This window comes from Oncorhynchus clarkii, chromosome 5 (genome assembly GCF_045791955.1).
Source record: "Oncorhynchus clarkii lewisi isolate Uvic-CL-2024 chromosome 5, UVic_Ocla_1.0, whole genome shotgun sequence".
Lineage (NCBI taxonomy): Eukaryota > Metazoa > Chordata > Actinopteri > Salmoniformes > Salmonidae > Oncorhynchus > Oncorhynchus clarkii.
Genome location: NC_092151.1, coordinates 64,574,468 through 64,718,646, shown reverse-complemented (window position 1 = coordinate 64,718,646; position 144,179 = coordinate 64,574,468). Strand labels below are relative to the sequence as shown.

The 144,179-nt window shown below is 42.9% G+C and overlaps 7 protein-coding genes across 8 annotated transcripts in view; 1 reads left to right on the top strand and 6 right to left on the bottom strand.

The window, feature by feature from the left end:
• Nucleotides 1-14,306: 14,306 nt before the first annotated feature.
• On the bottom strand, nt 14,307-16,075 carry LOC139410168 (forkhead box protein D2-like). The gene has a single exon (XM_071155619.1). It carries the CDS (start codon nt 15,691-15,693, stop codon nt 14,581-14,583), a length of 1,113 nt encoding a protein of 370 aa, XP_071011720.1. The 5' UTR covers nt 15,694-16,075; the 3' UTR covers nt 14,307-14,580.
• Nucleotides 16,076-23,847: 7,772 nt separating this feature from the next.
• Nucleotides 23,848-25,218, bottom strand: LOC139410167 (forkhead box protein E4-like). Its single transcript, XM_071155618.1, has one exon. The coding sequence runs from the start codon at nt 25,216-25,218 to the stop codon at nt 23,968-23,970; it is 1,251 nt and encodes a 416-aa protein (XP_071011719.1). The 3' UTR covers nt 23,848-23,967.
• Nucleotides 25,219-47,822: 22,604 nt separating this feature from the next.
• On the top strand, nt 47,823-49,914 carry LOC139410166 (family with sequence similarity 78 member Bb). The gene is made up of 2 exons (XM_071155617.1): nt 47,823-48,355; nt 49,300-49,914. The coding sequence occupies exons 1-2, from the start codon at nt 48,093-48,095 to the stop codon at nt 49,820-49,822; spliced, it is 786 nt and encodes a 261-aa protein (XP_071011718.1). The 5' UTR covers nt 47,823-48,092; the 3' UTR covers nt 49,823-49,914.
• A 1,345-nt stretch (nt 49,915-51,259) lies between these two features.
• LOC139409222 (solute carrier family 35 member A3a) lies at nt 51,260-65,650 on the bottom strand. 2 transcript variants are annotated; one of them, XR_011634383.1, is made up of 8 exons: nt 65,293-65,631; nt 64,495-64,707; nt 64,157-64,311; nt 57,909-58,031; nt 57,647-57,821; nt 57,021-57,139; nt 52,592-53,272; nt 51,260-52,478 (listed from the first exon to the last, which is right to left on the bottom strand). XR_011634383.1 is itself a non-coding variant. In XM_071154072.1 (8 exons), exons 2-8 carry the CDS (start codon nt 64,682-64,684, stop codon nt 52,388-52,390), a joined length of 987 nt encoding a protein of 328 aa, XP_071010173.1. In that variant the 5' UTR covers nt 64,685-64,707; nt 65,293-65,650; the 3' UTR covers nt 51,260-52,387. The 2 variants fall into 2 exon arrangements, 1 of the variants encoding a protein (XP_071010173.1); XM_071154072.1 differs by having other exon boundaries at nt 52,592-52,725; nt 65,293-65,650.
• A 525-nt stretch (nt 65,651-66,175) lies between these two features.
• LOC139409221 (notch receptor 2) lies at nt 66,176-125,228 on the bottom strand. Its single transcript, XM_071154071.1, has 34 exons — nt 124,899-125,228; nt 102,495-102,576; nt 89,677-89,942; nt 89,041-89,382; nt 88,552-88,674; nt 88,151-88,384; nt 87,841-87,996; nt 87,506-87,691; nt 87,301-87,414; nt 87,089-87,202; nt 83,831-84,064; nt 82,964-83,074; nt 82,656-82,848; nt 82,231-82,376; nt 81,977-82,090; nt 81,748-81,867; nt 81,507-81,659; nt 81,091-81,319; nt 80,652-80,853; nt 80,358-80,511; nt 79,190-79,374; nt 78,973-79,105; nt 77,989-78,240; nt 77,771-77,883; nt 76,761-77,305; nt 75,782-76,135; nt 75,524-75,666; nt 75,096-75,300; nt 72,303-72,384; nt 72,047-72,200; nt 71,609-71,928; nt 71,336-71,483; nt 69,886-69,983; nt 66,176-69,721 (listed from the first exon to the last, which is right to left on the bottom strand). The coding sequence occupies exons 1-34, from the start codon at nt 124,969-124,971 to the stop codon at nt 68,333-68,335; spliced, it is 7,467 nt and encodes a 2,488-aa protein (XP_071010172.1). The 5' UTR covers nt 124,972-125,228; the 3' UTR covers nt 66,176-68,332.
• Nucleotides 125,229-138,573: 13,345 nt separating this feature from the next.
• LOC139409220 (SEC22 homolog B, vesicle trafficking protein b) lies at nt 138,574-142,221 on the bottom strand. The gene is made up of 5 exons (XM_071154069.1): nt 141,982-142,221; nt 140,512-140,621; nt 140,193-140,353; nt 139,889-140,035; nt 138,574-139,512 (listed from the first exon to the last, which is right to left on the bottom strand). Exons 1-5 carry the CDS (start codon nt 142,054-142,056, stop codon nt 139,358-139,360), a joined length of 648 nt encoding a protein of 215 aa, XP_071010170.1. The 5' UTR covers nt 142,057-142,221; the 3' UTR covers nt 138,574-139,357.
• Nucleotides 142,222-142,336: 115 nt separating this feature from the next.
• The window catches only part of LOC139409219 (cysteine-rich motor neuron 1 protein-like), a 5,251-nt gene continuing 3,408 nt past the window's right edge, over nt 142,337-144,179 (bottom strand). Inside the window, exons 3-5 of the mRNA XM_071154068.1 lie at nt 143,453-143,611; nt 143,135-143,287; nt 142,337-142,988 (exon numbers count right to left, since the gene is read on the bottom strand). Coding sequence (XP_071010169.1) covers nt 142,741-142,988; nt 143,135-143,287; nt 143,453-143,611 — 560 coding nt within the window. The 3' untranslated portion in view covers nt 142,337-142,740. The remainder of the gene's footprint in view (nt 142,989-143,134; nt 143,288-143,452; nt 143,612-144,179) is intronic.

The following is a 144,179-nucleotide window of genomic DNA, read 5'->3' as shown; positions in this document are numbered from 1 at the left end:
GGTGTGTTCAGCTGTGTTGCTTTTACGCCAAACATAACGTTTTGCATTGTTGCCAAAAAGTTCAATTTTGGTTTCATCTGACCAGAGCACCTTCTTCCACATGTTTGGTGTGTCTCCCAGGTGGCTTGTGGCAAACTTTAAACAACACTTTTTATGGATATCTTTAAGAAATGGCTTTCTTCTTGCCACTCTTCCATAAAGGCCAGATTTGTGCAATATACGACTGATTGTTGTCCTATGGACAGAGTCTCCCACCTCAGCTGTAGATCTCTGCAGTTCATCCAGAGTGATCATGGGACTCTTGGCTGCATCTCTGATCAGTCTTCTCCTTGTATGAGCTGAAAGTTTAGAGGGACGGCCAGGTCTTGGTAGATTTGCAGTGGTCTGATACTCCTTCCATTTCAATATTAGCGCTTGCACAGTGCTCCTTGGGATGTTTAAAGCTTGGGAAATCTTTTTGTATCCAAATCCGGCTTTAAACTTCTTCACAACAGTATCTCGGACCTGCCTGGTGTGTTACTTGTTCTTCATGATGCTCTCTGCGCTTTTAACGGACCTCTGAGACTATCACAGTGCAGGTGCATTTATACGGAGACTTGATTACACACAGGTGGATTGTATTTATCATCATTAGTCATTTAGGTCAACATTGGATCATTCAGAGATCCTCACTGAACTTCTGGAGAGAGTTTGCTGCACTGAAAGTAAAGGGGCTGAATAATTTTGCACGCCCAATTTTTCAGTTTTTGAAATATATATATATAGATATATCTATATATATACAGTACCAGTCAAAAAAATGTGGACACACCTAATCATTCCAGGGTTTTTCTTTAGTTTAACTATTTTCTATTTCTACTATTTTTTTTAACTCTTAATTTTTTAAGTCATTTCTTTGAGGGACAGGTATCCAATGCAGATCCACAAGGATGGGGGTGATCTGGGCATACTTTTGGGTTTTGACTAAATCCTTGCGGCACTGTTTAGATGAGCTGTAATTTGTGAATTGAATTTGCAGGCAGATACCCCAAGTACTGTGTTCCCCTAATCAATTCTGGAGAAAATGAATGAGCTTTTCTGTATCAGACGTGGTGAGAGAGGGTCTTCGGCGGGAGATGTTCTTCAGGTGAAGGAATTAAGTTTTACAGACGTGAGTAATAGGGGCATTGAAGGAGAGAGTAGGGTCGAGTTATTAATGACTGAGGAGAGGGGAATGGTATGGCCATCTATGGCAGGGAGGATGTTAGTGATCTGATGTGGGGTGCCTATCAGCATTGCCTCTGTCTTATTGCTGTTGAGTTGGAGGAAGATGTATTCATCAATGAGCTCTGCACTCAGAGTGGCCTAAGATATCCTTACCATCCCAAAGGCTCAATGCTAAAATAAGGATATTTGTACTCAATTATCCTATTTGTGGTCCTACTCACACACTGAGAACACACAGCCCTGTGATGTCTACTCTCCTATTCTTTCTCTCCCTCCTCTCTGCATCTGCAGCATCTAAACACCTCCACTTAACCTCAATTTTTCTGCTCCTTACCATCCCCCCAACACTTCAACCTCCTCTCTCAATCCATCTATTCATTCATCCATTCCCATCAGAAAAAACTCCTCACTGAAATGACTCTGAGCATTAATAATGAGGAGCATTATGACCCCCCACCACACATATACACACACACACACACACGACCAGATGCCCCTCCACACTGCTGTTGAGGCTGCAATCTCAGGCCACTTCACCTCTGTATCAGCCATTCACCACAGACGCCATTGTTCCCCTACAGCTCTTATTTCTTTATCTACATTTTTTTCTCTCTAAATAAGAAGCATTAGAGTGGCCTTGTCATCTTTCCCCCTTTTACTCTCTTTAGCTTTGAACTTGGGAGCTTACCACCGCAACCCTCTTCAAAACCAGGCATGTCACACGCACACAATACCATTTATGATACCTCACCGCCATCTTGTTTAATGCGCTTAGAAATACGTTGAATTGGTGCTAATAGGGCAGACACAGATGTGAAACACACACACACAAACACACGTGCACACGTACAGCGGGCAGCAGTCATTATTTTGTGTTATTATGTGGATCCAGCAGGATGAATAACAGCAACGGAAAGAGGAGGTGAACAGAGAAGAGATCTCACTCTGGGAATGACAGACATTGCGCCCCCCTCTCTCCCTTTCCAACTGCATAACAAGTGTTAGCCCAGGAGTCTAGTTCGATCAGCCACACAAAAGAAGGATATTGATCTGTGTGTGTATAATGTGTCTGTGTACGTCTGCATGTGTGGCCTACGTATCTTTGCAGCTTCCACTGTCATATGACCTATCCTGCCAACATCCACTCCTGCATAAATACATATGGCCTACACAAACCCTGTGACTCAAAGATGCTTTACTTTTGGCTCCAGGTGGGACATTTTAGACTTTCCTTGCAGATTATAGCTAACATGCACTAATTATAGCCTGTTGTCTCTCTGTGGTAAGCCAGGCTTGCATTCATAAATCATCCAATCTCTTCAAGGCTTTTCGTTGGATCTGGCTTCGTGGAATTGATACAAACAGTAGTGGTGTAGATCAAAACAGCTTTTCCTAACTTCCTATCATTGAAAACTCCTACAAGAATGTAATTCAAATTGACTTCAAACATGTTTTGTCTGACTGCACACATTTTTCGCAAGGTGCTGAACCACATAAAAAGTGCTCTTGAGTCTTGTCAAACCTCTGCTTCTTGAAAACAACTGGATATATTTAGGCCAGCTGACACACTTCACATGTCTAAACCAGGACATGCTAGCTGCAGAAGAGGGGGTTGCTGCCACTTCACACAATGCCAAAGCAGACCCTGTCAGTGAAGGTCCTGCCCAAGCAGATTATGCGTTATTGAGTTATTAATGAGAGGCTCTCTGTACTCTCTAACCCTTCCCCCTCTTCTCCCCTTTTCTCTTTTCTCATTACTTCACCCAACTGCCTCCCATTGAGGCTGTCTCGGAGGGGGACGAGTGGGAAGGGGAAAGGTTCTGGAGCGCGGTGGAACATTAAGAGTCTTGAGTCCCCCGGAGAACTTGAGTTCCCTTTGTGCACTTACTCAGGGTTCAGTCAGAGCCTGTGCACCTCGACCTGACGGTTTTGAGAAAATGGGGCAGGAGGGAGGTGTGTGGTGGGGAGGAGGTGGGGATGTAGAGAGAGCTGGGATGCTGCATTCTCCACCACTGCCTCTTCACATAAGTGTGTTCTTGGGGTGTGACGTGACACTCTATAGCTGCTGTTGTGGTTGCTCTGCGCTGTTATCTGATGCGGCATCATATGGAACGACATTTTGTCAAATTGCAGTGGCACTTTTGAGGAAAACAACAAATCACTTTGAACAGCATGGAATAGGAAATCTGTCTTTCAAGAGCAAAATTCCTAGAATACACAGTTATGTATTCTGACAGTACACAATAATATCTAAAACAAACTCCTACTTTTGCAGTATGAATCTGCCTGTGTACAAAAATGTTGTGTAAAAGCATACAAAGTACTTGGATTGTAACCATAACAAAATAGATTTATTCAATAGTGTTACCAAACAAAATGTCTCAGAGTGATGCTGTAAATAGCCTGTTACACAGCTTCAAGTGTTGTGCATCACAGCATGTTAGATTGTGAAAGAATAAACAGTTACTTTGACAATTGCCTTTTAAACATAATGAGTTCTTAAATAATAAGACCCTTCTAATAATATCAAACACACGTAGCAGCAGAATAAGGTAGTACTAGTAAACGTTTTATTATGGCGCTACCTTAAAGAATAATACATTGCTTTATTTTTGTTGAAAAGTTTAACAATAATAAATAAATACAAATGAAATAAATGTATGTGCTGTGTAAGGTACCATTATTGCTCTCTTTGTGTGTGTGTTTTCTTCCACATCTGCCCTCCCTCAGATCCATGTTGGTGGCGAGGCCCGGCTGCGAGCGTGTGGGGGGAGTTCGTTGGGACCTATGGCGAGAGTGCAGTAGAGTAGGAGAGGAGAGAAGAGGGGAGGGCATAGGAGAGATAGACATGGACGACTCGGACACAGTGTCTGGTGGAGATTCCAGCTGAGCAAACAAAAACACCCAGAAACACCACAAACTTGAGGGTGTGGAAAAATGTGTGGGTATGGTAAAAGGTCAGATCCCCACCGTTACTAATTCAATTTCACAAACTGTAAGAAAACACCGGGTACAACATAGTAGCGGCTACAGACGCGTTCTTCCTCAAATGGAATGAGAGTGTAATCAGCATCTGGCGCATTCTTGTTTCGTTACGCATTCGCACATCTTTGGACACTGAAAGGAACTAACTAACTCGAATGAATGTAACTTCATGGAAGTTATACAGTCGACAATCGATTCTGCATGTAGGCTACAGCTCGTTGTTTTGACACTGCAGTCCCCTCGTGCGGCTCTGTACAGCGCGGCAGCCAGCAGAGCCTTGTAACCGTGGTGGGCTTTTCAAGCCGTGGTCTGCACTACTCTGCTAAAGACATTAGTGCTACAATTCTAGGAGAACCGGGAGTCGCATAGACAGCGCTCACTTCTCTAAATAAACATTAGTCTTAAAAAGTTTGGCCCCTCGACCCCATCATGATCGCATTTCACTCTGGATAGTAAACTATATTTTTATCGCGAGGTTTTCCCCTTCTTTCCGAAAACAAGTTCACATTCGAAAATATATTACGTGTCAACTTAAACAAAGTTGATTTTTCACCTTTCTTGGGGAGATACTGTACTTGAGGTATTTTCTCTGCAAAAAATACAATGCAGCACAGACTTGTGTTTTGTTATACTGATTGGAATATATATTGGAAGAATAGACCTAAAAATAAAATAAAAAATAAAAAACGTTTTATTTAGTGTACCAAAATATACCACATGTTCCTTAGTCGAGTAAACCTAATTTGAGAGGTTATTCATATTTTCCTTAATATTCTTTAAATTGAAACAGAACACATACACAAATAAATAAATGTTAATACAAATAATATATAACACCCATATAAGTCTAGACTGTGTAAACTGCAGGGAATAAATCAAGTAGTGCTATGCAACAACTGGAAGAACATTGAGGAGTGCACATGCGCGTGATTTAAAGGGGTAGACATTTTGGGGAAAAGTTGATCAACACATTATTAAGTGCACATTTTCGTGTTCAAATGTTTTGGTGTAGTGTCAGAATTAATTTAGAAATGTTCCATTGTGAGAAAAAAAAGAATTATGTTTGGAGAGCTCGAAGATCAAGTCTTAAGAATTACCAGCTAGAAAGTAAATTTGCATAATATTTTTATTTTTATTTTGATTTAATATTCTCTATGGGCAATTATTGGACATGAAATTACAACTAGCCTATATGTATGATTAGGCTTATACTCCGTGCGTAACAGGCCTGCCTATCTTTTGTGCGTAATAGGTTAACAAACAGGCCACAGCAGTTATGGGAAAACTAGGCCTGCAACAGTTAACCTCAAGGCTAATAAACGAAGAAGGAAGGCCTCATTGCCCCTCATAATATAGAGGTTAACTAATTTGCAGTTCTAAGAGTTTGGTATGTTTTGCTCTTGCCTAGGCCCTATACATTCAGATTTCGGTAGCCTTTTCATTCCAACTCATAAGACGCGCCTTTTTCCAGCTTCCATTGATTCTAGTTTGTTCCATTCACACCCTCATTGAAGTGCGAAGGGACGTGTAGCCTATCAACATCCCCGCATAAAATGGACCTACTAGGTTACTCTACTAACGTATGTTGTTGTCTACTTCCGATAGTAATATCAGTGTGTTCGAGAACGGCCAACAGCTGTGCCTCTCTATCAAAGCAATACCTGGAAGGTCACAACACTCGCCCTCTCAAGTCCCGGGCGCTGCTCCAATAAACCAACAACTACTCGAAGAAACGTCCCATTCCAAAAGAAAGACAGGGGTGGCTAGGTTGTCATGGAGATAATAATCATATTAAAGAAGTATACATCACACCCCTCACCCTGGAAACCCTGAGCTATCCCATGTCTTACCCCTCACCCCGCGCGTGCTCTCTGAGAGGGACGGGACAAGGAGCTGTGCATCGAGACATGCACGTGAACGGCGGGCTGGATCACCTGTTATCATAGTCTGGTAATCGGTGCAGTTTAATATCCACTATAATTAATCCCCCTGTGTTCTCTGTGTGTGGGATGCCAAACCAGCAGCAGGTGTCCGTCAGTGTTTCACACTGTGTCAAAAGTCGATGAGGCAAGCGCTTCCAAAGTTAATATTTTGCTTCCAGAGATGAGGGGAGTTCACTGTCTTTGCTTTATTTACACATTCTAAATTAATTAAGCAGAGGATTCCTCTGTCCGCTGTAAAAACACGGAGGGGGCGATGTGGAGCAGAGAAGGGAGGCCCTGATTTATTGTAGCAGTAGGCCCTCGGCTCCTCTCCTCCAGGCTTCGAGGTGCCTGGGGACCCCGGCCAACGCATTCCTGCACTATGTGGGCGCAGAGGACCTCTCATCTGCCTGCCTCTTTCACAGCCTAACAGCTCACAGTCTACAAAGGCCAAAGTTAAATAGTTTTGCAGGCTAGGTAGGCCTATATCAGCAGCAAAGGAAACACCTCAATAGAATCTTTACAACTATCATTGACTGTAGCTCAGCATTCAACACCATAGTACCCTCCAAGAACATCATTAAGCTCTGGGCCCTGAGTCTGAACCCTGCCCTGTGCATCTGGGTCCTGGACTTCCTGACAGGCCACCCCCAGGTGGTGAAGGTGAAAACAACACTTCCACTTCGCTGATCCACAACAAAGGGGCCCCACAAGGGTGCGTGCTCAGCCCTGTTCACCCATGACTGTGTGGCCACATATGCCTGCAACTCAATCATCAAGTTTGCAGATGACACAACAGTAGTAAGCCTGATTACCAACAACGACGAGACAGCCGACAAGGAGGAGGTGAGGACCCTGGCGGAAAGATGCCAGGAAAATAACCTCTCCCTCAACTTCAACAAAAAATGAAGGAGCTGATCATGGACTTCAGGAAACAGCAGAGGGAGCAGCCCCCTATCTACATCGATGGGCCACAGTAGAGAACTGGAAAAAGTTTCAAGTTCCTCGACTTTCACATCACTGAAGATCTGAAATGGTCCACCCACACAGACAGTGTGGTGAAGAAGGCAAAACAGCCCATCTTAAACCTCAGGAGGCTGAAGAAATTTGGCTTGGCCCCTAAGACCCTCAGAAACTTTTACAAATGCACAATTGAGAGCATTCTGTTGAGATGTATCACCGTCTGGTACGGCAACAGCACTGCCAGCAACCACAGGGCTCTCAAGAGGGAGCTGCGGTCTGCCCAACGCGTCACAAGGGGCACCCTGCCTGCCCTCCAGGACACCTACAGCACCCGATGTCACAGGAAGGCCAAAAATATAATCAATGACATCAACCACCTGAGCCATGGCCTGTTCACCCTGCTATCATCCAGAAGGCGAGGTCAGTACAGGTGCATCAAAGCTGGGACCAAGACACTGAAAAACTGATCTCAAGGCCATCAGACTGTTAAATAGCCATCACTAGCCGGCTACCACCAGGCTACTTAGAGGCTGCTGCCCTATATACATAGACATGGAATCACTGCTCATTTTAATCCTGTTTAAATACAGCTTTACTCATCTCATATATATATACTGTCGTATATTGTAATGTATTTTAGACAATGCCACCCCGACATTGCTCATACTAATATTTCTATATTTCTTTATTAAATTATTTTACTTTTAGATTTGTCTATTGTTGTGATTTGTTAGATACTATTGCACTGTTGGAGCTAGGAAAACAAACATTTCGCTACACCCGCAATAACATCTGCTAAATATGTGTATGTGACCAATAAAACATTTGATGTGATCAAAACAATGGTTCTCATTCATTTTCTATATTTTATTCTCCTATATTTTACGTTGTTGGTTTATTCCATTCTGGGATTTCATTTTTTTCCACTGCGTCAATAGCCTACTGCAATGCGGATTTTAATGGAACAAGCCTTGGATGACATCTACATCGACCATATTGCAATAATAAACTTGCATTGAAAATTGTATACATGGCTAAACTCACTTTGTAACCCCAATTTGGAATAGAGTCCATGAAAAAGTAAAGCAGGGCTGTCTGGCCTCGCGCTGCAGAGAGTTCATATACAGACGCTAATGTTAAGACAAAGCTGAACAGGAACTTTGACAATTTTTTATAAAGACTTTAACCAAAGCCATGATAATATGATAAGTGTTTTTGATAAAGCAATACCAATACACTGCCTCTCTCTGTTACTAGGAATCCCCCCCCCCCCACAAAAAACCATAGCCCAGGTGACCACAGAAAAATGTTATAGTAAAAATGCTTGCCTATGATAAATTTCAAGACATTAAAATAAATGTAGACCTTGTTCAAGCAAAGGATATTATCGATGTAGGCTTACATGACAAAATAATAAGATTACATTTGGACATTATAACTATTAGGACTATATGCAACTGCCTGCATATCGATTTATTTTACACGTGCTCAGTGTATTATTAAACCAACAACAATTCTAACGTTATGAATATAATAATAAGAATGATGATACTTTTGTTTATGTTTGGCCGTTTTATTATATGTTTTATCCATAGCTTATGGAAATTCGTCTACAGCCTATAATATTGCTGTTTTTGTAACATAATATAGAGGTTAACATTTGGAACAAGTGTATGGCAATCCATCCCCTATACCCGTTCTGAATATTCACCATTCTGTCCCTATTATGGTGCATCATTTCCGTGTAGGTAGTCCTACAGAGAGACAGACGTGTTCTCTGGAATATTGTATTACAATATAAGGTTAAAAAAAAAACACTAACATTAGCCTACATTTTATTTTCCAAACTGGGCGTTGTGTCAAATATTAGCTGCCTTGATATCCATTTTCTCTCTCTCCAGGCATTACTTGAGAGAGACACATCTTGATGCCCCTAATTAAAAAATCATTAGTGTCTTTTACAGCACAACTAGCAGTGGCAAATTGATTGGTGGTGTAATTAGAATATGAGCGAGAGTGGGATATGGATGGTTTAAGCACAACGATTTCGTGTAATCCCCTGCACGCCAAGGAAAAGCAAGGCTGCAATATTTTGTAGCAAGGTGACACGGGCAAAAAGTATATGTGGTGTTGGGTAAAGTCATAGCCCATTGGTCTCCCCAAACAAAATATGTTTAAGACATTCAATGACACAAATACAAATCGATAATCTATAATTCCATAATTTGCCATAATCAACACCCATATCAAAAATTGGAGGACACTGGTTGGCCTATTTATCCTGTTCCTATCTGAATAGGAGCACGAACTATCGTCTGCACACTTCGACGAAAGACACTGGTGAGGTGCAATAGTGAGAAAAACATTCCAATCAAAAGCAAATCCTTGTCAAAGATTAGGCTACATTTATTTTATTCAGAAAGGCGAGGAGTGGGCCTAGTCATCATGTTTTAAATATACTCAAAGCATGTAACTCATTTTAGTGAGCCAAGACGCTAGACTGTAATTGTAGGACAGACGACTGTCGCAGAGACATATAAAGAAACACATTCTGTCCGGAGACTGTGGGTGGTCCTCGTGTGACAACTACACCGCATGTAGAACAAATGAAAGCAGAAGGAACATTCTATTAAGACGATAACCAATTGTCTTGCATATAATTGGATTAAAGGACGTCTGTGTGATTTGTGACCTGTGCAAGACGTATTATTAGTAATCCAATGTTTATTGTGGGTCACCGTAAAGAAGGAGACGAGACACCATTTCGGTAGACCATCTTTTCCAATGATAAGTGCTCTCTGGATGATAGATAGCAGCCTTTGTTGCACGAGGCTATCGACGGTGGTGCATGCAATTGATCCCTGTGTTAGTTAGCCTATAGTGAATATTTTACTCAAAACTATATGAATATATTATTCAATACATTTACTAACATATTCAATATGCCATCGGGTGAATAGGAGGCGCAGCCCTGTAGTTATCTACGTTTGACAGAGGTAGCCTATATGTGCCGATATAAAATAACAATCTTACCCTGTCAGCAAATGATTCAACCTTCCTTTTACCATTTTAATCGTAATCAAATTATTCGACCTTCCTTTTACCATTTTAATCGTAATCAAATAAACTCCTTCCCACCATAATTAAGGTACAGGCGTGACGGTTTAGTGATATGTGTCTTTAGGTATTTGTCATAACGGTCATTTTGTCTCCTGCTACTCCAATGCACAAAATATATGCAGGGCATATAATTAACCTCTTATTCATGAATTTATGAATAATGCATTCAATATTGAACAAAAATATTGCAAGCATTACTTGCAAGACAGTTGTGCTGTAAGTCGCTCTTAGTCATGTGTTTTCATTTTCAATAAAACAAACAGTATCGTCATGTCGATTGTTTTTATCTGTTCTGATTTCACTGTTTCACTTCTTAGCATTATTAGGGGAATACTTATTCACTTCTTAGCATTATTAGGGGAATACTTATTCACTTCTTAGCGTTATTAGGGGAATACTTATTCACTTCTTAGCATTATTAGGGGAATACTTATTCACTTCTTAGCATTATTAGGGGAATACTTATTCACTTCTAAGCATTATTAGGGGAATACTTATTCACTTCTTAGCATTATTAGGGGAATACTTATTCACTTCTTAGCATTATTAGGGGAATACTTATTCACTTCTTAGCATTATTAGGGGAATACTTATTCACTTCTTAGCATTATTAGGGGGATAATTATTCACTTCTTAGCATTATTATGGGAATAATTATTCACTTCTTAGCATTATTAGGGGAATAATTATTGCACATAGCTTCTGCATGAAGGGCTAACATAGACCAAGTGCATTGGCAATGTATAGAGAATTAAGTGAATTAATTGACAGCCTAATTTCACAGGCAGGAAAGTTCCAATGAAGGGCCTTTCGATTTTTTTTCACAATGTGTAAAGGGAGCTTTCCCTGTATAGGCCTACTGCACGTCAAATCAAATCAGATTTGGTTTAGTTTATTTCTTAAAGTTGCACCATCACAGAAACCGAAATTAAGGAAGATAATATAAAATGTATAAGCTACTCTGAGGGCTTTTAACACCAACAAAATAAATGCATGAGACTTCATAAAAGTAAAACCATCATGTTTGCGTTCTCTTCAAAGGCTTTGGGTGAGCTGAAGGGGAAAGTGGAACAGAGGAGTCAGCCCTCCCACCCTTTATCCTTAATAATCAGCTGTCAAAAACACCACACCAAGTCATTTAACCATTTGCACACAGATCTGGTAAATAAAATAAGCTTTTACACCCCCCTCTGCCTCGGAACATGTGTTTAGTCAACGACAAAAATGAAATCATCGGTCTGTTTTCTACACCGGGATGAGTCCCGCTGGCTCCTTTGTATCTGTCCACAGACAACACAGATGAAATGAAAGCGGAGAGCCGCGCGCCTTTTGAGAAGATCGCTTTTCAGAGGCAAATGTGTGTGGCTTGTCTCGGAGGGGACCACTAGCTGCAGGGCGCATTTATGCCCAGGGGCCTCATTTATAGCCCTTGCGTACATTTCACACTACACATCTAAGTCATGTAGGCCTACAAAAATATTGAGATGTATAAACTTGGTGCACGCCATTACATACCATGTTTCCAGTTATAAATCCGACCTGTTGCAAAATTGTGCATGAAAACTCCACCTGGAAAATGTCCTCCATTAACCTTTTATGGTGACAATAACGCCCTTCATTTGGTATATAATTTGGAACTATTTGATAGGCCATGGCAGTTTTAAAAATAAATAGCAACGGTCATTTTGATCACAGTTCTGTAGTGACTGTCCAGCACATTCTGCAAGATTGATTGTATTTTATTGATTGTATTGTGTTATAGTATTGATATTGATTGGATATTGTAAACTACGTAAAAGTAGGCTAAACGCTACAGCCCACACTTCTATGCAACAGATTCATTGTTGTTCAATGTTTAGTTTATCAAAAGATTATTTGGTTTTCATATCCTGCCTTGGTATAAACTCTGAGATTAAATAGGCAATGATGTCACGCTCCTATGGCACAGCAATACTGGAGCCTACCTATACTGTCAAATATTCTACATAAGATACCAGACTATCTACTGTGTTGGCAGAAGGTTTTCATCTTTTCCAGTGATTTAAGTTGTATCTGGCAAAGGACTGTGTCAGTTTCTGAAAATAAAACAATGGACCATTGTTGTGGACCTGTCGGCAGAACCTGTGAATTCCACAATGTTTTGCATCGACTTTTCCCCCAACCTAAATATGATGGACTGCCTGCGAATTCTGAAACATTGTCTACGGCAGGCTAATCAAAACAAGTAATTACAGTACTTACAGGAGCATACATAGGCCTATTTCAATATAACATATCAACTGTTCACGTCTTAAATTCAACTGTATATTATAAACCGCGCTACCTATGGGATTGCAAAACTTCAAATAGGCTACTTGATCCAATTAAGTGAGAGATGCGCATTGTAATTTGTTGCCTGGCTGCTTCGAGAAGATGAACCCATCACAGACAGAAAATGTGAGGAATCTTTTCTGCGATGGTTATGAAAATGAAATATATCGGATTCTAAAAGTTAAACACCGATTATAGCTCTTCTCATTAATGGAAAACTGCTGCATTCTTGTTAATACGTTTTCCTGTCTTTAGTTTTTTATTGAATAAGGTTATCACCCTATCCCCCATCTGAACAAAGTAGACCTACTTACCTGCCCGCTTGCAATAGGCCTACAATATTTCAACCACTAGTAGAGATGTGCGTACTAAAGTTTGCGGGGAGGTGAGCACATTCTCACGTTAAGTTACATTTTTATAAATGCCAACTTTTGCGTGAAAACAGGCCCACGCACATTTTGGCGTAGGCTATATTTTGTATGTACGCACGGTTTATAAATGAGGCCCCTGGGCACTCGGTCTTCAGTGACAACATCAACAAGTGGGCAAAAATCCGCATTATCGTGGATTAGGATCCTGATGAACAATACTGCTACAAATTAGCAACCAAACCCCAAAAATCTGGGTATTCATGCAGAACGCTCACAATCAATTACAGGCCTCAAAATTCCTAATGTCCCCATTCATTTAACCCTTTGTTTCTTGCCAAAAAAATTGTCAATTATTAACGCCCTTAGAGACACACTAGAGGAATACATGCGCACCCTTCCAGAATATTTCTCACAGCAGAATGCGGGAGTTCAGACATCACAAATCTGTATCTATATGTCTGTCATCATAACACTTGTTGGCTGTAGTGGTATATCGGCAAATTTATGGGCTACTGGTGATATTGAAATTGATAATAGACTAGTAATAAATGCTCCTAATTCCTACAGATTGCACGCAAAATGTAACTGCAGATTTAAACCTATGGCACCAATGCGTAAACTACCATGTATGCTCATAATCGTTTCAGAAAGTGCGCTTGTAGGCCTCTCAAAGACTAAACGGTTCAAACTGGGCCTACACATAAAGATTGAACTTTGATCTCGGGTCAACAATGATGACTTAGATAAATGCAAAAATACAAGTTAAAAACGTAGGCGCACACATTCTATATTTCCTAAGGTGATTTTAGGCTTTGAGTAGACATATGTGTGCAGGCATATTGCCAATAAAACGTTCCAATAAACAAGTTAACGAAAGTCTTTTTAAATTCACAAACATTTATTATTCTTGTCATTACAACAAAAAATGACCTATGAACATTAAGTGTCTCTGTCTATACACATAACATACGTTTCACATATTAATTTCAATGAAATAGATAGGAACTAAAGCACAACAGTTTAACAGGATGTGAGGTAATGCGCTTTACACCAAAACCACATATCTGTCCACTGACAACATGAAATAATATCCATACAAAGTCACCACAACACCGCTTTTAAGGGAACGAGGGGCAGTGGGAAAGGTTCGATGTGTATTTAATAACCCTCCTTGTCTCAATGTGCTTTCTAACAATTAAAACCTGAGTTTGCGGTCTCGGTATTAACAGTGCTTTATCTCTTATCTCACAACGCACAATATATATATATATATATATGTATATACATATGTATATATATATATATACACATATATATATATATATAACAATACAAATCATAATAAAATCTCTATTATAGTTAAGAAACAATTAAATATTCCCCACAGAGTGAGATACGTGACATTTAACTTGTGTTAAAATAGCTGGATCTTTGCTCAGATAGTTGAGGGCCTGGGCCAACGTAGGACAACGAATACACTTAATGTTGTCTTAGAATTTGCTATCTGACCATCATGCTTATTCAATTTCTTGTATCCTATACATATTTACAATCCATAAATATACATTTAACTTTCCTCTCTCCGATCAGAAAGGGGGGTAGAGCAACACTCTTATTTCTCAAAGAACGTTTATCCTACCTTCACATAAGACGACAGAACCATAACGGGTAGGATTTCTGCGAGTTTTGTTTTTGCTGCCAGTTTAGAAATGACAAATGTTAAGATTTGCAGTTTTGCTGGAGAATGTCTGTGAACCAGGCTGAAGCATTGTTTCCTGCGAGAGGTTCAAGTGGTTCGAAGCTGAGGTGAGTGCAGGGTTCAACATGGCCAGGATCTGAGCCTGACTGTGACTGTGGCTGCCCGACTGTGCACTGTACGGGGAGGCCACGGAGTTAGCTGCACCGATTATATTGTCTATCGAGAAAGAAGGCCGAATTGGCGTGTTAGTGTCCGTCTTGAGAGGCGCCAGGCCGGGCAAGGTAGGGCTTAGTTGAGGGTAGAATGGCTTTCGTAAATCAGCCCCTAATAGAGAGGGCATGGGATGTGGCGTGGGGAATATTGAGGCTGGCGAGGGGAGTCCACAAGGTGTATTATGGAAAGGGAAAGCGCCTGCTGTGAGGTGAGGATGATAGGGGTTATGAGCATGGAAGTTCTGCAGTTGGAGTCCATAGTTGTACCCATAAGGGCCGTATCCGAACCCGGGCAGGAACCCCCCAGCGTCCCTGAGGATTTCGTTGGCTTGGTGCCTCTTGAAGCGCTTCCTCCTGCGTAAAAAACTCCCGTTGTCGAACATGTCGGCGGACTCTGGGTCGAGGGTCCAGTAGTTGCCTTTTCCGGGGTTGCCAGGCTCACGTGGGATTTTGACAAAGCAGTCATTGAGAGAAAGATTGTGACGAATGGAGTTTTGCCAAGCAGGGAATTTCTCCCGATAGTACGGGAACCTGTTGCTGATGAACTCGCAGATCTCGCTGAGAGTGAGGCGTTTCTTGGGACTCTGGAGGATAGACATGGTTATCAGGGCTATGTAGGAGTACGGGGGCTTGACTAGAGCGTTCTTACCAGGCTTATCTCCTATCATGGCCCCTGAATCTCCACCAACTCCAACCTGGTCAGCCGGACACTCTGAGCTGCTGAGGCCGGGAGAGGAACCCCTCTCCCCCGCGTTCTGAGACAAATTATCGTCCGAGTCATTGTCTAGGAAATCGCGATGAAGGTATTTCCCATCCTTGCCAACGGAAATGTCTCCCCCAACCACATCTATGTCCACATCATCAGACAAAGCAGAGTTGTCGGACATATCCGTCCCTAGAGTCATCCTTGGAGAGACTGGTTCTCTTCCTCCCTCTCGTTCCGTACTGAGTTTTTTCAGCTCCCACGCTGGGTGTACTCAGTCCGTGCGTATAGCACTCTCCAGCTCCTCGGAGGACCACAGTTAACTCCTGTTTAATTCGACGAGCTGCATAGAAACATTACTGGAATATAGAAGAGAGCAAGACGACGCTTGTAACCAGGTGTAACGCCACTCCAACCAGTTGGTATGGAGGCTATGGTTCGTTTCACCGAGGAAGAAACTCTTCTGACTTCAAGCGCAGGAAAACAAAACTTGAATGGAAAAGTCATAAATCAGTAAGGCTATTTACTTGAGGTTCACTACAAGCTGTCTTTATTCATTAATAGGTACATTAATCATTAATTAAGTATTTCTTTCTTGCATGCGTTTGTATTTTAGGTCGTTAATTTACTGTTGTATATCTGTATGAATATCTTTACGCACAGGCACAGAGTAAGTATCCTGCGTGAGCTTCATACTATTCCTTTTCATAGCGCTCAAAAGCTATTTATTCAGCCATCTATATCACGTGGTTAACGTGTCACCGTTACCAGGAAATGAAGGATAGGGCAAAGGGAAGAGAAGACGGACAAGGTGAGGAGTGGTGAGTGCGCTACCTTACACATTATCTTGGGTTATTAACGATACTCTACTGCACGTACATCTTCTAAATATGGAATATCATCAAAAGTATTGGTTTTATGTTGATGGAATGCATGTTATATAAAAACAGTATGGACGTTTACACAGTGTCAGTAGTGTTGAAACCTCATAGTGGTCAATTCTTAAGAATCTGAGTAAGTTGATTGGCTAAACAATACATAAGTCCAGAACCAGTACAATATAATTTGCATATTTATGGTCATGGCTTTCAAGTCGAAAACAAGTTAGTTTAATTGTTTGTTAGTCGGTGGATTATTTTAGTTCTCACTTGAATCTGATGTATTCATCAATTTCCGAATCTGATGTGTAACATATCCTAAATATTTTGTTTTGCAATTTGCAATTATGCACACTCTTGTACCCTTCTAAACAAACAAAAGACAATGCTATAGATGCAATTAAATATCCACAATCGCTTAAACCAAGGCTTACGATTTAAAAGTGCTTAAATAATTGTTTATTATCATTACAGTTAATTAAATAAGTGGTTATTCAGTTATTTAATGATATACGTTTGGGTCAAATATTGTCCCATGTTATTATAAGCCACATATACTATTAACCAGTATTAATGCACAGTCATTGCAATATAATTGTAAACGTTATTGACTGTAAATAATACACTATTGAAACCCCAACTCTAACCCAGTCAAATCAATACATATTTTTTGTGTTGTTTTTATTAATGATAGGATTAATATTAGGCCTATTGATAGTATTATTATTATTATTGAGTCCATTGGGTTTAAACAAACGTATGACTTCTTACTTCTGTAAACAAAATGTTATCGAAAGGGATATCTCCTCAGTTTCACTTATGGCTATATACAGTATGTATACATATACTGATTATTTAACTGAAACACTGATATACTAATTCACAAGCAAAATTGACCGGTAAATATTCTTTAAATCCACATGCAAGTGTGACTATTGAAAGCACTGTTTTTCAGAAATGAGACTATGGGATGCATTTTCCAATGAAAGAATCCTCTTTGAATTATAAAATAATATATGACTACTGTTTAATAATAATTACCATAATTATACGAATAATAGTATAATTATCATAATAATAACAATGTTTACTAATACCTTTTATGATGTATTTTCAGAGGAGAAAGGCAGCACAAGCTATGGAATCCATTTCCAGGGCTTTACCATTCATTCCTCGATCACTTCTCACGGGTTTTATGTGTTACTTGTCAAGAAGTCATAACAATAATATCCATCTACATTTTCTACATAATTCACATGTAGACAAACACAAACGTATGCGCCTGCAACCTGCTCCAATTGGTCTTTGCCAGAGGATGCTCTGGGCAGAACAGATGACATGGCATGTACGCCTAATGTGTAAGGGTCTATGTGTTCCATGACAGGAGGGGAGCAGCGCTTGCATTCCAGTTCATTGTGTTGCAGAAACATGGTGTTATTGTAATGCATACATCAGCACCTGATCCATCTATGTACAGGACTATCAGCTATCTGTATAACAGGCTTATCTTGCCCAAAACACCACATAAACTGTATTGGCAATGTTTGGGTGGGTTAAAATGGCTTTCTTTCATCTATATAATATTCAAATCGATATTTCAATGAGCCTTTCGTGATTTCCCCGATACAGACCCAAAAGTCATTCGTGGGGAACCGTGGGGAAGTTAAAGTTTTCAGAGTCGACCGTGAGATCCTCTCAATTGTAATTTATCTAAACACACTCACAGCTAGTCCGTCACAGAACCCCTACCCATCCCGAATCCTCCACCGCCCTGGGCAGGTCGACCCTCCAGCTGGCAGCGGCTGCCTTGCTCACATCGTTGAGCTCAGCCGAGGACCCAGACAGCTTCATGGGAGGAATGCCAAATCTTACTTCATAATTGTTCACTCATGAAGCTATCTCGCCATCTTAGGCTTGAGTTGATTTGGCGATAAATAACATGATGTATAGGCTGATTATACAGGTACCTGACCAAATAAAGGAAACACCAACATAAAGCGTCTTAATAGGACGCTTGGCCACCACGAGCCGCCAGAATAGCCTTAATGCGCCTTAGCTTATCTTCTACAATTGTCTGGAACTCTTCAGAAGGGATGCGAGACCATGCTTCCACGAGAAATTCTATAATATGCTGTTTTGTGGTTGAAAACGCTGTCTTAGGCGCCGCTCCAGAATCTCCCACAAGTGGGTAACACACACCCTTCTTCTAACCATGGTAGCCAAAAGAATAAGCAACAGGGCATTTAAAAAATAATATTTAACCTTTATTTAACTAGGCAAGTCAGCTAATAACAAATTATTATTTACAATGACGGCCTAGTAACAGTGGGTTAACTGCCTTGTTCGGGGGCAGTATGACATATTTTTGCCCTGTCAGCTCGGGGATTTGATCTAGCAACATTTTGGTTACTGGCCCAACCACTAGGCTTCCTGCCGCCCCAAACCCAGGAACCAGAACTGTGTGCAAGCACCTGCTTTCAATATGCTGTACTTTGTATCCCTCATTTACTCAAGTATTTTCTTTATTGTGGTTACCTGTAGACGCACATTTACAATTGATCATCACCCTAACCAAGACTTGGATTTCGCAGTCTCGCGGGTCTGCATTTCCAACACAGGCCTACACTGACACTGAAAAACGAACTACTTAGGAGCCAGTTCTTACTCTTGATATGTGTGCTCACCTGTTCGTTATTCTACATTCCACGACAAAAACCTGGATCAGACATGTATTGAGATAAAATACAAGGGATGGGCTACAGAGAAGTCTCTATTGTGGGCTAATCATGGAATAAACCTTAGTCTATTTCAAAATCACATGAGAAAAAAACTTGTTTGTAGAATGGCTTTTGCAGGATATAAACCAACAGTTCTGTCTTGATTGCTTGGTACCATGGACAGTCAATTAAAAATAGTGTTTTGTGCAGCTTTTATAGTGGTGGACATGGTAGCCTAAACGATTTTTGTTTTTGCCTCAAAATATGTTATTTTCTTCAAGGGAGGAGAACAGATTTCACTTCCATCCATATTGGACTGTAGCCTGGAAACTTAACAAACAAAACATCCGAATGTTGCATACCTCAACAATATCACATTGCTACAGACATTCCCTTTCATTTTTATGCTTTTCAGTTTGTGACTTCTTAGTATTACATGACCCCTAGTGGATAAACTGTAGAATAAGGTTCCAATTTCAATCCACAAATCACTACAAACGAACTTTTCATTAAAACCGCCAGGTGTCTCTCCACCTCCAGACTGAGGTAAACTCCATAATCTCTAGGCGCTACATGGTCAACTCCACATCTGAATTGGCCGTGCAGAATTGACGGTGATATAGCCTTTGCAGAAGTCAGGGCATTCATACTTCTTGCACTTCGCGGAGCAGAGCATAGCTGTTGAGCAGAACGGTTGTGAAGGAAGTTGTCAAATAAGTAAGTTTGTGTTTATACAGGACCTCCCGCCCCCTAGAAACATCTAGGAGCAACAACGGCTTAGCTGCTAAGTGGTAGGCCACACAAACTCACAGAACGGGACCGCCGAGTGCTGAAACTTGTAAAAATTGTATGTCCTCAAACAATCATGTCAATCTGGAGCCCTCCACATTGTTTGGGTGGAGCACGGCGATGCAGCAAGGAGCTCAATTTGGCGTCTGCTTACTTTCCGAGGCTCCGCGAACGCATATGGTGCCTCAGACCACATTTTCAGATATAGCATAAATTGTCTTTAAAAATAATAAATACCAATAATGCTTAGTATAGACTCGCCAGAAGTATGATTAGAACAGCACAGCACAGGTGTATGGATTCAATGTCATAGTCGTGCATAGGTAGGCCCTACATGTCTCCCCAACTCAAATATGCCTATTAGCTACACTATAATTACAGAAGTATGTGGACACCCCTTCAAATTAGTGGATTCAGCTATTTCAGCCACACCAGTTGCTGACAGGTGTATAAAATTGAGCACACAGCCATGCAATCTCCATAGACAAACACTGGCAGTAGATTGGCCTTACTGAAGAGCTCAGTGACTTTCAATGTGGCACTGACATAGGATGCCACATTTCCAACAAGTTCGTTTGTCAAATTTCTGCCCTGCTAGAGCTGCACCAGTCAACTGTAAGTGCTGTTATTGTGAAGTGGAAACATCTAGGAGCAACAACGGCTTAGCTGCTAAGTGGTAGGCCACACAAACTCACAGAACGGGACCGCCGAGTGCTGAAACTTGTAAAAATTGTATGTCCTCAATTAAAACACTCATTACGAGTTCCAAACTGCCTCTGGAAGCAACGTCAGCACAATAACTCTTCATCTGGAGGTTCATGAAATGGGTTTCCAAGGCCGTGCAGCCGCATACAAGCCTAAGATCACCATGCCAAGCATCGGATGGAGTGGTGTAAAGCTCACCGACATTGGACTCTGGAGCAGTGGAAACCCGTTCTCTGGAGTGATGAATCACGCTTCACCATCTGGCAGTCCAAATCTGGGTTTGGGCGAATGACAGGAGAACACTACCTGCCCCAATGCATAGTGCCAACTGTAAAGTTAGGTGGAGGAGGAATAATGGTCTGGGGCTGTCATGGTTCGGGCTAGGACCCTTAGTTCCAGTGAAGGGAAATCTTAACGCTACAGCATACAATTACATTCTAGACGGTTCTGTGCTTCCAACTTTGTGGCAACCGTTTGGGAAAGGCTCTTTCTTGTTTCAGCATGACAATGCCCCCGTGCACAAAGTGAGGTCCATACAGAAATGGTTTGTATAGATCGGTGTAGAAGATTTTGACTGGCCTGCACAGAGCCCTGACCTCAACCCCATGGAACATCTTTGGGATTAATTGGAACACCAACTGCGAGCCAGGCCTAATCGCCCAACATCAGTGCCTGACCTCACTAATGCTCTTGTGGCTGAATGGAAGCAAGCTAGAGGGCATTTGTAAAGTATTCAGACCCCTTAACTTTTTCAACATTGTTACATTACAGCTTTATTCTAAAATTGATTAAATATTTTTTTTCTCTCATCAATCTACACACAATACCCAATAATGACAAAGCAAAAACTGTTTTTATTAATGTTTGTAAATGTATTCTAAATTAAAAACAGAATTATCACATTTACATAAGTATTCAGACCCTTTACTCAGTACTTTGTTGAAGCTCTTTTGGCAGCGATTACAGCCTCAAGTCTTCTTGGGTGTGACGCTACAAGCTTGGAACAGTTTCTCCCATTCTTCTCTGCAGATCCTCTCAAGCTCTGTCAGGTTGGATGGGGAGCGTCGCTGCACAGCTATTTTCAGGTCTTTCCAGAGATGTCAAATCAAATCAAACTTTATTTGTCACATGCGCCGAATACAAAAGGTGTAGTAGACCTTACTGTGAAATGCTTACTTACAAGCTCTTAACCAACAATGCAGTTCAAGAAAGAGTTAAGAAAATATTTACCAAATAAACTAAAGTAAAAAATAATAAATAGTAACACAATAAAATAACAATAACGAGGCTATATACAGGGGGCACCGGTACCAAGGCAATGTGCGGGGATGCAGGTTAGTTTAGGTAATTTGTACATGTACGTAGGTAGCTGATCTGGGAACCCATGCCAAATCTTTTCAGTTTCCTGAGGGGGAAAGAGGGTTGTTCTCTTCACCACTTTCTTGGTGTGACATTCAGAGACTTATCCTGAAGCCACTCCTGCGTTGTCTTGGCTGTGTACTTAGGGTTGTTGTCCTGTTGGAAGGTGGTCCTTCATCCCAGTCTGAGGTCCTGAGCGCTCTGGAGGTTTTCATCAAGGATCTCTCTCTACTGTGCTCCGTTCATCTTTCCATCGATCCTGACTAGTCTCCCAGTCCCTGCCTCTGAAAAATATCCCCACAGCATGATGCTGCCACCACCGTGATTCACCTTAGGGATGGTGCCAGGTTGCCTCCAGACGTGACGCTTGGCATTCAGGCCAATCTTGGTTTCATCAAAACAGAGAATCTTGTTTCTCAGGGTGAGAGTCTTTAGGTGCCTTTTGGCAAACTCCAAGCAGGCTGTGCCTTTTACTGAGGAGTGGTTTTCGTCTGGCCACTCTACCATAAAGGCCTGATTGGTGGAGTGCTGCAGAGATGGTTGTCCTGGAAAGTTCTCCCATCTCCACAGAGGAACTGTAGAGCTCTGTCAGTGACCATCGGGTTCTTGGTCACCAGGCGGCCAGCTCTCGGAACAGTCTTGGTGGTTCCAAACTTCTTCTATTTAAGAATAATGGAGGCCACTGTGTTTTTGGGGACCTTCAATGCTGCAGATATTTTTTGGTACCCTTCCCCAGAACAGCTAAAGTTAACAAATAACTCTAAATTCCTAATGTACTGTATATGTAGTCAATAGACTTCGCTATTTTACGCATGCATGCAGACTCGAGGCGATAGTAAACAGTTCTGGCCCAATCCAATGTTCCAAATGTATATATATATATTTTAATCTACAAAAGCAGATAACAGCAACACACGTGTTCTAAATATGTTTTAGGCCTTAATAAGGCTAGACTAAGAAGTCCGTTTGCCCTACAATCTTCTTGATCAACTAGGTCAAGTCCAAAACCTGTGCATATATGGATATCCACGTGTGTACGTGGATTCATAATGATACAACCACAAATATGTATACTGTGACATTACTTCAAATAACTGTAGAGCATGTCGTTTCTGTGCTACTACCAACAATGCATATAAATTATCTTACAAATCAGGCAAATTAAATTAAATACTGCATATCCATCTGGAAGTTTGTAATAGAACACAAGGTTAAATTAGGAGACATTTGTTTAGGCCAATTCAACCCTATACATTTGACAATCTATTTCTGATTTGGTCATTTTTATTAGCAGGTGGGAAACGAATCATATCAACATAATTAGCGACTTTATAAATGAAGTTAATAACTTAGAGAGAGTCTGCGAAAATTCCCAAGCAGGCCAATCGTGAATAAATTAGTAAAGATTTTGTTCGCTTAATATAAATGTATAGGTATGCAATTAAAAACTCATTTATGAGTATACGGCTTATGGGAATTGGATTTAAAGTCTAATGAACGAGCAACTATTAATTTAAAGTAGTCATAATTCTTATCAGAGAGGCGAGTATCAACCATGTAGACCTATTCAGTTCAACAAATGCAAGCAACAAGACCGTGCATATAAAAACATTTATTTATTACACCAACCAAACACGGTAAATAACAATGTAGGCCTTTCAATATAATTCACAAAGAAATAAACTATTTACATTTCACAAAATAGAACAGTATACAGGTATATGGCTAATAATATTGTTTGAGAACTCTTATTTTTTTTACAGGTGACAATGACAAAAATGTAAGGTTCAGTAATTGGAATTGTTCTCGGACAAGGAAGTACAAGTAGATAGGCTACAGAACATCTAAAAACCCATCAATATTGATGTTATAAAACACATAAGATAAACGAACCAATAGCACTGAAATATGAACACAACTATAATGGAATGTCGATTTGCAATTCAAACAAAGATGAGGTTTCACACCTATTTCAAATGGAATGGAATTGAGGCTCTATCGTTGTTTGTCTCTATAAAAATCAGTTTTTCACATATACCGATCTAATCCTGATGCAAAATTGGCTTGTCTCATGTAAGAGTTGTTGTAAGAGTTCATTGTGCTGGAGAGACCCAGTAGTTGCTCAGTGTGCTCCGCGCAAGACCCGGAGCGCACGGCGGGTAGAGACAGACGGTTCCCCGTGCAGTACACCTGAGAGCTACCTGGAGAGAAACTGGACTGCATCATGGAAGGTAGGTGTGGGGGGGATGCCGAGGAAGAGTAAGGATACCCGGGTGCCAGGTTTGAGGACAGTCCCCCACCGCCTCTGCCCAGTGAATTCCCCGAGGAATTGACAGTCTGCATCTGGAAGCAGTTGGAGGGGTCAGTGCCAGTGAGGGAGCAGCTAGCAGACATGGTACCCAAGTCTCCACCGCCTAACCCCAGCGGGTTGAGCTCTCCTCCCGGCATCACCGACTGCTGGCTGATGATGTTGTCGATGCTGAACATCCTTGGCTGTCCTTGACTGACCCCGGCAGGGGTCTGATAATGATGCAGCATCACCGGGTGGGGGGTCCCTGCCAGCTGCGAGCCGTAACCCGATCCTATTCCTGGGTACATGGTGTTGGGGTATGCCGGTCTGCCCATGGGGTTCGGGGTGAACGCACTAGAGCTCTGCATGTACCCAGGATAGGTGCTTACGTCAGTGCGCTTGAATCTTTTCCTCCTCCGCAGAAAACTCCCGTTGTCGAACATGTCTTCAGCAGCGGGGTCCAAAGTCCAATAGTTGCCCTTACCAGGCCTTCCAGGTTCCCGGGGAATCTTGACAAAGCAGTCGTTGAGGGTGAGGTTGTGGCGGATGGAGTTTTGCCACTTCTTTGAGTTCTCTCGATAAAAGGGAAAACGTTCCATGATGAATTTATAAATACCCCCAAGTGTGAGTTTTCTCTCGGGGGAGTTGGCGATGGCCATGGCAATGAGAGCGATGTAACTGTAGGGTGGTTTCCCTCTCTGAACGGGCCTCTTCCTACGTCTACTCCCAGTGGGCAGGTGCTCCTCGGTTTGGCCCAGAGTAGCTCCCTCCTCTCGATCCGCGTTCGGACTTGTTGCCCGTGGTTCAGACTTGATCAGAACCCCATCTTTGATCCGGGCCTGCAGCATCAGAGGCGATGGCGGTAAAGGGGAGTCCAGACTCACGTTAGGCGACATGACCAGCGGGCTGGCCAGCTCGGCTGGTGAGTCCTGTGACTCAGCCGTCATGTTACACATGCCCGAAAAGTAAGAGAAATTTTCAAGATTCATAAAAAAATATGTTTTATGTATGCTTGAAATGAAATAGCTTTTTCAAATAGCAGCTGAAAAAAATGCAGGCACCATGAAGTTAAAAGGGATGTATTGTTTTGCTCAGAGACAGTGTCTGCCTTTCGAGTCCCTCCCTATGTTAACTTGAGAGCCTGAATTTGAGTCCCTGTCGCCCTCGCCGTCAATGAGCTTTCTCTCTTGCCAGGTGAGTGGCGTGGACAGTTTTATAAACACGGTTCGAGTGACAACACTGGCTACCCTATGACAATGTGTGTGTGCGTGGGGGTGGGGGGCTACAGGCCCCTGGCAGATCATGATTTCCAGTAGGCCTATCTACACTTCAAAATTATACGCGGTAAGTCGCACTGTAACTCTAGGAGTAATAACTTAATGATACTAGACCATTTTATTTCGAGAGTAGGATGAAATTAGCCTCTTTTACAGAAAGGACCACATCCTAATTTTAAAATGATTGTGACCTATGTCAGTTATATTAAAACAGCTAAAACACATTTGTTTGACATAATGCATAATGTGAAGTTGGAATGCATAGGCTCCGTGACATTCAGATATTCCGATCAAGAAGCCTATACTTACATGTTAGATACTACCAAACTGTTTCAATTACAGTATGAATGTAAAAAGTCAAAATGGTGTTAAATTGTTGGCACAAGCACAGTCAGTGTAAGTGCTCCAATCACAAGTTAGTATGTGAGTGAAGGACCAGGGAGCGCTCCCTCCCTCTCTGTTCTCTCCATGTGTCTGAGGCTCTGTGGGTTTGCTCTGGACTGCAGTGTATATCTAGGCCAGAAAAACACGGACAGAGCTACTCTATGGGATTCAAAACCCAACGCTCAATCCACCAATTGAAAAATAATAACAACCCATTAAAAACAAACAATTGAGCTGTGAAAGCTTTTTTGGGGGAAAAAGTAAATATCCCTCCATTTCATTAGGAATTTTTGAGATTGATAATCAAACAGTCCTCAGGGCAGGTGTTATGTTTCGGGACTTTGTAGTAACAACAGCATACTGCACAAAGTCACCCTATAGACAAGCTTGGATATCACGTGATTCCACTTGTAAAGGGTTAGGTCAAATTGGGGGTGTTACATTAACAACCCAATCAAAGACACAGAAGACAATGTTCCAAGACAATTATTTTCATATTCATTTTCAACATACAATTCATCCTAATTTGCTTCAATAGCTTTATGACAAAATTATGAAAATGCATTTTATCTTTTCAGATGGAGGTCATACATAGAAAAATATTCGGTAGATTTGTTTATCTGAGTGTGACTGAGTGTGAGTATGTGTGCATGATAGAGAGAGCCAAAAAGAGATGGGGGACAGTCAGAGCGTGTGTGATGGAGGGGCAGCGAGACACTGTGTTTAAGGCAAAGGTTATACCAACAGGGCTCATTCACTTGGCTCTCTCACAGGCTGATATTAAATAAATGGTGTAATGAATCAAACCAAAGTCATAAACCATAACCACCCCATTCTACACCCCTCCTTTCCCCACTAAGCCATCCCAACACAAAGTCCCCTGCCTCCCCCCCAGCACCCACCCCACCCATAGCTCAGACGCACTAAGCCCAGCTAGCCACTCACAGCTAGTGGCTAACAGCTTCAGACAGGCGTGGGAGCGGGGGTGTATCCAAGCAGGATCTGGCCCCAGAGCTGCCAGGTCAGGCAGGACAAACAGGGGCTATGGCCAGGAAACAGCCACTCTGCCCTGGGGCCTAGAGCCTCACAGTAATCCCTGTACCCTCCCACCTCCCTGTGCACACACATACACATGCACGCACGTGCACACACTCAGTCTGCCCCTTAACCCCTTAACCACCAACACATTGCACCAACACACTCCAGGCACTGAGGGAGCAACACATGTATGGTATGTGCAACATGCAAGTGTTATCTAAATTCAAATCTTCAATTGGTTATTAATTTAGAAAATTACAAATTAACATGAATATTGATAGTTCTGTTTAGAAACGTTTAAGATTCTGCATATAATTCATGTACAGCTAAAAATAATTCAAGGTGTCAGATATGTCCAACATGTCTGAATGCCATTTTCAACTCACACAGACTTCACGGCAACATTTAGAATGTTCACAGCTAGAAAGAGGATAAGAATCTCTCTTCTGTTTCTCTCTCTGGGTACGCGTTTAGCATCCCCACATCTGGCTCGCTTCCTCTCTTTTGGAGAAAATGAGGAAAAGAAGAGAAAGAAAGAGAGAGTTGCTGAGTTAATACTTGGAACCCATTCATTCGCGAAGCGGCTCCAGGGGTGGAGGGGGGAATGAAAGCGGGATAGGGAGAAAGAGAGAGAAACGCACTAGAGAGAACGCTACCCCTTTCCTTGCCCAAGCTCATCAAGTACGGGCCAGGGCTCCTGAAAACACAGGGATTACCAGAGTACTGGGGCTCTCCTGGGCCGGCTAGGCCCTGCTCGCTCCTGCACTGCACGCTACACTGCCCTGCTATAGCACCGCATATGGTTCTCACACACACACACACACACACACACTCTGCCTCTCTCACTCTCACATCAACACACACACACACACACACACACACACACACACACACACACACACACACACACACACACACACACACACACACACACACACACACACACACTCTGCCTCTCTCACTCTCACATCAACACACACACACACACACACACACGTTGTGGAGACCAGACACAGAAAGAACTGAATGTACAGAGTGAACACAGGGTCAGATAGTAAGTGAGATAAAGGACTTGTTCTGTTACTTAGCTTCACTGCTACTGCCTCAGAGCCAAGTCCAACAGGCAAACATCTGGGTGATTTGGGGGCATAGTTAATATAGAAATTAAATAAATACTAACAAAGATTGTCAATGCATCTCTATGAAACCTATAATGTATTAATATATACAGTGGGTATCATAAGAATTCACCCCCTTCTATTTCTTCACATTTTGTTCCATTACAAATTGTGATTGAAATTAATTTCATTGATCTACACCAAATACTCTGTAATGTCAAAGTGGAAGAACAATTCAAACAATTCAAAATAATAAGGGATGACATGATTTTTGAATGCCTAACCCTTCCTCTGTCCCACATACATACAACATTAAAGGTCCCTCAGTCAAGTTTTGAATTTCGGCATATAGCCTAGTGGTTAGAGTGTTGGGCTAGTAACCGAAAGGTTGCTGGATTGAATCCCCGAGCTGACAAGGTAAAAATATGTTGTTCTGCTCCGGAACAAGGCAGTTAACCCACTGTTCCCCGGGTGCCGTGGATGTTGATTATGGCATTTAATGTCTTCCACATAAAATGCAGAAGACACATTTTTTTAAGGCATTCAGTTGTACAACTGATTAGGTATCCTCCTTTATGTTTGGGGCAAATCCAACACCCCATCGCTGAGTAACTGCCTCCTTATTTTCAAGCATGGGGGTGGCTGCATCATGGTATGGGTATGCTTGACATCGGCAATGACTGAGGAGTTTTTCAGGATAAAAAAATGGGATGGGGCCTCCCGGGTGGCGCAGTGGTCTAGGGCACTGCATCGCAGTGCTAGCTGTGCCACCAGAGACTCTGGGTTCGCGCCCAGGCTCTGTCGCAGCCAGCCGCGAACCGGGGGTCCGTGGGGCGACGCACAATTGGCCTAGCGTTGTCCGGGTTAGGGCCGGTTTGGCCGGTAGGGATATCCTTGTCTCATCGCGCACTAGCGACTCCTGTGGCGGGCCGCAGTGCACGCTAACCAGGTCGCACGGTGTTTCCTCCGACACATTGGTGCGGCTGGCTTCCAGGTTGGATGCGCGCTGTGTTAAGAAGCAGTGCGGCTTGGTTGGGTTGTGTTTCGGGGGACGCATGGCTTTCCGGGTTGGATGCTCGCTGTGTTAAGAAGCAGTGCGGTTTGGTTGGGTTGTGTTTCGGGGGACGCATGGCTTTCGACCTTCGTCTCTCCCGAGCCCATACGGGAGTTGTAGCGATGAGACAAGATAGTATCTACTAACAATTGGATACCACGAAATTGGGGTAAAAATAAAATTAAATAAAGAAACAGGATGGTGCTAAGCACAAGTAAAATCCAATAGGAAAACCTGGTTCAGTCTGCATTCCACTAGACACTGGGAGATTAATTCAGCAAGGCAATAACCTAGAACACAAGGCCAAATCTACACTGGAGTTGCTTACCAAGAAGACAGTGAATGTTCCTGGGTGGCCAAATTACAGTTTTGACTTAAATCTGCTTGAAAAAATCTATGGTAAGACTTGAAAATTGTCTAGTCACAACCTTGACAGAGATTGAAGAATTTGAAAAAGAATAATGGCCAACTATTGCACAATCCAGGTGTGCAAAGCTCTTATAGATGTACCCAAGAAGACTCACAGCTGTAATAACTGCCAAAGGTGATTGTAACATGTAGGGGGGTGAATACTTATCAAATCAAGATTTATTAGTTGCATTTTTCATTAATGCATTTTGTCTAGCAACAAAATGTTAAAACAAAACAAGGGTGAAGAATAATCCACTGGTCACTGATGTGTTCAGTCCCCAAAGTCTTTATCAGGTCAGGAAACCCCCTATGACAGGTATGAGGCGAGCAACTCCCACCCTCCAACGCCTCATGCATGTCTGAGGAATGATCCACTGACACCAAAAATAAGGTGAAATCCTGCTTACAGGTAAACAGAGCAGTTGAGCAATCAGGTGACGAGGGGGGAGAGCAAAATGTGGAAGACCCCCAGGATTTGGCAACTGAAGGACTGGGGTTATCAGGCCCTGTTGGGCATGTTTTACTTTATAATGCTTTTGGGTCATTTTCAACCTCCCTTTCCTACATATAAAGTCTAGCTCTTGACAAGCAATTACAGATTATGGTTAAAGGGGCAGTGCAGTAAAAAAATAGCTAGGCTGATTTTCCTGTGTTTTATATACATTTCCCCACTATGAGATTGGAATAATACTGTGAAATGGTGAAAATTATGATATTACCCTTTTAGTGTAAGAGCTGTTTGAAAAGACCACATTCAATTTCAGCTCATTTTGCATGGGTGGAGTTTGTCTGCCAATAACAAAGAGAGTTTCTAGCCTCTTTGTTATTATAATAACAGATTGGTTCAGGTTATATAGCCCTCCTATTAGGCTCCTCCAATTAGGTCCCTCACTCCCAGACAGTCGCAGCAAAATTCTTGCTTGAGAAATAGTTTTTTTGCTAAGAAGCTATTTGTTTCTTTTTGACCATTTTAATGGAAAACAATCACAGTAAGGTTATTAATTGTTACCCAGAAGGGATTTGATATTGAGATAAAAACAGCTGCATTGGACCTTTAATGTCTTTGTTGTTGTGGAGCATATGTAGGCCTAGTCACCTGCTGTGGCTCCCAGAAACTCTTCAATACTAACCCATTTACCTCATAAACCTTCATCCTCGCCTTTTATTTGGTCTGAAATTAAATATAGGTCCAACTTGCATAACCATGGTTTTTGTGGACTATATCAAAGCTAAATACACACCTTGTCGAGTGAACAGTTATGTCACATTCAAATCAATCTCCTGGTAGGAACGATTGGATAGCCAGTGATAGGGTTACCATTTCATGGCAAAATGCTCCCACATATCGTTTAAGTAGTAAGCAGGTGGCAATAGCCTACTTTTCAAACAAGCAGTTAAGGCATGCATTTGTTTGTTCAATTTGTTAGTTAAATGTCACAACACTACACAAATTGTCTGCTGTTTACACGTTCGATTTATTCATTGTTGACAAAATACTTCTGGTATTTTCCACCTGTGACATGTGTCACTTAGTTGTAATATAAGCATATGGAAAGTTGGTCATGTGACATTGTTATTCTTATGATTCCTTCCACCTGTAACAGTATCAACTACAAAGTTCTGTCGTGAACATGATCAATAACCAAGTTTCCATCCACAGTTTCTATGCAAGTAAAGACATAATGTATAGAAAAAAAACACAGATAAAACAAGTTACGATAAACTCCACAGGGTGATGAAAGTGCACGGTGATGAGGTTGATGCTCTTTTACGATACACATGGAGGGTCTTCATTTGTATGCAAGTGACATGACGATGGGTGCTTAGCTGCCAAGTACCACATGAGGATGATCTTGCTCTTATCAAAGTCATCATAAAACCTAACCTGTCAACTTTATCAGCGAACAGTTTGCCATTTACAGTGGGGCAAAAAAGTATTTAGTCAGCCACCAATTGTGCAAGTTCTCCCACTTAAAAAGATGAGAGGCCTGTAATTTTCATCATTAGGTACACTCCAAACCATCTGGACAAGAGGAATAGCTATGTGAGAATGCTGTTCATCGACTACAGCTCAGCATTTAACACCATAGTACCCTCCAAACTCGTCATCAAGCTCGAGACCCTGGGTCTCGACCCCGCCCTGTGCAACTGGGTACTGGACTTCCTGACGGGCCGCCCCCCAGGTGGTGAGGGTAGGTAACAACATCTCCACCCCGCTGATCCTCAACACTGGGGCCCCACAAGGGTGCGTTCTGAGCCCTCTCCTGTACTCCCTGTTCACCCACGACTGCGTGGCCACGCACGCCTCCAACTCAATCATCAAGTTTACGGACGACACAACAGTGGTAGGCTTGATTACCAACAACGACGAGACGGCCTACAGGGAGGAGGTGAGGGCCCTCAGAGTGTGGTGTCAGGAAAATAACCTCACACTCAGCGTCAACAAAACTAAGGAGATGATTGTGGACTTCAGGAAACAGCAGAGGGAACACCCCCCTATCCACATCGATGGAACAGTAGTGGAGAGGGTAGTAAGTTTTAAGTTCCTCTGCGTACACATCACAGACAAACTGAATTGGTCCACCCACACAGACAGCATCGTGAAGAAGGCACACAGCAGCACCTCTTCAACCTCAGGAGGCTGAAGAAATTCGGCTTGTCACCAAAAGCACTCACAAACTTCTACAGATGCACAATCGAGAGCATCCTGGCGGGCTGTATCACCGCCTGGTACGGCAACTGCTCCGCCCACAACCGTAAGGCTCTCCAGAGGGTAGTGAGGTCTGCACAACGCATCACCGGGGGCAAACTACCTGCCCTCCAGGACACCTACACCACCCGATGTCACAGGAAGGCCATAAAGATCATCAAGGACATCAACCACCCGAGCCACTGCCTGTTCACCCCACTTATCATCCAGAAGGCGAGGTCAATACAGGTGCATCAAAGCTGGGACCGAGAGACTGAAAAACAGCTTCTATCTCAAGGCCATCAGACTGTTAAACAGCCACCACTAACATTGAGTGGCTGCTGCCAACACACTGACTCAACTCCAGCCACTTTAATAATGGGAATTGATGTAAAATATATCACTAGCCACTTTAAACAATGCTACTTAATATAATGTTTACATACCCTACATTATTCATCTCAGATGTTTACGTATACACTGTACTCGATACCATCTACTGCATCTTGCCTATGCCGTTCTGTACCATCACTCATTCATATATCTTTATGTACATACTCTTTATCCCTTTACACTTGTGTGTATAAGGTAGTAGTTGTGGAATTGTTAGTTAGATTACTCGTTGGTTATTACTGCATTGTCTGAACTAGAAGCACAAGCATTTCGCTACACTCGCATTAACATCTGCTAACCATGTGTATGTGACAAATACAATTTGATTTGATTTGAACTATGACAGACAAAATGAGAAAAAAAATCCAGAAAAATCACATTGTAGGATTTTTAATGAATTTATTTGCAAATTATGGTGGGAAATAAGTATTTGGTCAATAACAAAAGTTTATCTCAATACTTTGTTATATACCTTTGTTGGCAATGACAGAGGTCAAACGTTTTCTGTAAGTCTTCACAAGGTTTTCACACACTGTTGCTGGTATTTTGGCCCATTCCTCCATGCAGATCTCCTCTAGAGCAGTGATGTTTTGGGGCTGTTGCTGGGTAACACGGACTTTCAACTCCCTCCAAAGATTTTCTATGGGGTTGAGATCTGGAGACTGGCTAGGCCACTCCAGGACCTTGAAATGCTTCTTACGAAGCCACTCCTTCGTTGCCCGGGCGGTGTGTTTGGGATCATTGTCATGCGGAAAGACCCAGCCACGTTTCATCTTCAATGCCTTTGCTGCTGGAAGGAGGTTTTCACTCAAAATCTCACGATACATGGCCCCATTCATTCTTTCCTTTACACGGATCAGTCGTCCTGGTCCCTTTGCAGAAAAACAGCCCCAAAGCATGATGTTTACACCCCCATGCTTCACAGTAGGTATGGTGTTCTTTGGATGCAACTCAGCATTCTTTGTCCTCCAAACAAAACGAGTTAAGTTTTTACCAAAAAGTTATATTTTGGTTTCATCTGACCTGACCATATGACATTCTCCCAATCTTCTTCTGGATCATCCAAATACTCTCTAGCAAACCTCAGACGGGCCTGGACATGTACTGGCTTAAGCAGGGGGACACGTCTGGCACTGCAGGATGAGTCCCTGGCGGCGTAGTGTGTTACTGATGGTAGGCTTTGTTACTTTGGTCCCAGCTCTCTGCAGGTCATTCACTAGGTCCCCCCGTGTGGTTCTGGGATTTTTGCTCACCGTTCTTGTGATCATTTTGACCCCACGGGGTGAGATCTTGCGTGGAGCCCCAGATCGAGGGAGATTATCAGTGGTCTTGTATGTCTTCCATTTCCTAATAATTGCTCCCACAGTTGATTTCTTCAAACCAAGCTGCTTACCTGTTGCAGATTCAGTCTTCCCAGCCTGGTGCAGGTCTACAATTTTGTTTCTGGTGTCCTTTGACAGCTCTTTGGTCTTGGCCATAGTGGAGTCTGGAGTGTGAATGTTTGAGGTTGTGGACAGGTGTCTTTTATACTGATAACAAGTTCAAACAGGTGCCATTAATACAGGTAACAAGTGGAGGACAGAGGAGCCTCTTAAAGAAGAAGTTACAGGTCTGTGAGAGCCAGAAATCTTGCTTGTTTGTAGGTGACCAAATACTTATTTTCCACCATAATTTGCAAATAAATTCATTAAAATCCTACAATGTGATTTTCTGGATTTTTTTCTCTCATTTTGTCTGTCATAGTTGAAGTGTACCTATGATGAAAATTACAGGCCTCTCATCTTTTTAAGTGGGAGAACTTGCACAATTGGTGTCTGACTAAATACTTTTTTTGCCCCACTGTATCTCAACAGTTTGTGTGACCAAACCATCGATAGAGTGGAAAATGCAATCGAAACACGTTGAACTTATATATTTTTTTATTCGGTACGGGAGAACTTTAGAGCAAAAATGTTTTTATTTGCACTACGCAATCACGTACAGGCATTTATCCGCAACAAGTCAGTTTTGATGGACACAACATTTTGGTGGAAAAATGCGCATATGCTTTAAATGCAGATTTGATAATATTCACATGAAAATCTGTTGCAAATTGGATGAAACCTAGCTACTGTACATTTACTTATAGGTCTGTATGAAGATAGTCTTTGATTTTGTGAAAATTAGATTTTTCCTAATGTAGCCAACCCATTAATCTACATAGGCCTCACGTAGGCATGTCTTATGTTATGACTCAAAGGTAATGTATCATGTGAATAATATATGTTAAAATAACATTTATGAAAGTTTTGAAATAGACACACACCAACAAAAAGGGCCTAATAACGTAAAGCTCTGAGCTCCTGTCTGACAGGGTGGGTATTGTCGTCCTACCTGCTCTTCACAGGGTCACCGAGGAGAAGGACAAACAAGAGGATCATACTGTATCAAAGAGATCATAGGGGAGGAAGAACAGTTTTTTTTTAAATATCTTAAGATCTTACTATTTTCTCAAAAATAGGATTTTGGCCTTTTCTGTGAGATGAAAACTCCCAAAACCTTCCTCCAAGCTGTGATGTAGCTAAATATGGATGTGTCTGTGTGGAGCATTCCTGGGGGGCTATGTGGCCCAGACTGAAGGAGGATGAGTAAGAGCTTGTGGCAGGGGTGGATGGGATGAGGTTTGGGTCGGGTGTCTGGGAAGTCTTTTTGGGTGTGTGCATGTGTAAAGAGGGGGAGGGGTTGTCGACAGAATATCTATGAAAGTAGCCTAACCTACCGTTCAAATGTCAGAACACAAGCTTCTGAGTTTTATTACACCCCCCCCCCCCCCCCCCATTTCTTTAACCAATAATATTCCACGGGGCTAAATTAGGTATCAGTGAGGTGACGCAGGTAGACTCAGCATTGGACAGAGTTTCAGAGGGCAGATAGATGAGAGAGAGCCACACTGAGAGGGGACAAGGAGTTTATTTCAAACCCCTCTCCTCACTGTCTCTTCATAGCTATCAACAGGCACTTCTCCCTTGCTCCCTCTATTCTCCACTGAAAAGAAGGTAACAACTAAGTGTTGTTCTATCATAACATGCAATATTTCCTACCTACAATGTATGAGTATTAATGTCTTTTTACCGAATATCTACAGCATCTCATCACAAATGAAATGATTCTACTGCATGCATCATACAAGAAAGTAGACAAAAAGTTATCTTGCCATTGCTATATACTATATATACAGTGCATTCAGAAGGTATTCAGACCCCTCAGACCCCTTTGCACATTTTGTTACGTTACAGCCTTATTCTAAAATTGATTACATATCTAAAAAAATGTGCAATCTACACACAATAGCCCATAATGACAAAGCGAACACAGATGTATTAAAAATAAAAACAGAAATACCTTATTTACAGAACTCTTCAGACCCTTTTCTATGAGACTTGAAATTGAGCTCTGAAATTAAGCCCCTGTTTCCATTGATCATTCCTTGAGATGTTTTTACAACTTGGAGTCCACCTGTGGTAAATTCAATTGATTGGACATGATTGGAAAGGCACACACTTGTCTATATAAGGTCCCACAGTTGACAGTGCAAGTCAGAGTAAAAACCAAGCCAAGAGGTCGAAGCAATTGTCTGCAGAGCACCGAGACAGGATTGTGTCGACGCATAGCTCTGGAGAAGGGCACCTAATGGACTCTCCGACCATGAGGAACAAGATTCTCTGGTCTGATGAAACCAAGATTGAACTCTTTGGCATGAATGCGAAGCGTCACGTCTGGAGCAAACCTGGCACCATCTCTACGGTGAAGCATGGTGGTGGCAGCATCATGCTGTGGGGATGTTTTTCAGCAACAGGGACTAGGAGACTAGTCAGGATCGAGGCAAAGATGAACTGAGCAAAATACAGAGAGACCCTTGACCATAACCTGCTCCAGACCGCTCAGGACCTCAAAAAGGTTCACCCTCCAATAGGACAACAACCCTAAGCACACAGCCAAGAAAACGCAGCAGTTGCTAAGGGACAAATCTCTGAATGTCCTTGAGTGGCCCAGCCAGAGCCCAGACTTGAACCCGATCAAACATCTCTGGAGAGACCTGAAAATAGCTGTGCAGCAACGCTCCCCATCCAACCTGACAGAGCTTGAGAGGATCTGCAGAGAGGAATGGGAGAAACTCTCCAAATACAGGTGTGCTAAGCTTGTAGCGTCATGCCCAAGAAGACGAGGCTGTAATCACTGCCAAAAAAGTACTGAGTAAAGGGTCTGAATACTAATGTAAATGTGATAGTTCAGTTATTTTATTTTATAAATTAGTAAAAAATTCTAAAAACATGTTTTTGCTTTGTCATTATGGGGTTTTGTGTGAAGGTTGATGAGGGGAAAAACTATTGAATTAATTTTAGAATAAGAATGTAAAGTAACAAAATGTCGAAAAAGTCATTGGGTCTGAATACTTTCCGAAGGCACTGTGTATCTATCTATAATTCATTAAACCCAAGGCCTAATTGATTGCCAATCTAGCCTATTGTTGTCACCCTAGACATCAGCAGCAGCATTAGTTGTTCGCCTCAAAGCATCCCTTAGCCCTGGCATTGCCTGGTGATGACAGACAGTCCATCGGCAGACAAACAGCAGAGGGAGGAGCAGTGATAAGACACAGCCTTTATACACACAGACAAGATAGGGAGAGCTACACACACTTCCACAAGAAATCACAATGTCCCATCCCAGCCTACATATTCATGCTTGCACAGATGCACACATGCTCACCCCACATGAGCAGGGGGAGGCATGTGTGTGCACGCAAAAACACACACACTGAGGGCCAAGCTCCAGTCCCAGTGTTCAACCTTTGTCTTTGTGAAACTTCATTAAAAGCAGAAAGGTCAGCAGCAAACACGTTTCACAGGCAGGCAGGCTAGGTGATTACGCCTTGTACACCCCACCTCCCTAGTTCACAAGTATTATCTGGAGACCTATTAAAAACCGTAAAAATATATATTTTATGCTAAATATTTCCCATTTTGATATAAATTATATCTGTCCCCTCACAGGTTTATGGTAATTTTAACCCCTCATTAATTAACAGTCAGCCAGCAGACTACTCTCGATCGCTCTCTCATTCACCTGTGGTTAAAACCATTCCGCTTGTGGTCAGTGTGCCCCTCCCCCCATCACATGTCTTTATCTTCCCTACATCCCTTGTCCCTTCCTTCCATTGTCCTGTAGAGCCCAAGCCCAGCTCAGACAGGTGGGATCAGCCCCCATTAGGTTCCACAAAACTTAGGCACACAAATGGCCATTCACCTGGTAGACTCCCAGCTAGCTTCCAACACCCCCTCCCTCCTTAGTGCAGTGTCAGGGGTTTCGTTCCGCTGGAGCATGTCATCCCAGTCTGAGACATCCATTTGGTCATATGGAATGGGGAGACTTCACTTCCTGAAGTGCAAGGTTCCAAATTAGTGAAACATTCAATCATAAGACTCCGAGTAACTCCAGCATTTCAGGAATTGTAGACTGCACTCATAAAGCTCATTTCTTTACTATCACTTCGTTCAAACAAAAATGTGCATGACAATGTATTAGATGAATGAGTTCTAGGGTTAATTTAAATGTAGATTTATTACAACCAGATGCAGACACACTCCTTTTCTCAAATGTTGGTCAGTAGCAGCATCAAACATTGAGATGGGGAATTTAAAAAAGGTAAGCATATGGCTGAGTCAGTAACACTGTACTGCTACAGGTCAGGATTTGAAAACTAGGCCCAATAGTAAAGATGTCAGCACAGGCTGTCGGAACATAGACAACAGATAGCAAAACACACCATACTACCCTCTGCTGGACTGTTGTAGCCGGTGCAGCGTGATCCTTCAGAGGAGCGCTCCAGTGGCCACATAATTTAAAACCATTAACTTTGATTACAGAGTTGCCACTAGAGCAGAGATTCTGTATTAGCAGAATAAAAGCATACATAAAAACATATTGTTGCTATTTGCTATGGACCTCTTTATAGATAAAACAAGAACTAACTGTTACGCACGCCTCTATGAAGAGGGAACGCAACACCCTGCAACAACTCAACTCTCCGTGAAGTGAAAGAGGTATGGGCTGTAGGTGTGAGTAAGGATGACAAAGGCAGAGAGAGTGGTACCATTTACAAGGAATTTATTCCTTCACACGGTAATATGGGGAAAGGGGGATGGACGGAACCAAAGCAAAGAAAGTAAATATCAAAGCCCCCTCTCCTATCTAACCTGCCTACCCACTACTTACCTAACTTAGCACCACCTGGTGCCCTAACCAAAATACAGGGGGTGGTCCACCCAGGTCTTACCTAGTGTGCATAGACAGTGAATACTACGGGTTATGTATGCCCGCGGGCCTCTTGCCTAAGCACTCCCTAGGTGCCTTCCCCTTCCCCCCTGGGAACAAATGAAACAGAATAACACAAACAATTTCAATAATCAAAACACTGCGTCCTATTGACACACAACAGACATAACCAATCAGCTCCCTCACTCAACCAATACAGGACACACTAATAATCTCCCTCTGAGAACAACCAACACAGCAATGATCTTTCTGCAATCTATATCTCTGCAATGACCTCCCAGCAATGATCTCTCCTCTGAGCAGAAAACTGGCTTTTATATAGCTTCAGAAGGAGTCTAATCAAATACAGCTGTAACTTGACGAGGGGGCGGGGTCAGCGCCAATCATCAATGGAGCTGACCAATCAGCTGCTTGGGGAGAATTCAGGAAGCCATCTCCTGAAACACACTCAAATACAAACTCTATTTTGGTGCAGCAGGCAGGCAGCATTGCAAAACTTGGAGCCTTCATTCAAAACAAGTCACCATGGAGTCTGCCCCACACACCAATGGCCACAGTTTTACAACAATCCTCATATTTAAACCCCTTTGCATAACACACTTATTCAAAAAACGAATTATTGGCTTGGTGGTATGACTTCAATGGACCCAACTTGATGTTAACATTCTCTTGACTTGGAGGAGACAATACCTGGAGGAGACAGGATACAATTAATTAGGGGATATTAATGAATTTCCATTCAATTAACAACACCACAATCACACAACTCTGTACATGGATAGAATGAGAGGAGTGTTGCACATGTCTGCCACACGTGTTTGGACAGCTGGGTTGGCCTGCTGAGTTGCCCCAGTCTAATTTTTGGAAAGCTGCTAATATTGAAACAGCAATCCAGATGTGGTCATATGAAGACAGTGAAACAGATATGTGACACTCTCTGTGTGACTGAACAGCCTGGGAACTTACACTATATGACCAAAAGTACGAACAAATCTGGGTTTGGCGGGTTTGGCAGATGGGTTTGGCGGATGCCAGGAGAATGCTACCTGCCCCAATGCATAGTGCCAACTGTAAAGTCTGGTGGAGGAGGAATAATGGTCTGGGGCTGTTTTTCAGTGAAGAGAAATCTTAATGCTACTGCATACAATGAGATTCTAGATTCTGTGCTTCCAACTTTGTGGCAACTGTTTGTGAAAGGCCCTTTCCTGTTTCAGCATGACAATGCCCCCGTGCACAAAGCGAGGTCCATACAGAAATGGTTTGCATAGATCGGTGTGGAAGAACTTGACTGGCATGCACAGAAGCCTGACCTTAACCCCATGGAACACCTTTGGGATGAATAGGAACACCGACTGCGAGCCAGGCCTAATCGCCCAACATCCGTGCCTGACCTCACTAACGCTCTTGCGGCGAAATAGAAGCAAGTCCCCACCGCAATGTTCCAACATCTAGTGGAAAGCCTTCCCAGAAGAGTGGAGGATGTAATATTAGCAAGGGGGGACCAACTCCCTTGATTTTGGAATGAGATGTTCGACGAGCAGGTGTTCACATACTTTTGATCATGAAGTGTGTATGTGATTGTATAGAAATGTAACCCATGTTTGAAGTGTTTTAGTTATCTGTTTGGGCTTCTTGCGGTCAATTTGCAGTCTATAAATTATTTATAATTATGTTGCGGCCCCCTTACCATCCCCTCAAGAAAAAATCTGCCCGCAGCTGCACCTAGTTGATGTTCCCTGAGATAGGGCGCTGGGCCACCACAAGCCTGAACAGCTTCAATGCAACTTGTCATAGATTCTACAATTGTCTGTAAATCTATTGGATGGATGCGACAGCATTCTAGTTTTTTTGTTGATGGTGGTGGAAAACGCTGTTTCAATTGTAGCTCCAGCATCTCCCATAACTGTTCAATTGGGCTGAGATCTGGTGACTAAAATGGCCATAATTTACATAATTTTCATGCTCAACAAACCATTCAGTGACCACTTGTGCCTTGTGGATGGGCATATTCTCATCCTGTGGGGGGCATAGACATGGTATGCAAAATTATGGCCAGAATAATGGCTTGCTCAGCATTTTTATACATGAACCTAACCATGATGGGATGTTAATTGATTAATTAACTTAGGAACCACACCTGTGTGAAAGCACATGCTTTCAATATACTCTTTTATCCCTCATTTACTTTATTGTGGCAGTTACCTGTACATGACACACACAAACTGTCACATCCATGACACAGAACATCTCAGTACAACAAGAATACATGTCTGGTGGTTTGGGATAGATGGGGCCTTATTGCTTCTGTAGACTGTCTCTGTTGTCATCTGAGCATCTACTGCTTTTCCCTCTCTCCAGACACCTGTCAATACACACTTGCACATACAAAATGTAACTGACCACCTTCTCTTGGATCAGGTCATTTCCTCACATGGACAGTTTCATTTAGAAGAAAAGTATCCAAGAGCACACTGCTCTTTCCCTGCTATTCAAGGCGCTGTAGTTAGTTGCCTCCCATCTGATTACTGCAGTCAAAGAAGAGAACATATCGGACGTCAGCAGTCCCATACATGACATGGGTCCAGCCCTGGAGGTTGTCTTGGTTACGCGGAAAGCCATCAATTAGGCTGCTGAATTATGGCTGGTTCAACTACATCGTCTCCTCCATCGCCTGGGAGAGGACGGGGGCAGAGGAATTGGAAGGGTACAAACAGGATCTGATGACTGTATGTAGGGTTTTACTCAATTCCTTTCAAAATAATGCCTTGTCAAGCCTTTCTACTCGGGCCCAGTATAGATCTAGGATCTTAATTTGAGCCAGTTTGCTACAGCAGGAAAATAATCTTGCAGAAACTGGAAATGTGAATTATTATGTGGATTATAATTCATGGACATTTTGTAGGGGTTGATATATTTTTCGTAAGGGAAAATCATGTCGGACATTTCAAAGTGTAAATAACACACTTCAGTAGCCTTTTTAAACCTCAAATACACTACAAGTTTTAAATGTTCTGCAATGTTGGAAAGTTAACCTGCAACAGGGTGATAGAATTAAGATCCCACATTTGTAGCAATTAAAATTTTAAAAAAAATAATAATGTAGGGTTGCATTTTACATCATCATGATGATGTGGCCGTTGACACTTTGCTTCTTGACAGTCCAATATCTTAAAAGCATGACTGGTGACATGCAAAACATTTTGGGACTGTATCAACAGTGGATTAATTGGAAATAATACCAAAATGAAGTTCCTCTTTAAGTGCAAACAAATGAATAGCAAACATCACATGACGAGGTACACTGTTAAAATAAAGTGCTTTTGTAACACCAAAACTAATGGCAACTGAGCTGTCACCAATGCAAAGGAGACAAAACCTTCATTTTTCTGGAGTATTGAAACACATCATCCTGAGATGTTTTGAAACATGACACATGGTGTTGTAACATCACTTAATCAGGTGTTGTGCAACACATTGCCAGAGACTGGGAGCACTACCGGAAAAGGTTCAAAACACTATTTTAGTATTTCAAGTTCTGTTTAGTGCCGAATTAGATACCTTCTCTTTTGGTGTTGTTTCCTCTCTCTAAAGCTTCTAAATAGTATTATGGTGTTTAATACCCTGTCTAGTGCAGAATTAGATAACTTATTCTGGAGTATTTTCATTGATTTAGGTATCTGATCATTTGTCAGTTTAACTCATTTTGTCAGGCATCGTTGAGCACAGTGCTCCTTCCACCAGCAGTAACTGTAGGTTTTACAGCAGGATACTGTATTTGCCTCTACCATTAAAAGTTGGAAATTTGGGAATGGGTCGTCTCATCATTGAACGCCATTTTGCCTCACGGTTTTGATATCCGTTCATCATGATACATTATACCTCATGGCACAACAATCTGCTTAATACTAATATAGATGTATACTTTCCTATCTTCAAACATGCATACAACAAAGTGTGAAAAACTATTTTAAAAATGTATTACCCAGAATCTTAATAACAGAGCCACATGGTAAGTGCAAGGAAGTTAAGCCATTTTGCCACAATTTTGGAAGTAGGTTTGGGGTATTTGTCCATTTGGAAGACCCATTTGCGACCAAACTTTAACTTCCTGACTGATGTCTTGAGATGTTGCTTCAATATATCCACATCATTTTTCTGACTCATGATGCTATCTATTTTGTGATGTGCACCAGTCCCTCCTGCAGCAAGGCACCCCCACAACATGATGCTGCCCCCCCCGTGCTTCACTGTTGGGATGGTGTTCTTCGGCTTGCAAGCATCCCCCTTTTACCTCCAAACATAACGATGGTCATTATGGCCAAACAGTTCTATTTTTGTTTCATCAGACCAGAGAACATTTCTCCAAAAAGTATGATCTTTGTCCCCATGTGCAGTTGCAAACCATAGCCTGACTTTTTTTATGGCGGTTTTGGAGCAGTGGATTCTTCCTTGCTGAGTGGCCTTTCAGGTTATGTCGATATAGGACTCGTTTTACTGTGGATATAGATACTTTTGTACCTGTTTCCTCCAGCATCTTCACAAGGTCCTTTGCTCTGGGATTGATTTGCACTTTTCGCACCAATGTACGTTAATCTCTAGGAGACAGAATGCGTCTCCTTCAAGGGCGGTATGACGGCTGCGTGGTCCCATGGTGTTTATACTTGCGTACTATTGTTTGTACAGATGAACGTGGTACTTTCAGGCGTTTGGAAATTGCTCCCAAGGATGAACCAGACTTGTGGAGGTCTACATTTTTTTTCTGAGGACTTGGCTGATTTCTTTTGATTTTCCCATGACGTCAAGCAAGGAAGTACTGAGTTTGAAGGTAGGCCTTGAAATACATCCACAGGTACACTCCAATTGACTAAAATTATGTCAATTAGCTTTTCAGAAGCTTCTAAAGCCATGACATAATTTTATGGAATTTTCCAAGCTGTGTAAAGGCACAGTCAACTTAGTGTATGTAAACTTCTGACCCACTGCAATTGTGATACAGTGAATTCTAAGTGAAATAATCTGTCTGTAAATAATTGTTGGAAAAATGACTTGTTTCATGCACAAAGTAGATGTCCTAACCGACTTGCAAAAACTCTAGTTTATTAACAAGAAATTAGTGAAGTGGTTGAAAAAACGAGTTTTAATGACTCCAACCTAAGTGTATGTAAACTTCCGACTTCAACTGTATATGGTCAGCTGCAGCAAAGAAAGAGATATAAAAAAGCTCTAAATGGCTCAAAACAGGGCTGCCAGATTTGCTCTTCATTGCTCTAACCAGATGAATATTATCCAAATGTATCAGAATCTCTCATGGCTTCACGTTGAAAACAAATTACTATCAGTCTTCTGATTTTCTTTAGAAATGTTATATATATATTTTTAAACACAGTATTTTTCATGGCCAGTTAGTACATACTAGCAACACGCATAACCACCAAACCAGAAAGGCAAATTCAGGGCAGCTAAGACAACCCAACTAAGACAAATGGCCTTAAATCTACAGTTTGATATAGAGTCATAGCTGAATGGAACTCTTTACCAATCCATATTTCTCAGGCAAAAAGTTAATCCACCTTCAAGAAAAAAATAAAAGAACATTTAATGCAATAGACCATATGACTGGACAGGAAGTAGAAACATCAACTGAATGTTAAATGTGTTTCCTGTCAGGTATTTTAAATGTAATGTCTTGTTAATTGGTGTTGGACCCCAGGAAGATTTGCTAGCGTTACGGCGTTAGCTAATGGGGGTCCTAATAAAAGTAACCCTAACCCTTTTAGCTATCCCTAACTCCTAGCCTACCTAACATTAGACAGCTAACCGTCTAGCTATAATTTGTTACATATAAGTTATGCAAATTCGAAACATATAATACCATCACTGCCGATTTTAGCATGTAAATCTTGGTTGGCACAACACTAAACAATACATGAATTGCACTATAACGGTGACAAGCGGTGCCCACAAACTGTTAAGGCCTACATAAAGCTGTCCCAACAGCAGAGCCAACACCTTACCACTGCTACACCTGGCTTTCAGCTGAGCCTTGTCTGGCAGCGAAATAATTAATTCAGCTTCGTTCACTGCCTTTTAAAAAAAGATAGGTGATATGGCTGACTTGCTTAAACAAATGTGGTTTCTACTGACAATTGAAATGTACAAACTATGGCATAAGGGAACAATGAGCTGATAAGAGGCGTTCTGTAATTTCGATTAAGACATTAACGAGTGACGAAGGACGTAGTCAATTTAACTATGTGTTCAGCACTTTTGAAATGTACAGCGACAGAATGCTGCACATCGGCTGCTCTTACAGTATTTTCCCTGTACACCAAGTCAGAACCATAGGATAAATAAAGGGTGCATATAAACAGACAATGAAACCTCTTACAATATTAGATGATGACATTTCTCTAAAACAGGATATAGGCTACATGTGCAGCACCACCGAGTCAGAACAGTAACGTTAGGTGAAATTAAGAGGTAAAAATAGACCAAATTATTAGGGTGAGACACATGGGCTACTAACAGCTTACTATACAACATACACTTAGTATTACTTTCTTAGCTACAGTATACATATCTCCATGGCATATTACATCATTTATGCAGCAGCATACAAGACATTTTTGGACTCACCTTAGCTTGTGTTGTGCTCACTTAAACATGAAGGTGGCGCGGCGGTTTTGTATTCAAACTTTGTCATCAAATCAAATTCTGGTATTCTCTGGATTTATGGTGGGAACTCTGGAAAAAAACACACCGCCATTCCATTGAATAGCAGGCTACTGGTTGCTTTGCACTGCTTGCAGTTAGACACTGATTCCTTCCAAACGACTTATTGTTGAATATGCGATTTCCAACTTTGTTGCGCAATCTTTATGTCCAATGACTGATGAGCACCGATACATTTTATCTATAATTTATCTTCATTATTTCTCTTCATATGACAAGGATTAAAAGGATTTGCCAGTAAATTGTCAACTTGATTCATAATGATGACTGCTAGCTGAGACTTTGAAAGTAAGATGTTGACATGATCAGTCCAACCAAAGCTACTGTACAGATAACATGATGTGATGTCATTTTATCTGTGGCCAATGACCTTGAGCCTTCTTGGAAGGGCACTTGTAATTTAACTCTATGGCAGGACCCAAATATCTGAAATTTTGGATGTCTACCCCTACTAAGGACATACACTTTGCGATGATGTAGTGTCCCCATGAGTGACAGAACACTGAGCCAATCACAGCGCAATCCTCCTATTTTGTTTTTGCTGGCTCCCCCACCACCACAGAAAGCACTGAGCTAGGCTGAAACACCTGCATTTTGAAGCTGCCTTAATCAAGAAAACAAAAAAGAGACCATGTGTGTCTGCGGCATTATTAACTCAATGATATATATATATTTTTTACATTGTTTGCAAACTGATGTGACACGTATTAATGCCAAAATAACATGCAAAACAGGCAAGCCTTTTAGACTGATAGCCTCTAATTTCAAATGTTCACATACTTCCACAATTTTGGCACACTGGGTTAATTTCCCTGCGCCCAGTCCTTCAAGTAGAAACACAACCTGTAGTATCATCAGGAACACGCAAAAATGATTTTGTTAAAAGTAGGCCTACTCGGAGGCAGGAGTGATCTTTAACCAACTCCAAGGCAAATGGATCACTGAAAGATGACAGCAGAGTTCCAGTGTGTCATTAAGGGGAGGTGCTTTGCTACTTTTGTCTACTGTACACATCAGATTCACTCGCAGAGCCGATCGCATATGTGATACCAAGTGGCATAAATGAACTGTAGAACCTCCTATTTGTCCTTATTAGCTGAAAATGGGCAGTATTGTCTGCTCATAATGCCAGGCTTAGCTTTGTTGATTTATTAGCTAAGGAAAAAACTCGACAGTGGTTCATCATCATGTCAAACAAAGTCTAGTGACGAAGGCTATAAATTATTTTAGGAAAAGTACTATTTATTTATAACAATATCAAGCTTTCCTCGTATCTATTTTGATTTGCCCTAAAATCATGATACAATTATGTCCGGACCTTATCGATTGTGCTGCCATCAAAGAATGGGGCTAGATTTGACAATAACTTGCCATTGCATGATTGTGAATATGCAGCTCATAAAAAAATCAACCATCAATTGGTCTATTCTTATCACCAGGCAGACACTTGATGAATGTGCGTAGCCTAGCAGTCATAGGCTATAGCCATTCAAGACATGGAGGAAATGCACAGACTGTTACGGCCAAATAAAGGACTCCCGGCACTCCCACGCGCTCATTCTCCCTCTGCTGTTCATTGGTTCACTCCGCATCATCAGCACCAAGGAAGCTGAACAGCGCCAGACGATGCATCGCCTTGGGAGAGAAGAGGAGACAAGACAGCATCCTTAATGTGTCCATACGGGGATTTTATCAAGCCATGCAGCAACAATTCGATACACTGATTGTCGGATTGGATAGAACTGTTGTCTATGATTTCTAGGTTCTTGAACACTTGTTTTTCACCCGCTGATTTATCAAAGCGCGAGTCTGTTGTTCAGCCAATTCTGCAGAGGAAGCGTTGAATAAAAAATGGGGGATCTCCCTGCATTGACTGTGTTTTATCCTTCGTTTTACACTCATGGTGAGGAATGCCTGGTGGTCTAGATTGTCATCGCTCGGATCAAGCGCGCCTCGTAAGCCGACAGCGCCGCATCATCATGCATCACGACAACCACCCGACTGGGCCATTGACACGACGCCTCTGAGTGTGCCGCTCTCCCCCGGCTTGTGACATGACAGCCAGGGGACGAAAGAAGAGCATCAACCGGCACAGACCTGCAAGAGGACGTATGGATTTGAATCATTTTGAGGGGCTGGAGCCCACGGAAGCCCGGACTGGAAGAGAGGGCAGTGCCACGCAGACACGGATAGGCTACACTTGCTATCCGAGGCGTAGAGAGGATCCAATACCACCAACTGCTGTTATTTAATTAATCTGCTCCCCTATCCTAAGATCTGACCACCTATCTGTTTTATCTTTGTGCATTAATGTAAATGGTACTGATTGCCTTTTTGGATGCATACAATGCATTGACTAATGTGACATATTAAGCATATTGTTTGTAAGTCGATAGGACGTGACAGTGTTATCATCCTGTCTAGTCCAACTGACTAGAACCTTAATCTCATCATGGGCTGCATACAGAGCATCGCCTGTAAATCGCGCATCAAACGCGAAAACATAGTGGTCTATGACGTTTCCGCCACTATCGATCACTCCCCGACAATCATTGAGGAGAACTCTCCTATAGTGTTGCGCTACAAGACGGCCTATTTCAAGGCATCTGCACGGATAGTGATGCCCCCTATTCCCCGTAATGAGACTTGGGTGGTGGGTTGGATCCAGGCATGCACACAGATGGAATTCTACAACACCTACAATGACATTGGCATGTGAGTTGAGTTCTCCTCCAGGCTGCTGATTGAAGCTCCCCAGCTGCTCCCACCTCCCTCTGCTGCTCTGTCCCAAACTGTCACTTCTCTGGTGCTGTAGGAAGTGTGTGTGTTTTGTGTGCCATCAAAATTGACATGAATGCAATGCAACACTTGATATGTGGATATGTGTGAGTGTATGTGTAGCAGAGCATTTGTGCAAACAGAAGGTTAACTATGCACTCACCCTCCGTCATTCAAACCCACACCAATTGATTCTGTTCGAATTGATTCTGTTCCTGTGACTTCACCATCAAAATAGAGATGACAGAGGAGCTACACAACTGCTCCTAGACATTGTGTTCACAGAAACGAGGGAGAGAGAGAGATGCACTGACACACTCCCACGCTCCCTTCTCTCCAGGAGACAGAATCACACACCCACTGACGAGTAACACATACAGCCTCCTCCAGCACTGCCTGGGGGTGTTTTTCTCTGGAGGAGGCATATGTGAGGAGGTGTTTAATCCTGACTGGGGATGGGGGGGGGGGGGGGGGGGGGGGGGTCTAGGGGTGCAGCAGAAAAACATAACAAAAGGAGCTGATCTGAAGGGGAGAACGTGGCATCAGATCACACCAGCCGACACCCTCTCATTGGCCGGAAAACACAAGATATTATTCCACTGACTCACTGAACCATCTATCTATCATACATAGTCTACAGTATGGAGCCCTGAGGTGAAATACATTTATCAAACATCTTTTATGTATTTGTATGTCTTTTTGAGAATGTCTAACACAGAGGCTCCCAAATGTAATGTGCTGCGTGAGACAGCTAAAGCCCTTTGAATCTCCTTGTGAACCTACAGTTCAACACAGTGCTAATCCATGACCCACTAAGAACAGGTTCCAACCCATCATCTATTCAACTGTAGTTTGACCTCTGACTTGTTGTCCTCCTGCAGGTCTAGCTGGGAGCTACCAGAGCTGCGTGAAGGTCTTGTGAGGGCCATCAGTGACTCAGACGGGGTGAGCTACCCCTGGTACGGCAACACCACCGAGACGGTCACCCTGGCGGGGCCCACCTCCGAGCCCTTGCGCTTCACCGTCAGCATGAACGATAACTTCTACCCCAGTGTGACCTGGGCCGTGCCCATCAGCGACAGCAACCTGCCCCTGCTCACCCGCATCAAGAGGGACCAGAGCTTCACCACCTGGCTGGTGGCCCTCAACACGGCCACGCGGGAGAAGATCCTGCTGCAGACGGTCAAGTGGCGCATGAGGGTGGACATCCTGGTGGACCCCTCCATGCCCCTGGGCTCCAGAGCCACCCTGACGGGCCGGACGCACCAGGACCAGCCCCGCGTCCTAACCCACATGGAGCCCATCCCCCCCAACGCCCTGGGGAGGCCCAACGCCAACGACGCCCAGGTGCTGATGTGGAGGCCCAGGAAGGGCCCACCCCTAGTGGTCATCCCTCCTAAGTAGCAGAGAGAGGGAAGGGAGGTGTAACTTGGGCCCAGACATCCTGCCATTATGAGATCAATATGGACAGAGACTTGTGGGACAGCCGCCTTAAATCCCCACCACTGCCTTTGAGTAGAGAGAGAGGACTGCTGCCTGGACCAGAGCCTAAATACAGACCAGACCCACAGAGGGACCTCTGCCTTAATAACATCCTCTGTCCTGGAGAAGCAGAGAGGACTAGTCCTTTGTGAGTGTTCCAGGCCCAGCAGGGCTCAGAGTAGGCTACACTCTAGGGGAGCAGCCTGTAGCCTACTGCACACCATGCTGCCTCACCGAGATGAGAGCAGCCATCTTTAATTACAGACTGTTCTGGCTCTGACAGTGATGTAGAGGGTTGCGTCTCAAATGGAACCCCATTCCCCTTTGGCTCTGGTTAAAGGTAATGCACTATGTGGAGAATAGGTGGCCATTTGAGACTAACCCGAGGTGTGAGAGGCCCAGCAGTATATGTATGTGGCTTTATGGGTATAATACAGGTGAGATTGGGGAGTATAATGTATTTTATATGTAAGAACAAAGATTGTAGTACATTTAAATGCAGCCTTCATGCTCAGTACAGTTACAGACAAGGATGAATGTGTTACTGGTAGAAGGGGAAGACAGGCTCTCTATAGCCACCTACAGAATGGCCAATGAGAACAGCAGTGTGGGCCAGGTCAGGTATGATATACAGAGGAGACAGAGTCTGAAAATGTAACAAAATGAACTCCCCATGCTGCTCATTACTGAGGTGCAAACCATACTAGCCTTTACACTGATACACACATCCCCTCTGCGACTACACACACACACACACACACACACCCCCTCTGTGACTACACCCAAGCCATAATTCTATGAGGGACAAGTGGGTTGAATAGGATATTACAAATCAATTGTTTATATTGAAGGTCATATCACATACTGTGTATGGTGACAAACGTCCATTGAGAGCCAGTCATTCACAGTAACAGATGTGCCTGAGAACAGAATGACTCGGACTGGAGGATGTACAGAACTGTACATTCAATCATATGTACAGTGGGACAACGTAGGCAGGTATTCCAAAGGGTTTCATTATGGATGGGTGGGAGATTTAGCATGCAAGCATTGTTTTTAATTCAATAAAATGAAGGTAAAACATGTTTGCGTGTTATAAGAACGTCTTTGAATTAATCTGCAAGTGTAATAGTTGTTCCCCTCAGTCCCACATTGCCAGTGTACACACAGCTGCTGCGTATTCATGTTTCGGTGTTGACAGAGGGTCAGTGGAATCAGTTCATCCTCTGAGCTATAGGTCTCATGCACAATATGCACTCAGAAGATGTATTACTGTCAGATATAATAGGGAGCATGTGTGACTGTGTTTGCATCTCTTGGATCAGAGCACTTGTAGAATTTCTAAATGACACACTCGTCTTTGATGTAGGAAACATTTTCTTTATGGACGTGCGTTCCTCATGATTGGTAAACACAGTAACAAAGTCATCCTTACCCACTTCCCCAAATAACAAATCAAGTGACAAAGAGAGGAAAAGTACAAGGGTCGTTTCACCAATTGGGTGCCTTTTGAGTAGTGTAACTTGGGAAAAAAAGTGTTTGATTTCACGTAATTTAACACTGTCAAAGACCACATGTTCAACTTCATAAAAACAAATTTTCCCATCTCAAAAAAATACTATAGTAAAGGCCAATTAAAGTAACAGGGTTGACGATTTAATCTCAAAAGAAGCCATAAATCCCCTTGTGACATAAAATGGCCAAAAAGAGTAAAACCAGATTTTTTTACACTATGGTTTGACAATTAGATGTTCAGTGTTTCTTTACATTTAAAATGAGAATGAAGTTCAGGTAACAGGGTTGACCTTAAAATGAGGGAAAAATGTGAATTAATAACTAATCACATTAAATAAATAATCATCTTTAGAAATACAGTATATACACAAAAGGGCACTTCAATTAATATAACAGACTTTTAAAAATGTAATATTGGTGCACCATGTTTACTTAAAATATCAAAGGGGCACAAAAGGCACACATTTTGTGGAACGACCCACAAACAGTCTCTACAGCAGTGAGACAGCAACATAGTTCATCAGTATGTCATCAGTATGTCTGTGGAGTCCAATACATCTGGACTATTGTCACAAGTCATGTGTGAACATTATGGTGTCTTTGTTTACCTATCATCTTCATGATTTAGCTGATGACAGTAACATTAAGACAGGGGAACCACCCCAACTAGTTTTGGCCCAGTGCGGTAAGCTGGCTGACCAGTACACTGCTCAGCTTGGTCATGACTCATGGGTCTATTTCTCATGGGTGTATTTCTCTGTAGTGGTAACCATGATGAGGAACAGCCTTGTCTGGCTACTTCCTGGTCACATTTCATAGTTGATGCACTTCATGGTGTCAGAGGCCCATCTCAATGCCACTAGTCTAGTGTCCTTCACTCCACTTCTCTCTTCCTCTCCACTTTCTTCTTCTCATATCTTCTTTTACCTGATCTCTCTTTCGGACCTCCTTTTCCCCCCTCTGCGATGTCCCCTAGGCACGACTGGGGTTGGGGGAGGGCTTGCCCTCGTAGCCATACAGGAAGGTGGCCGTGATGACCAGCACTGCACCCATGAAGAACACACTGGAGAGGACACAAGACAAGACACAGCATTACACGTGTCAGAGACAAACGACATTCAATTAGGTAATTAAAATAACCCAGCTCAAGAGAGAATGTGTGTGTTGCGTGAGAACCTAGTTGGGTCGAAGTCCTGCAGCCAGAAGTAGGATATGAGTGTTGACAGAATGATGGAGAGTGATGTAGCGAAACCCTTCAGGATGTTGTCTGCATACTTGATGACAGCTGCTATAACCAGCCCTCCTAGTGCCTAGAGAAACACACCAGATATGGACTGGATGAGCAGTGGGCAAAGGGACACTATAATACTACAAAGCTCACACAATTGGAACGAGATCAAGCAATAGCACCTTAGTCAATAGGCATGGCAATATTCATTCAACATGATTAACAGTGCAAGATTTTTCCATTAAAACTGTACAGTCGTGGCCAAAAGTTTTGAGAATGACAAATATTAATTTTCAAAGTCTGCTGCCTCAGTTTGTATGATGGCAATTTGCATATACTCAGAATGTTATGAAGAGTGATCAGATGAATTGCAATTAATTGCAAAGTCCCTCTTTGCCATGCAAATGAACTGAATCCCCCAAAAATATTTCCACTGCATTTCAGCCCTGCCACAAAAGGACCAGCTGACATCATGTCAGTGATTCTCCCGTTAACACAGGTGTGAGTGTTGACGAGGACAAAGCTGGAGATCACTCTGTCACGCTGATTGAGGTCGAATAACAGACTGGAAGATTCAAAAGGAGTGTGGTTCTTGGAATCATTGTTCTTCCTCTGTCAGCCATGGTTATCTGCAAGGAAACACGTGCCGTCATCATTGCTATGCACAAAAAGGGCTTCACAGGCAAGGATATTGCTGCCAGTAAGATTGCACCCAAATAAACAATTTATCGGATCATAAAGAACTTCAAGGAGAGCTGTTCAATTGTTGTGAAGGCTTCAGGGCGCCCAAGAAAGTCCAGCAAGCGCCAGGACCGTCTCCTAAAGTTGATTCAGCTACGGGATCGAGGCACCACCAGTAGAGAGCTTGCTCAGGAATGGCAACAGGCAGGTGTGAGTGCATCTGCACGCACAGTGAGCAGAGGTCGACCAATTAATCGGAATGGCCGATTAATTAGGGACGATTTCAAGTTTTCATAACAATCTGAAATCTGTATTTTTGGACACCGATTGTGGATGATTTAAAAAAAATATATACCTTTATTTAACTGGGCAAGTAAGTTAAGAACACATTCTTATTTTCAATGACGGCTTAGGAACGGTGGGTTAACTGCCTTTTTCAGGGGCAGAATAGATTTTTACCTTGTCAGCTCGGGGATTCGATCTTGCAACCTTCCGGTTACTAGTCCAACGCTCTAACCACCTGCCTTACATTGCACTCCACAAGAAGCCTGCGTGGCAGGCTGACTACCTGTTACGTGAGTGCAGCAAGAAGCCAAGGTAAATTGCTAGCTGGCATTAAACTTATCTTATGAAAAAACAATCAACCTTAACATAATCACTAGTTAACTACACATGGTTGATGATATTACTATTTATCTAGTGTGTCCTGCGTTGCATATAATCGATGCGGTGCCTGTTCATTTCTTATCGAATCACAGCCTACTTCTCTAAACGGGTGATGATTTAACAAGCGCATTGGCGAAAAAAGCATGTGTATGTATGTAACAGTATAACTTTAGACCGTCCCCTCGCCCATACCCGGGCGCGAACCAGGGACCCTCTGCACACATCGACAACAGTCACCCCACGAAGCATCGTTACCCATCGCTCCACAAAAGCCGCAGCCCTTGAGGAGCAAGGGTAACAACTACTTCAAGGTCTGAGAGCAAGTGACGTCACCGATTGAAACGCTATTTAGCGCGCACCGCTAACTAAGCTAGCCGCTTCACATCCGTTACATGTACCTAACCATAAACATCAATGCCTTTCTTTAAAATCAATACACAAGTATATATTTTTAAACCTGCATATTTAGTTATATGGCCTGTTAACATGACTTTCTTTTAACTAGGGAAATTGTCACTTCTCTTGCGTTCCGTGCAAGCAGTCAGGGTATATGCAGCAGTTTGGGCCGCCTGGCTCATTGTGAACTGTGTGAAGACCATTTATTCCTAACAAAGCCTGTAATTAATTTGCCAGAATTGTACATAATTATGACATAACATTGAAGGTTGTACAATGTAACAGCAATAATTAGACTTAGGGATGCCACCCGTTAGATAAAATATGTAACGGTTCCATATTTCACCGAAATAATAAACGTTTGTTTTCGAAATGATAGTTTCCGGATTTGACCATATTAATGACCTAAGGCTCGTATTTCTGTGTGTTATGTTATAATTAAGTCTACGATTTGATATTTGATCGAGCAGTCTGACTGAGCGGTGGTAGGCAGAAGCAGGCTCGTAAGCATTCATTCAAACAGCACTTGCGTGCGTTTGCCAGCAGCTCTTCGTTATGCTTCAAGCATTGAGCTGTTTATGACTTCAAGCCTATCAACTCCCGAGATTAGGCTGGTGTAATAGCGTTTCAATCGGTGACAGCACTCGCTCAGACCTTGAAGTAGTTGTTCCCCTTGCTCTGCAAGGGGTTAGGGTTTCGATGTGTTCCTGGTTCGAGCCCAGGTAGGGGCGAGGAGAGGGACGGAAGCTATACTGTTACACTGGCAATACTAAAGTGCCTATAAGAACATCCAATAGTCAAAGGTATATGAAATACAAATGGTATAGAGGGAAATAGTCCTATAATTCCTATAATAACTACAACCTAAAACTTCTTACCTGGGAATATTGAAGACTCATGTTAAAAGGAACCACCAGCTTTCATATGTTCTCATGTTCTGAGCAAGGAACTTAAACGTTAGCTTTTCTACATGGCACATATTTCACTTTCACTTTCTTCTCCAACACTTTGTTTTTGCATTATTTAAACCAAATTGAACATGTTTTATTATTTATTTGAGGCTAAATTGATTTTATTGATGTATTATATTAAGTTAAAATAAAAGTGTTCATTCAGTATTGTTGTATTTGTCATTATTACAAATAAATAAATAGTATTTTTTTAAATCGGTATTGGTGTTGAAAAATCATACTCGGTCGACCTCTAACAGTGAGGCGAAGACTTTTGGAGGATGGCCTGGTGTCAAGAAGGGCAGCAAAGAAGCCACTTCTCTCCAGGCTAAACATCAGGGACATACTGATATTCTGCAATAGGTACAGGGATTGGACTGCTGAGGACTGGGGTAAAGTCCCTTTCTCTGATGAATCCCCTTTCTGATTGTTAGGGACATCCGGTAAAAAGCTTGTCCGGAGAAGACAAGGTGAGCGCTACCATCAGTCCTGTGTCCTGCCAACAGTAAAGCATCCTGAGACCATTCATGTGTGGGGTTGCTTCTCAGCCAAGGGAGTGGGCTCACTCACAATTTTGCCTAAGAACACGAATGAATAAAGAATGGTACCAACACATCCTCCGAGAGCAACTTCTCCCAACCATCCAGGAACAGTTTGGTGACGAACAATGCCTTTTCCAGCGTGATGGAGCACCTTACCATAAGGCAAAAGTGATAACTAAGTGGCTCGGGGAACAAACCATCGATATTTTGGGTCCATGGCCAGGAAACTCCCCAGTCCTTAATCCCATTGAGAACTTGTGGTCAATCCTCAAGAGGTGGGGGGACAAACAAAAACCCACAAATTCTGACACAAACTCCAAGCATTGATTATGCAAGAATGGGCTGCCATAAGTCAGGATGTGGCCCAGAAGTTAATTGACAGCCTGCCAGGGCGGATTGTAGAGGTCTTGAAAAAGAAGGGTCAACACTGCAAATATTCACTCTTTGCATCAACTTCATGTAATCGTCAATAAAAGCTTTTGACACTTATGAAATGTTTGTAATTATACTTCAGTATTCCATAGTAACATCTGACACAAATATCTGAAGACACTGAAGCAGCAAACTTTGGAAATTAATATTTGTGTCATTCTCAAAACTTTTGGCCACGACTGGTTCTGACTTTTAAACTTGAAATATCCTTATTCCATGTTACTGAGGGAGAAAGGGGAACGCAGAATGTTTACATTCTGTCAGAACATGTTATTGTTCAGGTATCCTATGGAGAGAAGGGCCACAGTCTGGTACAAGTCAACAGGACAGCCGTGAGTTGGGGAGGAGTGAGGAATTTGGGCCGAGGTCAGGTCAAGCCAGATTAAGTGAGAAAGAACAGGCATCACTAAAGTCCTGTCTAGCAACAGAGATGTATTGGCTGTCCAGATGTGTGAGATGCCTCAGCATAGGAGGACGGTTTAAATACCAGTGCTTGTGTAAATATGTCTTTGTCTTATGCAGCGGTGTGACCCAGTGGGTGAATAAACTTGGTTTGATCTTTACTAGTGGTCTGTGAGTTTTACTCTGTTTATTTAGAATCTAACAACACCATTTCTTCACATTTGTAGCTTGTGAACTAACAGTACATACTGACTACATTTGACCTGCAGCTCACAGGTGAAGTAAAAACAAATAATAGTGAGATGTACCTGCAGAGCCACCACTATCCAGGTGACTGTGTTGTATCCCTGGAACATCCCAGACTCTTGGACCCTCTCCCCATCGTACGCAAACATCCCCATCAGACCAAACACCAGGCCAAACATTCCTACACACAGACAAACAGGTCAGATGATGTGAGTTTGACCTGAATATGAATGATAGGAAAATGGATTTAACGTAACCCTGCCAGCTTTCCCCCAAAACAATAACCTGCAGTGATTGACTGAAAAAAACTGTCTACATCCATAGACATTAATGTTAAAACACTAGTCTCATCCAATGTGTATGAGGATGAATGCAGCATTTTCTCAATGCAGAAACTCTATACAGAAAACTAGCACAAGTTCACACCAGGAAATTAATCACAGGAGAATTAACACACGCTTCACATGTTCGGCTGTAAAAAAATGTAAAAAAAAAACTCAGCAGGAAGACTAATTTGGCACTGAGAGAAAAACGCAGGGTTTCAGTGAGGAGGAAGGAACACTAAGAACTCACTTCAAAGACACAGTACTAGAGCTCTGTCATAAATAATATTTATTTGATAATAACAGAGTAATTCTGGGACAAGTGCCCTTACAACCCTAGTATAGTAGAACCGTTTCATACTGACCCAGTTGGATGTTGCGGACCCAGACACTCTGTTTTGTCTCTTTGAGGATCTTCTCAAAGTAAACGCCAGCAAAGCCACTGGAGAAGCAGGCCACCAGCACCGCCGCCACGCCAACAAACTGGGACCCCGCAGACAGCTGCTCCTTCTCAGGGGTCCCAGGGGACTCAGAGGGCCACTAGACATTGGACACACACAAACATACAAACATACTGGAGTGTGTAAAATGCAGGTGGATTGTAAAGGAGTTAAGAGTAGAGTTTACCTGCACAAGTGCAACCCCAGCCATGAGGATGAGCAGGGAGAGCCACTGGTACACACCCAGTCTCCGGCCCAGCATAGACACTGAGAAGAGAGCTGTGGTAAGGATCTTCAGCTGGTAGGTCACCTGGTGGAGACAGACAAGGGGAAAACAGGGGACACCATTTTGAAACCATAAAAAAATATACTACTCCAGACACTAATACAGTGCCTTCAGAAAGTATTCAAACCCCTCAACGTTTTCCACATTGTGTTGTGTTACAGCCTGAACTTACTATTTGTCACTGGCCTACACACAATACCCCATAATGTCAAACAGGAATGTTTTCTTGAAATTGTAACAAATTAATTAAAAATTAAAGGCTGAAAGGAGTCAATAAGTATTCAAAAACACTTGTTATGAGGAAGCCTAAATTAGTTCAGGAGTAAAGATTTGCTTAACAAGTCACATAAGAAGTTGGATGGAGTCACTGTGTGCAATAGTGTTTAACATGATGTTGAATGACTCTGTTTCCCCACACATAGACAATTATCTGTAAGGTTTCAAACACAGATTCAACCAAAAAGACCAGGTAGGTTTTCCAATACCTCGCAATGAAGGGCACCTATTGGTAGACTGGTAAAAAATAAAATAAAAAGCAGACATTGAATATCCCTTTGAGCATGGTGAAGTTATTAATTACACATTGGATGGTGTATCAATACACCCAGTCATTACAAGCATACAGGCATCCTTCCTAACTCAGTTTCCAGAGAGGAAGGAAACTCAGGGATTTCACCAGGAGGCCAATGATGACTTTACAACTGTTACAGTTTAATGGCTGTGATAGGAGAAAACTGAGGATGGATCAACAACCTTGCAGTTATTCCACAATTCTAATCTAAATGACAGTGAAAATAAGAAACTCTATACAGAATAAAAATATTCCAAAACATGCATCCTGTTTTCAATAAGGCATTAAAGTAAAACTGCAAAAAATGTGGCAAAAAAATTAACTTTATGTACTGAATACAAAGTGGTATATTTGGGGCAAACCCAACTCTTTATTTTTTCAAGTATGGTGATGGCTTCATCAAGTTACAACCTGGTCTCAGAAGATTTCGTATTATTCTGTCCACGTAAATCCGAGACACTCCATTTAGTATGATATATGTATGGTATGTATTCATTTTTGGATGTCCAGCATCCATTTTGTATGATATGTTACAAATTCCAATTTGTAGTGGCTAATGTTTGCTAGTATTATGTATTGTATTATGTTAAAGGATTAAGGTTAGGGGGAAGGGTTAGCTAAAACGGTTATGGTTAGGGGAAGGGTTAGCTAACAGGGTTATGGTTAGGGGAAGGGTTAGCTAAAAGGGTTATGGTTAGGGGAAGGGTTAGCTAACAGGGTTATGGTTAGGGGAAGGGTTAGCTAAAAGGGTTATGGTTAGGGGAAGGGTTAGCTAACAGGGTTATGGTTAGGGGAAGGGTTAGCTAAAATGGTTCATGTTAGGGGGAAGGGTTAGCTAACATGCTAAGTAGTTGCAAACAATGTTCCCTCTAAAGCAGCACGCAGTAGCCCAGAGACTGCGACGCAGAAGAAATTTCAGCCCACAGAGAGAAGCACGAGACTGAACTTCACTCAACTTTCTAGAGCAGTGGTCACCAACTGGTCGATCACGATCCAGTGGTCGATCTCCAAAGCATTCCTAGTCGATCACCAAACATTTCTGTAAAAAAACAATGATAAAAAGCCTTGTGTTCCTACACCTTTTTATTTAGTCTGGGGATGTTGGCGGTAGGTGCACCCGATTCAGCTGCCCTGCGCGCCAGATAGGCAAATTGTTGCCCTTTTGAACCATTACATGTGTCTGAAGGTACAAACTCTGCCTTCCTGACGTGCCCGGAGAGCAAATCACGTGCACCATAGGCCTTCCGCTGGCCAGTCGGATGGCTCAGATGACAGTGTCTGCAGTAACTAGCAGGCATAAAAGAAAGCTACAGCAAAGTTGATACTGTGAGATTTTCAAACCATTACTAGAGAGACTGTCAACGAATACATCAAAAAGCTACTGTTTTTAAGAGTGAGTTCATGTTTAAGTTCTTACTCAGCACTGTCAACACTTTTATAAAAGTGTTAAATACATCCATAAAATGCACATTCTTCCTATTTCCACTGCGCTACAACAAGCACTGCAGCAGTAATACAGTGCATTCGGAAAGTATTCAGACCCCTTCCCTTTTTCTAAATTTTGTTACGTTACAGCCTTATTCTACAATGGATTAAATAAAAATAAAAAATGTAATCTACACACAATACAGAAAAAAACAGAAATACCTTTCTGAAGTATTCAGAAACTTTGCTAGGAGACTGTAAATTGAGCTCAGGTGCATCCTGTTTCCAATGATCATCCTTGAGATGTTTCTACAACTTGATTGTGATTTGACCTGTGGCAAATGCAACTTATTGGACATGATTTGGAAAGGCCTGTCTCTACAAAGTCCCACAGTTGACAGTGCATGTCAGATCAAAAACCAAGCCATGAGGTCGAAGGAATTGTCCGTAGAGCTCCGAGACAGGATGGTGTCTAGGCACAGGTCTGGGGAAGGGTACCAAAACATTTCTGCAGCATTGAAGGTCCCAAAGAACACAGTGGCCTCCATCATTCTTAAATGGAAGAAGTTTGGAACCACCAAGACTGTTCCTTGTGCTGGCCGCCCGGCCAAATTGAGGAAATCTGGGGAGAAGGGCCTTGGTCAGAGAGATGACCGAGAACCCGATGGTCACTCTGACAGAGCTCCAGAGTTCATTTGTGGAGATGGGAGAACCTTCCTTCCAGGAGAACCTTCCAGGAGAACCTTCCAGGAGGACAAAAATCTCTGCAGCAGTCCACCATTTAGGCCTTTATGGTAGAGTGGCCAGACGGAAGCCACTCCTCAGGAAAAGGCACATGACAGCCCACTTGGAGTTTGCCAAAAGGCACCTAAAGGACTCTCAGACCATGAGAAACAAGATTCTCTGGTCTGATGAAACCAAGATTGAACTCTTTGGCCTGAATGCCAAGCGTCACATCTGAAGGAAACTTTGCACCACCCTACAGTGAAGCATTGTGGTGGCAGCATCATGCTGTGGGATGTTTTTCAGCAGCAGGGACTGGGAGACTAGTCAGGATCGAGGGAATAGGATAGATGAACAGAGCAAAGTACAGGGAGATCCTTGATGAAAACCTGCTCAGGACCTCAAACTGGGGCAAAGGTTCACCTTCCAACAAGACAACGACCCTAAGCACACAGCCAAGACAATGCAAGAGTGCCTTCGGGACAAGTCTGGCTGAGTGGCCCAGCCAGAGCCCAGACTTGAACCCGATCTAACATCTCTGGAGAGACCTGAAAAAAGCTGTGCAGTAACGCTCCCCATCCAACCTGACAGAGGTTGAGAGAATCTGCAGAGAAGAATGGGAGACTCTTCCCAAATACAGGTGTGCCAAGCTTGTAGCGTCATACCCAAGAAGACTCTGGGCTATAATTGCTGCCAAAGGTGCTTCAACAAAGTACTGAGTGAAGGGTCTGAACACTTATGTAAAATGTATATTTCTGTTTTTTATTTTTAATATATTTGCAAAAATGTCTTAAAAAGCTGTTTTTGCTTTGTCATTATTGGGTATTCTGTGTAGATTGATGAGGAAAAATAACAATTTAATCAATTTAAGAATAAGGCTGCAACGTACCAAAATGTGGAAAAAGTCAAGGGGTCTGAATACTTTCCGAATGCACTGTAAATGAGTAGGAAAGTCTATAGGCTTACGTTGTTGTTATTAGCGTCTTTTGGATCTTTTTCAATGTCGAGGAATATTTCCCTTTCTCTGTTCATAGGCGTAACATGAATTTGTGCGATTAATGGACGATTAATTAGGGGTGATTTAAAGTTTTCATAACAATCTGAAATCTGTGTTTTTGGACACCGATTTTGCCGTTTAAATATATATATATATATATTTTTTACACCTTTATTTAATCTTTATTTAACTAGGCAAGTCAGTTAAGAACACATTCTTATTTTCAATGACGGCCTAGGAACAGTGAGTTAACTGCCTCGTTCAGGGACAGAAAGACAGATTTTCACCTTGTCAGCTCCGGGGATCCAATCTTGCAACCTTACAGTTAACTAGTCCAACGCAATAACGACCTGCCTCTTGTTGCACTCCACAAGGAGACTGCCTGTAACGTGAATGCAGTAAGCCAAGGTAAGTTGCTAGCTAGCATTCAACTTATCTTATAAAAAAACAATCAATCAATCATAAGCACCAGTTAACTACACATGGTTGATGATATTACTAGATATTATCTAGCGTGTCATGCGTTGCATATAATCTGACTGAGCATACAAGCATCTAAGTATCTGACTGAGCAGTAGTAGGCAGAAGCAGGCGCGTAAACATTAATTCAAACAGCACTTTCGTGCGTTTTGCCAGCAGCTCTTCGTTGTGTGTCAAGCATTGCGCTGTTTATGACTTCAAGCATATCAACTCCCGAGATGAGGCTGGTGTAACCGAAGTGAAATGGCTGGCTAGTTAGCGAGCGCTAATAGCGTTTCAAACGTCACTCGCTCGCTCTGAGCCTTGGAGTGGTTGTTTCCCTTGCCCTGCATGGGTAACGCTGCTTCGAGGGTGGCTGTTGTCGTTATGTTCCTGGTTCGAGCCCAGGGAGGAGCGAGGAGAGGGACGGAAGCTATACTGTTACACTGGCAATACCAAAGTGCCTATAAGAACATCCAATAGTCAAAGGTTAATGAAATACAAATGGTAGAGAGAAATAGTCCTATAATTCCTATTATAACTACAACCTAAAACGTCTGGGAATATTGAACTCATGTTAAAAGGAACCACCAGCTTTCATATGTTCTCATGTTCTGAGCACGGAACTTAAACATTAGCTTTCTTACATGGCAATTGAACATGTTTCATTATTTATTTTAGGCTAAATTTATTTTATTGATGTATTATATTAAGTTAAAATAAGTGTTCATTCAGTATTGTTGTAATTGTCATTATTACAAAAAAAAGAAAAAAGAAATGTCCGATTAATCGGTATCGGCTTTTTTGGTCCTCCAATAATCGGTATCGGCGTTGAAAAATCATAATCGGTCGACCTCTAATGTCAAGCCCTGCATGTTTCTTTCAAATGTCTCATGGAATGTAGGCCTACATTGAACACCACACATTGGCTGATACTGTAGGCTGAATGATAGAACAGCTATTTCTATGTTAAAATGTTATGAGATGCATTTTTACCATTGCTTTTTATGGTAGGCCAACATTATGATCAAATAGCCACATTAGCATTCTTGGCCACTGTTAAATCTAACTTAAAAGCAGGTACAACCTCTGTGCGCTGGAAGTTGCACAGAATTTTCACAACGTTCAAGTTTGCACTCAGCAGACCTAAAATGTACTCAGTGAGGATTTTTTGGGGAGGGAATTCAAGCAAAGGGCAATCGAAGCTGTAGCTAAAAAGTAGTAAGTAGTTAGAAACTTTTTTAACTAGCTAAATTGCTAAAGTTGTCCGTGATGAGACTTGAACACGCAACCTTTAGTTTGCTAGATGTTCCAAGTCCTTTAGTTTTTGCCTTCAGTTAGTGTCTGTCTTATGTAACCATACCAAATGTAACATATCATACTAATTTGACTGTTCTAGATTTACAATTTCTATGTTATGTGTAGTCTAAGAGACCAGGCTGCATGTTATGGTTGTGCTTGTACTTGGCAAGGATTAGGGAGTTATTTTCAGATAAAAAGAAGTGGGATAGAGCTAAGTACAGGCAAAATACTAGAGGAAAACCTGGTTCAGTCTGTTTTCCAACAGACAATGTGATACAAATTCACCTTTCAGCAGGACAAAAACCTAAAACACAAGAACAAATATACACTGGAGTAGCTTACCAAGACAAGTGTTGACTTAAATCTATGGCAAGACATGATAATGACTGTCTAGTAATGATGAACAACCAACTTGACAGACCTTGAAAAATATTGTACAATCAAGGAGCTCTTAAGAGTCTTACCCAGAAAGAGTCACAGCTATAATCACTGCCAAAGGTGATTCTAACATGTATTGACTCACGGGTGTGAATACTTAAGTAAATTAGGTATTTGTGCATTTAATTTTCAATACATATGCAAAAATTTCTAAAACAGGTTTTCACTTTGTCATTATGGGGCATTGTGTGTAGAGATGGTGAGAAAAAAACACTCCATAACAGGTTGTTCTACCTGGTAGGTGGCAGCATCTAGGTTAGACAGAGCCACATAGAGCAGGTTGTTCTGTAGGGTGTAGATCCCAGAAGGAATGGCCAGCTTCAGGGTCTCTATAGGTTTGTGGGCTATCTCCTGCCTCAGAATACTGCTCAGAGCCCGAACACTGTAGCCTGTGCCATACAGGAGAGAGGTGTAGATAGAGGGAAAGTTAGATAACAAGATATAACTTGCATAACCCTTCCATGTGTCTTCCTAAACCCTTCCATGTGTCTTCCTAAATTTATACATAAACACAAAGTATTATTTTCCTATACTGCAGATGGGAAGTAGGCAGCTCTATCCAGACCACTCACTGTGTTCCTTGAAGACGAGCAGCAAACAGGTAATGATCTTCATGAACTCCGCCACCACCACAGCCGAGGAGGCCAGGTAGCGGTGACCGTCCCCCTGCAGGGTGCGGGAGTAGCGCATGGTCAGCACCAGAGAGGTGGTCTGGAACACCAGCACCCCCAGAGACAGGTACTTCAGCCTGGAGGATGCCATGTTGGGGACTTACGGGAGTCAGTCTGCAGGGAGAGGGGACAGTCTTAAAACATTCAAAGGAAGGACCGATGGGCCAAATGGCTGCAACTCTTCTGCTCCTGTGGTCTGGCACTGGAGTAAGCTTCAGTGGCTGTGAAGAAACATTTGCTCACACTGACACTGTAGCCCGGCAGCCAAGCTGGCCTCCTCCTGCTGGCTAACAAACAACACACAATCCTCTCGTTGTCCACAAGATCAAGGGCACCAGCAAATGCCATACTGACAGTTTCCTTGTCCATCAAAGACGAACTACCTTTCATTTGTAGTGTGAGAGGTGCGTTTGGACCTTCTCATGATTGGAGAATCCCTTTCAATGAGGATTAGACAAAACAAGTCAGGCTACATTGAACAAATGACAGAAAGCTAACCATTCAATTATCAACTTAATACTTCAACTTTTAATTCGGTTTGATTACAGTCAAAGCAAGTGACACATTCCAAGAAAGTTGGGTAGCTAGCTAGCGCAGGTGTCTAATCATTCATCAACAAGGAAGCAGGCAAGATAACGTTACGCTCGAGACACTGACCCAATCTCATACAGTTTGATAGTGCAAGACTAGCAGACCTACCTGGTAGCACTGGAAAGCTAGCTAGGTAATACAAAAGTTGTTGAACTTGAGCTGTAATTCTTCAAGCGAGCGCAATAGCGCTAGCTAATGAGCTCAGCTGTCTGTTAAATAGCTAGCCAGGTAACTTATCCACAGTTCAAGTCCTCGCGTCCATTGACCCAGGCTGGCTAACAGCAACGGATTCTACCATCGCCCCTTCATACCGATGTTGTTGTCCGTAATACCATAATTGTTGTCTGCGTTATGACAGTATATATTCTAAAGTTCCAACGACATAGCTAAGTCAAAAGCATTTCATATTATTTTACTTCCTTGTACGGTATTTTTGCTTCCTCATCTGCTCAGAACACTAAGAACTAACCTCCAGCCCGTTCTCTACTGCCGTCTGCTGGATGGGTGGACCATAGAAATAAAATGTATTATATTTCAATCCGGTGGACAGGTTTCTGCTGCAAACTGTGGTGGCATTGTCTGTGAGTTTTAGAATAATCGGGTCTTTACTATATGTAAGATTTCTGTCCAGGCATCATTCAAGTATGCTCATACTGGCAAGTAAGGTCACATGAAATGTGGTTTGAGGCAACGATGGTTTACATCCTGCGTGTTCCTCCTGGCTCCATTGGTAAAGTTATGGCTTCAATCCCCCCAGAGATCACATACAGTACAGTGAGTGCATACATTTAAACTGTGTAAGCCACTTTGGATAAAATTGTCTGCCAGGCAGCATAATATCAATGCTTTTAATTGATTGCTTTATCACTGAATTTGTTCAGTGTAATACAGAGCACAATTTGTTGTAATTAAACCGTTTTTATTTATTTTCATTTCTTAAAACAATTCCTGTGAATAACCATGAAAGAATGACACATGCACAATAGGCAGATGGATCTGAAAAGTCCGAATTTATTTATGTATATAATATGCACTTGATCATTTGTTTGGTTTATTTCAATTAGATAGATTTTGTTCTTTATAAAACAGGCACCTTCTACATTATACAAACATGAGGGGAAACTACTTCATTCATATAACATATGGTTAACAGAAAAATAAAGAACAATAAACATACAAAAATAGTTTATATACAGCATGTAAAAAATAGCCTTGAATAATGAGGCATTTAAGTGTAAATACCATGCTCCATGAGCTCTGCTGATTTGATCACGTGGATTGATGGTCCAATGAGCCAAAAGGCCTGGACTCAGAGATAGCACATTGGAAGTCATTTGTAGTGGAGGATATTAAGTGCCAGAGATGGGGAATGGGAAATGACTTTGGTTTGTGGTTTGCTTATCACAAAACAATATACCTTACAACAGACTTATAATGGTTGACTGCAAATCACCTTGTCAGGTGTGAGTGTGTGTATTTGGGTCTTGCTCTGTCAAAATACATGAATCTAGAATACATTGTGACAATAATCTACTTTGATTAGACAATACGTCCAAATGCAACATTTCCAATCAACACTTTAAACTGTGAACAATGTTGTGGATATACAATGATTTGCAATTCGTTTTTGGCTAACAAGTAAATTTGGTCTTGGAGACATTGATGTACCATTTAACGGTGCAATATAGAAACAATCAATGATTGTCTGTAGTCACAGAGTGGTCACATAAGGCTGTGCTCATATGAGAAACATTACGAAAACACAAATATTCATTACAAAACAAAGATCTTAAACATATTCAGACTTGGCTTATGAATCACAAAACAATTAAAGAAGGTGCACCAATACACTGATTGTAATTGAGCAAAAAGGCGATTAAATGATTTTGGGGAAAAAGCAACTGCCATATCAAACAAAAAAAGTACAACTTCAGAACCAGTCAAACTGTTGAGAGAAGTGATAATATACAACAATATTCATGTAAAATAGAATAGTAAAAACAGCTGTAAAAGTAACAGGTATCATAGTCAAACCTTGTTCTTTAACAGTGGGGACTTACTAAGGGGGTTGGCTTGGTGGTGTAAAGCATATTCATCGTATTGCACACACCATAGTGAAACCCCTATGGTGAAAGACCATCTATAGAGAGAGACATAGTGCAACATCCAATTATGCCCTTCTCTTTCATCTGGTATTTCATCAGTCACCATATATTATTTTTGTATCCATAAACGTACCATAAATGTTAAACTCTTCAGTAACACAGATTCTCTTGACACAGAAACACCACAGCCACAACTTACTAACATCCCTCCCAGGGTGTGAGGGAGTACAGAGGCTACACTGTAACAGAAGCGAGAATGAAAAAGAATACAGTGACTTATATGACAACTATTTACACCACAGTTTAGCTTAGAACCAAACATTGAAGAGATGTATCTATATGTTTTTAGGTTGTGTGTATCTTGCTAACCACACAACGACAGCCCCTCAAAATAGCCTCACCACATCCTACTAAGAAACATTCCAGAATACAAAGCCTACGTTTTTGCTTAAAGAACACAACTTAACATAAGTGAACGGACTCATTTAAAAAGTAGAGTTAATTTTCAACAAAACATTAGTATGTCATTGGCAGGTCTACATAAAACAAAGTGAATAAAAACGATAAAATGTTAAATGAGCAAATATGTCCTTCAAAAATGTCAAAAATAAGGCTCAGCCAAAAGAAACGTCCCAAAAGGGATGACAAAAAGAAGCCGATTAAGCCAAATGAAGAATATCCAATGTTGATTCTGTCTTGGTGCCTTCTTGAACAGTCCATTTTCCTTACATGACATGATCAATGTTTGGCTCTGGTTCCTTGTTTGATTTCTGATGATCAGTCACTTTCAAACTGTCCAAGGTACTCAAACAGTTTTTGGTTTTAGTTAGCAATGCTCAAACCAGACTATACACTCTATCTTTAAGTGCAAAACGTAAGAAAAGCATGTAACAATGAAGTGTAAAAGTGATTACTGTAACCAGAGAGACGATAAGACAAAAACAAATTATGAAAGAAGTGACGGATAAGAGTTTAAGTGTTGTAGTTTAACTACAAAGATCAACAACATTTTTAAGAGTTGAGCGCTTTAAGAGAGTCCTCATCTATACAAACACCTGCATGTTGCCATGCTGAGGCTGCTGGGGGTTCTGTTGCGTCTGCTGGGACTGTGGCTGCTCCGGAATATGTGTGTGGCGGGGAGGCGGCAGTGCATGAGGGTTCCCCAGGGGGGTGGGGCTGGTGGTGACGTCAGACCAGTCTGAGTTGGAGTGGGGGGAAGAAGAGGACCAGGGGTCAGGGGACTCGGGGGAGGGGGTGAGGTACGGGTGCTCACTGGGCGGGTGAGCCGGGTGCCCCGGGGTGGTGCCCTCCGAGCCAGCGGTGGCGTAGCTGTGCTGAGAGGGAGGGGTGGGGTACTTATCCACAGGGCTCTGGATAGCCTGATATGGAGGGAGCTGCTGGTGGGACTGGCCGTCATGCACCATGCCGTGGCTGTGGGCCAGGCCGTGAGAGTGGGGAAGGCTGTGGGACAGGCTGTGCTGGAGGCCCACGCCGGGCATCTGGTACATCATGCCCTGGGTGCAGTGCAGGTGAGTAGGGCCCTGCTGAGAGCAGGGCTGGCCCTGGTTTTGCCCCTGTGACTGCACCTGCCCAGGCTGGGGCTGCTTCAGCAGGGACTGCCCACCCCCCGGTGCCATCATCTGGAAGGTAACGATGGGAGGCAGCTGCTCTCGGCTCATGGTGACATTCATGGGGGTGAGCAGGCCTTGGCCGTGGTGCTGGGAAATACCAGAATGGCCGTTACCCATCTGCTGGGGAAGGAGGCTGAACATGTGGCCGCCGTATCCATGCTTCAAACCCAGCCAGCTCTGCTGTTGGCCCAGCATGTGGCTGACGGGAGGCAGCAGGGGCCTAGAGGAGGGGCTGCTCAGGAGAGGAGGAGAGTTGGCCGTGTTGGATGCCACGGCAGCATCTCCTGTGTATGAGTGTGGAGACTCCAGGGAGTCCACAGGAGACATGGTGACTGAGCTCTCTGACAGCCCTCCTGCAGCTTTAGTGCCGTTGCCACTGGCTCCTCCAACAGCTCCCACTGCAGGCCCTTCTCCTCCTGTTGGCTTCTTCCTCCGCTTAGCCTTCATGTCTTTCAGCTCTTTGGCTGTACCTCCGCCAGGACCTCCAACCTTCACCCCGCCCCGCCTGCTCTTCTTGCCCTGGGGCCCAGGCCGCATGCCCATGTAGCCCGCTCCGTTGCCCCCACAGACCAGGGAGTGTCCCACTCCCCCGCCCATGTGGTTGGGGCCGTTGTGAGGGCTGTGGACCAGGTTGTACTGATCGAGCAGACGAACAATGTCATGGTGCATGCGCTCCTGCGCGGTGTCACGGGGCAGCCGGTCCAGGTGGTCTGTGATGTCCCTATTAGAGTAGTGGTCTAGCAGAACCTGGGCCGCCTCAAAACTACCCTCCCTGGCTGCCAGGAACAATGGGGTCTCCTCCTGGAGGAACATAACAGGCAAAACAACCCATGAAGACATGTAAATGTACAGAGCTAATAAAAAATGATACTAAAGTGATAGAATATGGGGCAAAGCTTGACATAAAAGCTACGTTTGAGGTAGGAAAACTCGTGTAAAACAAGACGGGGATGTGAAATACAAACCTTGTTGTCCTGCATGTCTCTGTTGGCTCCATTCTTCAGCAGCACTAGGGTGGCCTCCACATTGTTCACAGCAGCTGCCCAGTGCAGAGCAGACTTACCTGAAAGAGAAAGATTGAGAGAGAGAGAGAGAGAGAGAGAGAGAAGAATACTGGTCAGTGAGACAAATATGCAAATTGCTCTGTTATGGTTCTCGAGCAATAGCATGAAGGAAATGCAAATGACAAAACCGCAACGCAAACTAAAGACCCAGCTTTAATCGTACTATAATGGTAATTGGACTCCATTCCTATTTGTTTCCCTATTTCTTGCTCTGTATGGCAGCACTCAGTGAGAAAATGGCTGAAACAATATTTCCTATGTACAGTATTACTGAACAGTTAGTCTCAGTTTAGGACAAGTCTCTCATCCCAATGTGATTAACTGTATAAAATAATGTAAAAACATACAGGGGTCTTTCCAACCTTTTCTAGCATGAGAGCAACATTTTTTTAAAGCTTTCAATTTGGCACATTCTTCTCTTCTCCCCTACAACTCTTCCCCAGGTCCTTAGTATACAATAGAAAGTAGTGCACTGTTTTCTGCCAATATACCTGGTAAAATAATGGTTCATAAACAACTCTAAGTGGGCCCTATAAAATCTGTTATTTTTCCCCCCCAAATGCAGTTTCATATTTTCCCAAATTATGTTCTCAGTTTTATTTTTCCTGGTTTGAGATTTAGTTAGTTTTTCACTCAAAATTACTATTGTTCATAGAGAAACAATGAAATAGGATGTTCTGAGTCCATGTCAATGCTTAAATCACACCGGAAGACACATTTTTGGGGTCTGGAAGAAAACTAACACATTTACATTTTTTTGTTTATTTCCCCTTTAATTGCGCATCTAATGAGTGAGGAATGTTCCATCGAATGTGCTGGGCTAGCGATGGTTCTGTACTGCTGACGCTAATTTCATGGCAAAGTTAGCAAATAACAATAGATACAAAATATATACTTAAGCCTGGTAAGCCTACTTTGCAGCTAACTTTTAATTGAGGAGGATTTGGGGAAAGTATTTTTCGGTCAACCTACAAGACAGTTGTCACATCAACTGGCACACATGGAGTGATAGACAAAAGCACATAACACACAGACAGACTGGGGAAATATTGCTGGAAATTAATTGGCAGATATTGTGTTAGATTTGGCTATTTAAGCCAATAGTGGCTAACCAGGGGTGTGATAATGTCAGTGTTGCATAGATTAGATAGTAGCTGGGACCTTGGGGTGTCTGATACTTGTGAGATTTGTTAATGATACTTTGAGGTGGAGCACGTGAAAAATTCCATGTACTTTCAGATTTCTTTCCCAAGCTACTCATAGGTGGGCTGCGAGCTACTGGTAGCTCACAATCAACCTGTTGGAGACCCTTGATATACAATTTACATGTAAAAACAATGCCAGGGCTCACCGTGGTCGTCGACAGCATTGATGTCCGCGTGGCAGTGGACCAGTTCCTCCACCATGCCCTCCACAGCCAGCCTGGCAGCCAGGATCAGAGGTGTGGTTCCATCGTTCATCCTGGCATCCAACTCGGTGGCCCGGTTACGGATCAGGATCTGAGAAGGGAACAGAGTGTTAACTCAATAAGCTCAATATGATTTTTCAACCTTTGCCCATGTGAGCACAGTACCACCACTAGTTAATTAACTGCTCTAATAAGAGTGTCTTTCAAGCCTCTTACCTGGAACACTCCCTGGGCATCGGCTGCCACAGCAGCGTGGAGAGGTGTGCGACCCATGTTGTCGTGAGCATTGGCATCTGCCCCGGCATCCAGCAGCCTTTTGGCGGCATCGGCCCGGGCGTAGCGAGCAGCCAGGTGGAGTGCCGTCTCCCCGGTGCGATCTGTCTGGGCTATGAGTGTTGCACCCTGGGTGATGAGGTCTGAGATGACGTTGGGTCCCGGCTCATCTCCCCCACTCTCCTCTTCCTCCTCTGCCTGCAGGCCGCAATCAGACGCCCCTCCGTTTCGTAGAGAAGCCAGCATCAGGGGGGTAAAGCCATCTGGAAGATAATTTTTCAATTTGGTTAAGAGTAAAGAATTATACAGTTACACCAAGGGCAATCAGTCAGGTATCCTTATACTTGATTGACAACAATCCTAATCAACCTTAAACTCTACCTGGTCCTTTGACATTGACATCAAGGCAGTCTGCTTCCAGATCAGCCTGTGGTGGAGTGAGAGAGATGTCAGCAGCCTTGTGGTGCTGTAAAGTCCACTCCCGTCGGTCCACTCCTCCATCCACACCCAGTGGCAGCAGGGGCTTGTCCTCAGTCTGGGGGAGAGGAGATGTTTAGATACTAACTAAATACATCATGCTGGTATGCAACTGGTGAGCCTTCTGACCCAAAATGTCTCTCTCCTTTCTCATTCTCACCCTTGATTTCTTGGGCGGAGCCTCCTCTTCCATCCATCTCTGGCCTCCGTCCATCATCCCTCCATCCTGGGTCTTGAAGTTCCTGCAGGGAGGAGAGGAAGAAGAAGACAGGGTATGGATCAGGAGAATGAGGCTCTACATTATGGTACATTGGTCAAACATTTTTCTCAGTTCAGTACCAGTTTGAACATACTAGAGTATGGTACTGTACACTATAGAGGTACACTATTTGTCTTCATTCCCAGTATAGTGCCGAAATGTAATATAAACAAAAGAAGCACAACATGTGAAGTTGCTGGTCCCATGTTTCTTGAGCTGAAATAAAAGTTATGGACATCGAACATGATTGCATTTTATTGATGGCAATTTGAATGCACAGAGAAACCGTGACGAGATCCTGAGGACCATTGTTGTGCCATTCATCCACCGCCATCACCTCATGATTACGCACAGATCTATGTCACAATTCCTGTAAGCTGAAAATGTCACAGTTCTTCCATGGCCTGTGTACTCACCAGAGATGTCACCCAATGTGCATGTTTGGGATGCTCTGGATTGATGTGTACGACAGCGTTTCAGTTCACGCCAATATCCAGCAACTTAGCACAGCCATTGAAAAGGAGTAGGTCAACATTCAATGGGCCACAATCATCAGCCTGATCAACTCTATGTGAAGGAGATGTGTCGCACTACACGAGGCAAATGGTGGTCACAGATACTTACTGGTTTTCTGATCCACACCCCCGCTTTTTTAAAGGGTATCTGTGACCAACAGATGCATATTTTTATTTTTTTATTTATTTAACTAGGCAAGTCAGTTAAGAACAACTTCTTATGTTCAGGGGCAGAACGACAGCTCGGGATTTGAACTTGCAACCTTTCAGCTGCTAGTCCAACGCTCTAACCACTAGGCTACCCTGCCGCTGAATATCTGTATTCAGAGTAATGTGAAATCAATAGATTAAGGCCTAATGAATTTATTTCAATTGATTTCCTTATATGAACTGTAACTCAGTAAAATCTTTGAAATTGTTGTATGTTGCGTTCATATTTCGTTCAGTATATACAGTGCATTCGGAAAGTATTCAGACCCCTTGACTTTTTTCACATTTTGTTACATTACAGCCTTATTCTAAAATGGATTTAAAAAAAAAAAACATTATCCTCATCAATCTACACACAATACCCCATAATGACAAAGCGAAAACATTTTAAAAAAAATTGTTGCAAAACCAAAACAGGAATACCTTATTTACATAAGTATTCAGACCCTTTGCTATGAGACTTGAAATTGAGATCAGGTGCATCCTGTTTCCATTGATCATCCTTGAGATGTTTCTACAACTTTATTGGAGTCCACCTGTGGTACATTCAACTGATTAGACATGATTGGAAAGGGACACACCTGTCTCTATAAGGTCCCACAGTTGACAGTGCATGTCAGAGCAAAAACCATGAAATCAAGCCATGAGGTCGAAGGTATTGTCTGTAGATCTCCGAGACAGGATTGTGTCGAGGGACAGATCTGGGGAAGGGTACCAAAAAGTGTCTGCAGTATTGAAGGTCCCCAAGAACACAGTGGCCTCCATCATTCTTAAATGGAAGAAGTTTGGAACTACCAAGATCCTTCCTAGAGCTGTCCGCCCGGTAAAACTGTGCAATTGGGGGAGAAGAGCCTTGGTCAGGGAGGTGACCAAGAACCCGATGGTCACTCTGACAGAGCTCCAGGGTTCCTCTGTGGAGATGGGAGAACCTTCCAGAAGGACAACCATCTCTGCAGCACACCACAAATCAGGCCTTTATGGTAGAGTGGCCAGACAGAAGCCACTCCTCAGTAAAAGGCACATGACAGCCCGCTTGGAGTTTGCCAAGAGGCCTCTAAAGGACTCTCAGACCATGAGGAACAAGATTCTCTGGTCTGATGAAACCAAGATTGAACTATTTGAACTTAAAGCGTCACGTCTGGTTGAAACCTGGCATCATGCTATGGGGATGTTTTTCAGCGGCAGGGACTGGGAGACTAGTCAGGATCAAGGGAAAGACGAACGGCATAAAGTACAGAGAGATCCTTGATGAAAACCTGCTCCAGAGCGCTCAGGACCTCAGACTGGGGCACCATCCAAAAGGCCTTTTGGTAGGCCGTCAATGTAAATAAGAATTTGTTCTTAACTGACTTGCCTAGTTAAATAAAGGTTCAATAAACATGTTTACAACCCTAAGCACACAACCAAAACAACGCAGGAGTGGCTTCAGGACTCTGAATGTCCTTGAGTGGTCCAACCAGAGCCCGGACTTGAACCTGATCGAACATCTCTGGAGAAACCTGAAAATAGCTGTGCAGAGACGCTCCCCATCCAACCTGACAGAGCTTGAGAGGATCTGCAGAGAAGAATGGGAGAAATTCCCCAAATACAATTATGCCAAGCTTGTAACGTCATACCCAAGAAGACTTGAGGCTGTAATCGCTGCCAAAGGTGCTTCAATGAAGTGAAGGGTCTGAATACTTATGTAAATGTGATTTCATTATTTTTTTTATATATACAAATATGCTAAAACAAAATGTTGCTTTGTCATTATGGGGTATTGTGTGTAGATTGATGAGGGAAAAAAACACATTTAATACATTTTAAAATAAGGATGTAAAGTAACAGAATGTGGAAAAAGTCAAGGGGTCTGAATACTTTTCGAATGCACTGTATATATGGACCATACGCAGGCCCTGGTCAGAAGTAGTGCACTGTACAGGGAATAGGGTGCCATTTCGGACGCAACCTTTGTCTTTTCTACACTCACTTCATGCCGAAGTCGTCCTGGCCCAGGGGCTCTCTCCTCTTGTCGTCTTTCTTGGCCAGGAAGCCATCGGGGAGCCAGAGGATGCTGTGTTTGCGTTTCCTCTTGGCGGCCAGCACACCCAGCACCAGGATGAGCAGGATGATGACAGCTGCTCCCACAGCCAGGTACAGCATGAAGGGGGGCTTCTGGGGGTCCATATGGTCACCTGGAGGAGGAGGAGACATGGAACTCTTAACTAGGTGACGCTATCTGAAATGGGCTCTGCATTCAGAGCATGAGTAATGGAGGAAAGTGTCCATGTTTACCAAAGAACATGATAAGTGAGTTTAATCAGGTCTATAATCAAAGATAATAAAGTGTGTGCTGATGTAACATTACCATTAGGGTAGTTTAGAGGTGTCACAATGGGAAAAAGGAGAGGAACTTACTGTCGACAGAGACCACAGGGTAGGGCAGCGCAGACTTCAGGTACTCTGCAGCGATGAAGGATGCAGCCAGCTCTGTGCTGGAGAAACAGTCCATGGAGCTCTCAGCACACTCTCGGTTATCGATCTCCAGGTAAACCTTAGACCTGCAACAAACAAAACTTTGGTTAGGCTTACTTCACAACATGGAGGACTATACACACTTAATCTTATCTAGCAGTGAAAGAGAGAGAGACAGTCAGGATAAAGACATTTCCTTACCCGATAACCTCCTTGTCCAGCTCCCGTTTGCCTCTACGTTTCATTGTAGCAGACTGTCCTTCAATGGTGTTGTCGTGCTCCAGGCCATAGTAAGGATACACCATGAGTTTCTGCTGGGCGTCCATCTTAACACGGAGGTTGGTGTGCAGCAGGGTTCCCAGGGAGCGCAGGAAGCCTCTCACGTCTCCCAGCAGCTCCTCAGGCTGCAGTAACACTACGATCACCAGAGTGCCATCAACCACCTTAGCAGGGGTGTCCTCAGAGCAGTCCAGGCCATCCCAGCCACATGCCTCTGTGTTACAGCTCTTGTCACAGATCTTGTTGGCATAGTGGTCCGCACAGTAGTCATCATACCTGTAGATAGGAAAGGGGAGAGGGAGGGTTTATGGAATTTGGAAGACTCTAGGAGTTCCTATGGATTAAAAAGCATTTGAATCTGAATTTATTGTATACATTTTCTCATAATAATCTTAATAAGACATGTACACTCATTGGCCAGTTTATTAGGTTCACAATAATGGCTCACTCCTACAGACTGAGTCACTTGGCCGTGGCTTGTTATATAAAGCAGACAGGCATCAAGGTATTCAGTTACTGTTCGATTGAACGTTAGAATGGGCAAAATGGGTGATCAACAACACTGGACAATTGAGGAGTGGAAAAACACTGCCTGGTCCGATGAATCCCGGTTCTTGTTGCGTCATGGCTGATGAGTCAGGATTTGGCGTAAGCATAATGAGTCCATGGCCCCATCCCACCTGGTGTCAACAGTACAGGCTGGTGGAGGTGGTGTAATGGTTTGGGGAATGTTTTCCTGACACGCGTTAAGGTCCCTTGATACCAATTGAGCAACATTTCCATGCCCTGAAGAATTCAAGCTGTTCTGGCGGCAAAGGGGGGTTTGACCCAGTACTAGATGGGTGTACCTAATAAACATGTGTATTGATGTGTTTATGTTGTTAACAACTTTTGTACATACTTGCAGTAGGACTTTGTGCTCTCTTGACACTCAAAGCTGTCGAAGAGGCAGCCAGAGTTGTCACACTCGTGGTCACAGCGGCCGTTGCGGAACAGCTCCCAGCAGGGCACGGAGGCGGTGCAGTTGACCCATGGCCGGCGCCAATGTAAAGAACAGTCCCCTCCGTCCCACTGGCACTCATGGTTGTTGCACTGCGGGTCACACACCTTATCCCCGGACCGCTGCTCACACTCTACATAAGGGCAGGAGGGGGTGCGGGGGGTCTGGTCGAAGATGGCATTCTCACAGTGCCTGCCTGAGAAGTGGGCTGGGCAGCGACAGCTGTACTGGTATGGGTTGTGTGGGTCCTTCATACAGGTGCCTCCATTCAAACAGGGTCGGTTCTGGCAGCTGTGCACGGTCTCGCAGCGCGACCCACTGAAGCCTGGCTGGCAACGGCAGTGCAGCTGACCACCCTGAGAATCCTGGCAGTGCCCGCCGTTCTGACAACGCAGCTGGGCACAGTTGTAGCCCTCTACCTCTCCACAGTTGAAGCCAGTGAAACTCTGAGTAAAGAGATGAGACAGAGAAGGCGTCAGACATGTGAACTGACTGGCTGGACAGACACCTGTGGACTGGGTTTTACATTCATAACATACATTCCTGCAGTTGACTAGTCAGAAAACCTGTGAGAATGTTTGGTCTCTTCCTAGAACACTGCTGTTTCTCAGTCATACCTGAACTATGTTGTCTCGCCCTCTGAAGCAAAGGTAAGAATAAGGAGGAGGAGAATGGTTAGTAGTTAGGAAAACAAGCCAGTAGTGAAAGAATAGACACTCAGCCACTCAATCCATAGCTACATTTGAGGTAAATACAATGTTATACAGCACAATGCAATATCAATGGGGCTGCCAATCCATTCAAAAGAAAGAGATAAAGATCAGCAAGCTGGTACATGGAGTACTTAGAAACACAGCAGTCATTGGAAAACCAACATTATAAAAGGGTAGAGTAACATTATAATGACTTACTGGTTGACAGGTGCATGAGTATCCATGCACTGAGCTCATGTTCATGGAACAGGTGCCACTGTTATGGCACGGCTTAGACTGGCACAGATCCACCATGGACTCACAGAGGCGTCCTAAAAAAGAGACCGCTGTCATGTTACACAGCATGAGTGTGGGGTAAGCTAGATAACAGTTGTTGATGTGTCTTATAACATATACAGAGGGGTGTAGTTCTCTACCGGTGTAGCCCAGGCGACAGCGGCACTGGTAGTCGTTGGCCAGCTGCACACAGTCCAGGCTGCCAGGAGAGTGACAGGGTCCAGAGAGACACTCGTTGACGTCCCCCTCACAGTGTTCCCCAGCGAAGCCAGGGGGGCAGGAGCAGGTGTAGCGGCCCACCCCATCCATACACTGGCCCCCGTTCAGACAGCGAGGCCCCCAGGAGCCAGGCTTGGGAGCACAGTCGTCCATGTTCACCTCACACTGAACACCTACAGAGGGGGAGAGGAGAGAGAGGAAAGAGAGAGGGGGAAAAGAAAGGAAAGAGAGAGGAAAGAGAGAGGGGAAAGAGAGAGGAAAGAGAGAGGGGAAAGAGAGAGGAAAGAGAGAGAGGAAAGAGAGAGAGGAAAGTGAGTGTGGAAAGAGAGTGTGGAAAGAGAGAGGGGAAAGAGAGAGGGGAAAGAGAGAGGGGAAAGAGAGAGGGGAAAGAGAGAGGGGAAAGAGAGTGTGGAAAGAGAGAGGAAAGTGAGTGTGGAAAGAGAGTGTGGAAAGAGAGAGGAAAGTGAGTGTGGAAAGAGAGTGTGGAAAGAGAGAGAGGAAAGAGAGAGGGGAAAGAGAGAGGAAAGAGAGTGTGGAAAGAGAGAGGGGAAAGAGACGAAAGAGAGAGGGGAAAGAGAGAGGAAAGAGAGTGGGGAAAGAGAGTGGGGAAAGAGAGTGGGGAAAGAGAGTGGGGAAAGAGAGAAGGGAAAGAGAGAGGGGAAAGAGAGAGGTGAAAGAGAAAGGAAAGAGAGAGGGGAAAGAGAAAGGAAAGAGAGAGGGGACAGAGAGAGGAAAGAGAGAGGAAAGAGAGAGGAAAGAGAGAGGAAATGGAGAGGGGAAAGAGAGGAAAGACCATCAGTTGAGGTCAGAGTTGTAGTTGTACATTATGTAAAACCAATGTGCCAGAAAACAAGAGAGCGAAAGAGATAGATAAAACTAGAAATAATCTTCTGGTATCTGCTTACCATGTGTACCAGGTGGGCAGGCGCAGGAGAAGCGGTTGATGAGGTTGATGCAGGTTCCTCCATGACGACAAGGGTTAGAGTGACACTCATCTACGTCATACTCACAGTTCACCCCCTGGTAGCCAGCCTTGCACTGGAACAGAGACACATTGTTAGATGTTCTCACTCACACACCCACACACCCACACACACACACACACACACACAAAAAACTTACCATACACTCATATGTGCCCTGGTAGTCCATGCAGGTGGCTCCGTTGCGGCAGGGGTTAGACTGGCACTCGTCCACAGTCTTGTCACAGTAGCTGCCTGTGTAGCCAGGCTGGCACTGACACTGGTGGGCATTACCGACGTTCACACAGCGACCCATGTGCTTACACACCATCTCCACTGGAATACCTGACAGACACACACACAACATATTAGCCATAATCAGCATGGTTTACTTAAGCAATATGGCCCGAGGAGGTGTGGTATATGGCCAATATATCACAGCTAAGGACTGTTCATATGCACGACGCAATGTGGAGTGCCTGAAAAAAGCCCTTAGCCGTGGTATTTTGGCGATATACCCTGAGGTGCCTTATTGCTATTATAAACTGGTTTCCAATGTAATTAAAGCAGTACAAATACATGTTTTATCATACCCATGGTATACGGTCTCATATACCACGGCTTCCAGCCAACCAGCATTCAGGCCTTGAACCACCCAGTTTATAACACGGGTATGACGAAATATTTAGTTTTCCTGCTCTAATTATGTTGGCAACCAGTTTCTAATAGCAATAAGGTTCCTCGGGGGTTTGAGATATATGGCCAATACACCCATAGCTGTGGCACTCTGCGATGCGTCTTGCATAAGAACAGCCCATAGCCATGTATATTGGCCATATACCACACCTCTTTGGGCCTTATTGCTTAAATATACCACGGCTGTCAGCCAATCAGTGTTCAGGGTTCGAACCACCCAGTTTATAAATACCTTTATATCGTCATGTTCTTTATATACATCCATCTGTCTTTGTAAACATTTCATTTTATTAAAGGGATAGTTTGGTATTTTGGCAATGAGGCCGTTTATCTACTTCCCCAGAGTCTGATGAACTCGTGGAGACCATTTTTATGTATCTGCATGCAGTTTGAAGGAAGTTGATAACAAGTCATCGCTAGTTAGCACTGGCTCGCAAAACTACCTTTAACTTCCTTCATAGTGGACGCAAATACATAAAAATGGTTAATCTGGTTATTCTAGGGAAGTAGATAGTGGGCCTCATTGCCAAAATCCTGAACTTTCCCTTTGGTTGACTGTGGGCTATTTGACCGTTTACTGAGAGAGGTTACTGAATAAAACACAGTGGATTGTAGAGACATGGAATGCTCACCATTCCGAGCAGCATAGTCCTGACAGGACATGTTGGGGACATCACAGTACAGACCAGTCCAGCCCACAGGACAGTGACATGACCAGGTGGTCTGTGACTGGGAACAGGACCCTCCGTTCCTGCACAGTGGCTGGCTACACAAGTTCACAAAGTTCTGCAATGGGACAAATGGAGTAGGAAATGTTAGTGTTGAGTTTCATATGAAGAACCAGACAAAGAGAGATGTTATAATCAGATAACTTTAAGTCATTTTTCATTTTCAGTTCAACACCGTTTTACACATTCTCTCTCTACCTGGCAGTTCTGCCCGTTGTAGCCCACAGGGCAGGTGCAACGGTAGGATCCTAGGCCGTCTGTACAGGTCCCTCCGTTCTTACAGGGCTGAGAGTCACACTCATTCTGCTCATACTGACAGAAGGTCCCGTAGAAACCAGGACGACAACGACACGAGAAGGTGTTGATGTCGTCAACACAGGTCCCGTTATTCAGACAGGAACTGAGGGAAAGAGGGAGAGAGAGAGAGAGAGAGAGAGAAACAAAGATATGTGGTCATTCATGATGGAAGTCGTTGCGTTTTGCAACGGAAATCAATTTTCAATACTTGTTACTAAATGCGTCCCAGTCCACATGTAGCCACATATCAAAAAAGAAAACTCATTGAAGAATAATTTTGAGTGAATCAACTTCAAACACTTTAACACAGTGACTGTAGTTATAGTCCTTTGTAACCCACCTCTCAGTGCATTCTGGGATGTTGTGTTCACATAGGATTCCGTCGAAACCTGGCCGGCACTCGCAGACGAAGCTGTTGACGTAGTCCCGGCACACGGCTCCGTTCCGGCACGGCTGACTGGCACACTCATCCATCTCTGCCTCACAGCGCTCCCCATCAAACCCTGGCCGGCAGTCACAGGAGAACCCTCCCACTCCATCCACACAGGAACCGCCATTCAGACACGGGTCTGGGAGAGAGCAAGAGAGAGACAAGAAGTTCAACAGACCCACAATAGAAGCTGTTTGTGAAGATCGATACATTAGCTCCAGAGGAGTACAGTACACAAGATGCTCATAGAGAATATACACAATATGTAGTGTGAGTATGCTTGGGCTATCCGTGGGAGTATGCACAAGAGCTGGGTGATAACTCACTGGGGGAGCAGTCATCGATGTTGGTTTGGCAGTTGAGACCGCTGTAGCCTGGCTGACACTTGCACACGTAACTGCCCTGGCTGTTGATGCAACGGGCGCTGTTCTGACACGGGTTCTTCCTGCACTCATCCACATCCTCAGTGCAACGAGGGCCTATTCAAACATCCCATTTTAATGAACATCATGGTAGAAAATCTCCCCAACACACACTCACACCTTTACCCTCTGTGTGAATACCCACCTTGCCAGCCGCTGGGACATCTACAGGTGTAAAAGGTGTAGTCTGGGGTTGGCTGACACACACCTCCCCGCTCACATGGATGAGACGCACAGGGAACCAACTCCTCCTCACAGTGTTTTCCTGTGGACACAATATTGTTCATATCCAAAATGGCCATGACACAATCAACGTCAGCTCCACCAGAGGGAATATGTCCTGGGTAGTACCGTAGAGCGGATGGTATTGTTACCTGAGTACGGAGCGGCACACAGGCAGGTGTAGCTGTTGACTCCGTCCACACAGGTACCATGGTTCTCACACGGGCTTGATGCACACTCCTCTATGTTGACCTCGCAATTCACACCTGAGGGGAAAGGGAGGAAGGAAATTTGTGGGTTTTTAAATAAAACAGCGAACAGAATAACACTTTACTCTATTGAGGACTGCAGTTTAATGGGATCATCTGTATAATGAATAAAGGATTTAGAAAAGCCTGATTCAGACCTGTGAATCCGGGGCGACACTGGCAGGAGTATCCATTGAGTCTGTCCACACAGCTGCCACTGTGCTGGCAGGGGCTGGACTGACACTCATCCTTCTCCTGGTCACAGTGCTGCCCCACCCAGCCAGACTCACACTCACAATGGTACCTACACACAGGCCAAGGGAGGGAGTAGGGGTTCATGACAGACAGAGAGTAACCTAAAGTATGCATTTGTATCATATGAACTATGTGTTGGAGCCCAGGAAGATCAGCTGACGTCATGGTGTCAGCTAATGGGGCTACTAATACAATTCAACATTTCCATTCATATAACCTGAAATCATATATGTCGATGGGTAGGAAAAATGACTCAAAAATGACTCAAGAAAGAGTGATAGAGAGCTAGAGTGACAGAGAGAAATAGATAAGGTGAGGAGAGGCGTACCCGCTCTGCTGCTCTACACAGTCTCCGTGCACACAGGGCCGGGGGGCACAGTGGTCGGTGCCAGAGTGGCACAGGGGGCCGTGGGTGCCAGGGGGGCACTGGCAGATGAAGCCGTTCACCTTGTCTACACATGTGCCCCCACTCATACACGGGCTGGAATTACACTCATTGATGTCCACGTCACATTTTGCACCTGAGAGAAATAATTCAGAAATGACTTAATTAATTCACTGGAACAATCAGGCATGTACTGTCATTAACATGAAGAAGCATCTGATTAGTTGAGAGGGGAAAGTGTGTGTGTTTACCTGTGTACCCTGGAGCACAGACACATTTGTACTCGTTGATCCCATCCTGGCACTCTCCATACTCACAGGGGTTACTGGCGCAGTCATCAACATTGATCTCACAGTTCACCCCTGAGAAGAAAACCAGAAGACAAACCATTTAGCTTTGAGTCAAATGTAAGAAAGGAAGGATGCATTTGGAAGCTTTTTGAATAGGCACTCCATTACATTGGCTGCAGTTCTAATGGCATCCACCAGGGGGAGCAGTGGACTAGCTGACCATGTTTAAAGGGTGTGTTACAAAGACAGTGAGCTAGCTGAGCGAGTGAAAGTATGTGTGACCTAAGCTGTCTCCTGCGTGTGTGTGTACAGTACCAGTGCACTGGCCTGCACAAATCCCCCAGGCCAGGGCAGCGTACTGGGCAGAGCAGAGCTGGGCCTACCCTTATGACTGATCCCCTCCTGTCTGGGTGCTCTGAGCTGAGAGCTCTGCTCTACCCTGCTGGAAGCCACTTCTACTCCACAGAATAGAGTAGAAGCTGCTGGTGTTTCAAGTTCACAGGAGCACAGCACAGAGCTTTGGGGCTGACAGCACTGAGTGAGTAGCAGTTAAAGGGTCAGTTGGAGATACATAACAAACACCAATTAAGTCATGGTCTTCTACAGTTTCACAAACTAGAAATCAGTCATGGTCTAGAGTCTAGACCAAAGTTTCACAAATAGATTGCAGACAGAGATGCACCGTCCACACCGCACAGTGTATGTGAGTTTTTTTGTTTGCCCAAACATTCTGTTATTGCACTGGTTTCCTCTTTATTACGAAAATTTTTGTAACCCAAAAACAAAGAAATACGATAAATATTTCACCCATTCTTTCGCTGCGCTCACCTGAGGTGCCAGGCAGACAGTTGCACTGGTACTTGTTGACCAGGTCGATGCAGCGTCCGCGGTTCTGGCAGGGGAGGCTGTGGCACTCCATGACCTGGATGTTACATATGGAGCCGGTGTAGCCCGGGTCGCAGTCACAGGAGAAGGTGGCGATGCCATCACGACACACACCATGGTGGCAGGGCTCCGGGTCACAGTCATCTATGTTCTCTTTACACAGTGGCCCATAGAAGCCTGGGGAGAGAAACCACACATTGAGTAATGGTTAAATATTCCCTGTGTTAAAGCTTTAGTTTAGACATCATGGTTTTAACATGCAAGAAATGTATATACATATACAGTTGAAGTCGGAAGTTCACATACACTTATTTTGGAGTCATTTAAACTAGTTTTTCAACCACTCCACAAATGTCTTGTTAACAAACTATAGTTTTGGCAAGTCGGTTAGGACATCTACTTTGTGCATGACACAAGTCACTTTTCCAACAATTGTTTACAGACAGATTATTTCACTATATTTTTCAGTGGGTCAGATGTTTACATACACTAAGTTGACTGCGCCTTTAAACAGCTTGGAAAATTCCTGGCTTTAGAAGCTTCTGATAGGCTAATTGACATTATTTGAGTCAATTGGAGGTCCACCAGTGGATTTTAAGGCCTACCTTCAAACTCAGTGCCTCTTTGCTTGACATCAAGTGAAAATCAAAAAGAAATCTTGTGGACCTCCACAAGTCTGGTTCATCCTTGGGAGTAATTTCCAAACGCCTGAAGGTACCACGCTCATCTGTACAAACAATAGTACGCAAGTATAAACACCATGGGACCACGCAGCCGTCATACCGCTCAGAAAGGAGACTCTTTCTGTCTCCTAGAGATTAACGTACTTTGATGCGAAAAGTGCAAATCAATCCCAGAACAACAGCAAAGGACCTTGTAAAGATCCTGGAGGAAACAGGTACAAAAGTATCTATATCCACAGTAAAACGAGTCCTATATCGACATAACCTGAAAGGTCACTCAGCAAGGAAGAAGCCACTGCTCCAAAACCGCCACGGGGGTGGCAGCATCATGTTGTGGGGGTGCTTTGCTGCAGGAGGGACTGGTGCGCTTCACAAAATAGATGGCATCACGAGGCAGGAAAATTATGTGGATATATTGAAGCAACATCTCAAGACATCAGTCAGGAAGTTAAAGCTTGGTCGCAAATGGGTCTTCCAAATGGGCAATGACCCCAAGCATACTTCCAAAGTTGTGGCAAAATGGCTTAAGGACAAAAAAGTCAAGGTATCGGAGTGGCCATCACAAAGCCCTGACCTCAATCCTATAGAAAATTTGTGGGCAGAACTGAAAAAGTGTGGGCAAGCAAGGAGGCCTACAAACCTGACTCAGTTACACCAGCTCTGTCAGGAGGAATGGGCCAAAATTCACCCAACTTATTGTTGGAAGCTTGTGGAAGGCTACCCAAAATGTTTGACCCATGTTAAACAATTTAAAGGCAATGCTACCAAATACTAATTGAGTGTATGTAAACTTCTGACCCACTGGGAATGTGATGAAAGAAATAAAATATTAAATAAATCACTCTCTACTATTATTGACATTTCACATTCTTAAAATAAAGTGGTGATCCTAACTGACCTAAGACAGATAATTTTTACTAGGATTAAATGTCAGGAATTGTGAAAAACTGAGTTAAAATGTATTCGGCTAAGGTGTATGTAAACTTCCGACTTCAACTGTGTATATATATATATATATTTGCTATATATATATATATATTTGCTATATATATATATATATATATATATATATATATATATATATATATATATATATATATATATATATATATATATATACACACACACACACACACACACACACACACACACACACACACACACACACACACACACACACACACACACACACAGTACCAGTCAAAAGCTTGGACACGCCTACTCATTCAAGGGTTTTTCGACATTTTACTATTTTCTACATTGTAGAATAATAGTGAAGACATCACAACTATGAAATAACACATATGGAATATTGTATTAACCAAAACAATAGTTATAAAATATATTTTGATTTGTTTATTTGAGATGATTCAAAGTAGCCACCCTTTGCCTTGATGACAGCTTTGCACATTCTTGGCATTCTCTCAACCAGCTTCATGAGGTAGTCACCCAGAGTGAATTTCAATTAACAGGTGTGTCTTGTTAAAAGTTCACTTGTGGAATTTCTTTCCTTCTTAATGCGTTTGAGACATTCAGTTGTGTTCTGACAGGGTACAGGTGTCTCAACGTCAACAGTGAACAGGCGACTCCGGGATGCTGGCCTTCTAGGCAGAATTCCTCTGTCCAGTATCTGTGTTCTTTTGCCCACCTTCATCTTTTCTATTTATTGGCCAGTCTGAGATATGGCTTTTTCTTTGCAACTCTGCCTAGAAGGCCAGCATCACGGAGTCGCCTCTTCACTGTTGACGTTGAGACTGGTGTTTTGCAGGTACTATTTAATGAAGCTGCCAGTTGAGAACTTGTGAGGCTTCTGTTTCTCAAACTAGACACTCTAATGTACTTGTCCTCCTGCTCAGTTGTGCACTGGGGCCTCCCAATCCTCTTTCTATTCTTGCTAGAGCCAGTTTGCGCTGTTCTGTGAAGGAAATGGTACACAGCGTTGTTCGAGATATTCAGTTTCTTGGCAATTTCTCGCATGGAATAGCCTTAATTTCTCAGAACAAGAATAGACTGACGAGTTTCAGAAGAAAGGTCTTTGTTTCTGGCCATTTTGAGCCTGTAATCGAACCCACAAATGCTGATGCTCCAGATACTCATCTAGTCTAAAGAAGGCCAGTTTTATTGCTTCTTTAAATCAGGACAACAGTTTTCAGCTGTGCTAACATAATTGCAAAAGGGTTTTCTAATGATCAATTAGGTTTTTAAAATGATAAACTTGGATTAGTTAACACACCGTGCCATTGGAACACAGGAGTGATGGTTGCTGATAATGGGCCTCTGTATCTACACCTATGTAGATATTCCATTAAAACAAATCTGCCGTTTCCTGCTACAAAAGTAATTTACAACATTAACAACGTCTACACTGTATTTCTGAACAATTTGAGGTTATTTTAATGGACAAAAAAATGTGCTTTTCTTTCAAAAACAAGGACATTTCTAAGTGACCCCAAACCTTTGAACATTAGTGTGCACACACACACACACGCACACATGCACGCGCACGCGCGGTTAGTACCTTCAGCACATTCACACTCGTATCCGTTGGGTCGGTCGATACACTTGGCCCCGTTGAGGCAGGGCGTGCTGGAACACTCGTCAATGTCGATCTGACACATCTCCCCACTGAATCCTAAAGGCCAGGGATGGAACTCAGCGTCAAATACTGTAGCTAGACACCTTCTGAAACACTATTGAGAAATGAATTTGATTAGAAAAAGGCAGACGAACCTAGAGGGCACTGGCAGACGTAGCGTTTGACTTGATCCAGACAGATCCCTTGGTTCAGACATGGAGAGCTGGCACACTCGTTGATGTCAATCTCACAGTGTGTTCCCTCAAATCCTGGAAACAGAGAGAGAATATTACACAACAGTATTGTGTGTGTGTATGTGTGTGTGAGAAAGAGAGATAGGGAATCACTGATCACACTTACCTTCCATACAGATGCAGCTGTAGTCTCCTATGCGGTCCAGACAGGTGCCATCGTTCTGGCAGGGGCTGGAGACACACTCATTGATGTCTGTCTCACAGCGAGGCCCACCATAACCTCTTGCACAGTTACATGTGAACGAGCCATCCGTGTTCACACACAATCCTCCATGCTCACAGGGGTTTGGACCTGAGGGGAAGCCTGAGAGGTTAGTTAAACAGAACTATAAAGGAGTACAGAAAGTATCAAACAGAGAGGAAGGATACTTCTTACAGAATAGTCTGTATAGTCTAATCACAAAACACTTTGGGCATCATGTGCTTTGATCTGTCCCTCACCAATGATGCACTCGTTGATGTCGTCATTGCAGGTGCTTCCCTTGTAGCCTGGGGCACAGTTGCAGTTGAACATGCCGTTGATGGGGTTGGTGTCGCACTGTGCCCCGTCCCTGCACGGGCTACTGATGCAGGCATCGTTCACGTGGCACAGCAAACCTGGCAGGGAATATTCAACAGTCACTTGGCCTGTGTTTTCTGTGCTTAAAGATTCCTCTTGGGGATTAATACACTATCTTTCTACTTATCCATTGATCAGTCTATAGGAGACAGCTGTATATGTCTACGCAGCAGACAGGCTGTTTGTCCACACCTGTCTTTCCGTAGGGGCAGACACAGAGGAAGGATGCCACACGGTCGATACAGGTGGAGCCCTTGGTGCAGGCAGCCGTAGCACAGTCATCTATGTTCTCAGAGCAGTCCAGGCCACTCCAGCCATTGACACACACACAGGTGTAGCTGCCCTGGATGTTGCTGCAGGTCCCCCCGTTCTGACACGTGTTGGGCTGCAGGCGACACTCATCCACATCCTCTGTACAGGACTGACCTGTAGGGGGTTGGGGGAAGAGAGTTGGACACGTGAGACAAGAGTAGAAAAAAGTCCCCCATTTAGACACAGAGAGAAACCACAGACAGACACAGAAACACAGACACTGAACAAAGAAGAAAAAAAGACAGACAGAAAAAAAATCATAGACTATTCTTTATACTTACCAGTCCATTCCGGGGGACATTTGCAATTGTAGGTATTAACGCCATCCATGCAGGTCCCTCCATTTCGGCAGTGATGGTCGGGGCAGTCGTCAATGTTGTTGTCACAGTTAGTCCCATTGAAACCTTCCATGAGAGTGTCAAAAATAGGAATGATACTTATTATTTCACTGCTATCAACCTGGCTGGCAACCTCTGTCATATCATGTATCAGTTATCATAGTGATAACAAGTTAGAATGTAAAAAGATAACATGGGCTATGGTTGACAGTGCTTGATTGTTGTGCCCATAGCTCTGCTGGGTACAGTAGGGTTTCAATACATGGTGAATAGTGTTGCAGCGCCAGCAGGATTCTAGTGCTTGCACCTCAAACATTGATTGCAACAATATGCTGCATGCATACAGGCCTCATGAAGCCGTTCTCTAGTTCTTTTCTCTCATTCTTTCTTTCTTTCCTTCCTTCCTTCCTTCCCTCCCTCGGTCTCTCTCACCTGGCAGGCAGTGGCACCAGTAGCTGGTCTCAGAAGTCTGGCGACACGTGCCCCCATTGAGGCAGGGCGAGGGGGCGCAGGGGATGTAGGGGGTCTCACAGTGGCGGCCGGTGAACCCGGGGGCGCAGTTACACCTGTAGGAGCCGGGAGTGTTGACACACGCCCCTTGGTTCTGACACACCGGGGCGGAGGCAGCACACTCGTCAGTGTCGTTGAGGCAGCGAGGACCCCAGTAGCCTGGAGGACAGGTACAGCTGAACTTGTCCCCGGACAGAGAGCTGCAGGTGCCTCCGTTAGCACAGGGTCCTGGTAGACAGGTGTCCACACGCTCACATCGTATGCCTGGATGCACAGGGAGAGAGAGAGAGAGAGAGATCTGTGGGCTTATATAAGGTTATAAAACAGAAAAATAGAGGAAACAGAGCCTCATGTCCTTGTAACCTTGGTTACTTATCATGACCACAACATACAGTACAGAGTTATGATCAATGCAAAGGCCAATAACTGTCCTGAACACGTGTACCAAACATATGACGACTAGTGGAAATAATGTATTGGGGTTTGGACTAGTGAACTGCACAGCACTTGTCAGGAATGGACTGTACAGTAGTACTTTTGAGTCAGAGAGGAGCTGACCTGTCCATCCGTGAGCACACTGGCACTTGTACTTGTCGAGGGAGAGCAAGGTGCAGACTCCTCTGTTGGCACAAGGGTTGTTGGGATAGCAGGTGGAGTTCTGGGGGGTCTGACAGTGCTGCCCGGTGTAGCCCAGGGGACAGGAGCAGGTGGGGCTGCCCGGGATGCCCAACACAGCCACTGAGCAGTTCCCTCCATTCAGACAGTAACCAGGATGACACGGGTCTTTGTGATGGCAGTACTCACCCAGGAAGCCTGCGGCACACCTGTAGACAGAGGACAATAGGTGTTTTCTCAGCTAGCTACTACATTAAAGACAGCATATTATCAGCTATAGAAACCTACACAACAAACACTATACATCAAAGAGGAAGAAAAGCAGTAATAGTGGACAGTACATGTCATAGTGTGAGAATCTTATATTGGAGAGGGTGTGTGTGATTCATACAGGGAAAATACTATTTGGACTAGTCATGTACATTTTGCTGGAGCTAAAACATTTGAAAAGAACTGAGCGGGGGAAAGGTTGACAGCAAGGTCAAGTTTTTGAAATATCAAAAAGCAGAAGGATGTGACGAGGTGGTTTTACATGGAAGTTACCCAAGTGGCAAAAACTAAAAACAAGAACAATCGTATGTGGAGTTGGACAAACACTTGGAACCTGTGTGTGTGTGTGTGTGTGTGTGTGTGTGTGTGTGTGTGTGTGTGTGTGTGTGTGTGTACTAGGTCACAAGACATAGGGAATACATTTCTCTTTTCTTCTCTCTCTGTAAAGTGATTTAATCACATGACGAACAGCACAGAGGGAATTACAATATTGCACAAGAGGAAAAATGAAAACCTGCACTCCACCCGTTCTATCCCCTACCCCTGTCCCACAACCCCCTACTTTCAATTTCCGCTTCTCTCGGTCTGACATTTCCTTCTCAGTTTGTCTCTTTCTATTTGGCAGTGTAATTTGTACTGTAGTCAGCTAGACGTGTGTATTTAAGTCTCGTATTTTGTCTTGGTTGTGTCTGTATTTTCTAAAGCTCTATCTGCGGGTTGTGGTCAGAGACTGATGTTGAAGCATCATCAGTGGTCAGTCACCCTGCTCTAGACAGACACTGTCTCAGGGGCCTTTTGCTCCTCAGTGCTGTTGAGTGTGTGTGTCTGGCACACTGCCGACATATTGTGGAGAGACTCTCAGCCATAGAGTGAACTGCTGCCTCAGATACAGGCCACCACACCTATCTCCCTGAGGAGGCTCAGGTAACAGACGACAGGAACACAAACACAGCCTTTTCACATCTCACCCCCCCCATACTAGAGGTCGACCGATTAATCGGAGTGGCAGAATTTTTTTGTACACCTTTATTTAATCTTTATTTAACTAGGCAAGTCAGTTAAGAACACATTCTTATTTTCAATGACGGCCTATGAACTGTGGGTTAACTGCCTCGTTCAGGGGCAGAACGACAGATTTTCACCTTGTCAGCTCGGGGGATCCAATCTTGCAACCTTACAGTTAACTAGTCCAACGCAATAACGACCTGCCTCTTGTTGCACTCCACAAGGAGACTGCCTGTAAATTGCTAGCTAGCATTAAACTTATCTTATAAAAAACAATCAATCAATCATAATCACTAGTTAACTACACATGGTTGATGATATTACTAGATATTATCTAGCGTGTCATGTATAATCTGACTGAGCATACAAGTATCTAAGTATCTGACTGAGCAGTGGTAGGCAGAAGCAGGCGCGTAAACATGAATTCAAACAGCACTTTCGTACATTTTGCCAGCAGCTCTTCGTTGTGCGTCAAGCATTGTGCTGTTCATGACTTCAAGCATATCAACTCCCGAGATGAGGCTGGTGTAACTGAAGTGAAATGGCTGGCTAGTTAGCTCGCGCTAATAGCGTTTCAAACGTCACTCGCTCGCTCTGAGCCTTGGAGTGGTTGTTTCCCTTGCTCTGCATGGGTAACGCTGCTTCGAGGGTGGCTGTTGTCATTGTGTTCCTGGTTTAAGCCCAGGGAGGAGCGAGGAGAGGGACGGAAGCTATACTGTTACACTGGCAATACTAAAGTGCCTATAAGAACATCCAATAGTCAAAGGTTAATGAAATACAAATGGTATAGAGGGAAATAGTCCTATAATTCCAATAATAACTAGAACCTAAAACTTCTTACCTGGGAATATTGAATACTCATGTTAAAAGGAACCACCAGCTTTCATATGTTCTCATGTTCTGAGCAAGGAACTTAAACGTTAGCTTCCTTACATTGCAAATATTGCACTTTTACTTTCTTCTCCAACACTGTTTTTGCATTATTTAAACCAAATTGAACATGTTTCATTATTTATTTGAAGCTAAATTGATTTTATTGATGTATTATATTAAGTTAAAATAAGTGTTCATTCAGTATTGTTGTAATTGTCATTGTGTCGCGCTGCATGAGGCATAATCGGTCGACCTCTACCCCATACACACAGTTTTTCAAACCGGTAATATTTTTTCCCCTGCAGATAATTGACAGACAAACATGCAGGACCACAGTAAATGAGAATAATTTGAATCTTTTTTAAATAGAGTCTCACACGTACTATATTTATTCTGAACTAAATGCAGCTTGAAAATATTAGGTTGAGAGAGCATGGGAAACTCCGGCTGTCATGATTAATGACAGAGAGAAGCCCAGAATAGATCAATAGAAAGTGTGTAAGTGTTGTCTTCACCCAAGTATTCATCACACAGTCCGAGGGTTCACACACCTGTTTTAACACACTTGTTGTTTCACACACACAACCTCTAGAAAGACAAGGAAAACAGATCTTCAAAGAGCTGTGACACAGACTTCTTCACCTCACCTCTCTCCGATTGGACATGCTCCACAGGCATAGCTACTTCCCCAGAACTCCTCCCCATCCCTCCAGCTTGTCTCCTCCCTGTCTCAGCACTTCTCTCCAGTTACACTATCCACACCATCGACAGGCTGTACTAAGAGGTATCGCAACAATACTAATGCCCTGGGAATGTGCACTCCCCTCTACTCCATGACAACCTCTCAACCCTCTGAAAGAATGATGACACGGCCCCTGCTCCCCTAACATAGATCACATTAGCAGCCTGTCAAACAAAGCCGACCATGTCCACGTTAGTGTTCGTTTTATGTTTCAGCAGTAAGACCTATACTGTATGATTAAAGGGAACAATATGTTTTACTGTGTAGATGGCTATAAACTAATGTGCACTTATTTGAAAAATCTGTCTGAAATTCAACAGTGTTGAAAGAAAAGATGACATAAATTTGATTGAATTAAATTGGGATTATCAAACCGGTGTTGACTAAATGAAATGTCACAGCGTCAGCGATACATAGGTTGTCCTTCAGGTTTTTGTGCTCTATTCAATATACACTGAACAAAAATATAAACACAACATGTCAAGTGTTGATCCCATGTTTCATGAGTGAAAATGAAAGATACCAGAAATGTTCCATACACACAAAAAGCTTATTTCAATAAAATGATGTGCACAAATGTGTTTACATCCCTGTTACTGAGCATTTCTCCTTTGCCAAGATAATCCATCCATCTGACAGGTGTGGCATATCAAGAAGTTGAGTAAGCAGAATGATCATTGCACAGGTGCACCTTATGCTGGGGACAATAAAAGGCTACTCTAAAATGTGCAGTTGTGTCACACAACACAATCCCACAGATGTCTCAAGTTTTGAGGAAGTATGCAACTGACATGCTGACTGCAGGAATGTCCACCAGAGCTGTTGCCAGAGAATTTAATATTAATTTCTCTACCATAAGCCGCCTACAACATAGTTGTAGAGAATTTGTAAGAATGTCCAACCGGCCTAACAACCGCAGACCACATGTATGGCGTTGTTGCTGATGTCAATATTGTGAACAGAGTTCCCCATGGTGGCGGTGGGTTATGGTATGGGCAGGCCTAAGCTACGGACAACGAACAAAATTGCATTTTATCAATGGCAATTTGAATGCACAGATACCATGACGAGATCCTGAGGCCCATTGTTGTACCATTCATCCCCTGCCATCCCCTCATGTTCCGGCATGATAATGCACAGCCCCATGTTGCAAGGATCTGTACACAGTTCTTCCATGGCCAGCATACTCACCAAACGTGTCCCCAATTGAGCATGTTTGGGATGCTCTAGATTGATGTGTAAGACAGCGTGTTCCAGTTCCCGCCAATATCCAGCAACTTCACACAGCCATTGAAGAGGAGTGGGACAACATTTTACAGGCCACAATCAACAGCCTGATCAACTCTATGTGAAGGAGATGTGTCGCGCTGCATGAGGCAAATGGTGGTCACACCAGATTTAATTTCAATTGAAGGATTTCCTAATATCAACTGTAACTCTCTTTGAAATTGTTGCATGCTGCACTTCAGTATAATATTGCCCCTAACCAAATCAGTACCTACCCCTTGCAACAGAAGAACAAGGCTGTGCATGACACACATCATTACTATTAGGGGAGAGGACCTAAAATGACTTACACTGAGTGTACAAAACATTAGGAACACCTGCTCTTTCCATGACAATGACTGACCAGGTGAATCCAGGTGAAAGCCATGATCCCTTATTGATGTCACCTGTTAAATACACTTCAATCAGTGTAGATGAAGGGGGAGACAGGTTAAAGAAGGATTTTTAAGCCTTAAGTCAATTGAGACATTCAGAGGGTAAATGGGCAAGACAAAATACTGAAGTGCCTTTGAACGGGTTAAGGTAATACGTGACAGGCACACAGTTGAGTGTATCAAGAACTGCAACACTGCTGGGTTTTTCCACACTCAACCGTTTCCATCAAGAATTGTCCACCACCCAAAGGACATCCAATCAACTTGACACAACTGTGGGAAGCATTAGAGTCAACACGGGCCAGCATCCCTGTGGAACGCTTTCAACACCTTGTAGAGTTCATGCCCGTCAAATTGAGGCTGTTCTGAGGGCAAAAGGGATGCGACTCAATAGGAAGGTGTTTCCTAATTTTTTATATACTCAGTGTATATAATACAACAAAACATGTTGGCCTGTGGAGTCTGTTCACAGAAATGTTGAACAAATACATTTTTTTGAACTCGAACAAAAAAATAAATTGTATAAATCATGCACAAAGCCCTTCAGTCAAATACGGTCCAGACTGCTCCACATAGCACCACATAGCTAGACTGTAGTCAGCTCTACTTTCAGGAATAACCCAGAGTTTCTGCAGCCAAACTCATCTATAGGATTCTTTGTTAACCTCAATGTGGGATTTTTCTTTCCCTCCCTGTTTCCTTCTCTCAGTTCAGTTCCCTGCAGCTTTCCTCTCTCTTCTCGTGGTGTCAGGTTTCTACAGCTGGTTCACATTAGAGGCCCCGTCCAGTCCCTGCACCCCCTCTCCCTCTACCTCTGGCTCTCCGATGGCTGACCTCTCCCGGTCCTGTCCACTGGGGCGTGGGTGAGGGCTGAAGGGAGGATTTCGCCTCTCTAACTCTCTCATTTATCCCCGCCCGCTCACTAATGCCTAATAGCTCTGTCATGCCCTCCTCCTCTCTTCTCTCCCTCTGGCCATCACACACTGACTGGGCTGCACAAACAGAGTTCCTGTTCACATTTCACACTCGACTCATTAGCTTTGGCTGGTTGGACTGGAGCGTAGGTGGACTCTCTGGTGCAAGTATGTAGTATATATTCTAGTAGAGAGTAACAATTCAAAACCAAAAATGATGGTGTAGGTTGAAAATATTGGGAGATGTGTGCCTCTTTTTAGAAGATCTAGGCCAGGGGTGTCAAACTCATTTTTCCCCGGGGGCCACATTTGGTATTCAATGAGGTCTGGAGGTCCACACTGAAAATGTGCTATATTTCCTAGCTGTACAAATTGAATCACAGAATCATCCTTGTGGGACTGTGTGATCTAGGCTATATGACACTCCATGGGCATAATAGAAAAGGTATTGCTTTTCTTGGCTTCTTTACAATAAAACTCTCCCATTCCTTTTTGCTCACTGCATTCTATGCTCTTTACTCAGAAGACATGTCAGAGTGGTATTTTTGGAAGCAAACACTTGGTCTCGTTCAGCTTCAGCTTTAACCTATTTTCATAAAGAGAAGAAAGAAAGGCTGCAAAAACAACACGACTGATGGGGGGGAAAGGGGGAGGGGTGCGAATGGAAAGTAATTAATAGAGGGAGAAAAAGGGTGGATTGCGGGGAGACGGGAGAGGGGAATGAAAGGCGGAAGAGAGGAGAGAAAAAGAGACTGTTGGAGGGTGGAGTCCAATGTTGGGCTGTGTGGTAAAATAGCAAACTGTATTTAAAAGCACACTCCAAAAGAATCAAGATCTGACAGACAGAAGGAGGAATCCATTTTGAGTCTGTATGCTCCATCTGCTTTCCTCTGTTGTGTGGTGTCATTTAGTTATTAAGGTCTAGGAGGCCTACATATTTCATTGAGGTCATACAACCACTGGGCCTTTGAAAAGGCTCTCATTTTAAACTTCACATGGTTAGCCCAGCTTAACTGTACTGGCTTTAGAGATGGGACATTAGACCACAGTGGGATGGCTTCAGAGTGGCTTCACCTCTTCATTATTGTCATTATCACCACAGATCTTTGTCACAGAGTTCCACTTGTCACTGCAGTGTCTTGTGGGTTTAGAATCTGGTTGTTATATTCCCCACTATTCTGTAAGTCTTCCTCCCATTGAGGGTGAGAGTGGGTGTGGACATGTGGGAGGTGGGGGTGCATGTGTGTGTGTGTGGCAGGAACAAACACACACCCTCAAAAGGGACAGTCCCTCTTGGCTAGCGGGTCATGTTGACAAGAGTTGATAATGATGAATGGTCTCATCTCCACCCCGTCCTGAACCTTCCCATAGACCATACACACAGCCCCCAGTCATACCCCTCCCTAACATCCACCAACACCCCCGCTGGCAGACCTCTTCCTAGCCCTCTGTGCCAGCCACACTTCAGCTCTTTCCCTGCTTGACTGTCCCAGTGCCAGGCCAGCCACTCCCTAGTCTCAAGGTGCCCTTGGGCCTGGCTTTAGCCTCTTATCTGTGTGGTTCCACACTATCAATGCATATAGTTGAGCTGTGGTGGTAAGAGGACTGTGATGACTCGAGAGTATGAAGAGAAAAATCAACGCCTTGGGTTTGTTTCTTCAAAATCACAGGGTTTTATTGACTTAGGTTTTGGTCATGTGTTTGCCTGGCCACTCAGTGTGTGTGTGTGTTATCAGCTACTGCGGCTGTGTGCTTGCTAGTCTGCTGGAGTGGAGTAGAGGTATGGAGTAGAGTGCAGTGAAAGGAGTGAGGAAGTGATTGAGCTACAACAGTGCTCCGCCACTCTGCTCTCCCTCCTTACTGCTAGAGTTTCTGGTTCTCTCCTGTTTCACCTGAGGCTGTGTGATGCTCCATTGGGATAGGAAATCACATCATGGCTCTCTGCAGGGAAAGGACTGACAGACATGTAGAAAGGGGGTAACGTTAAGTCAATGGGACAAAGACAAGGGGTAACAGAGTGATTGAGGGACTGAGACAGAGATACAAAAAGTAGGGTGGAGGGGTTAAATGAAAAAAAGGGAGGAGATGGTGGGAATAATGAAAAGGGAGATAAATTGAGGGAGAGAGAGAGCAAAGGATTAAGAAGCCAGGTAAGTTGTGTCCAGAGGCATCTAGCCCGGCAGACTGAGAGATGACTGACGGACAGAGTGATGAGTGAGGGGCAGTGACAGGGTAATTTCTCTCTCCCCTCCTCCCCACCGCTCATCAGCGACGAGTCTGCTCTGAGATACTCTCCTCAAATTACTGCTAAAGAGACATCCTCCTTTCTTTACTCTCTCTTTCTTCCTCCCTCTGCCCCAAGGCAAATTCTACTTGTCAGGTCAAACAAACTACACACTAAATTATCTAGCCAGAAAAGAAAGAGAGACCAATAGAGTAAGAGGAGAAATAATCAGTTTGCACCATGGCACTGCAGTAGACAAAGGGATTTTGTTCAGCAAAGAAAAAAAAGTTTGGATGCCATCACTCGCCCTAGGGTTGCTGTGCTCAGGGTACTAGGCTCTTGTATCTTGCGAATGTTCCTAAAAACAGGAACATCCTCCAACGGCCATTCTCTTTGGGCCTTTTGGTCTAGCGTAGATTATGTTTTCTAAATGTTAAGATCAACACTGTGCTGTGACATATAGGTACACTTGGGTCCAGGCTCAACGGACAGGCGACACAAAACACACAGCGGTGACACACGCCTCTTTCACACACCCTGGCTGAAGGTTTGTAGTCCCACCGGTCCAACAGCTGAAACACACCCTGCTCTGCCAACCAGCCAGCCTGCCTCTCCCTCCCTCCCTCCCAGACTGCCAGCCAGCCCCTCCCTCCCAGACTCTGCTCTGCCAGCCAGCCAACCAGCCTCTCCCTCCCAGACTCATCTCTCTCATACGTTCCCAGTAAGCAAAAAGATAGAGAGAGAGGAATGCTTGGGTGTCACCTCAATGAAAAAGCATTACTAAGCATCAGCTGAATGTACCCCTATCTCCTTATCTGTATCCTCCTGTTCCCTTCTCTGTATCCACCTGTTCCCTTATCTGTATCCCCCTGTTCCCTTCTCTGTATCCACCTGTTCCCTTATCTGTATCCTCCTGTTCCCTTATCTGTATCCTCCTGTTCCCTTCTCTGTATCCTCCTGTTCCCTTCTCTGAATCCTCCTGTTCCCTTCTCTGAATCCTCCTGTTCCCTTCTCTGAATCCCCCTGTTCCCTTCTCTGTATCCTCCTGTTCCTTCTCTGTTCCCTTCTCTGAATCCTCCTGTTCCCTTCTCTGAATCCTCCTGTTCCCTTCTCTGAATCCTCCTGTTCCCTTCTCTGAATCCTCCTGTTCCCTTCTCTGTATCCTCCTGTTCCCTTCTCTGTATCCTCCTGTTCCCTTCTCTGTATCCTCCTGTTCCCTTCTCTGTATCCTCCTGTTCCCTTCTCTGTATCCTCCTGTTCCCTTCTCTGTATCCTCCTGTTCCCTTCTCTGTATCCACCTGTTCCCTTCTCTGAATCCTCCTGTTCCCTTCTCTGAATCCTCCTGTTCCCTTCTCTGAATCCTCCTGTTCCCTTCTCTGAATCCTCCTGTTCCCTTCTCTGTATCCTCCTGTTCCTTCTCTGTTCCCTTCTCTGAATCCTCCTGTTCCCTTCTCTGAATCCTCCTGTTCCCTTCTCTGAATCCTCCTGTTCCCTTCTCTGAATCCTCCTGTTCCCTCTCTGTATCCTCCTGTTCCCTCTTCTGTATCCTCCTGTTCCCTTCTCTGTATCCTCCTGTTCCCTTCTCTGTATCCTCCTGTTCCCTTCTCTGTATCCTCCTGTTCCCTTTCTATGTATCCTCCTGTTCCCTTCTCTGAATTATCCTGTTCCCTTCTTTGAATCCTCCTGTCCATTTGCACAAAAGCCAACAGGCAGCCATCAATCCGCCTTCAAGCACATTTCAGCCTGCCTTCCTCGTCCCCTGCCAATGTCCGGTCTTGTCCAAAAGACAACATGTCAACACAACAGTAGTCATCATAATTATCTCTCTCACCCCTGGGCTGCTCAACAGTCCATAATTACACATGTCTTGAGGGGGAATGGAAGGTCGCTGTTTATTTTTCACTGCTTGCCTTTTAATATGTTGGAAGTCTAATAAATACATAATGGGATTTTCACACAATGACTCTTTTGAGGTCGGCCGGCAGGAAGGAGCCGTGACTGTGTGACGACGGCACATAGACTGATTGGTTAATCAGTCTAACAGTTGCCCTGCTCTCGGTCACCTGACTGGCCTTGGACTGAAAGACTCCTCTCTTCAGGAGGCGCAGCCCGCTGCCAGGCCCCTCAGCCTTCACATACTCAACTCTGCTGCTACCGTTATCATCATAGACATTCAATATGGGACAAAGGAGTACATTTATATTTTTAGATAATAGAGAAGAGGGACAAACTTGAATGTTGAAACTTCCCTCTGGGGCAGTCAATGCCAGTTACTCAATAGTCACCCTTAAAACCAGTGTGTTTGACTCAAGTTCAGTGTTATTTTCCTTCGGCTCCCTTATCCTCCTAGTCGTTCTCATTACAACCACTGATGGTAAAAAGCTACCAAGGTCACTGTCGTGTTCTAGACCAGGAGAAGACACACAATGGACTCCCTACACCTGTAGAGTAACATACACTATATATACACAAGTATGTGGACACCAGTTCAAATGAGTGGATTTGGCTATTTCAGCCACACCCGTTGCTGACACGTGTATAAAATCGAGCACACAGCCATAGATAAACATCGAAAGTAGAATGGCCTTCAACGTGGCATTGTCATAGAATGCCACCTTTCCAAAAAGTCAGATGTCTGCCCTGCTAGAGCTGCCCCAGTCAACTGTAACTACTGTTAATGTGAAGTGGAAATGTCTAGGAGCAACAATGGCTCAGCCACAACATGGTAGGCCACACATGCTCACAGTAAGAGACCGGCGAGTACTGAAGTGTGTAACTCGTAAAAATCATCTGTCCTCGATTGCAACACTCACTACCGAGTTCCAAACTGCCTCTGGAAGCAACGTCAGCACAATAACTGTTCATCGGGAGCTTCATTAAATGGATTTCAATGGCCAAGCAGCTGCATACACAAGCCTAAGATCACCACACGCAATGCCAAGCGTCGGCTGAAGTGGTGTAAAGCTCGCCGCCATTGCTCTCTGGAGCAGTGGAAACACGTTCTCTGGAGTGATGAATCACGCTTCACAATATGGCAGTCCGAAGGACAAATCTGGGTTTGACAGATGCCTAAAGAACGCAACCTGCCCCAATGCATAGCACCAACTGTAAAGTTTGGTGGCGGAGGAATAATGATCTGAGGCTGTTTTTCATGGATTTGGCTAGGCCCCTTAGTTCCAGTGAAGGGAAATCTTAGTGCTACAGCATACAATTAAATTCTAGACGATTCTGTGATTCCAACTTTGTCACATCAGTTTGGGGGAAGGCCCTTTGATGTTTCAGCGTGACAATGCCCCCGTGCACAAAGTGAGGTCCATACAGAAATTGTTTGTCGAGATCGGTGTGGAAGAACTTGACTGTCCTGCCCAGAGATCTGACCTCAAGCCCATCGAAGTCCCCTCAGTAATGTTCCAACATCTAGTGGAAAGCCTTCCCAGAAGAGTGGAGGCTGTTACAGCAGCAAAGGGGGGGACCAACTCCATATTAATGCCCATGATTTTGGAATGAGATGTTTGACGAGCAGGTATCCACATTCTTTTGGTCATGTAGTGTATTTGCAAACATTGATTATAGCCTAGATGTTTTCTATTTATTTTGAAAGCAGCAAACCTTTGGGAACAGAAACAGAGTGTGATTCACATACCATTAAATGAAACGTAATAGGCTTATGATCCAGCTGTGTGCTTCCATAATTGGTGATCAGATTGGGAGTATCTGTTCTTTCTCTGCTAAGGTCATAATTACAAGCACTTTCAAATGAATTAGGTTTAGGACTATGTCATGACAAACCTAAATAACTACAGACCTTTACAGAACAAGGCAATTCCATGGTAACAGAGTGACACAGACTCAGATTTTTCACTGTAAAATGTATGTCAAATAAAAACCAATGATTGCAAAGTTAAAATTGTATGGTTTGTTTATGCAAAAGGTCTACTTAACAATTTCCAATGAAAATTAGGTAGCACTGTACTTGACATCCAGCCACCTAACACATTATGACACAGTCAATACCATGTCTTTATGTCATAACAGCTGACATAACCTGTCATAATATGGTCATAACACCGTCACAACATATATTTAGACCTGCATTATTTTATGGCTGGTTATGACACCTACATAAGTGTCAAAACTCACAAAACCTACCACACAAGGCAAAACATTCCATTACACCATAACCTACTTGTCAACAGTATGTTTATGTTATATACAATTTTCTGAAATGTACCATATTAAATAACCATTGTAATTGCGCACACATTGATGTCAGACATGCACCTACCCTAATGCATATTTCAGGAGCAGGACAAGACACCCTCTTTTTGACTGATGATTGACATAAGGACATGTACGTGATAGGCCTATCTGGCTTATATGATTATGCTGGTCATAATGCTTATTGACAGTGTCATAAAGTGTATTTTCTTAGTCCAAGTAAAGTGACACAGGATGGTCATAATGATGGAGTTGGTGTCATACAAAGCCACGCAGTCGTGAGTGAACATGGAGTACTGCAGAGGGCTGAGGACATACCCCTGGGGGGCCCCTGTGTTAAGAGAATAACTTAAAGAACAGTGCAGATGCAAGGTTTGGTAACAGAATTACTGTTAGTGCTGTTGGTGCCGGTATTCTGTTATCAAACTTTGCATCTGCACTGTTCTTCAAGTAAATGTGTTTTTGTCAAATTTTATGTGGAAAATGTTTAATTTTGCAATCATTGGGTTCTGTTTCACATACGTTTTAAAGTGAAAAGTCAGTCTCAGTGTCACTCTGTTAATGTGGAATTCCCCAACATTAAAAAGCAATACCCTATCTGGATTTAGACAGTGAATGATAGTGTTACCAATGAATACAGTGGCAGAGTCACTAATTTGGCAACAACAACTTGGGAGATCCCCCGAGATCTCTTTGGAGGTATAAGTATATGTTTTGGTGGTGCTCTCCGTGTTGGTATTAGTCAGTGTTCCCTGTGCCTGTGGAAAGATGGGGTTGGATTTATCCCCTGGGTTGGGTTAGTCCTGGAATCAACAATCAGCTGAGGGGTTCCTCCTCAGCCAAGCCAGTCTTACCTGCAGTACCCTGTCCCGTTGGTGAAGGTGGCACACGTAGCATTGTTCACACACGGCTTAACAGCATCCAGACACTGAAGAGCTGTAACAGACAACAAGAATAGGGTTTAATGGTTGGAACTGGGTTACCAAAATTTACTGGGATTTTCCATCCAAACCCACTCCCCTTTCCAGGGATAAATAATAAATAATGCTATCGATATTTTTCTATAGGCCTTCCAATATCTGTTTATTCAGAACCCTCTTGAAAACATACACTATATATACAAAAGTATGTGGACATCCCTTCAAATTAGTGAATTTGGCTATTTCAGCCACACCCGTTGCTGACAGGTGTATAAAATCGAGCACACAGCCATAGATAAACATCGCCATAGACAAAAATTGGCAGTCGAATGGTCTTACTGAAGAGCTCAGCGACTTTCAATGTGGCGGGCCTCCCGGGTGGCGCAGTGGTTAAGGGCGCTGTACTGCAGCGCCAGCTGTGCCATCAGAGTCCCTGGGTTCGCGCCCAGGCTCTGTCGTAACCGGCCGCGACCGGGAGGTCCGTGGGGCGACGCACAATTGGCCTAGCGTCGTCCGGGTTAGGGAGGGATTGGTCGGTAGGGATCTCCTTGTCTCATCGTGCACCAGCGACTCCTGTGGCGGGCCGGGCGCAGTGCGCGCTAGCCAAGGTTGCCAGGTGCACGGTGTAGCCTCCGACACATTGGTGCGGCTGGCTTCCGGGTTGGATGCGCGCTGTGTTAAGAAGCAGTACGGCTGGTTGGGTTGTGTATCGGAGGACGCATGGCATTCAGCCTTCGTCTCTCCCGAGCCCGTACGGGAGTTGTAGCAATGAGACAAGATAGTAGCTACTACAACAATTGAATACCACGAAACTGGGGAGAAAAAGGGGTAAAAAAAAAATATTTTTACATTTTAAAAAAGACTTTCAACGTGGCACCGTCTTAGGATGCCACCTTTCCAACAAGTCAGTTTGTAAAATTTCTGCCCTGCTAGAGCTGCCCCGGTCAACTGTAAGTGCTGTTATTGTTATTGTAAGTCTAGGAGCAACAATGGCTCAGCTGCAAAGTGGTAAGCCACACAAGCTCATAGAATGGGACACGTCTGTCCTCGGGTTGCAATGCTCACTACCTAGTTCCAAACTGCCTCTGGAAGCAACGTCAGCATAAGAACGGTTCATTGAGAGCTTCATGAAATGGTTTTCCATGGCCAAGCAGCCGCACACAAGCCTAAGATCCCCATGTGCAATGCTAAGTGTCAACTGGAATGGTGTGAAGCCGACATTGGACTCTGGAGCAGTGGAAACGCATTCTCTGGAGTGATGAATCACGCTTCACCACCTGGCAGTCCGACGGACGAATCTGAAATTGGCTGATGCCAGAAGAACGCTACTTGCCCCAATACATACTGCCAACTGTAAAGTTTGAAGGAAGAGGAATAATGGTCTGGGGCTGTTTTTCATGGTTCGGACTAGGCCCCTTAGTTCCAGAGGGAAATCTTAACTCTACAGCATACGACGACATTCTAGACGATTCTATGCTTCCAACTTTGTGGCAACAGTTTGGGGGAAGGCCCTTTGTGCACAGAAGCATTGACATGCTGAAACAGGAAAGTGAGGGCCGTACAGAAATGGTTTGTCGAGATCAGGGTGGAAGAACTTGACAGGCCTGCACAGAGCCCTGACCTCAACCCCATCGAACACATTTGGAATGAATTGCGAGCCAGGCCTACTCGCCCAACATCAGTGCCCAATCTCACTAATGCTCTTATGGCTGAATGGAAGCAAGTCAACACAGCAATGTTCCAACATCTACTAGAATGCCTTCCCATAAGAGTGGAGGCTGTTATGACAGCAAAAGGGAGGACCAACTCCATATTAATGGCAATGATTTTGGAATGAGATGTTCGACAAGCAGGTGTCCACATACTGTAGTGTAGATCAAATTATCCTAATATATATTTCAACAGTCTTATGCCAATCAAACTCATGTATAACTCACCAGTACTGCAAAACCCATCCCCAGGGGATCATAGCAACATAGGAAACTACTAGAGCCAGATAGCTCAGCGAGTGAACACACAGCAAACAGAGACATCAGTGACCACAAAGCTCATCTATCTGGCTGCCAATCAGACACTTAGGCCCAAACACATCCTCTATCGTGTGGTGAGGATTCAACCAGAGACTAAACTCAAGTGGTTCTGATGAATACCAGGTGGTGGCACATGCCAAATAGAATGATGATGTTACTTGCCAATATAAATTTTCAAATTTAATATGAGGGCTGATAGTGTTGATTAAACTCAAGGTATGAAAAAAGCTGACAGCATTTCAGATCACCATGTATGCACCATTCTAAAAATGTGTATTTTCAACAGGAAGGAACAGAACATGCATTTGTGAAAATCTTTAGCTGCTAGAAAGACAACGTTAAAAAATAAAGTGTAAGCCTTTTAAATTGATGCCTAATTTAGTGTGGTCTAAGTATTTGCCTGGGGTTCACTGCCATAATCAACCAGTGGATGAGTCACTGCTAAAACCCAGAGGGAGCTTTTCCAGGAAGAAAGAGGGCAGGTCAGACGACTTCACAGCAACGCCAACCCTTGTGTGACAGGACAGTCATCACAGCACAGGAAGTGTGCTCAGCGTTAACACTACTTCCTGTGAGAAGACTGTCACATATGGTAAGCATACCATTCTGAAAGGAATTACACGATGCAGGCTCACATACAAATCCAAAGCTACTACCAATTTCAAGGAAAGACGAGATCTTTGTCAAAAATATTTTAAACAACTGAGTGATGGTTGGAGGACAAAGAAGGGAATCAGACTGAGGTCCAGTAAGCAATAGATATTAACTAATAATCACTGAGTTTCTATGAACAACTGTGATCAACACAACCACACTAGGGCAATTCCACAAAAACAGAACTCAGATTTTTCACTTAAAATGTGTGCCATAGAAAAAAACACTAACCAACTCTATGCTCAAGGACTACTTTTATCAATTTACACTGAACATTTTACATAAAACACATTTACTGGAAGAAATGTGCAGACGAAAAGTTTGATAACAGAATTTCTGTAAAATCTCCCTCCGTTTTTTACGTGTCCACGTTTTCCAAAAACTCTTGAATATCTGCTCTGAATTAAGATTCAACTATGTCTGTAGAAAGAATGGGGTGTCAGCTATGACACGACACATTGAATTTGAAAAAAAACTATTTTGTTTATTGAACTACAGTAAGTGAAGTGGATTTACACCCAGTAACGGAATTTCATCATGGGTCCCTGATCTGTACTACATATAAACGCATAATTATGGATGACGAGATTCATATGAATGAATCTCTTCATGGTGATGTATCCTGAATAGGTACACAAAAGTTACATAGATATGTGATATCCTTCTTTGCATATTTGGGTATTATTCTACACACTAGTTGAGTATCTGGAGCATCAGCATTTGTGGGTTCGATTACATGCTCAAAATGTTCAGAAACAAAGACCTTTCTTCTGAAACCTGTCAGTCTATTATTGTTATGAGAAATTAAGGCTATTCCATGCGAGAAATTGCCAAGAAACTGAAGATCTCGTACAACGCTGTGTAATATTGCCTTCACAGAACTGCGCAAACTGGCTCTAACCAGAATACAACGTTTCCGAAAAAAGTTATTTGTTTCTGGCCATTTTGAACCTGTAACTGGACCTACAAATGCTGATGCTCCAGATACTCAACTAGTCTAAAGAAGGTCAGTTTTATTATTTCTTTAATCAGAAAAACAGTTTTCAGCTGTGCTAACATAATTGCAAAAGGATTTTCTAATGATCGATTAGCCTTTTAAAATGATAAACTTGGATTAGTTAACACAACGTGCCATTGGAACACAGGACTGATGGTTGCTGATAATGGGCCTCTGTATGCCTATGTAGATATTCCATAAATCAGCCATTAAAATATTTACCACATTAACAATGTCTACACTGTATTTTTGATCAATTTGATGTTATTTCAATGGACAAAAAATGTGTTTTTCTTTCAAAAACAAGGACATTTCTAAGTGACCCCAAACTTTTGAACGGTAGTGTAACCTGAAGAAAAATATCAACCCAACATGTAAAGTGTTGGTCCCATGTTTCATGAAATGAAATAAAAGATCCCAGAAATGTTAGATATGCACAAAAAGCTTATTTCTCACAAAAAAATGTACATCACAAATTTGTTTACATCCCTGTTAGTGAGCATTTATCCTTTGCCAAGATAATCCACTCCTGTCTGACAGGTGTGGCATTTCAAGAAGCTGATTAAACAGCATAATCATTACACAGGTGCAATTGTCAATCTGACTTCAAGAATGTCCACCAGAGCTGTAGCCAGATAATTGAATGTTAATTTCTTTACCATAAGCTGCCTCCAACGTTGTTTTAGAGAATTTGGCAGTACGTCCAACCTGCCTCACAACCGCAGACCACATTTAACCACGCCAGCCCAGAAACTCCATATCCGGCTTCTTCACCTGCGGGATCATCTGAGACCAGCCACCCGGACAGCTGATGAAACTGTGGGTTTGCATAACCAAATAATTTCTGCACAAACTGTCAGAAACCGTCTCAGGGAAGGCCATCTGCGTGCTAGTCGTCCTCACCATAGTCTTGACCTGACTGCAGTTCGGTGTCGTAACCGGTTTCAACTGTACCAGGCAAATAGCATGGCGTTGTGTGGGCAAGCTGTTTGCCCTATGTCAACATTGTGAACATAGTGCCCCATGGAGGCAGTGGGGTTATGGTATGGGCAGGCATAAGCTACAGACACAATTTTATTTTATAGATGGCAATTTGAATGCACAGAGAAACCGTGATGAGATCCTGAGGACCATTGTGGTGCCATTCATCCACTGCCATCACCTCATGTTTCAGCATGATAATGCACAGACCTATGTCGCAAGGATCTGTACACAATTCCTGTAAGCTGAAAATGTCACAGTTCTTCCATGACCTGTATACTCACCATACGTAACCCCCATTGAGCACGCTTGTAATGCTCTGGATCGACGTGTACGACAGCGTGTTCCAGTTCCCGCCAATATCCAGCAACTTCACACAGTCATTGAAGAGGAGTGGGACACCATTCCACAGGCCACAATCAGCAGCCTGATCACCTCCATGTGAAGGAGATGTGTCGCGCTGCAAATGATGATCACACCAGATACTGACTAGTTTTCTGATCCACACCCCTACCTTTTTTTTAAAGATATCTGTGACCAAAAGATGCATATCTGTATTCTCAGTCATGTGAAATCCATAGATTAGGGCCTAATGAATTTATTTCAATTGACTGATTTCCTCATATGAACTGTAACTCAGTAAAATCTTTGAAATTGTTGCATGTTACGTTTATATTTGTGTTCAGTCTAGTATGCCTATAACTCAATGCACAGCTTTTTAAATGGAAAATGGTTTATTTAGGTCCACATGAGCAAATTCAAAAATGCACTTAATCGCGATTAACTAATGCCATTAACTCGATTCATTATTTTAATCATTTGACAGTCCTAGTCCTTTTACATGGAAATGACCACTACCATTTAGGGCAACCGAATGAGCCTGGAACACCTGAGGCAAAAACACACACTCATCAGCTGACATATCAGACCAGATACTGCTGTACAGTGTACAACTATGCTGTGATACCATGTGTGACTTTGCATGTTAACTGACCATGAAAATAATACACCTATTATTCATGCTACTTAGACACGAAGACATTACAGATCACACTGAGGTGACTCTCTGTCTGGATCCTTCACTTTTGTCCCCATGTGACTGATGATTCAAGGCTGATCCTTTATGTGCATTAACCACAGATAGGCATAAAGAGGCTATTATCAACGGGATATTTGCAAGAAAATGCAAATCAAAACATTTCTAAAACGATATGCTAGGCTTATTAGCCTTCTTGTGACAGAAACACACTTGGAAGTGCTGCAGGCAGACATACTTTTCCTGTCCTGTCTCATTTGTGGTCATTGTGGTTAAAAAAGAGGGGCCAAAAATATGCACATGATTGAACAGTGAAATTCATGTCTGGGGCTTCACTCTACAGACACTGGCTCATTAATAGGAAATTCTTCAGTAAAAACTGCTCAAGCCAGCCACCACATTGATCCAAAATTCACAACTTTTTAGAAACGAAGGAGAGAAATAGACAGAAAGCAGGAAGTAGAATATAAAGGGGTAAAGAAACAGAAAGCAAAAAGACAAGCGAAAAACAGAACTGAGTAGGAGGACAGAAAAAAATAGCAAAGTATAGCGACAAGAAAGAGCGCTAAAAAGAGCAACAAGAAGGAGAGAGTGAGCGAGTTAGCAGCTGTGATCTTTCCCCTGGCTGGTTTGACAAGCTCCACATACACGCCGTCACAATGCCAGGCCAGTGTTTACCCTATATTAATTTACCAGTGGTCGGTAAAACGTTTTCAGTGTAAACTTAAATGACTAAAACCAGATATAAAGTATGTAGAAAAGATAATGGAGTTATATATTTTTAAATAACATCTTTGAGAACTAACAATCACGAAATTAAAAACGAACTACTCTCCATTAGGGAGAATCTAAAATTCAAAAAATGGCATGGCATGGGGCCACTGATTTTGTTTTAATGTTTGAGTCACTCAGATAGCATAAGAACACTGCATAAGCCATGTCAAAATGTGTACAATTGCAGGAAACTAGCTTTAAAACTGTATAATTGTCTCTCTGCCCATAGCAAAGTATATAATTTCAGGAAATTAGCTCTTTGTCTTTCTTGTGGCCAAGAGGCCGATCTCAAAACATTTTGGTTGGAGACTGCACAATTGGCCAGGCCCACTATCCCAAGCTAACTTTGCCACCGCTGCTGAAGAAAATCCTAGGGGAAACACTGCAGGAGCAATGATCTCAGGATTTGGGATGGGCTGTCACTACGTACTACATTTACATTCTGAAGCAAGTAGGGCTGACCCCAATTAGTCGACTGGTCGATTGCTTGGTTGTTAGGCTGTTGGTCAACCGAGATTGTTTTAGTCCAGAAGTATATATATTTGTGCCCATCTCGGTGAACTAATCAATTGCTGAGGCCTAGACTAAAAGCCAATACTTGATCCGAAAATGTGGTCGGAGGCTCCATATAAAGGTTTGTGAGGCAATTGCGGAGCCTCCAGAGGCATGCAGAGGCCAAATCGAGCTCTGTACTGCATCGCCATTCACCCCTCCAAATGTTGTAACACTGTATAGCTCTGCATTGACATGATTGGTTGACAGTAGGTGGGGGTGGTACATCCTGTAGAAAACACAAACTCACTTCCTTGACAACAGATCTGTACTACTCCGCGAAGCGCAAAAAGTATGAATGCCCTGATTTCGGCTGAGGCCATTCTTGCCCTGACTTCTGCTGAGACCTTATCACGTAAATGCTGCATGGCCAATGCAGACTTCAGATTGACCATGCGCCCAGATGCATAATGCATTTCTCAGTCTAGAATGCGCTCTCTCCTGCCAATTTGTGCACATTCATTGTTTCATAACTTCATTGTGTGAATTGTTTTTGTTTGCGTTTGATTGTTAATGTATATCAATTCCCCATTACATATATCACCAGTAGTACATTACCGTTAATTCCTATCATTTCTAATCTACACTGTTTGTTACTTTGGTTATGGTTGTTAATGCATTCAATATTATTATATTTCGTTTATTTAGTCAGTCTTTCCGTTCTCATTGTAGGAGTGGACACATTGTTTGCAGAGTGCACAACCTACGCTAGAAAATTTGAGAAACAAATTTTGGTTTATTTCATTACATTTACAAGTTTTGTCAATTTAGTCAGTCTTTTGTTTGGAGCGCCCCTGTCAATGTTGAGTAAGGACGCACACACATAGAAGTGGGTTTATAGGCAACCTGGCCTGCACACAAATGTAGGCATATAACATGTGCCCATTTGGGGAACTGATAGTATTTCTGCTTGGCTTAACGCACCTCCACTAATGACCTGTGGAGCTTCTCAAAGTAATGTTTTCTTCACCTCAAACATCAAGCAAACAAAGTCTGTTTTTGCATCCATTGAGAACGACAATACTTTGTTCCTCAATGTATTTGAAAAATCTATCCAGCTCTCTCCCTTTCGATAACCACTCAAATGTCATGCTCTGATCCAGTGGAAACGTCATAAAAAAAAAATAGGCTTACCTGATCAAATCAAAATGTATTTGTCATATGCTCCGAATACAGTGAAATTGTCCTATGCTCCTTACAGTGAAATTCTTACTTACATACCCTTAACCAACAACGCGGTTCTAAGAAAAATAAGTGTTAGGTAAATACAGTGGGGCGAAAAAGTATTTAATCAGCCACCAATTGTGCAAGTTCCCCCACTTAAAAAGATGAGAGAGGCCTGTAATTTTCATCATAGGTACACTTCAACTATGACAGACAAAATGAGAAAAAAAATCCAGAAAATCACATTGTAGGATTTTTTATGAATTTATTTGCAAATTATGGTGGAAAATAAGTATTTGGTCACCTACTAACAAGCAAGATTTCTGGCTCTCACAGACCTGTAACTTCTTCTTTAAGAGGCTCCTCTGTCATCCACTCGTTACCTGTATTAATGGCACCTGTTTGAACTTGTTATCCGTATAAAAGACACCTGTCCACAACCTCAAACAGCCACACTCCAAGCTCCACTATGGCCAAGACCAAAGAGATGTCAAAGGACACCAGAAACAAAATTGTAGACCTGCACCAGGCTGGGAAGACTGAATCTGCAATAGGTAAGCAGCTTGGTTTGAAGAAATCAGCTGTGGGAGCAATTATTAGGAAGACATACAAGACCACTGATAATCTCCCTCGATCTGGGGCTCCACGCAAGATCTCACCCCGTGGGGTCAAAATGATCACAAGAACGATGAGCAAAAATCCCAGAACCACACGGGGGGACCTAGTGAATGACCTGCAGAGAGCTGGGACCAAAGTAACAAAGCCTACCATCAGTAACACACTACGCCGCCAGGGACTCAAATCCTGCAGTGCCAGACGTGTCCCCCTGCTTAAGCCAGTACATGTCCAGGCCTGTCTGAAGTTTGCTAGAGAGCATTTGGATGATCCAGAAGAAGATTGGGAGAATGTCATATGGTCAGATGAAACCAAAATAGAACTTTTGTTATTGACCAAATACTTATTTTCTACCATAATTTGCAAATAAATAAATTAAAAATCCTACAATGTGATTTTCTGGATTTTTTTCTCATTTTGTCTGTCATAGTTTAAGTGTACCTATGATGAAAATTACAGGCCTCTCGTCTTTTTAAGTGGGAGAACTTGCACAATTGGTGGCTGACTAAATACTTTTTTGCCCCACTGTAAATAACAAAGAATTAAAGAGTAGCAGTAAAATAACAGTAGCGAGGCTATATACAGGGGGTACTGGTACAGAGTCAATGTGCTGGGGCACAGGTTCGTCAAGGTAATTAAGGTAACATGTACATGTAGGCAGAGTTAAAGTTGGATAATAACCAGAGAGTAGCAGCAGTGTAAAGGGGGGGACGACGACAATGTAAATAGTCTGGGTAGCCATTTGATTAGCTGTTCAGGGTACTACTCTCTGATACTTTTAGAAAGAGAAGGTCCAGATTGTCTAGCCCAGCTGATTTGGAGGGGTCCAGATTTTACAGCTCTTTCAGAACATCAGCTATCTGGATTTGGGTGAAGGAGAAATGGGGAGGCTTGGGCAAGATGCTGTGGGGGGTGCAGAGCTGTTGACCGGGGTAGGGGTAGCCAGGTGGAAAGCATGGCCAGCCGTAGAAAAATGCTCACTGGTACAGGAAACTCTGAGGGACCAGAATATTTTATACAATGTTGCAAGTTCGCTAGTGCAAGCTTCAGGCCAGACCCAAGTTAATAGTTGATACAATGTTTCAAGTTCATTGAAGACAGGCCATGTGTAGCCAATGTGATTTATAGGATTTTTATCAGGATCATTTCTACCTGCAGGCTGCAAAGTTTTTATTTGTTGGTTTTATGTAGGCTATTTTTACATAGCTGGCAATGGAAATAAAAGTTACTTTTTAGGTTTGTATCATTTTCGTTTAGATTTGGATAGAATTTTGATTAAACACATGACAATTCTTTTGAGATATGAAAACGGCGCCCTCGAGGCGTTTGTCTTATTTAATCCAACCGTAAACTTAAAGCATCAGACAAGCTCAATGCATATAGAATGCATATAGTTGATTTTATTGAAACACATAGGGTGTGTCTATATACGAAAAAATAGACATTTAAAAATGTAAACCAATCAATTGGTCAAAAGAACAGATGACTTCCGGCAGACCAATACTTATTTCATTATTTTGTCAGGGACAGCCCTTGAAGCAGGCCACCGGCCCGGGCCTTGTCTCTGGGAGAGGAAGGAAAGGAGGGAGGACTCTGGGAGAGAGAGGAGAGGGTCCTCCCCACTGCAGCTTGGCCCCACTCCTCTCACACAGACACAACAAACAGTACCACCACACGACCACACACCCCGCTGATAAATAACTTTTACCAGCCTATTGTAACTACAAACTGACATTCTTTCTTCCCCCTAATGGAGGCTCTCCTATTCAGTGAAATGTGCTTTAGGGGAATTCCCTGACATTGTAGACATGATAAGAACCAGGCAGCTAAGGAAAACTGGGGTCAGTTGGACAGGAGAGGGAGAACACAAAGGGTATTAGATGACTAAAACATACCCTTCCTCCTTCCCTCACATACTACTAGAGCTATATTTGTATTAATTTTCCTCACCTCCTCCATCTAGTTTCCTCAACATTGCAACTGAATGAGGGATGGCTAAAGTGAGCGCAGGAACAGAGATGAAGAAGAAAAAAGAGATGGCATGACGGGAAAGGAGAAGAAAGGAAGAACAGATGAGATTTACAGTGTCTGGGTGGGAGCAGCCTGTGATCCCCGCTGATGTGAGTGTGAAGCTGTGAGGAGCTAATGTGAAGCAGAGGCTGAACGGAGGGGCGACTGGGGCAGGCGTCTATACAGCCCAGTCCCGACTGCCTCTCTCTCCTCTGCCACCAAAAACATTATTAATTCACTTATTCAGTCTCTCTCTCACATCTCTCCCAGAGATGATCTATTGCCCCAGCAAACTGACTGTGCTCTGACAGGCCGCCCCCCTTTTGCTTCGTGAATGATGTAATTACTTGTTAAAAGATACAGCGCACATTTTTACAAGAGAAACTACATCTATGCAAACGTTGTTGATCAGTAGACCCATGAAATCAGCCAAAACCAGATAAATAACTCAATGCATGCACACACACTCCTATTGATATGCATTTTTTTAATACAAAAATGTAACCCTTATTTAACTAGGCAAGTCAGTTAAGAACAAATTCTTATTCACAATGACGGCCTACCGGGGAACAATGGGTTAACTGCCTTGTTCAGGGGCAGAACGACAGATTTTTACCTTGTCAGCTCGGGGATTCGATCCAGCAACCTTTCAGTTACTGGCCCAACACTAACCACTAGGCTACCTGTACTGTGAATAGGTCTAGGCTACATGTTGATTTAACATTCAAATACAAGTTATATTGGTAAAAACAAAGTCAAATTGATTGTATTATTGTATAATTGATTCATTAACGCATACATGGCAGTCTCTGAAAAAAGTTGACATATACTTTTTTTTTATTTTTTAAATGCAATTCAAAAGATGCCCAATGATTGAACAAAGTAGTAGCTGAGTTTATCTGTCTGTATCAAGTCCCAATCTATGACTTTGGCTAATATGCCTTCTTTTTTTGCTGTGGTTTAGTGTTTTGGTATCGTTTCAGTATTGCGTATCGTGATGGTATAGAGTATTGTGATACTAAACCTGGTATTAGTATCAAAGTCAAACTTCTGGTATTGTGACAACACACACACAGAGAGCCAGTAATGACTCCTCCACCACACGTGTAGTGATGCGAGCAGGTGCATGTGTGACTGCGGTCAGAGACTGTGTGGGCTGGACAATGAAATGACCACATGAGTAGAAATGGAAGTGAATATCTATCCCTCTTCCTCACGCTCCCTCTTCCTTTCTCTCTCTGTGCGTGTGTGCATGCGCCTGCATTGGTCTGTGCACTGTAAGACATTTGACAACCAGAGATCTCTGTCCATTTCAGAAATTCAATATTAACCAGTTCCATGTCTATTTCAGAAGCTCCAATGAGGATATATCACAAGACGGTCATTAATGAAAATATTTTGGAACAAATGGGAATTGAAAAAAGGGCACAGATCAAAGACAAACAAACAGTGTCTCTAGTCAGGGCCAGGGGCCTTGGCATGTTGCTGTGCAGTTGGCTGGCACACGTTGATTCCCCCCTCAATGCTCACCACTGCTTTGTTACTGAAACCACTAAAAACCCTGGGGAGGGGAGGCTCTGTTAGTTGGGTCCCATTGCGAAGAGGGAATGAGTGACGAAGGGGATTTGAACTAATGGCTGAGGAGTGAGATGGGGAAGTAATTATGAAACACTGACAAAGGATGCACACACATGGGCGTCCCCGAGCACTGGCTCCAGTCCAATATTGGAGAGGACAGGAAGTTGTTCGCACCGACTGAGGAAGTAACCCAGTTTCCTGGAATTGCTTTAACCCAGTGTTTCCTAACTCCAGTCCTCGAGTACCCCCAACCGTAGACATTTTTGTTGTAGCCCTGGATAAGCACCCCTGATTCAACTTGTCAACTAATCATCAAGCCCTCAATGAGTTGAATCAGATGAGTTTGTCAGGGACTTCAACAAAAATGTGTGCTATTAGGGGTACTCAAGGACTGGAGTTAGGAAACACTGCTATAGCCCATATCCAGGGGCCAAACAGTTGCCATGGGAGCCTGCAATAAAATACCCTGGCTCAGCATGCAGAGAAACTAAGCTCAACAACTTTGTCAAAGGGTTACTTACATCTGTGGCCCGCACAAACAGCAGCATCAACATCAAGCTAGGTTTGTACTAGGACTAGGTCACATACAGTGAGGGAGGTGACTTTAAAAAAATGCAGAGTGCCAAGAGCGACAATTAAGTCCCAATGATAATCTTGCTGTTTCAAGTAGTTAGCACCCCTGATCTAAAGCTGTGTACACAGAGGAGGGCTATGCTCTGCTGGTGGAGTGGCCTTCACACTGCGGGCAGGGGTGTAGTGTACAGTCTGTAGAGCCCTGGACATGGGCACTAGCTCTCTGCCCTGGTGGCTCCAGGATTACTGGGTTCTGCTAGGGCAGGAATGCAGGACATCTTAATTCCCTGTTAATTTGCTAACCTGCTCAACAATGCAGACAACACTCTGTAATCCCCCCCCACCCACCTTTCACAGCAGCACCCCCTTCTCTTACTCCATTCTGCTCTCTCACCTCCTCTGCTATTTCACTCATCCAACACTGATACCACTTCAGGCTCAGTTTGGCAGCCTGTGCTTTTGATGTATGCATTAACCAGACCAAGACCCCCATCAGATCGCACCCCCTCTACTTGACTAAAAACACATCTGGAGCACCATAGCTTCTTGCCCGTTGACCTTGTCACACAGCTCTGTTCTTTTCTGCTGTAACGCCACTTGATTCTTTTTTTACTACTACCCGAACCAAAAGAACAGGGCAAAAACACATGTGGTGTTTTATTCTAATATGAGCATTATAGCTTAGGAAGGAGAAAGGGTTGAGAGGAAGGAGCAACAAACAGAACAATATCAAAAATTGTCTGTAGAGGCAGACTCAGAGCTGGGATGGATTGATGCGCCGACCACGGTGCCCACCACTGGCAGTGGAAAGAGCAGACGCTCAGCCACCAGCTGCTCAGTAATGCAGAACTGTGGGCAGGTCAATAAACAGATGCTTGTGTTCCATGCGGAGGGTGCAGCATGTCACAGATAAATTACATTTCACACCACGCTCCAGCATGGGTCGGACTGCAGAACAAGCAATGCAGTTACAGGCACAATCACTGGGCTTTTTCAGTGCACACACATGCCTTCTGGACTGAGTAAATACATGCAGCCATCACTAAGAGCAAGTACTAGGTCGTGTGCCACAAAAATAGGCAGAGGCTTCCTCCTCAAGTGATGACACTTAATACAGCACAACAGAAGACAGCATCATCTGCTTGACACAATAGGGAGGTTACAGCCGAGTGCTGCACTGTGAGAGTGAGTGAAGAGAGAAAGCATGAGGGACAGAGAGAAAGAAAGGGGGAGGAATGTGAAACACCAACAGCAACATTCCACCCGCTTCTTCTCCTACATGCAGCAGTTTTGCATTGTCTTGTGTTCTTTGTGTGACTCCTCTGTTGTAAACTGTGAGAGTCCATGTAAAATTGATAAATTACAGTCACATGTAATCACTTTTATGTTAGTGTCCCTTACCTGGCTGGAATTCATGTGTTTTTCTATTGACCACCATTTCTGTGCTATGACTGTGTCTGCACCAGGACTGTTGAATCTGGTTAACATCACAAAGGAGTAATAGTACAGTGCAGATTAGAGGTCGGCCGATTATGATTTTTCAACGCCGCCGATACCGATTATTGGATGACCAAAAAAGCCGATAGCGATTTGTATTTATTTATTTTTAATAATGATAATCACAACAATACTGAATGAACACTTATTTTAACTTCATATAATACATCAATAAAATCAATTTAGCCTCAAGTAAATAATGAAACATGTTCAATTTGGTTTAAATAATGCAAAAACAAAGTGTTGGAGAAGAAAGTAAAAGTGCAATATGTGCTATGTAAGAAAGCTAATGTTTCAGTTCCTAGAACATGAGAACATATGAAAGAAAGCTGGTGGTTCCTTTTAACATGAGTCTTCAATATTCCCAAGTAAGAAGTTTTAGGTTGTAGTTATTATAGGAATTATAGAACTATTGCCCTTTATACCATTTGTATTTCATTAACCTTTTACTATTGGATGTTCTTATAGGCACTTTAGTATTGCCAGTGTAACAGTATAGCTTCGGTCCCTCTCCTCGCTCCTCCCTGGGCTCGAACCAGCAACACAACGACAACACCCACCATTGAAGCAGCGTTACCCATGCAGGGCAAGGGGAACAACTACTAGAAGGCTCAGAGCGAGTGACGTTTGAAACGCTATTAGCGCGCGCTAACTAGCTAGCCATTTCCCTTCGGTTACACCAGCCACTTCTCAGGAGTTGATAGGCTTGAAGTCATAAACAGCGCAATGCTTGACGCACAACGAAGAGCTGCTGGCAAAACGCACGAAAGTGCTGTTTGAATGAATTTTTACGCGCCTGCTTCTGCCTACCACCGCTCAGTCAGATACTTAGATACTTGTATGCTCAGTCAGATTATATGCAACGCAGGACACGCTAGATAATATCTAGTAATATTATCAACCATGTGTAGTTAACTAGTGATTATGATTGATTGTTTTTTATAAGATAAGTTTAATGCTAGCTAGCAACTTACCTTGGCTTCTTACTGCATTCGCGTAACAGGCAGTCTCCTTGTGGAGTGCAACGAGAGAGAGGCAGGTCGTTATTGCGTTGGACTAGTTAACTGTAAAGTTGCAAGATTGGATCCCCGAGCTGACAAGGTGAAAATGTGTCGTTCTGCCCCTGAACGAGGCAGTTAACCCACTATTCCTAGGCCGTCATTGAAAATAAGAATGTGTTCTTAACTGACTTGCCTAGTTAAATAAAGGTATAAAAAATAATAATAAAAAAACAATCGCCGCCCAAAAATACCGATTTTCGATTGTTATGAAAACTTGAAATCGGCCCTAATTAATAGGCCATTCCAATTAATCGGTCGACCTATATATAGAAATGTACTGGTGGGGGGCTGGTCCAACTCAAGGTGTCAAAAAAAATGTGCTGTCCCCAACAATACAAATATTTTCACATGACCCTCCTCTTGTACTGTAAAATAAACAGAACACCGTCCCCCCTCATGGTTTGCATTATCAACACCACAATAAATATACTATGTAAATCTTCACAAACAGAAAATACATCCCTCCCTACCTTGTAGGCTTACCCAGTAAAGAAGGCTTGACTTGACAATCTCTGAATGTCATTCAACTTTTTGGTGTTTTGTAACAGACGTCTCTTTTCATTCATCAATTGGCTGCTGCACGGTTTGGATTGATTGATTTTATTTGTGAGTAAAGAAAATACATATATATATATATATATATATATATATATATATATATATATATATATATATATATATATATATATATATATATACACACACAAATATGTTTTATAAAGTGATCAGGATTGCACAATAAAGTCAGGGACTTATTTCCATTGTGGTCCCTATATTTTACATGAAAACAATTACATAGATACAGACACATTACATAGATACAGACACATTACATAGATACAGACACGAAAAAATGCCACCTATCCAGATGAGTACGAGGGGGGAGTTTGAGTACAATTCTTACAAGCTTGTTTGGCTGGTAGCTTATTCTTTAGATGTTTGGGGCTGGACTAGCTCACTTGCAAGAGTCTTTAGAGTGTCTATAGCTAGGTTCCATCCAAATGGTGACAGATTTTCATTTGACTATTCAAAAATCGTCACAAAAACAATACCATTTCAGAGTTACTTTTAGGAACATTTAGCGTCAGACAACATGACAGGGAATATTTTAATTTACCAGACATCCATATGCATTCAGCTCTGACCTGGGGCAGACAGCTCCATCAATAAACGAGGGATGTTGGCAATATGAGCCACATTTATGTGTTCTTAAAAACAGCTATAACAAATGACAAAAACACCATTCCTTGTGTTTTCGATGTGTAGCATACGCAAAACTTTATAGCCTATTTGTGTTTTGTTTTTTAGACTACTTTCCTAAAAGAATTTAAGGACTAAATGTATCAGGGCATTGTATGCATAGGCCTATAGGCTTAGGTGTCCACTGTATGAGTTATACAGTACCAGTCAAAGGTTTGGACACCTACTCATTCAAGGGTTTTTCTTATTTTTACTATTTTCTACATTGTAGAATTATAGTGAAGACATCACAACTATGAAATAACACATATGGAATCATGTAGTAACCCAAAAAGTATTAAAGAAATCAAAATATATTATTTATTTAAGATTCTTCAAAGTAGCCAACCTTTGCCTCTTGGCATTCTCTCAACCAGCTTCATGCGGTAGTCAACTGGAATAAATTTCAATTAACAAGTGTGCATTGTTAAAAGTTAATTTGTAGAATTTATTACCTTCTTAATGCGTTTGAGTAGACCTTCATGGTCGAATTGCTGCAAGAAACCACTACCAAAGGTCACCAATAATAATAAGAGACTTGCTTGGGCCAAGAAACACGAACAATGGACATTAGACAGATGGGACTATCATTTGTTTTTCAACAGGACAATGACGCAACACACCTCCAGGCTGTGTAAGGGCCATTTGACAAGGAAGGCAAGTGATGGAGTGCTGCATCAGATGACCTGGCCTCCACAATCACCCGACCTCAATCCAATTGAGGTGGTTTGGTATGAGTTGGACCGCAGAGTGAAGGAAAAGCAGCCAACAAGTGCTCAGCATATGTGGGAACATACGGCTGGTTGAGGGAATACCAAGAGTGTGCAAAGCTATCATCAAGGCAAAGTTTGGGTACTTTGATAAATCTAAAATGTAAAATATATTTTGACTTGTTTTACATTTTTTTGGTTACTACATGATCGCATATGCGGGAACTCCTTCATTCCAGGTTCCATTCATGAAGCTGGTTGAGAGAATGCCAAGAGTGTGCAAAGCTATCATCAAGGCAAAGGGTGGCTGCTTTGAAGAATCTCAAAAATAAAATATACAGTGCCTTGCGAAAGTATTCGGCCCCCTTGAACTTTGCGACCTTTTGCCACATTTCAGGCTTCAAACATAAAGATATAAAACTGTATTTTTTTGTGAAGAATCAACAACAAGTGGGACACAATCATGAAGTGGAACGACATTTATTGGATATTTCAAACTTTTTTAACAAATCAAAAACTGAAAAATTGGGCGTGCAAAATTATTCAGCCCCTTTACTTTCAGTGCAGCAAACTCTCTCCAGAAGTTCAGTGAGGATCTCTGAATGATCCAATGTTGACCTAAATGACTAATGATGATAAATACAATCCACCTGTGTGTAATCAAGTCTCCGTATAAATGCACCTGCACTGTGATAGTCTCAGAGGTCCGTTAAAAGCGCAGAGAGCATCATGAAGAACAAGGAACACACCAGGCAGGTCCGAGATACTGTTGTGAAGAAGTTTAAAGCCGGATTTGGATACAAAAAGATTTCCCAAGCTTTAAACATCCCAAGGAGCACTGTGCAAGCGATAATATTGAAATGGAAGGAGTATCAGACCACTGCAAATCTACCAAGACCTGGCCGTCCCTCTAAACTTTCAGCTCATACAAGGAGAAGACTGATCAGAGATGCAGCCAAGAGGCCCATGATCACTCTGGATGAACTGCAGAGATCTACAGCTGAGGTGGGAGACTCTGTCCATAGGACAACAATCAGTCGTATATTGCACAAATCTGGCCTTTATGGAAGAGTGGCAAGAAGAAAGCCATTTCTTAAAGATATCCATAAAAAGTGTCGTTTAAAGTTTGCCACAAGCCACCTGGGAGACACACCAAACATGTGGAAGAAGGTGCTCTGGTCAGATGAAACCAAAATTGAACTTTTTGGCAACAATGCAAAACGTTATGTTTGGCGTAAAAGCAACACAGCTGAACACACCATCCCCACTGTCAAACATGGTGGTGGCAGCATCATGGTTTGGGCCTGCTTTTCTTCAGCAGGGACAGGGAAGATGGTTAAAATTGATGGGAAGATGGATGGAGCCAAATACAGGACCATTCTGGAAGAAAACCTGATGGAGTCTGCAAAAGACCTGAGACTGGGACAGAGATGTCTTCCAACAAGACAATGATCCAAAACATAAAGCAAAATCTACAATGGAATGGTTCAAAAATAAACATATCCAGGTGTTAGAATGGCCAAGTCCAGACCTGAATCCAATCGAGAATCTGTGGAAAGCACTGAAAACTGCTGTTCACAAATGCTCTCCATCCAACCTCACTGAGCTCGAGCTGTTTTGCAAGGAGGAATAACAACAATAACATTTCAGTCTCTCGATGTGCAAAACTGATAGAGACATACCCCAAGCGACTTACAGCTGTAATCGCAGCAAAAGGTGGCGCTACAAAGTATTAACTTAAGGGGGCTGAATAATTTTGCACGCCCAATTTTTCAGTTTTTGATTTGTTAAAAAAGTTTGAAATATCCAATAAATGTCGTTCCACTTCATGATTGTGTCCCACTTGTTGTTGATTCTTCACAAAAAAATACAGTTTTATATCTTTATGTTTGAAATGTGCCTGAAATGTGGCAAAAGGTCGCAAAGTTCAAGGGGGCCGAATACTTTCGCAAGGCACTGTATTTTGAATTGTTTAACACTTTTTTGGTTACTACATGATTCCATGTGTTATTTTATATTTTTGATGTCTTCACTATTATTCTACAATGTACAAAATAGTAAAAAGAAAGAAAAACACTGAAATTAGTAGGTGTGTCCAAACCTTTTGACTAGTATTGTATATACAGTTGAAGTCGGAAGTTTACATACACTTAGGTTGGAGTCATTAAAACTTGTTTTTCAACCACTCCACACATTTATTGTTAAATAAACTATAGTTTTGGCAAGTCGGTTAGGACATCTACTTTGTGCATGACACAACAAATTTTTCCAAAAATTGTTTACAGACAGATTATTTCACTTATTATTATTTCACACACTGTATCACAATTCCAGTGGGTCAGAAGCTTACATACACCAAGTTGACTGTGCCTTTAAACAGCTTGGAAAATTCCAGAAAATTATGTCATGGCTTTAGAAGCTTCTGATAGGCTAATTGACATAATTTGAGTCAATTGGAGATGTACCTGTGGATGTATTTCAAGGCCTACCTTCAAACTCAGTGCCTCTTTGCTTGACATCATGGAAAAATCTAAAGAAATCAGCCAAGACATCATACAAAAATTGTAGACCTACACAAGTCTGGTTCATCCTTGGGAGCAATTTCCAAACGACCTGAAGGTACCATGTTAATCTGTACAAACAATAGTATGCAAGTATAAACACCATGGGACCACGCAGCCGTCATACCGCTCAGGAAGGAGACGCATTCGGTCTCCTAGAGACGAACGTACTTTGGTGCGAAAAGTTCAAATCAATCCCAGAACAACAGCAAAGGACCTTGTGAAGATGCTGGAGGAAACAGGTACAAAAGTATCTATATCCACAGTAAAACGAGTCCTATATCGACATAACCTGAAATGCCACTCGGCAAGGAAGCCACTGCTCCAAAACCGCTATAAAAAAGCTAGACTACGGTTTGCAATTGCACATGGGGACTAAGATCATCGTACTTTTGGAGAAATGTCCTCTGGCCTGATGAAACAAAAATGGAACTGTTTGGCCATAATGACCATCGTTGTGTTTGGAGGTAAAAGGGGGAGGCTTGCAAGCCAAAGAACACAATCCCAACCATGAAGCACGGGGGTGGCAGCATCATGTTGTGGGGGTGCTTTGCTGCAGAAGGGACTGGTGCACTTCACAAAATAGATGGCATCATGAGGGAGGACATTTTTGTAATATATTGAAGCAGCATCTCAAGACATGGAAGTAAAAGCTTGGTTGCAAATGGACAACGACACCAAGCATACTTCCAAAGTTGTGGAAAAATGGCTTAAGGACAACAAAGTCAAGGTATTGGAGTGGCCATCACAAAGCCCTGACCTCAATCCTATAGAAAATTTGTGGGCAGAACTGAGAAAGCATGTGCGAGCAATGAGGCCTAGAAACCTCACTCAGTTACAACAGCTCCTCAGGACGAATGGGCCAAAATTCACCCAATTTATTGTGGGAAGCTTGTGGAAGGCTACCCAAAATATTTGACCCAAGTTCAACAATTTAAAGGCAATGCTACCAAATACTAATTGAGTGAATGTAAACTTCTGACCCACTGGGAATGTGATGAAAGAAATCAAAGCTGAAATAAATCTCTCTTTACTATTATTCTGACATTTCACATTCTTAAAATAAATTGGTGATCCTAACTGACCTAAGACAGGGAATTTCTACTACGATTAAATGTCAGGAATTGTGAAAAACTGAGTTTAAATGTATTTGGCTAAGGTGTATGTAAACTTCCGACTTCAAATGTACATAGGAAGAAAAGCATAGGCCTAACCCCAGAGAGATAGTAATAGCAACACAATACCAAACATTCACAACTGTTTCTCAACTTTATTAGGGTAATATCAAAAATAACTCAAGCCATTGTTTATAGGGAAAATACAAGCAGAAGAGCAAATGTAAACCAAAGGGGAAAAAAGCACTACCCTCCCCAAAGCTAAAAAAAAAGTTTGACAACTCTCGCTATTTTGGACCACCCCCCCTGTATATTTCGATCTGTCCCAATTTCTGTATGTATATCATTGGTATTAGCCTAATAATTAATGGTGTGATGATTTGAATGCGTGTATTAACAATAGTACTGTTATCACGATGATTGTTGTGATTGTCGTCAATATGTGACAATATGCGTGTTGTCAGAAAACAATATTGTTTGAGCCAATCAGCAATAAGCATTAAACACATACTGCCAAAACAAAAAAATACAAAAAATACCATATGGACATCTCAAATCTACACTCCATCAAACTCAATTAAATGACAAAGAATAGATTTATTCGTACATTTTAATTCCGACTTTCACAGCTAACACAACACAACCATTTTGAATTCCTTTCACTTGTAGCCCTAGCTATAATGGACGAGCGCAATGGTTAGCTAACATCTGGGCAGTGGTGCGAGCTCTAGAGAATAAAGTCAATATAGCTCAATTTCGGCAACTAAATATAATTTATAATTAAACATCATCTATCAATCTTACGTGATATTGTGCGTACTATATCACATATTTAAAATAGAAATAGGCCTATGCAATGTACCCTGAACAATAAACTGCTAAAGAAAACAGTAGCTGTCCTTCAACATTTTCCCATTCTTCACCTTTTCTCGAGCTGCTAAGGCCATGTAACCACTACAACGTTCTTTCTGGGTATTTACTAAACTGACATATAGAAGAAAGTGACAAAGTCTCAAAGTATCGAAATGTGTTACTTTGTATCAAACGTAGCCCAATCACCTTGCGAATCAATAAGTCAAAATCACATCTGCGTTATTATGCAGACATGTGTGCAGAGATGCTAAGAAACTAGCGATTGAATACGATTTAGGTCGAAAAAAGGTATTACAAAAAAACATCGCAGTATCTTACCCAAAGAAAGCCGAATGCAGCAGACGACGAAGACTAATACTTTGTCCGAAGCAAAACCGGGTAATTGGCCCATGATTTCTGTAAAATCCACATAGAGTCGCCAGCGCGAGGCTGAGCTCCGTCTCTGGTTAGGTGAAATGAACTCCAAGTCTGTCGCCAAGAACAATACTGTTACTGAGTAAAAATAATAAAACACCCGTTCCCCTTATTTCTTCCGCGTCTGTTCTAACTTTAAAATATTCGTTTTTGTTTATATTTTCCTATAAAAGACAACGTCACCCTGGTCAAAGTTTCTTCACTACTATCCCCTCACCCCGTCACTACTGAAGTCACTCAAAGGAAAATATATTCCTCCGCAGAAGTTACAGAGGAGGATCTATCTGAGGAGTTGGCCTATCTGTTTGAGTGTCGTCACATTTTAATATACACTTGACACTCACCCAACCAACGTTGCATTACAATTGGATTACTGAGATATTTGAGTGGTTTTAATTGTAGAACTGTTTTAAAAACCCACCTTTCGAATTGAACTTTTAATTTTTTTCTGTCGCCGCGGCGGAGGAATTTTCACTCCTTTTCAACTTCTCAAAGCTTCGTACGATTCTAAACGAACCCGTTGATTTATTTATTTGTATTTTTCTCCGAATAGACGTTGACGATTTTCCGTTCTGCCTTTTAACTTCCACTTACACATTGTGCAACTATAGGTTGCCCTCATCGGCAGGTTTACTGGTATTTGTGAAATAATATTCCCTTCAATATGTATACCATAGTATTTACTGTCAATGTTGTTTTGATGAACAAAATTACTTTAAATAGATTAGTAAAAAAGCAATGTAAATAAAAATGAGTCACAGAGCAATCTGGTAGTCTACAGTAAAATAGTGGGTGATATGCCATACATTAGAGTTATTGTAGGTCTTGACATAGTTCAATATTAGAAACAGGTTAGTGATCTTATCAAAATCCTATTTCCATCATGCAGTTTGAGCAAAAGGGCATCACTTTATTGGTATCATTCAACCTCCAATATAACAACAAACTGAATGATCTATTACTGTATCCACAGATAATTACAAAAATTATTGCAGGTTGACGTGGTCATATCATTCTGATCCAGGTGTAAATAACAGACTCATGACCTAAACAAAGAGCTCATCACAGTGATGTGTTTGTCTTCACACTCTGTTAGAGAAACATTGCAGGACCCCTGCTGTTGGGACTTCCAGCTGTACCTATTCACTGCTCATGAAAGAGCTGGGTCCAGGGGGAGCAAATTGATCTCCTCAGGGATTCCACCTAACTCTATTGTGGTGGTAATCAATGTCAAGACAAGCCTTATGGCAGCAGGGTTAATGCAATGTAAAGCAACAACAACAAAAAATACATTTGCTCACTTTCTATTCATTTACAGAGCCACCACTTTCTCTTTCTCTCAGTTCTCCCATCTGCCTTCAATAAACATGTTGTATTCTCTTTTAACAGACAGGACACAAATTCACTGCTGTAGAAACATTTCATGCAACAAATATCAAAATAGTTTTATGAAACATCATGAGTTGGATCGTAAAATGGCACTTTATCCCAAGACCATAAGTTACTTGAAAATGAGACATACAATACCAGTAAAAAAAAATATATATATATATTTTACATTTGAGATTCTTCAATGTAGCCGCCCTTTGCCTTGATGACAGCTATGCACACTCTTGGCATTCTCTCAACCAGCTTCACCTGGTTGCTGTACTTCACCTGGTTGCTGTTCATCCTTCACTTGATGCATTGGTGTCTGGCTAGAATATGTTCATTAATGACTGTTTTTATAAACAACTCAAATATGTTTAATAACCAAGGACATACACCTGGAAACTACCCCACTCATTTCAGAGTCTTTGATTGAACAGTGCAGTGTCACAAATTATGTATTTGAGTCGGTAGTACCCATTTAATGAATTGGGAGGCATAACAAGGATAAGATAAATTGATCTGTTCAATTGAGGAAGATGTAGACCAACATATATTGAATTGTTCTGTATAGTTCTGTGTGTATAGTTCTGGAGATTCAATGTGTGTGTTTGTCAATATTGGAGTAGTGTGGTTCACACCACTGTAGGGATTATCAGGAAGACTCTAGCTGCCAGGCAAAAGATTTATAGCGGTGGACATTGGTGTCAGGGGGCAGATAAAGGGCTGAAGAGTGATTGCCCGTGGATTGGTCCCTTCCCACCCCGATTTCATAGCCGTGGGAAACCAAATCATTCTAGAAAGAAGAAAGAAGTAACCTTCTGTAGGGGCATAGTTGGCAAGTGAGAGGAATACATAGTTATACCAGAGGAGGCTGGTGGGAGGCTGGAATGGAATAAATGGAACGGTATTAAACATATGGAAACCACGTTTGACTCCGTTCCATGAACTCCATTCTGGCCATTACAATGAGCCCATCCTCTTATAGCTCCTACCACAAGCCTCCTCTGAGGTAGACATATAGACAATGATGGTTGGTGGAGTTGTTTACATGTAATTCACGACACTCATCTATGAAACATGGCCACTAGTAGGCTCCTGGACTAATCCACAGAAAATATCTGAACACAGACCAAAAGATTGAAATAATTATACAGTTGGTGATAGTTTTTTATTAATTTATTTTATTAATTTAACTAGGCAAGTCAGTTAAGAACAAATTCTTATTTACAATGACGGCCTACCCCGGCCAAACCCTAACCCGGACGACGCTGGGGCAATTGTGCGCAGCCCTATGGGACTCCCAATCACGGCCAGTTTTGATACACAGTCTGGAATCGAACCAGGGTCTGTAGTGACACCTCTATCACTGAGATGCAGTGCCTTATAACCCCCCCCCCCCCCAGCATTTGAGGCAACTGTTTTCATGTTGTACCGTTAACATATCTTTAGTGTTTCTAGTCTATGCTAGAGATGAAGTGATACAGTAGCAGAAATGCACTTCCAAAATAAGAAGCGCATTGCATTAATCATGTTGGTTGGTGTGACTTGAGGTTACATGAGCCAATGTTAATGTCAGGAAATAGAGAAGACCCAGATCATTAAACATGTTCATAATTCAACTACAGTACATGATTGACTTGACAGAAACCCATATCAAATGTTATTTACACATTGTGGTATTCCTTTACCTTGCTGACTTTTGACATTGACTGACAATACACGCTGGATAATAAAGTTGGATAAATACTGTTGAATTCTGGTCTTGTCAAGTCACAAGTTCAGACCTTAAATAACAACTAACCACTGATTCCCTCAACTATTTGTTATGACTAGACTATAGATAAGTGACTAGGCCTGGGTCTCCACAATGTCTCCACACACTGACTGAGATATGCAGTGTGACCTACAAAACCCAATCCAGTTCTACAGCAGCACACAATATAATTTTGCACTTGATGTTCATACATGCAAATATGCTTAAGGCTACTTCACAACCACATCACAACAAGTTGGTAAGAAGCGCGTGAGGCGCTTACTTGTGCTTGTGTTGTCATTGGCGCGCTTATGGCCGTAACCAGGCCTACATATGAAGACACCGAAGTCCGGACGTCACCTCGCTATTTTTTTCTCATTCGAAAAAATAAATACAATAAAAATATATATTGAAAATAAATTACCGGTCAACATTGTTCCCAGTTGATCAAAGCTCAGAACTCATATTATGTATCTGACTTAGCGCTTGCATCTGTGCTAACGAATGGAATCATTAACAGTGGTTAGTTCGTTATGTTCACCTGCGTCCCCCGGATTTGCCTCCTGGATGTGCCTTTTTACCAAAACGTTAACCACTTTCTAAAACGGCTATCTTCGCCTTCTCGCGGACGTAAAACGAACTACCCCAACGCGCAGTCTGCGCAATGGGCATTAGTCTAGGGACGCTGCTGACGGTTTTGGCGAGATGCCGGGCAAAAAGCTATTTTAAACTTGTCCCGCGGTGTCTATGGACATCCCACAAACAAACAAAAACCGACTCTCGGAGAATGAGTGCACAACTAGTAAACAAATAGTCGCTTACAGATATGTCCGATATATTTCCCCCCATTTTTTATATTACAATTGTATAGCTAATAGTCTATGTGTATTTTATAGATTTACTGAGGTGAATGAACCTACAGCAGTTAAGGTGATAATGGATAGGGTTTTCCAAATAGCATTTTAAAGTTTTTTAATTTAATAGAAATGCAATAAATGAGCTTCAACTTTCAAAACATTTCAACTTTCAAACCCCCCTCCCCTCTTTCCAGACCTCACTAAAACTCAAACCCTAGTTACTGCCCTGGGCGCGCCAACGTGCCATGTCATGGCGTTCCACAGTGGTCAGGGTTGGAAGGTCATTGAGCGTCAGCCGAGGACCCAGTAACCAGGCAGGCATGAGGTAGCCTGGATGCCTTCACTGCAAAGAGGTCCTACTGAGGGGGATGTGGAGAAAGCAGAGGGTCGGCGGGGAAGCAGTTTGAAGGTGTGAGGTTATTTGGGTAGCCAGGAGGGGGACGTATATCCTGAAAGGTGACCTGGGCGCTGTCAAGGCCAGGTGGGCTGGAATGTGCTGTTGCGTGTGGGATCCTTCCCTGAGTGGCCATGCTGTCACCCGGCCTACACTATTCTGGGCTATTTATACTGCACTGTGGGAAAAGGATGGCCCCAGCAGTGGGAGCTGGCTTCTGCAGGGTTTATTTCCCTGTCATATTTATGACCTGGAGACTCAAAGACATGATACATAGAACCAGCTCCTAGCTGGGTCAAGGTCTGTTTGTGGTATGGTAGAGTTGGAGCTGATATGACTGGAGCAGATTAGTTAGAGGAATATGGTGAGCCCTGAGGTTCTCAGGTCAATACCAGGACCTCTGTAATACACAATAACAAATGCATGTGTATGTTTGTCATTTGACTTGGTATATGGGCTGGAGTTGGAGTTCATGGTGCCAGCTCTCTCCCCTCTGGAGTCATATCCTGTCAGTACACTAAGGTCAAACTAATCTGCCATAGTCCATTTTAACCACACTGACACACAGACTGGGTGAGAAAGTGAGTGAGATAGAGAGAGAGAGAAAGAAAGGGAGGGAGGGGAGAGTGGGAGAGAGAGGGGGGGGGGATACAAAAAGTGTTGCTGTTGTAAGTCAGATGTTCTTCTATATCAGTGATGAGTGTTTATCAGTGAGGTGCAAGTGAGATGAAAGCACTGGTGTGTGTGTTTGTTCATGTTTGTGAGTTAGTGTCTGACATACAGAGAAATTGTGTTTTTTATTTATTTTTTTAACTAGGCAAGTCAGTTAAGAACAAATTCTTATTTACAATGACGACCCACCCCGGCCAAACCCGGACGACGCTGGGCCAATTGTGCTCCGCCCTATGGGACTTCCAATCACAGCCGGATGTGATACAGCCTGGATTCAAACTAGGGATTGTAGTGACGCCTCTTGCACTGAGATGCAGTGCCTTAGACTGTTGCGCCACTCGGGAGTCCCGAGTGTAAAGTGAGTGAGACTGGCGTTTCTCCAGGCGGAGGTTAATTGTATCATCACCAGCTGTTAGAGGAAAGGCATGACTGGTATTCACACCTCACAGTTTTCTCTCAGACCAGAGGCCAGGGATCCAGATAGGACACTATTAATAAACCCAGATGGTGCATCTCAACACCATAACCATGGGCCTCCACAGGTGAAATCTGACTGTGTTGTAAATGGTCTATATCTTTGTGTACCCGGTATAATGTCCGACCTATTGAGTTATACATTTACGTACATTTTCTTTTTCTGTTGGCAGACCCATGGTTTTGCCATGAATTATCACGCTGTGACGTGTTTAGGGCCACACAGCAACAGACACCTTGGGCAGTACCCGCAAGTGATCACGGTGGGAACTAATCTGTTGTAAGGCAATGGTGAGCAAGTGGATTTATTATGAAGAAAATGCTGTCTTGTTGTACACATATGCTCATGTGTTGTTATGACGGCTGTGGACGTATAGCAGGCCTGTGATCGGGTGGTAAGGTACACGGATGGGGATGGAGGAAGCAGGCCCGGAGAACAGCCCTGCTCCACGCTGCACTGTGGTCCTCTATGAGAAGAGGACAGTTCCCAGGCCCCTGTGTGTACGTTGGGGGTTGGGGGGATAATAACTCACAAGGTCCCGCTGACTTCCTCTTTCGGCCCTCGCTTTTACAACCCCATCGTCCACTACCGTGCAGCTGCTGGATGGGAGGGAGCTGAATGGGAAGGAGCGTGAGAGAAGAGGAACAGGAAGAGACAGGGAAGTATAAGGAAAGCTGGGAGAAGAGAAACACACTGGTTTAATGACATTGATTGTTATTGATATTATTCAATACTGTTATAGTAAATATGATTATGTCTAAGTTGTAGAACTACAATAGAGGGGCTTGTATTACTGTAGTAGAAACTGGTAACACTGCATGTACGTTGCACAGTCACATCCATCATTTAAAATCATGGTACTTTACATAGGACAGTTGTGTGTGTGGGCCTTTATTCTCACATCCTGTCTAGTGAGGCTCTTGGCCTGGACTGAATGAATCCATGTTTCATAAGCTTGGAACAATAATCTGCCATTGAATTTCCTATCAAACAAGGTTTACAGCATGTGGCTTGGATGTCATCAATTAAAGGTGCTGTTGCTTTTTAAAGTAAAAAATGTGCAGGAGACATGAGGGACTATGTGTATCTATTTGTGTGTTTGCGAGTCTTTTGCAGTAAACGTCTTTAATCAAGTTAGCGTGTCATGCATTGTCTATTGTATCTATGTCGCTGTGGTCTAAATTTGTATGCCAAGCTCTATGCCATTAATGTGATTGTGTGTGTGTGTGTGTGTGTGTGTGTGTGTGTGTGTGTGTGCGTGCGTGTGTGCGTGCATGCGTGTGTGTGTGTATATATAATCAGTTTATGGTGTGTTTAGTGCGTGTGCAGTTTTACCTGACCCCTGATCACTCTAAGTATTTTAATCCAATCAGCTTTGTTTTCACATGACTGTCACGCACCCCCTGCTGCCATGGTAACATACAGAGGAGGGTGAGAGAAAGGACAGGAGGGGGAGCAATACATCACTCTCTCAACTCCTTCGATCCTTTTATCAGTTTGACATTTCAGCTTTCCCATGTGGTGAAATTCTACTCCCCATTCCCTGCTAATGCTACATAGTAGATCTGTGTCTGAGGTGGAGTATGAGAACTTACCGAATATGGAAAGATATAACAGGGGAGACAGGGCAGTGAGAGATTTTGCAGGCCTCAAAAACATTGTGACTTGATGGTTTACAAGCAGCAAGGGGAACATGGGAGCTTTGAGATTTGCAAAGAACAGAGGGGCGAGGAAGGAATTGCTGAAGTTGCGAGATGCTGAAGTTGCGAGATGCTGATACATAATAAAAAGGACATTTGAAGGGCACACAATTCAGAAGGGCACACGAATCATGCACGCTCTAACTACAGAGTACATGTCACAGACGGAACAGGGCTGTTGTTTGGAATGTTGACAACCAGCTTGTGGCTTATAATATAACCACACTAGAGTTAAAGGAGAAGGTGGTTTTCTGCACTTTGTAAAATATATATACAGTGCATTCGGAAAGTATTCAGACCCCTTGACATTTTCCACGTTTTACTTTGTAATAGCCTTATTCTCAAACTGATGATTTATTTTTTGTTGCACACAATACCCCATAATGACAAAGCAAAAACAGGTTTTTAGAAAAGTATTCAGACTCTTTGCTATGAGACTCGAAATTGAGCTCAGGTGCATATTGTTTCCATTGATCATCCTTGAGATGTTTACAACTTGATTGGAGTTCACCTGTGGTCAATTCCATTGATTGGACATGATTTGGAAAGGCACACACCTGTCTATATAAGGTCCCACAGTTGACAGTGCGTGTCAGAGAAAAACCAAGCAATGAGGTCAAAGAAATTGTCAGTAGAGCTCCGAGACAGGATTGTGTTGAGGCACAGATCCGGGGAAGGGTACCAAAACATGTCTGCGGCATTGAAGGTCCCCAAGAACACAGTGGCCTCCATCATTCTTAAATGGAAGAAGTTTGGAACCACCAAGAACCTTCCTGGAGCTGGCCGCCCGACCAAACTGAGCAATCATTGGAAAAGGGCCTTGGTCAGGGAGGTGACCTAGAACACGATGGTGACTCTGACAGAGCTCCAGAGTTCCTCTGTGGAGATGGGAGAACCTTCCCGAAGGACAACCATCTCTGTAGCACTCCATCAATCAGGGATTTATGGTAGAGTGGCCAGACGGAAGCCACTCCTCAGTATAAGGCACATGACAGCCCGCTTGGAGTTTGCCAAAAGGCACTTAAAGGACGCTCAGACCATGAGAACCAAGATTCTCTGGTCTGATGAAACCAAGAGCCAAGCGTCACGTCTGCAGTAAACCTAGCACCATCCCTACGATGAAGCATTGTGGTGACATCATGCTGTGGGGATGCCTTTCAGCAGTAGTCAGGATCGAGGGAAAGATGAACGGAGCAAAGTAAAGACATATTCTTGATGAAAACCTGCTCCAGAGTGCTCAGGACCTCAGACTGGGGTGATGGTTCACCTTCCAGCAGGACAACGGCCCTAAGCACACAGCCCAGACAACGCAGTAGTGGCTTCGAGAAATATCTCTGAATGTCCTTGAGTGGCCCAGCCAGAGCCCGGACAGAATTTGAGAGGATCTGCAGAGAAGAATGGGAGAAACTTCCCCAAAACAGGCTTGTAGCGTCATACCCAAGAAGACTCGAGGCTGTAATCGCTGCCAAAGCTGCTTTAACAAAATACTGAGTAAAGGGTCTGAACACTTATGTCAATGTCATATTTCTAAAAAATAATTTTTACTTTGTCATTATGGGGTATTGTGTGTAGATTGACAAGGGAAAAAACTATTTAATCCATTTCAGAAAAAGGCTGTAACGTAACAAAATGTGGAATAAGTAAAGGGGTCTGAATAGTTTCCTAATGCAGTTGAAGTCGGAAGTTTGCATACACTTAGGTTGGAGTCACTAAAACTCGTTTTTCAACCACTCCACAAATTTCTTGTTAATAAACTTTTGGCAAGTCGGTTAGGACATCTACTTTGTGTCATTTCTCCAACAATTGTTTACAGACAGATTATTTCACTTATAATTCACTGTATCACAATTCCAGTGGGTCAGAAGTTGACATACACTAAGTTGACTGTGCCTATAAACAGCTTGGAAAATTCCAGAAAATTATGTCATGGCTTTAGAAGCTTCTGATAGGCTAATTGACATAATTTGAGTCAATTGGAGGTGTACCTGTGGATGTATTTCAAGGCCTGCCTTCAAACTCAGTGCCTCTTTGCTTGATATCATGGGAAAATCGAAAGAAATCAGCCAAGTCCTCAAAACAAATTGTAGACGTCCACAAGTCTGGTTCATCTTTGGGAGCAATTTCCAAACGCCTGAAGGTACCACGTTCATCTGTACAAACAATAGTACGCAAGTATAAACACCATGAGACCACGCAGCCGTCATACCGCTCAGGAAGGAGACGCATTCTGTCTCCTAGAGATGAACATACTATTGTGCGAAAAGTGAAAATCAATCCCAGAACAACAGCAAAGGACCTTGTGAAGATGCTGGAGGAAACAGGTACAAAATGATCTATATCCACAGTAAAACAAGTCCTATATCGACATAACCTGAAAGGACATTCAGCAAGGAAGAATCCACTGCTCCAAAACCGCCGTAAAAAAAAGTCAGACTACGGTTTGCAACTGCACATGGGGACAAAGATAATACTTTTTGGAGAAATGTCCTCTGGTCTGATGAAACAAAAATAGAACCGTTTGGCCATAATGTCCATTGTTATGTTCGGAGGAAAAGGAGGGAGGCTTGCAAGCCGAAGAACACAATCCCAACCGTGAAGCACAGAGGTGGCAGCATAATGTTGTGGGTGTGCTTTGCTGCAAAAGGGACTGGTGCACTTCATAAAATAGATGGCATCATGAGGCAGGAAAATTATGTGGATATATTGAAGCAACATCAAGACATCAGTCAAGAGGTTAAAGCTTGGTCGCAAATGGGTCTTCCAAATGGACAATGACCCCAAGCATACTTCCAAAGTTGTGGCAAAATGGCTTAAGGACAACAAAGTCAAGGTATTGGAGTGGCCATCACAAAGCCCTGACCTCAATCCTATAGAACATTTGTAGGCAGAACTGAAAAGGCGTATGCAAGCAAGGAGAAGCTACAAACCTTTAGCCAATGAGGAATGAGCCAAAATTCACCCAATTTATTGTGGGAAGCTTGTGGAAGGCTACGCAAAAAGTTTGACCCAAGTTAAACAATTTAAAGGAAATGCTACCAAATACTAATTGAGTGTATGTAAACTTCTGACCCACTGGGATGTGAGGAAAGAAATAAAAGCTGAAATAAATCTCTCTCTCTCTACTATTATTCTGACATTTCACATTCTTAAAATAAAGTGGTGATCCTAACTGACCTGAGACAGGGAATTTTTACTACGATTAAATGTCAGGAATTGTGAAAAACTGAGTTCAAATGTATTTAGTGTATGTAAACTTAAAAAAAAAGACTTCAACTGTATATATATTTTTATTATTATAATTCATTGAACGTTTTAAATGATCACTGTATGTCTAATAAACCATTTTGTGTATTGTGTGTGTTTATTTAATTAAAACAACATATTTTTTTATTATTTATTTCCCTGGGCCACCTTTTGCCATTGAAATGCTGTCTGATCATGTGGGGCGTGTTTATACAAATTTAAATATATTTACGTACTCAGCCCTGATTGGCAGATAGGATCGTCTAGACCAGGGTTGCAATCTCATTTCATGGAGGATCTAGTGTCTGCTGGTTTTTGGTTTGTCCTTTCAATAAAGACATAGACAACCAGGTTAGGTGATTTCCTTACTAATCAGTGACCGTAATTACAAGGGAGGAGCGGAAACCCACAGAGACTAGGCCTTTTGTACAACGAGTTTAACCGATCTGAGGTGTGTTCAGTGCGTTATGGTGATGTTGGATATGCTTTCACCTGTCCAGTGCTATCAAATCAGTACAGTTGAAGGAAATAAGACGAGGAGAGGGAGCCATATAACTTAAGATTCAACTCCATATTCAACTCTTTGTGGTTCCCCAGAGTCCTCTCAGGGACCCAGGTGTGGTTAAAACGGACCAGAGGTCTACCACTGAGCCGCTGGAGAAAGAGGCTCAGAGGACTCTAATGCCTTCTCTCAACATAGCGAAAGTCTGTGCTCCAATCCTCCTCAACTACCTGAGAAGTTGAAGTCTAACTGATGAGTACGTCCCATGTCTTTCACTCACCTCAAATACAATAACAGCAATCACTACACACAACCTCAACCGTACCCTTCACTCTAACCATAAGCCTAGAACAAATGGCTCATGTACTCGGTAATCACTATTAACGGAATAGACACTTGTTGTAGCTAATGGCTATCTGGTGACACGGTAACTTCATTAACACCAGTGAACACCAACTAAAATGTATATATTCTTTTTTTTATCCAGCCAATGGAGAGTGATCAAGCATGGCATGAAGAATGACGTAAGTCTCTTTAGATAGGGTTCTGGTGAAAAGTAGTGCATTATATAGGGAATAGAGTGTCATCTGAGAGGCAAAACAAAATTAAGATATTGACAAAACCCTACACTGTTGTTGGCTAAAGCTGACGTTCGAGCAGTTATCCATGCTGTGCCTGAAGATCGTTAAGATCGTGACCCAGACGGGGGTGAACCTGAGGAGTGGAGCCTTATCCCGGAGGACAGAAGGCTGCTGGCTCTTGAGATTAAATACTGGTCCAAGGAGCTGATGAGGGGATGGCAGGGCAGCTCTCCTCTCTCATACCTTACTGCCTCCTCTGATGACCTACACACCTTTGCAGAGGAGTTGGTGAAGCACTGTTTGCTCCCATCTCTGATTCCCCCCTCATCATGGGGGTTGGATCAGGTAAGACCATCCAATAGTGTGTTGAACCACAGCATCCCAGGTACTTCGTGTTACTCCCAGTTCTAAATGGACCCTCCCAATAGTCAGCGGACATGACAACATCTCAGCAGCTCATCAGACGAGTCCTGTCTGAGTTCTGCTCTGCGTCCGGCTGCTCCATGAATCCTGCGTATCCACAAGGTGTTCAGGGGCGTAAATAAAGAGCAGAGAATCGAGGCTCAGCAGAAAGGAAGGATTGTCCTTTGTTTTCCAATGACCAAACTCAGGATCTTCAAGGTACATCAGACGGATTATTGTTTTTTCCAATTGGGTTGTGTTATTGATGTGGGGATGATGAGAGAAATACAAGAGCGGCATCTGCTATTCAACACTATATTGTTGGCTTTGGGATTAGGAGGAGTTACATTTATTTACATATTCCCTTTGTAATTTATTTCTGTTTCAACCGCTAGCTTTCCAAGAGAGGACACAAGAACTGCCAGTCAGTCCAGGACAATATTTCCTCTGCTGATGGAAATTGCCACGTTTAACAATATTTGAGAGCTCAACTGTAACTAGATTTGTAGTTTTGTCTAGGTGTGTGTTAGGAACATGTAAATAGCAGTTGCTACGGAACAATGATAAATACATCGCTCTCATTCCTTCACTCTCTACCCCCCACCCTCTCCTGTCTTTAGCCCCTCATATTGATCCTCATGGTGCTGAGCCTTCAGTTCAAGACATTTCTTCCTCCATCTTTCAGCTGAAGGAGGAGCCCAAAAAAGACTCATCATCAGGGTCTTCTCAGCCATGGCCAAAGGCCCGAGGAACCCATTCAAACATACCTCCAACAAGACAGAGTGATTTGACTAGCAAGAGAGTTATTTGACAAGAGGCATCAACAGTATGAACTCTACCCTTTCAAAGTAAATTTCATGAAATAAATGCAAATTGTTTTACAGCATTGAGCATATTGGCTGATTCCAGCGATGTAACATAGACAGTGACTATAGTGATAGGCTGCGTTAGCATTTTGAATCCATTAAGTGTCATCGGTATCTGATGTGTCCTTCCTGTAAAGACTGTCTCTGCTAGGTCAGTCACACACACACACTTCCCTTGAAGATGAGAGTATGGTGAGAGGTGAAAAGGTTAGCCTGTGCCCTGTGGTTAGCTTTGCATGCTACTACTGACGCTACCCTCTGCTGCTTCTCATTTCTGCTATGCCCACTTCCTGTTCAAACTATGTGAGCAGAAACAGGCTTCAGCACTTTCTAAACGTATGTAGATAATTGTTTTTTCTACCCCGGAAGCAGCAGACTATATTCTTCTTCCAATACCACCCTAAGATTTTGTGCATTAGTCTTCGCCGCAACAGTACAAGTTGCAAAGGAATGCCATTTTCACTTGCAACATTATCATAAGCAAAGGGCACCAACTGCTGGCTGGGATAGGTATAGCATGAGCTGTTGCATGAACCAGGCCTACCAGTAGCTGCTGGTTCTTTTAAACAAACACAACTTGAACGAAACACAGCTGATGACACACCTTCCTCTTATGTATTTAGAGGTCTGACTTTGACCTTATGGTATGCATGGACTACCTACCACTGGCTGGGTCCAAAGTTCATGACTAAGCACAGGGCAGGAATACAGCAAGAATCTTGACTTGTTACCAAGTTTGCATTCTGTAGTAGAAATTCAATACTGCAGTGAAAATCATTTTATTTATAGCAGACGAAACAGTGAAGTTGAAATTCATTATCCTATCCAGCCGCTGATTAGCATAAGCCAGCTACATAACATAAACTAGCTACAATTCTCATCCTGATTATTATTTTTTTTAACATGGTGTCTTCACTTGTGTAAACTTTTTACAAAATAAAAGATGCCCCCTTTAGACATCAACTGATGAATGTGTCTGGTCTGGTGTTAAACTGTTCCAATCTCTCAGTGTGAAGATGAAGGTGAATGAGGAATATTATTTCTGCAGCCAATATCACATGTAATGTGATTGATCACCCCAGAACAGCAGGTTAACCATTAAGAAATCTCCACCAAACCACAATGCCAACATAATAATAGTAGTGTTATTAACGGCAAAGCCCTTATGATGTCCTCTGGGTAAATATAACTATGTAGATTTTTCTTTCTTACTGCTATACACAACTAAATTGATAAGAGAAGATTTGTCATCATACAGGATTTGGTAACACACACACACACAAAACAAACATTTCCTCTCACATTCTCACATGCAATACTCACACTCTTTCAACTCCAAGGTATAACCACTACAGGATGACTACCTAATTGCTAATAAAACATAACATGTAGTTACTTTATAGATATATGGACAGACAGTTGGGAAAAACAAGTCTTCAACAGTCTTGTGTTAAAAGGAGGGATCCCATATTGGATAGAATGTGAGACCAGAGCTCAACTTCTTCCAGCTCTTCTTCTCCAACCCCTCCCCTATCTCCTCTCCTCTCTCAGAGCCACCAGAAGCGGACGTAGACGATAAGCATAATGAAGAAGACCCCGCCTGCAGCCAGCTTAGCATAGGTGGAACGAGTGTTCAGGTACTTGGCATCGCTTCTGTACTTCTTTGACAGGCTGGACAGATTACTGGCCTTGGAGTCCAGAGCTGGATGTGATAGGAGTGGATCCAGGTGATCAGAGGGAACAGAAACCAGAACAAATCCTCATTTAACACAAGTGAGAATGGCATCTGCTTCCTCTTCCTCTGAAGCACTATTCTTTGTCAGAGCTTGACGAACAGTATGTAACAGAAGTGATACTCCCTTTTATTAGTGAATCTAGTGAATTCTACCTAACATTTACATTCTACCTATCATCATTCTGTTGCAATGATATGCATTTATGCTAATTAAATAAGCCCGGCCCTAGTTAGACATCGGAGATAAGGTTTGTATAATAGAGGTGTTTCAGTTATACATTGACCTACATGAACCATTATCACTGTAAATCTCTGAGAAGGAAGAACAAGAAGTAGACATTACCAGACAAGGCCTCCCCTCGCTGCAATACTTCCTCAATGTTGGCCACCATGATCCTCTGGACGTCCTGCAGCTCTGTGTTGATGCTGCCCAGGTTCCTACGGGCTCGGCTGTCTATGTAGGACTTCTTGGTCTTCTGAATGTAGGTGTCTGTAGACAGAGGGAAAAACTCCATAAAAAAGAGACATGTGAACATTACAGGACTTTATGGCATATTTATTCATAATTTAATGCTAGGGTTTCCTATTAAATCAACATTGGGTTGTTAGTAAGGATTCTAACGATGATATATTTCATTGAATCTCACCAAACTCAATGAAGGAGTACGGCCGGGACACAGTGGGGACCTTCTTCCCGTGCTGTTCATGGAACTCTGCCTGCAGGTCTTCCAGGTAAGCAAAGGCAAGTTTTTTGGGAAAGCTTGCTTCAGACAGCACTAGGTAGACCACTCCTTTTTCTATGACGTAGCTGGAGGGAGAAACATAAGGGAAACATGAGTCAGTGTCTGGGATGCATAACGGTCAGTGTATGCCTGCTTATTAGTGCAAGTCATTACTCTTTAAAAAACATTTGAGAAAGGTGTGTTATGACTAGTGTTTTGCCAAGAGAGTGTGGTTTGAACTCACTGAAAGGACATGGAGCCAGCCTCTAATGTGCAACGTGTGGGACTCTGGTCATTGAGTTTCCTGAACAGCTGTTTAGCCTGGCTCTGGTACTGTTGCAGGTCCCGACCCAACTAAACACAGGACAGAGCAAGAGGTTAAGCATCCAAGAAGATTTAAAAGGACACTGAACCAATGATTGGGATCAATATAAACGTCATTAACAAAGAAGCGGGTGGTCTGGGTATGGTAAACACAGTGACACATCACAGGAACAATGTGTATGATTTCCAAGCATCGGTTACAGTGCAGAGAAAAGACCAACCTTCTCACTTCCCTTTGGGAGAGCAGTTAGGAAAGCAAGGGAAACATGTTAGAGTTCTTCCAGCAGGTGGCAAGACTCACATGTAGCCTACAGCAACAACTCGGTAATACATTGCCTCCTTATTCGCTACAACTACAAGGAAATAACAAGGATGAATGATGCTTTTGATAAACAATTTGTGGGAGTACAGTAGACCGTCACAAATCGCAAATTAACTTGAGCAGAATTTACTCAATGGACCTACTTTATTAACCAAAGGAGATACATTTTGAATGTTGGAATACGGTATCACATGATCTGACTAAGCCTGGCCATTAGCGGGTAGATATTGTTACATCAGATAATGTGATTTAACCTCAGATTTTTGGTATACATTACATGATCGGTACTGTTTGGTGTAGCAGAGCATTTTCGACCAACCTTAGCTTGGGGACACCGTCTTCGCCCTCGAGTTGTGGAACAGGAGTCTCAAAATGGCCATGTCCAGTTGCACAGGGTACGTTTGAGTTTAGAAAATCCTCCTTTATTAAAATAAGTAATTTGGGGGGGGTCTAAGTAATCCAACAACGTGTACACCACCATCTTGTATATTTCAAGTCTTCGTTCATTGATCAAGACATGCGGCACTTCGGGGTAGACACCCACCTGTCTCAGTCAATTAGAGAAGACTTGAAATAGACAAGATGGCAGCGTTGGATTACTAAATGTAGCAAAAAAAGTACTTTATTTAATAAAGGAGCATTTTACTGAATTCGAACGGACCCCGTGCAACTGGACATGGCCATTTTATGAGACTCCTGTTACTACGTATCGAGGACGAAGAAAGCATTGCCAAGCTACACCAAACAGTACCTATCCTCTAACTCCCACTAATGGATACCAACAATCTTTGTTTAAACACATCTGTAGGTAGGCCATTCAATTATTAGCTGCCTGTTACTCTGACACAGCTGGAATACGTCCATCTGGATTTAAATGTCAGACACAATCAAGCTCATATAATATGATTTTAGTATGAAGAAAGTAGGCCTGCATAGATGACAAGGTCCATATTGCACACGTAGCACACTAGCGAAAAACTATTTGCCAATAGTAGGTGGGACGATAGATAGCTAGCACTATCAATTCAAGCTAACATACATGGCATTAGGAAAACCAGAAATATTAACCTGTTCGTCCTCCTGCATTGAGGCGGCAAGTGGCAGTCCATCCGCCAACCGAGCGATCATTGTCAGCAGCACCATTTTGGAACTGGATGTGTTATTGTCCACCACTAGTGATCGCCACAGTGTCACTAAGTGAAAGCTAATGACAGGCAGTAGCTAGATTGACAACACAACACTCCGGACGCGCTGAGCTGGCCGGAAACGCTAGTGCTTTGGGTGTCGCTCAAATCTGACCGTTCATCCCAGACAGGAATGCCTCAAAGGTTCCGCGTTACTCCCTCACTTATTATAATCGAATAGCCTCTGGGATTAAATAAAATGACCACTATGCATAAAATATAAATCACGACTCATGTAATTTGAAAAGAGGGGTCTATTGTTTCCTTTATTATGAAAATATGCACATGACATCCAGTATCCTACCACGGGCACAATAGCCTATTCCTCCCAACCCATTATCAGTGATGTATTAGAATGTATTAGAATTTGGTTAAATGGTTTTAGTTACATTTAGGCAACGTTGCTCAAAAAAGCGATTAATGCCATGATTTCAGAAATAACAACTGTAGGCAATGTGTGAGTCATAATGCATATAAAATTGCCCATGCAATCCATCAGCTATTAACCAGTGGAGTCCTGTCTGTCGAGTCCAGCTCTGTTTGAGGTCCTGGCACTTTCCTTTGGCCTGTCTACCCCTTCTCTCTTCTTTTACTTTATCTGTCATCATCTCATCAAACTTTGCTGCCTAAGCAGTGCCTAACCCTACACACACTGGTACTGGTGGCAACAAGCCCCTGGAAGACCATCCCTGCTCTCCACACCATGGACTTGCTGGCCAGGAGGACAGGTCGGGGGTGCCAACGGGCATTTATCGAAGTTGCATGTGCAGATAGCTGGCACCAGAGGGCAGCATTGGCCATGAGGAATGTAAGGCTCAGTGAGGAAGGAATCAGCAGGGCAGGAAGGGACTTGGACCTCAGGGCAGTTAACATTGCTGCAGCGAGCTCTCTCTGAGATAGACATGTGGAGAGAAAGAGGAACGGAGATTAATGTATAGATGTTCACGTTTAGTTTTTGAATACCATATTGTTTGCGAAATATCGATTTACTCTATTGTGTTGCAGCAGTTGGTTATTATTTTTGTGGTGAAACTCACGCAGCATGTTTTCACAGGTGTCTTCAGAGAATAATGGTGTGGGTGAGTAGCAGCTCCTCTCCATACACACACACTGGCTTCCCTGCAACTCACAGCCCCATTCCACACATGTATGCTCCCCTTGTTCCTCCATCTCACTCCAGAGCTCATCCCCTGGAGAATCGATAGCCAAGTTTCAATTATATGCCTAAAACATCAAAAGCACATACAGCAGGAGCTTATTCTACAAAACTTTGAAAGGCTACAGTACTTTCCAATCTTATCAGTATGTGTGTGTGTGTGTCCGTTTACATGGGTGCCTAGGTCTATGTATCTCACCTCTCATTGTTTTGAGACATTGGTCCAAACTGTGATAGGAGAAGGCAGCGTGGCAAGTCTGTAGGGAGTAGCAGTCACAGGCCCCTGCCCTGACGTTGCAGCCCCACATCCAGGGGCATAGGGGGTCTGCCAGGGGGTCTGCCTGATGCCCATGTAACACTGGAACACGACAGGGGAGAGTCACAGAAAGGGTGAGATTACTGGGATAAGGTAACGAGAAAGGTAACATTTTATTTGAAGATCTGTTATAATATATGTCAAATAAAATACAATTTTATTTGTGACATGCTTCGTAAACAAATAGTTAAACGCTTACATACGGGCCCTTCCCAACAATGTAGAGACACAAAAAAAGATACATTGATAAATAAATACAAAATGAGTAACGATAACTTGGCTATATACACGGTAACAATACAGAGTCAATGTGCAGGGGTACGAGGTAATTGAGGTAGATACAGTAAGCTCCAAAATAATTGGGACAGTGGCAATGTTTTTTTTATTCTGGCTCTGTACTACAGCACTTTGGATTTGAAATGATACAACGACTGAGGTTAAAATCAGCTTTAATGTCATCTTTGAGGGTATTTTCATCCATATCGGGTGTACGGTTTACAAATTATAGCACTTTTTGGGCATAGTCCAGGACCAAAAGTATTGGGACAATTTCACTTAGTAGTAAAGTAGTAAAAAGTTAAGTATTTGGGTCCCATATTCATAGCAGGCA

What these genes read in the sequence shown, in the direction of transcription:
- LOC139410167 (XM_071155618.1), bottom strand. Translation starts at nt 25,218, where the DNA reads ATGAATCTTGAAAATTTCTCTTACTTTTCGGGCATGTGTAACATGACG.
- LOC139409221 (XM_071154071.1), bottom strand. Translation starts at nt 124,971, where the DNA reads ATGGGCCAATTACCCGGTTTTGCTTCGGACAAAGTATTAGTCTTCGTC. An exon ending in GTGTGCTCACGGATGGACAG is followed by an intron (nt 89,383 to 89,676) that starts GTCAGCTCCTCT and finishes CTGTGCATCCAG; the next exon opens with GCATACGATGTGAGCGTGTG. An exon ending in GTGTCGCCCCGGATTCACAG is followed by an intron (nt 82,091 to 82,230) that starts GTCTGAATCAGG and finishes CTTTCCCCTCAG; the next exon opens with GTGTGAATTGCGAGGTCAAC.
- LOC139410168 (XM_071155619.1), bottom strand. Translation starts at nt 15,693, where the DNA reads ATGACTCTAGGGACGGATATGTCCGACAACTCTGCTTTGTCTGATGAT.
- LOC139409222 (XM_071154072.1), bottom strand. Translation starts at nt 64,684, where the DNA reads ATGGCATCCTCCAGGCTGAAGTACCTGTCTCTGGGGGTGCTGGTGTTC. An exon ending in CTGGGGTTGCACTTGTGCAG is followed by an intron (nt 57,822 to 57,908) that starts GTAAACTCTACT and finishes TCCAATGTCTAG; the next exon opens with TGGCCCTCTGAGTCCCCTGG. An exon ending in GGTCCGCAACATCCAACTGG is followed by an intron (nt 57,140 to 57,646) that starts GTCAGTATGAAA and finishes GTCTGTGTGTAG; the next exon opens with GAATGTTTGGCCTGGTGTTT.
- LOC139409220 (XM_071154069.1), bottom strand. Translation starts at nt 142,056, where the DNA reads ATGGTGCTGCTGACAATGATCGCTCGGTTGGCGGATGGACTGCCACTT. An exon ending in GTACTCCTTCATTGAGTTTG is followed by an intron (nt 140,036 to 140,192) that starts GTGAGATTCAAT and finishes CTCTGTCTACAG; the next exon opens with ACACCTACATTCAGAAGACC. An exon ending in GCGAGGGGAGGCCTTGTCTG is followed by an intron (nt 139,513 to 139,888) that starts GTAATGTCTACT and finishes TATCACATCCAG; the next exon opens with CTCTGGACTCCAAGGCCAGT.
- LOC139410166 (XM_071155617.1), top strand. Translation starts at nt 48,093, where the DNA reads ATGGGCTGCATACAGAGCATCGCCTGTAAATCGCGCATCAAACGCGAA. An exon ending in ACCTACAATGACATTGGCAT is followed by an intron (nt 48,356 to 49,299) that starts GTGAGTTGAGTT and finishes GTCCTCCTGCAG; the next exon opens with GTCTAGCTGGGAGCTACCAG.